General features: G+C 42.0%; 1 protein-coding gene across 1 annotated transcript; it reads right to left on the reverse strand.

The window, feature by feature from the left end:
* Positions 1–6,442: 6,442 nt before the first annotated feature.
* Positions 6,443–119,298, reverse strand: BMERB1 (bMERB domain containing 1). Its single transcript, XM_090276975.1, has 6 exons — positions 118,996–119,298; positions 53,381–53,504; positions 16,314–16,387; positions 10,946–11,060; positions 9,744–9,826; positions 6,443–7,248 (listed from the first exon to the last, which is right to left on the reverse strand). The coding sequence occupies exons 1-6, from the start codon at positions 119,099–119,101 to the stop codon at positions 7,136–7,138; spliced, it is 615 nt and encodes a 204-aa protein (XP_090133101.1). The 5' UTR covers positions 119,102–119,298; the 3' UTR covers positions 6,443–7,135.
* Between the last annotated feature and the right edge of the window lie 24,881 nt (positions 119,299–144,179).

Consider the following 144,179-nt stretch of genomic DNA (forward strand, 5'->3'; position numbering starts at 1 on the left):
CAGGGACCCCCATTATTCCACTAAAGTGGGAAGGAAAAGGGGCCTGGGGATGGGGTGAGCCATATGGCGGCTGCTGGCCGAGCTGGTGGAAATGGGGAGTCTAAGTGTCAGGCTGCACTGTTCTGAGTGGCTGCGATGTAACCCCCTCCCACCTCCATACATGTTCTGGAAGGTGGGCTCTGTGTTCCGTGCTGGGTGGGGAAGAGGGGCCAGCTCCACATGGGACTTAGCAGGAACTGAGGGAGGGGGTGACCGTGGAAAAGGGGGTGAGGGATGTGGAGAACTGGTGGGGGCCCCAGGTGTGACTATGGGAGTACACGCCCCAGGGAAGGTACAGACATCTTGAGGAAGCACTTGGAACGGGGGTCACAGCAACAGTGTCACACTGCAGTGTGTCCATGTGTCTGTTCACTGTCACCTTCGTGATGGCAGGATCAGAAGGTCTTCCTCATCCTTTCCTCCCTAGCCTCCAGCCCCAGGCCCTCTAAGACCTTCAGCCTTTTGATTTCACAGCTTCCTACATTTAATTTAGTCAATAATAATTGACTTCACTACGTGTCATCATCTACACCCTTCCCACATATGAGGGGGGGACCCAAAAAACCCACAATTATCTCTTGGGGGCCGGCCGCTTGTAGTACAGGCTTTCCCCACTAGGTGAGTGTTCTAGGAACCCATCTGTATCAGTGTACCAGTTGGTGTTGTTGTGAGAGGCTGCATTTGGCTTCAGTGAATATTTTTGAAGACTCTTTTAATGTGTTTGCCCATTTCATGATGGGTGATTTACAAGCACACCTGCCGACACGGAGCTGAGTGTTTAGCAGTTTTTGACCAAAAACAGCATGACCCCTGTGCCCCACCCTCCCTATTCACCATTTCCCCAGATGAAAAAAGTCCTCAAAGGGAAACATTTTGCCAATGTGGAAGAGGTGAAACAAAAAATGGCAGAAGCACTAAAAGACATTAAAAATCAATGAGTTCAAAAACTTTTGAGCAGTGAAAAAAGCATCTCAATAGGAGTATTGCATCAAGTTGGGAGTACTTTGAAGGTGACTGAAGTTTACACATGTAAGAATAAATACACAATTTTTTATGCATACTGGTTTTTGGGGGTCCCCCCTTGTATTGTCTCCTTTAATCCTCCCAGTGTTCCCTCCATATCACAGCTCCAGGCTTACCCACAGAGGGGTTCTGCTGGGGTGTTAACTTGGGCAGGCAAACTCCAAGCCCCACCCTGACACCTTCTCATTCGCTTTCTCTTGTGCTCATCCTGCTGGTCAGTGGGCTTTGTTCAGACTTAACACTGGTGAGGAGGACTCTCCTTGCCTTCCTGTTTGATGTCCTTGTCTCTCACTAGGATATAAGTTACACAAAGGCAGGACCATTTCTGTCTGATTCGTCCCTGTGCTCCCAATTACCTAATGCCACTCTTAGAAATAACTCATGAACGAATGGAAAAACGACCTCACATTTTCCTCAAGCCCGGTTTCTTCAGTGCTTTGCCTGAGCCTGGGTCGCCCACCCACCTCTCCTGCTGGTGACAGGCATTTGAGTCTTGGCTGGTGGAAATGGGCAGGTTCTAACTGCTTCTTCTCAAGCTGCAGAGCTGAGCTGGTAAGCTCTCACGGCTCAGGGCTGTCCAGCCTCCCTGGAATGTTAAGGTTTGTAAGAGGCTCAGCTGCTGCTGGAATGGCCATGAATCACTAATCGAGTACAGCTCCATGAGGCATGGTGTGGCGTTGCTGCTGGAATTAGAAATGAGAAAGAAATACCCTGGGTCTGGCTCTCACCCTGCTCTCAGACTCAAGTCCTGGCTCTACACTTAAACATGCTGTGTGACCTTGGGCTAGTCACTTCCTCTCTCTAAGCCTCAGTTTGCCTATCTGTCAAATGGAGGTGATAATCCCTCCCTCTCTCCTATGAAACAGTGGGTAAGGGGGCACTTCCCTGCCCGACGCAGCTGGCTCCCATGCCAGCACCTTGCTGAAACTGCTCATGCCAACCCCATTCTGTTGCAAAGTCCTGTGGGCACTTTCTCCATAAAGCTCTTAAAGTCACATGACCTCTGGGTCATGTTGGATGCTGCAGAACACACTGTCAAATACACTGTCCTTGACACTCAGTATTTCTTCTTCCTCCCCAGCCGCTTCTACTCATTCTGTTCCCTTTACCCAAGATGGAGGTACAGGAGAGTTTTAAACTAAGAAGCAACACACCTGGTTAAATCTGCACGTTAGGAATATCATTTTGGCTTCAGAGTGGCACACAATTAGATGAGAGAAAAAGTTGGCAGGGAATTTGAATTCTCAGCATGAGGAATAACATGTCAAAGTCCAGGAGTGGGGCCAACAGAGAACATGGCAAGAAGAACAAAGAACCCAAAGAATCGTTCTGTGGCTGCAGCACAAAGAGGGATCCAGGTGAGCAGGTGGGATAAAGAAAGGGACGTAGGAAGGGGCCAGATGCAGGAGAGCTTTTAAGCCATACAGAAGAACATGGATTTCATCCTAATGGCTGTGGGAATGGTTTTAAAGAGGGGAGTGACAATTGGGTTCACATAAAGGAAATCGCCTGGCTGCTGTGAGGAGCATGACGCAGGCTAAGGAGGCCAGTTAAGAAGCTACTGCGGCTGACCAAGCAAAAGATGGAGGCCGCACTGAGGATGCGGTGGTGTGGACGTAGTCTAGGGAAATTTAGGAAGCAGACACTAAAGACTTGGAAATTGTGTGGATGTGAGGCAGAATATGAGTCAAGGGCAAGTCCTAGGATAATGTTGGGCAACTGGATGGTACATTTTCCTGAGATGTGAAACACAGGGGAAGCTTAGGACAGGGGTCTGCCAACTTTTTCTTAAAGGACTAGAGAGTAAATATTTTAGGATTTGCAAGCCACCTGGTCTCTGCCACAATGACTCAACTCTGCTGTTATAGCACAAAAGCAGCTATAGATGATACATACAAAAATGCACTTGGTTATGTTCCAATAAACTTAATTCATAAAAACAAGTGGTGGGCTGGTTGGCTGACCCATGTTTTAGAACATGTCACATTTGATGTGCCTAGTCAGATCCAAATGGAGACCTTCAGGAAGCAGTCGAGGACAGGGGTCCGAGTGTAGGAGAGAGGTCTAGGCCAAAGAGAGACTCCAGGAGCAGTCAGAGTGCAGATGGCTACCAGGCAGGGGGAGGGGTGGAATGCGGAGGGCCAGGTCCTGAGGACAGGAAGAGGTTTAAAAAAGACTGGATACAGTAAATATTTTTTTCTGAGTGGTGGGAGGTACCCCTAGAGAGTGGAGCATCTTGAAAGCCAAGCGTGTGTGGTACCATGGTACAGAGAGCTAGGGCAGCCTGGGGGCTGACATGCATCAACTAGATGTAAGTGAGGGGCACCAGAACATGCCCCCCCCAAAAAAGGTGCCTCTTTGGCATATGGATTATGTCAAGCTAAAGGCCATTGAGAACCAGCAGCTGCAAAGAAAGCTCTAAAAACAGGAGTTTTTATAAAGGAAATTTGCATGTATAAAGGGAGTTTAAATTTCTATTTGTAAAAGGTGTCTCCCTCTCCTGCACCAGGAGAAGGCAGGACTTCAGTCTGCACAACAAACTTTACTAAACAATCCTTGTCTACCACACTTTTCCCAATCACCTTCCCATAACTTGCCTTCCCTCTTCCCCTACCAGAATCCCCAGAAACCCTTTTTCTTTCTTTCAGTCTAAGATGGTACATAAGCCCAAGCCCTAACCTCCTCTTTGGGTTACTCAGTGCTGGGTCCTCCCCCGTGTACATGAAGGATGCATGAGTTAATAAACTTCTGGTTTCCCTCTTGTTTGTCTGTCTTTGGCCCGAGTCGTTTACAGAGCCCTGCCTGCAGAACCCGAGATGGGTAAAGAAAAACACTTTTCTTCTAAGTAACCAAATGGTTACATCCCTGGTGAGAGGGGTCAGTGACAAGAGAGTGATAGAAACCAGCTTAAAATAGGTTGAACTGGGAGTCAGAGATGAGAAAAATGGAGATAGTAGGGGGATGAACAGCACCCAAGAAGGCCACGAAGATGTAGAGAAGAGAAGGTGGGGCTGCTAGGGAAGTTGGAATGGAGGGATGTTTGTTTTTTAATGAGAGAAACCTGTTTCAGTGCTATAGGAAGGGAAAGGACTATTGAGGTTACAGGGGATGGATGCTAAATGGTAATCCCACCACGAAGTTATCCACAGGATCTCGGATAACTTCCTCATCTGTAAAGTGAAAGTAATAATAGGATCTGCCTTGTGGGGTTGATGTGAAGAGTTAAAGAGAAAATGTGCATACACGGTTCAGTGCATAGCGATGAGCTCTCAACAAATGTTATTCCTGTTATTATCCTCCCTCCTCCTGCCCCCGGCTTCCAAACGGAGCCAGCCTGGGTTTGTGGTCCTGAGGTCTGCAAGGCTTCCCAGTTTTTCAGGCAGCCCTAATGATCTGGGAGCACCTTGAAGTCTTACTTTCTTCTGCTCTTCTATAAAAACCTACATAAATGGTGTTTTATTTTGTTTTGTTTTGTTTTAAAAATCAGTAGGAATAGCAGGAACATAAGTTAGGTCTACCCCAGAGATCTGCAGATGTACTACAGGCAGGATTTTTATGAGGGTTTCGATCGTCTTTGGCTTGTTAAATTGGTGAATGACTGCTCTTTAATTGGTCTGAGGTCAGGACTTTCAGACCCTTGGCAGCCTTAGTTTTTATCGCAAGAGCAAGAAGCATCTGTGTAGTGAATTGAATAGCATCTCCCCAAAATTCAAGTCTACTTGCTCTATCAGAATGTGACCTTACTGGTAATAAGGTCTTTGCAGAAATAATTAAGGGAAGAATCAAGATGAGATAATCCAGGATTTAGGCTGGGCTCTAAGTCCAATGACTGGTGTCCTTATAAAAAGAGGCGTGGGTGCAGATGCCCACACAGAGGAAAAGACTGTGAGAAGGTGGAGGTAGAGATGGGGGCAATGAAGCCAGGATTTCCAGGAGCCACCAGGAGCTGGAAGAGGCAAGGAAGGGTTCTTCTCTAGAGCCTCCAAGGGAACACAGCCCTGCTGACACCTTGATTTCCGATGTCTGGACTCCAGAACTCTGAGGATAATTTTCTGTGTTTAAAGCCACCCTGGTTCAGGCAGTATGTTATGGCAGCCCTAGAAAGCTCTTAAAGCTTGGCTTCATGCTTGGTCTTGGACAATGAAGAAGGACACGGTGTGCACTGAGGCCAGTGTGACTGCACTGGCAGTGGCCTCAGGGAGCCTCTCCAGCTTCAGGATGTCAGGAAGTGGCGTGCAGATCAAAGCTGGGACCAAAGCAGAAACACATTTGAGACAGAGTGGGCGGGGTGTGCTGCCCACTGGGAAGAGCCATCAACCCAGGACTCTGGGTCCTCAGTAGAGAGATTTTGTGTCAACTCCAAAGCTGCTGTGATTTGACAGACATTCAGATTTACTCTTAATTTACAAATATTTTTTTTAATGCAACTCATTCGTGGTCAGAGAACTTTACTTCTAGGAGTTTATCTTAAGGAAAAATAAAAAATTTAAGTGAAGCTTTATCCCCACATGTTCATCATAATACTATTTATAATACTAAAAAAAAAAAAAAAAAATCAGAAATAGCCTAAATGTCCTATAATGAAGAAAAATACAAATCATGGTATATCCAGATTACTAAGTAGCCATTGTAAATATTTATGATGAGTGTTTAATGTTTACAAATAGCTTTTAATGATGTGGGAGGATGATAGTGATATAATGCTAAGTGAGAAAACTGGTTATAAAATGGTACAGTATAATGCCAATCATTTAAAAAGTGCATTAAAAAAACTGAAAGGAAATGTCCCAAAATGTCAGAGTGGTCTCTAGTTGGAGTAATTATGGGTGTTAACAAAAGAACCCCAAACCCAAAAAAGTTCTTTCTATTTTCTATACTTTTAAAGTGACTTACTATGTACGTGGATCACTTTCATAGTCAAGAAAAAAGTAAAAACTTTAAAAATGTTGTGTACGTGGTTTCCATTTTTATTTTCTTCAATGGATGATTGCACATTGGCAAATCTTGAGTTATGCTAACTACTTAGGCCGGTCACGACACACACGTACAGAGAGGTCACATGGGCTGTGCCGAGCTGGCTGTAGCATATATACATCAAGTTACACAGGTGGAACTGTTAGGCTGGTTAAAATACACCACCAAGTGATGGGACACGGATAGGTCAGGCCACCTCTCCCGCCTGCTGCTGCTGTTTACAGAGGTCTGTGTGTTAGGCTGGTGAGTGGGGTCCTGCTGGCACTCCTCCCGGTGCCTCTGGGGTGAGGGGAGAGCGCCTGGGTCAGCATCTGCTCTGGGTCTCCCATCTGTCTCCCCTTGCCTTGGTGTTGGAGCTTCCAGTGTTCTGCTACCTTTTCCGAGCACTGGGTGTGCTCCGGCCCTCTGCTCCATATACCTGGGGCAGCCATTGCAGGGGAAGGAAGGACCAGGAGTGAGCTGTCATGCTCCTGGTGCGACTCGTGCCCAGACACGAGAGGGGAGGGAGCGGGAGATGTGACCATGACACCACACACACGCTCAGTCTGTAGAGATGAGCTCTCTGTGTCTTGAAGGTATGTAGGCTGCGTGGAGCCCCACAGGGCACCGACCCTGGGGAAGGCCAGATGGGGGGTGGGAGCTGTGCCCTGTGAGGCAGGCCTGACAGCAGAGCTAGGAAGGTGGGTGAAGGATGTGTCCAACATGGTGCTGGGTTGTTGAAAAGTCACAATTATTCACACCTGGGGATCATGCCCCTCTCCAAGTCATTCGCATGGTGGGTTAGATACAGCTAGATAGAAGTGGAGATATACTTTTCTGAGGAAGGACCTTTCCTGGTGGTTGGATAAAAGGTAAGACAGACTCCTGGGTTCAGCATGCTCTGGGGAAGGCCATGCGACGGTGAGGGACTCCCTATTGCTATACTCTGTACAGGGCGGCCAGGCCCACACGCTGCACCCACGGCCCCTGGCGGCAGTCACAGGCTTGCCTTCAACCCCTTCCGCCTTTGAGAGCGCTTGGGCCCCAATGAAATGGGGGCTATGAAGACAAGTGGATGGGAGGGAGGTCCCCATGGCCCTGGGGGCACCCCACATGAGGGCTACATGATATTGCACTGGGTGGCCCCACAGCAATCCTTGATGAGCGCCAGCCCGGTCTTGGCCACTGTGGGTTTGCTAGGTGGGGGCTCTGCTTTCTTCTCAGCTCTGGAGCCTGCAGCAAGGTAGGAGCACAAAGAGAGAGGGGAAGGAAGGGGAAGAGGCAGAAGTGAGGCAAGGAGAGCCCTGACCATCTGCAGCCCCAGTCCCTCCCCATCCCCTAGCCAGGCCTTGCTTTAACTCCGCACGTCTGGAGATGCGGAGAGCTGGTGTGCATTTTATACGGTCATACTGACTGTTCCCACTTCCCTGTCAGTTAACTGGCTTTCGGTCCTCAGCTTCCGGTCAGTTTTAAACCTTATCCTATTCAGTTCTTCTTGCCATTGTACAATATCTGCCAAGCCTACCACAGTGTCTGGCATTTAAGAAGTATTTGGTGAATGAATAAATGGGAGTTTTGTTCAAGTCACTTTAGTCTGAGGGCTCACGTCTTTTAATTCTGGGAAATGTTCATTCATTAGCCTTTTAGATACTTCCACCGCTCATTCTCTGTTATCCCTTTCTCTGGAATGCCTGTTAGACATAAGTTGGATCTTCTTATGCTATCTTCATGTTATATTGCTTCTCTTTCATATTTTTTATCATTTTATCTCTGTGCTTCATTCTGGGTAATTTCTTCAGCTCTGTCTTCCAATTTCGGAATACTTCCATCTCTGAATTCAATCCACTGAGTTTTTACTTCATTAACAATATTTTTTTAGAAAGCTAAGTGTTTGCAAATCTACCTACTCTTTTTTCATAGCATCCTGCTCTTTCATTTTGTGTTGTATTCCTTCTCTTATCTCTTTAATAATTTTAAATATATATTTTTCTGTTTTAGATAGTCTGTTCTTTTTAGTTCTTGGGAAGACAGACATTCTCTTTTCTCTTTGTTGCATCTACAGATTCTTCACATGGTGGTTCAATTTTTCATTGGTTTTACATTTTTATGGAGAGTTTATCTTCATGGGTATTATTTTATGTGTGAACTGTGTATTATGGAATGCTAAAGGGTCCATATTGAGCAATTTTGCATTTGCTTTGCTGGGGTCTTGGAGATTTCACTGGTTTTAGATTGGTTTTAACTTTTCAACTTTGGTTTCCAGCACCAGATAAGTAGTGTAAATTTGGACCGCACACTTGGCCCCTTGAATGTGGTGCTGGTTTGGTGTTTTGATTTCTTGCCAGAATTCTTTTTTCTGTCCATAATCCTACACAGAAAGCTAGTTCCCTTATTCCTTCTTCACAGTGTGAGGTGGAGTTTTTCTAATTTCCATTTTATGGAAGAGACAGTCCACGTTGAGTATACTGGATTTACACAGGGACCGGGACCATGTACCATGTGATTTTTAGGGGCCTGTAGAAGGGACATGGCTCTTCTCTTTCTTTATTCCACCACAATGTACAACTGTGTTTTCATGGGATGTTAATAAATGATCAAGGAAAATGGGGTTGCTGGTATAGTCAACAGTGGCAGCTTTGGGGTTTTGTCTTCCTAATAAGATTTCTAGCCCCTTTTACTCTGATAACAATCCATGTCCCTGTGGCTACAGGTGTGGGCATGTGACACAGATTATCCAATCACAGTATCTCAGCCTCTTGATAATAGTGATGGGCCTAGGAGGTGAGACCATGATCCAAGAAAGGCCAATTAGAATCTTTCCCTGAGATTTATATACTTAGATCCCAGGAGAGAGAATCTGTGCTGTTGCCTTGCTGCTGCTGAGTTACAGTCTGGAGTTCTGGCCCCATGGAGAAGACTTAAGAAGTAGGAGAAAAATGAAGCTAATGTAAAAAGAGGGGCATAGATGAGAAATGGGAGGAAAGCAAGGGGGTAACAGTGCCTAGTCCCTGAAGCCCTGGTTCTTATTATTCTTCTTCCAAATCCCCTTTTTCGCTAGGGACAGTTTGAATTGGGCATCCATTTCTTACAACTGACAGCAGCCTCACTGGATCAGCAAAGAGAAGACAATTCCTTGACAGCAGGACCCATCATCAGTTTAATAGACTAATGAATATTAGGACCCTCCAGATAAAGGGTCAAATAATGCATCATTTCCCAAACTTATTTCACAAAAAAACCCTTTATGCTCTGAGTATCTCGTGAGGCTCATGTTCTGAGAAGCATAATTCTGGCTCCACTGCCTTAGAAATTCCAACTCGAACAGAGGCCAGAGCTCCCCGAGCCTCAGTTTCCACCTTCTGGCCACCCAGCTCCTCCTATGAAACGCACCAAACTACGTGATTAGAGAGTGGCATCTGCTGCCAGAACTGGTTGCATAGTTTGCAGAACCCAGTGCAAAATGACAAAACAGGGCCCCGTGTTCCAAAATTCTTAAGAATTTTAAGACAGCACTAGCTGAACATTGATGCAATCACAGAAGCCTTGTAGGCATGGGCCCTGCGCAACCGCACAGGTTGTACGATGATGAAGCTGCCCCCGCCTGCTGTAGTCCTGTGCTCAAGTTTGATTTCTAATAAATATTTTGTTGTGCCTTCTTTAGATCCAGGACCTCTTTTAAATTCCCTTTTCTCTTGGGTGGGACGAGAAGAAATAATGTATGCACTCACTGGCTGGAGATTTGGTTACTTTGTCCAGAGGTTTTAACTTGATTCTCAGGAAATCGGCCATTTCCTTGTCCTCTTCTTGCTCCCTGTAAAGACAGATGTGTAAAGACAAGAGGAAAGTAGGGTAAGCAAGGAAAGCATCAAGGAACTGATGAAATGAGGTTTATGTGTATGAGACCATGCAACAGGCTTTGTGAATGGTGCATGTTGTTGCATGTTATATATGGGTGTCACATGTATGTTAGTGTGTGTTATGTATGTAGGTGGTATATGTGTTATGTGTGGGTGGTGTGTCTATGTTTTCTGCATTATGTATGTATGGTATTTGTATGTTGTATTTTATGAACATGCTTTGAAGCAGACACATGTCTATAATGGAGTACATGACTACCCAGAAACATGAGTGAGACCCCAAGGCAGAGGCAACAACATTACAGGACCCAGTCTCCCTGCCAGGGATTCAGTGAGCCGAGCAACACCTCTCCTGACCCTGTACCTTTAAGTCACCCTGCACACCTGTGCTTCCATAAGATGCATGGAAGCCAAGTTATCTCAGCTCTTCCAACCCAGCAGTGGGCCAGGCCTGGCTGAGTTGGGCAAGGTGCAGTCCTGGGGCTTGGGGTAACTCAAGAGGACGCAGAGATAAAGAGGAAGCTGCCCTCTGGTACTGAAGAGGCCCCTGAGGCCCTCTCCTTGTGGAGGGCTCCAAAGGCTTTGCTCCTGGGTAAGAATATGCAAGAATCGATATCGCATTTCCTAAGCCCAGCCTCCTCCTGAGTCTTCAGGTGCACTGTGGCTCCAGGGCCCGTGATTGTCCAGATCCAGGTGGTAGGGGCATCGGGACATCAAATGAGAGGGGAAAGAAAAGAACAATGCTGGGAAGTGAACAAGGCAGGCAAGGAAGCAAGTCAATACAGGGGACAGAGTTTCTGTAGAAACCAACGGAAGTTTCTAGAAGCTGCCTTGATGAATTGAGAGGAAGTTCAGTGAAGAGAATGTGTAGGAAGCACCCCTGTGTGTTATGTGTTAAGATTTCTCCCTGCTCACTTCCTCAACTTCCTCAAACGGTTCTCAGTCAAGATACACAGGGTTTTGTAAGACTTTCTGGAGCTGGTTTTGAGTTTCTCTTGAATGTGAAATGGGGCCTCAGGCCAGAAGGCTATGTTCATTTGGATCCAGCGTTTGGGGACCATCTGCCCGCTCACCTTAACCGCTCGACCTCTGCATCCTCCACCAGAAAGTCTCTCTTCTGCACCAGTCTGTGGATCTTCTGGATTAGCTCATCCTCCCTCTGCTTCTGCAGCTTAGTTTTTTCCTTTTCTGGGGAGAAGGAAACATCAGCAAAGAAACAGTTGAGTGAAACAGTTGAAAGCACTTGAGTCCAAGGGGCAGGATTTGGAGCCCTGGCTCTACCATTTTACTCGCTGGGTGAACTTGGAGTAGCAACTTGACCCCATTGAGCTTCAGTTTCTTCCTCTGTAAAATACACCCCGTGAGGTTTAAATGCAGTGATGTCAGTAAGTGGCTTGGCACAGAGCTCAGGTGCAGCACATGCGAGTAAACAAGCGGCAATGATGCAGCCAGGGGTCCTGCCCTTGAAGGCAGGGGCTGAGAGGGCTCAGTGAGGTCTCAGGAGCCTTAGTGACAGCCAAACCAGTCTGTCAGATGAAAGGCGTCCATGTCGATGGCACTAGACCTGTCCCAAGTACCGAGGGCTAGCATGCCCAACAGAAAACACAAGAACCAGGGCTGGGAGGGAGGGCTGAGCAAAGTAGGAGGGCAGAAACATAAGCCCACTTCAGTTCACTGGACTCAGACCCCTTCAGATTTTTAAAAAACGCGGGGCAGCTTGTCCGTCTGCCTGCCTAGGGCTGTGCTGACAATTTCCTCTAGGGTTGCAGAAAACAATCAAAGGTGAAGAGAATATAATAATTGGATAAGAGAGAAAACTGACTTCTCCCGTTAACCAGAAGGGGAAGTGGGAAAGGGGTGGAATTTCTAGCAACCTCTGGATCCCTGGCCTTTGCTCCACTGACAATGGTGGTATCACTCCTCTCCTGGTGGATCCTGTGGGTCGATCCCCAAATCCTTCGCCAGCATCACAGGGTGCCTCTCAGCCCTCAGCAGGTAAGTTAGTGCAGCGCCCACAGCCTCGCCAGAGCACCCTGCTCGCTCAGCACTCTGGGCACAAGTGATTAGGTGCCTTCCAGGTTAACTACTTACTGAACCAGGTGCAAAAGAAACAAATACCTATTTAATGAAGGAAAAGCAAATCATACATCATAAATGTGCAAATGGTAAGTGCTTCATAAATTAAAAGCTATTATATTATTTCTCATGAGCTTTTTGTTTTCATTTCATCTAGGTTTCTCAGTTTTGACACTATTGGTATTTGGGCTGGGTAATTCTTTATCACGGGGGCTGCCCCATGCACGGTGTGATGTTCAGCCACATCCCTGGCCTCCATCCACTCATGGCAGAAGCACTTTCTTTCCTAGTTGTGACAACCAAAAGTGCCAGCAGATTGCCCAATGCCCCTTGGGGGACAAAATTGCTCTTGGTTGAGCATCACTAGTTTAAACCTTTCCAATAACCCTATGAGGTAGGTAGTATTTCTGTGTCCAAGGGGAAGGTGACTCAGCCTCTCCAGCCAGCTCTTAAGACAGAGGTGGTGACAGTGGCGGGCGGGGGGAGTGGCAGTGAGAAATCTTGGCCTGTCCTTGAGAAGCCCTCAAGGCAGGGAGGGTCCCAGGTGTTCTTTCCCATCCCAGAGCTGGTAAATTATTTTTTGACCTTGGCTGGTGAAACCTGATTTCTTGGCCATTCAGTGCTTTCTTTCCTTAATGCTTTTATTGATGCGTTGCCTGGAGCATCATTTTTTTTTTTTCCAGCTAAATTCAGCACTGGTCGGGGAATAGCCACAAGGGTCTTGAACAACAAATTGGGGGAGGTGAGGAGGGGTGACTAGGAATGCAGGCGAGGAAAGAAAACGTTAATACCTGGATTTCCAAATGCAGTTTCTCAGGGAATCAATGGGACTGGCGTTAGGGACCTGGGCTCCATTGCTAACTGGCCCTATGACCTGTGTGACCTATGTTTCTCAGCAGGACAGTCCATGGCATTTTGGGAGGAACACATTCTTCATATGTAACTGCCCCTACGCTGTAGGTTTTAGCATCCCTGGCCTCTGCCCACTAAGTATCTGTACTGATTTCATATTTATTTAAACATTTGGTGTTTTCTTCATTGTGGATTATTTTTTGCATGAATTTTGGTGTCTTAATAATGTATTAAAATGTTAATTATCCTGATAACTGAAAGTTTTGTGCTCCAGCGGAATGTCTTGTTCTCCTTACCCTAGTCCCAGTCCTGGTTAGTCGTGCCCTTGGCGATCCAAGACCTCTCCACCCCAGCTCCCACCCATTTCCACATGTGCTCTGGAGGCTGCCACAGCCCCAAATTGAGGGGCCTCAGGTGGTCTTGGCTGACCCCGTGGCCACACGTTCATGTCTCCTTTGCCTTAGTGGCCTCCACATATCCTGATGAGCCAACAATGGGCTCTGGGAATTCTTACCCCTAAGAGGGAGATGCCAACCCATGCTGGGCCCATTGGAGTCTCCTGGGAAATTAAAATTTGGGACATGGAGGCCCTGGGAACTGAGCTCTCATGTGGGAAGAAAATGGAGAAGAGATGGAGTGGATTTGCTTGGCTTATATGCTAGAGCAAGAAAATGGAGCGTGCACCCAAATGAGAGAAAGGCAGGGAGGTGAGGGGGGACAGGGGAGAAGAAGTGGGAAAGAGATGGAGAAGGAGGAGGAGAAGCGGGGGGAAGAGGGAGGCGAGACAGAAAGAGAGAGGGAGAAGGAAGGGAGAAGAGGATGAGGGAGAGAAAGAGAGATCCAGAGAACATTCTGACAGCTTTCCTTTTCTGGTTCCAGACTCTTGTGAGGTTGAGCAGAGCTTAATGCCTGTATTGGGATAAACAGTATTACCCACCACCTCCCCAAAGTTTATATCTACCCTATTTAGAAATAGGATCTTTGCAGATGTCATTAGTTAAAATGAGTTCATGCTCATTAGGGTGGGCCCTTAATCCAATGACTGGTGTCCTTATAAGAAGAGATGACACGCAGAGACATACAAAGAAAAGAAGGCCCTGACTACATGGGCAGAGACTGGAGTGAGACATCTATAAGCCAAGGAACCCAAGGATTGACAGGAGTCCCAGGAGCTGGAAGAGGCAAGAAAGGATTCTTCCTCTAGAGGCCAACACTTTGACTTAGGACTCCAGGACTCCAGGCCTCCAGAACTGTGAAAGAATCTATTTCTGTTGTCTGAAGCCGCTATGTTTGTGGGAATTGCTTTAGGCAGCCCAAAGACGCTAATGCAATGCCCTGGGGCTGCAGGGGTCCCCACTGTCCTTCCAGTGGTTGCCTGTTTTTGTTTTGTGCCTACATCAATTTGGATGGGTTTCAACTTTACTACTGCAGGTGCGGGGGAGGGGGGGTGCTATAAAATGAGAAAGCTGAATTGGCTTGGTGGCTTTCAATCCTGGCTGCTCATCACAATCGTAGGAAGGTTTTTTTAAATGATCAATACCAGAGCCCCACATGAACTGAATCAGAATTTTAAGTGGGTAGTGTCTGGATTTGGCTGTATTTTCCCCTCATTCTCTTACTATTTTACATTTGACATTTTACTTTCTGTGGTGATAGTCTTAGTGAGATATCATTCACATACCATACAATTCACTTTTCAAGGTGTTATTCAGTTATGCAGCTGCCACCACAACTAATTTTAGAACATTTTAATCACTTCTAAAAGAAACCTGTACCCATTAGCTGTCACCCCACTTCAACGAGGACTGTTCACTCGCTCACATTCCCAGGGCCTGCCTGCAGAGGGCCTGGCACCTAGTACATGCTCATTAAAGGAACGGTATCTGAAAGTTCTGCTATGATTGCACACACTACTGTCAAAACAAGAATGTGTTGACTGCTCCTACACTTTGCGTTTGTGATCCCATGTTATGTCATGGCATAGTCACAATGACCATGTGAGGGTGGCAAGTATTGACCTTATTTTACAGACAAGGAATTTAAGGCTCAGAGAAATTAAGTTGCTCCATGAAGATCATCTCGCTGGCCATCCTGGATTCAAACCTTGATCACTGGACTCTAAAGCAGTGATTCTTAGGCAGGGGCAATTTTCCCACCCCGCCCCCCACCACAGACTAGGAGATATCTAGTAACATCTGGAGACATCTTGGGTTGTCACAATTGGGAGGGAGGGGAATGCTACCAACATGTAGTGGGTAGAGGCCAGGGATGCTGCTAAATTCTACAACACACAGGAAAACCCCCTGTCCCCATAGAGAATTACCCAGCCCCTAATTTCCCTAGGCTGAGGCATGGAGAACAATGCCCTGTCGTGCTGTACTTTTAGCTCAATAATAGGTATCCATTGGATGTCAGGTCATCTCTTTCTGCTAACCTTAAATTAGGGAGTCATTTTCTGTTCATCACAGCATGCCTATTGCCAGCAGCGATGCAGCCTCTTGAGACTACTTAGTGAGCTGATAGACTGGCAAAAGTATTCAAGTAAATGACAATGAGGGTGTGCTACTTTGCCTGTGCTGCTCCTTGCCAAAGCCAAGGCAAGGTTCTTGAGACAGACTTGTGTTTGTTCCTTCAATAAACCTTTCTCTTGGTACCTACCACCAGGCCCTCATTCCTGCCCTCAAGGAGCATGGAGTTTACTGAGGGACATATACAAGTCAACAGGCAATTATTTGATAAGTACTTTGATAAGAGTAATGCCCTGGACGGCACCTAATCCAGCCAGGATGAGCAGGGAAGTCTTTCTTCGGAGAAGGGGCCAAATAACCTATGACCTGAAGGATAGGTAGAAATTTGTTTGGTTCATAATAATAATGATGGCAATAATTTATTAAGCACTTACTATAGGATGGGAACTATGCTAAGCACTTTATGTGTTTTCCCTTTGTCAATCCCACAACAGCCCTATGAGGTGGATACCACTATTATCCCAGTTTACAGCTGAAGAAATTAAATTTTAGTGAAGAAACTTAACTTGCCCAATGTCATGGCATTAATAAGTGACAGGTCTAGGTTTGATCCACAGTCAGCTTGTAATCACCATACTCTACCTGTTCCCAAGCAGGATAATAATAGTGATCATTGCTAATACTTACTGGACTTTTATTTTGGATCAGATAGTAAGCTAATCACATGGTTTGCATTGTTTCATTTGTCACAAGGAGAATTATCCCCAATGAGCTACGTATTATTACTATTACCACCCCATTTTCAGAGGAGAAATTGAGCCTCAGAGAGATAAAGTGACTTGCCCAAGGTCAAGGAGGTGGCCGGAATTAGGACTTGAACTGGGTCTACCAGAGACAGAATTGTGTTTGAACCACGCGATCAGGGAGCACTGCATTGCAAGAATGAGGTCGTGCTAGGAGAGCAGATGAACATGGTCTTCTATCCTTAAGGAATACAGATAGAGCCAGCCGGGGCCTCTGGGCAGCTGGAGTCCCAGATGGTTACCTGGGATGGCGACCAAGTTCTGCAGCTCCTGCTTCAGGTCCATGATGTCATTGCACAGCTGGATGTCATCCATCCTGGGGAAACAGGACACCACATGACAGCAGGTTACATCAGAAAACATTCTCCACCCTGAGCATAAACCCAGTTTCAACAAAGAATTTGCAGGAGAGGACTGGCCTTTATAAAGGCCACACATGCTCTTTATAGAAGTTTTCCCCCAAAAGAAAAAAAAGGAAAGCTTGCCTGTTACCTCATTACTTATTAATAGCATCTTGATGGTGTTCCTCATGGTCTTTAGGTGCCTAGCTTTCGTCTGCTTGCATGAGCAAGCTCATGTGGCAGGTTCAGTGTACTCTTTTTTTAGCTTGTGATTAAAATTTTTAAACATTACAGAAATTCACAACATAGACACAGAAGATCTCTCCCTATCCTTTAGAAATAACTATTTTCAACAGTTTAGTATATGTTCCTCCAGATTTTAAAAAGTGTTTATGCTTATACTATCATATATCTTATAATTGTTATTATACAAAAACATTTTTCAATTTTTTAAAAAATTAATGATATGTCTGGGGCATCTTTCCACGTCAGTACATGCAAATTTTCTCATTTGTAATGGCTGTATACTGTTACTTTGTGTTGATATATAGTGATTTATTTAAATATTCCCCTATTCATGGACATCTGGATTGTTTCTTGATACATTTCTAGGATAAATTTCTAGAGATGTAATTGCTGGGTCAAGTAACATGAACACGTGCATCTTAACAGCAATTTCCAAATTGCCCACCAACAGTGTGAAAGGATGTTCAATCCCATAATCTCAGTAATGGGGTTGCATGTACAAGTTTGCATTATGTAGTATAGTTCTGTATGTGTCTGCTACAATATTAACTCATTTTACTATAAACAGTATTTGCAATGACTGGAATTTCACCAGGTAGATTTATCATGCCTGTATCCTAATTACTTCAGTGGATTTTTTCAGGTCGTTTGTGCTATTTTATCCACTATAGGATGAACATGGATTCATATCAGGCTTCTTCATGATGCATTATTTAATGTGGGGGCTATAGAATCTGAGTACAAAGGGCTTGGCATGTCTACAGCAATTGAGACATATTATCAAGTCACTTCCCCTTGAGGAGGGTGTATGCTTTCATTCCATATGTCTTTATTGAGCATTTACTATGTTCACCACTGGCATCTAGTGGGTAAAGTCCAGGGATGCTGCTCAACACCCTACACTGTGCAGGGCAGCCCCCTCAACAGAGAATTATCCGATTCAAAAAGTCAATCATGCTAAAGTTAAGAAATCTGCAGCTGTAACCATAGAATTGACACAGGTCCTAGCTGATAATTTTTGAGAGATGAGAGAAGGAAAGATGGCAAAAGGAACAAAAGAGAGACAGGTAGTGGTTAGATGCAAGAGTACTGACACCAAACAGCTCTAGTTCAAAGGGTCCATGTGCCAGTAATTTAACTCCTCAAGGTCTCTTTCCTCATTTAGAAAATATAATGGCACTTCTGAGAATTATTACTCATGTCAAGCACTGAGCATGTGCCTGGGACATACATAGTAAAATGCTTAGTAAATGATATTTATTATTATTATTATTATTATTATTAACTGTTAGTAGGAAACAGAGAGAAACTGCTGTAGGACAAGCAGTTAATTTGACAAATGGAGCTAATATGTTCAACCTTAAACATTTTTTTAAAAACCTTGATTAATTATATTTTTTAATAAAAATTTTAAAATAAAATTCTCATCTGGTTGTAGAACAGATCCCTAATTGCTGTAGAAATTTGGGAAAATACAAACAAGTACAAAGACGGAACCTAAACCCATGCATAACTTTGACCCACATACACCCAGAGGTCATGGTTCCACTCCAAGTGTTTTTGGTGTATTTCACACCAATTTTTTTCATACATGTAACCCAGGCATGGCAGACTTGCTCTGGCTGGCCTTAGTCCTCACCCTCTGTCCATCTTAGAACTGCACTCAGCATGATTTTGAGCCCTCCCAAACACATGCAAACCCACCACACATTAACAAGTAAAATGGGATTCTGAGGTTCTCACAGGGAGTCATGCTGCAGAATGCCATAAAAACCCCTGTTAGACAGCACTGTTTTTCCTCAAGTCTTGCTGCCAGCTTCTCATGTCTTTTCTTTCTCTCTCCTCCTCATCCAAATGACTCACAGTTGAAGGAGAATCCTTTGTGGTTTTCGACTCACAAACCTCAATTGGCAAAAGCAAAGCCTAGTGGTTCCTGAATATCCCCCCAGGAAACAAGTTTGTTCTCCCCACCCCCACCCCACACATACTCCAAGCTTTCTATCAGAGTATTCACCTAACGAAAAATGAGTTTTTTTTCTGGAATATGGAGGGATGGGTTTCACCACTAGGGGAAATAAAAAATCAACAAAGTTAAGCAACATGCCCAAAGTCCCACACTGGTAAGTGGATTTTGAGATTTAGCCCAAGTTCATGTTCTTGACCACTTCACCATGGTGTCTCCCCTTCATGTGGCTGCAGGAGTTGCCACTAACATGGCTGGCTGCTCACAGAACTGACCTTCCTCCTCTGCTTTCCTCCCAGAGCCCTGATTTGTATAGGAGGCAATGTCTCCAGCCCCTTCTGGAAGCCAGTTATCTTCGTCTGTTTAGGCAGCTACAACAAAAATACCATAGATCACGTGCCTAAACAACAAACACTGATATCTCAGATCTGAAGGGCTGGGGAGTCCAAGATCAAGGTGTCAGCTGATTTGGTTCCTAGTGAGGACTCCCTTCCTGATTTGCAGATAACCGCCTTCTTGTTTTATCCTCACATGGTGGAGAAGGAGGTCTCTCTTATCTCTTCTATAAGGGCACTCATTCCACTCATGAGGGCTTTACCCTCATGACCTATCACCTTGCAAAGGCACCACTTCCTAATACCATCCCAATGGAGATTAGGGCTTCAACATATGAATTTGGCGGGAGGGGGGACACATTTAGTTTATAGCACCATTTACGGCAATCGCATTTGCCTTTGCTGGACACTCACTCTTCGAGGCTCCCTTGCAGGTAGAGGTAGCCATGAGACCCACTTCAGGCCAAAAAGATATAAGAGGAAGTCTGCTAGGGGGACTTCTGGGAAAGATAATTAGAGTCTTTAGTGCTACCCCTCACAGTCCTGAAGCTGCTGCAGTCACTGCTGAGGATGATATAAGGGATATGAGGGAAGAGCTGCTCCCCTGTCCACACCCCGCTGGCCCCTCAGACCACCTGCATCTGGACTTCTCATGTGAATATTAAATGTCCTTATGATTTTAAGTAGAGTGACCAACTCTCTTGGTTTGCCTGGGACTGTCCAGTTTTAGCATCAACAGTCCCGTGTCCTGGAAAACCTCTGAGTCTCATTTAAGACACTATTAATCATTCATTGCATTATTTACAATAACCAAGATATGGAAGCACCCTAAATGTCCATTAACCGATGAGTGGATAAAAACGCTGTGGTACATATACAATGGAATATTACTCAGCCATAAAAAGAACAAAATCTTACCATTTGCAACAGTACAGATGGACCTAGAAGGTATTATAAAGAATATGATTGTTTATCCAATATGCTATACACCTAAAACTAATATAAAATAATATTGACTGTAATTTAAAAAATATTTAAAGAAGTACTTTTATCAAATGTTCCGTTACTTGTCGCTGAAGACATGCTCACTGATACATGTATGTGGATATGTGCATTTTTAATAAAAGATCAAAACATGCATATATATATGCCCTGCTCATTGTGAGCATTACATCATGATAATTTTCCAAGGCTATTAAATAATATTATTCAAAAAACACTGAAATAGTTCATGCAAAGCACTTTCGAAGCTTGGCTGGAACTTCTGAATAAACCACATTAATTGTTCTCTGCACAATTAACATTCTCTGCTGCCAGCTTGTTCCACAGAGAGAGCTGTCATCTCCAAGGAACTGATTACTGCAGGAAGGGAAAGAAAGCCAGCCTGTGTCATTTACATCTCAGCCTTTCACACTGGGACAATGAAGCAAGTGGGTCATTTTACCAGCTTTGGGAGGGGAGAGGAGACCAGCCTCTGTCAGAAGACTTGTGCTGCTGTTTTATAAAACTTCTTTGAAAATGACATGGTCTGGAGCTAAGTGGAAAACCAGCAGAGACCACAATGTGAAGGTCTAAGCAGAATGACAAAGGAAAGAATTGACTTTTAAAATGATATTTATTTGGAGCCTTCTTTTATAAATCGTGGATGCGTGGATGCCTTGGGATAGTCAGGAAGAAGAAACACCTAGCCATAGAGATGGAGCATTGGTCTGGCATGTGAAGCTTGGATCTGAGTCCAAGTCCCACCGCAAACCTCCTCTGTAACTAAAAGAAAAACTTTGACTTTCTATACACCCTACACTCTGACACCAAATGTGTGGGTTCCCCCCTACCCAGCAATTCTTTAATTCTCAGTGGACACCAACGGGGTGTCTACTATCTAACTCCCACAGGTGAAGGATTCAGTCCCACTCCAGGTGCCAATCACAAGGCCAGGCCACCAGTACTTCTGACCAACTCACTGTCAACTGGGGGTTTCCATGACCCCTTCTTCAGGTTCGATAACTTGTTAGAACTGTTCACAAAACTCAAGAAAACATTTACCTGTATTTACTAATTGATTATAAAGAATATTACAAAGGATACAGATGCCCAGCCTGGTGAAAAGGAGCACAGGGCAAGGTACGGGGAGCTTCCACTCCCTCCCCAGGGTGCCACCTCCCAACACATCCATGTGTTCGTCAACACGAAAGCTCTCCAAACATCATATTCTAGGTATTTTTATGAGGCTACATTACAGAGGCATAATGGGTTATTAACTCAACCTCCAGCCCTTTTTCCTTCACCAAGAATGGGGGAGAGACTGGAAGTTCCAAGCTGTTAATTGTGCCTTGGTCTTGCTGGTGACCAGACCCCATCCTGCACCTGCACAGGGGACCCAGCCACCTGCCATCTCCTCAGCACACAAAAAGACCCTCTGACCACTCTGGAAATCCCCAGGATCTTAGAAGCTCTTGTGTCAGTAACAGGAGTCCAAGAACAAATAAAATAGAAGATGCTCCTAGCACCCTTATCACTCAGGAAATTACATGGGTTTCAGGAGCTCTTTGCCAGGAACTGGGGGCAAAGGCCAAATATATTTCTTATTATACCACAGTGACTTTGAGCAAGCCATCTCCCTCCCAGACATCTGTTTGCTCAGGTATAAAATGAGGGGTTTCAATGACCTCTGGAGCCCTGTTGGGTTAATGCATAGATGAAGTAAAATGCTTTTGACCCAGCCAGACCAAAGGGTGGATCTCAGTTCCACTGTTCATTAGCTATACAACTTGGGCAAGTCCCACACTGCTCTCGGTCTCACAGTTGGAAGGAATAATACCTTTGGTTCATGGTTTTATGAAAATGAAATAAGCTTTTGTGCGGGGAGCAGGCAGTCCTGTGCTTGGCACGTACATAAGAAAGGCTACTTCCATCCGCCCCTCCCCCACCCTGGGTAAGGAGGTGAGTTGCTGGGCTGTCAGCTGGCACTCCTGAAAAACCTGAGCCAACATTCCTACTTCAAAGAATTAGTCACAGTTTCGTGTGCTATTTCAACTTCCTCCATCCTAATGGCACCGAGATGATGAATGTGTACATTTGTTTAGTGTTCTTGGATTAATGAACTTAAACGCTCTCTCTGAGGGAGAAGTGTTGAGACAGCTCCAGGGAGCCTGTAAGCTCAGCCATCTCTCAGCATCATGCTGGGGACAAGGGGAGCAGCGAGGTGCCTGCTGTGGGCTCAGGTGACTCATCTCTGAAAGGGGTGCCTTTGTGATTTGTCCCTTCATGACGACCATGCTGCCTGTTCTCTCCCCGCCGCATGAGTCTGGTCTGCACGTTAACTGGCTTGTCCCTTGAGTAAGCAGACCCCCATTTCTGGATGTGATACTGGTCCCAAAAGCATGTCATCTCCCTCAAGCACAGATTATTCCTCTCGACCAGGGGTTTTCTTAAATTGACTCTGTTTTGGTTCATCCAAGAAAGAAAATTAGCAACACTGGAAAACTGATCAATCTGAACACTTGCGGTTTCTGCACTTTCTGTGTGTATGTTACATGTCAATTAAAATTTTACCAGGAAAAATTATCAACTATATTGTTTAGTGTTGTTTCAAACTTAAAAGTGTACTGTTGGTCTTTTTTTAATTATGTAAATATTGTATAAATATGGCGTCCCTATAAAAAAGTCAAACAGTAGAGAAATAGAATCATATTTGGCATTTATTAATGTTCTTATACTATCAGCACCAGGCTCTGGGCCAAGCATTTTACACAAATCATCTTAATTAACTCTTACAGCAACTCTGTGAGGTGAGTACTATTATCATCATCCCTTGGATGGTGTTAGGCACTTGCTCAGGTCACAGAGTAAGTGATAGGACCTTGAACCCTGGCAGTCTGATCTCTCACCTGGGAGTATGAAAGTCCTATATCTGTGGCTGGAGTGCAGGGAAGACAGAAATCGGAGTAGTTTGGGGGAAGGCTTCTTAGCCTGAGATGCCACTTACAGGAGGGGGACAATCTGGATGGTTGAGGAGAAGGATACCGGGCACTCAAGTAGAGGGGACAGCTTAGTCAAACATTGGCTGCAGAAAGTGGTGTGGTGTCCCTGGGCAAATGGCAGTGAAGAGACCACCCAAATAGGACATGCTGGTGACATACAGATCTGGGTTATAAAGGACTTAACACGGGAGCCATTTTAGGTTCTAGAGTGAGAGCATGGGACAACAATCTGTCTATGAAAGTCGATTTGGGAGAAATGGTGATCATTATATGTGCACCAAGGACAGGGCATCCTCATTCTGAACTTCTGTTTAAAGAGCTCAATAGGCTTCCTGGAAGATGTGTTTGCTCATGAATTTTCAGCAGGATTGACAAATGAGGGCCTGTGGCCCAAATCTGGTGCCAACCCATGAGGTAAGACTTGGCTTTGCATTTATAAATGGCTGGGGGGAAAAAATCAAAAGAAAAATAACATTTCTAGACACATTAAAATTATATGAAATTCAAAATTCAGTGTCTATAAATTTTGTTTTATTGGAACACAGCCATGCCCATTCATTGGCTGCTTTTGCACTACAACAGCGGAGTCGACTAATTGTGACAGAGACCATATGGCCAGCAAAATCTAAACTTTTTACTAGCTGGCCCTTTACAGAAAAAACTTGTTGGGTCCTGATCTTCAAAAAAACCACAGGAAGTAATCAGAGACTAAACAAGTTGCTGGAGCTGGAAGAACTCTCACCTCCTAAGGGTGAAGAAATCAGTGTCTGGAGAGAGGAATATTGATCATTGATATGTTAACTCGTCCAATAAATCAACCATCCAGAAAACACTTATGGAGAGCATAGTGTGTGTTGGGCATTGTGACTCAATTTTCACTTCCAAGAGACGTCAGAAATCAAGGCCAGCTACCAAGGCCACATGGCAAGACAGCAGAGCCCTCACCAGCCCTGCAGCTTTGACTGAAGGTCCAGAGCCCAGGCCCACCTTCCTCTCTGAGCTCCAGTGGGGAGTTGGGCTATGCCCAGTGCATACGAGGTTGGCCAATAGATTTCCTGTAGGTGCCTGCTGATGCAAGCTGGCAGTTTCTGCTACAGCATTTGTCCTTCACATCCTTCGCTTCACTGAGGGAGATACTAAGTTTTGTGATTTCATTTGTTAGTTTCTACTCTTATCCCCCAATCACTTGCCAAGATAGTGCCTAGACTGAGACATATAAGTCGTCGTATTGGATGGCTCAGTGAGCTATGAAGAGGAGAGAGGTCTGGCTCTGGGTTTCCCTAATCCTAGCCCTGAGGCCCCGGGCTGAGTGACCCACAAAGAATTAGAGATATGAACAAAGATTAGGCTCCAAACAGGTAACCGAGGGGGTGAGGGGGAGAAAGGAGAAGGAGGAGAAGGAAGTGGAAGTGGAACAGGAGGAGGAGAGGGGGAGGGGAGGGGGAAGAAAAGGAGGGAAGAGGAGGAAGGAAAGGGAAGAGAAGAGGAAACAACATAAATGTCCAATAATAGGACATTGGTTACATATAGAATTTTATAACTATACATGGAAGAACTCAACAACCATTAAAAAATAATTGCCACCCTGGCCAGGTGGCTCAGTTGGTTGGAGTGTCATCCCACACACCAAAAGTTTGCAGGTTTGATCCCCAGTTGGGGCACATATGGAAGGAAACTGATCAATGTTTCTCTCTCAGGTCAATGTTTCTTTCTCTCTCTTAAAACACTAAACATATTCTCAGTTAAGAAAAAAATTACTGCTGGCCAGCTTGCAATATTTTCTCAAAATAAAATTGAGAAATGTATAAAATATAAATGAGAATAAAATAAAATTGAGAAAATACAGCCAACGTAGACCAGGTGAGTTAAGACACCAAGGTGATATGGTTGCCAGATTTAGCAAATAGTAACACAGGGCACCTGGTTATATTTGAATTCCAGATAAATATCAAATCATTTTTACTATAAGGATGCCCCCATGCAATATCTGGAACCTACTTATACTAAAATAATGATACACTGTTTATCTGAAATCCAGATCTAACTGGGTATCCTATTTTCTCTGGTGATCCTATAAGACAGGGGAGACCAGACTTTCAAATCAGCCTCATTTTCTGAGCAGTTGTTAGGCTAGAAGTTCTGTTCTGTGCTTGGGGAGGAGGCAGGTCTACAGGCCGGAGTGGTTGGAATGATGGCCAGTCTCCTGGCCTTATTCCTTCTGTTTCCCCTGGAGAGCCCTCCAGTGACAAGTTTCAAGTAATGTGGACATTTGAGAAGACAGCAATAAAAAGCCCCAAGGAGAATTAACAAAAACGGCCAGTGGACTAACTAATGGGAGTAGAAAATTGGGGACAATTGGGAACATATGTCAAGGGACTTGAAAACATTTAAACTCTTTAGTGGCTCCATCTCTAGGATTTCATTCTGAGGAGATAAATAAGGGTACCATAAAGAGTTAGCTATGATTTTGTGCAATATAACCTAGTTTGCAAAAGCAAAAAAACTGGAAGCAACCTAAATGTCCAACAATAATAGAGGATTGCTTAAATAAATTATGGTATGTATGCATAATGGAATTCTAACAGGCATTTAAAATGATGCTCAGAGGAGATATAGATATTTTAAAAAACTGGTTAAGAAACAGTTTTAATTTATTATTATTATTATTATTTATTATTATTATTATTTTTTTAGAGAGAGAGAGAGAGAAAGGAAGGAAGGGAGAAAGGGAGAAAAACCTTGATTCAAGAGAGAAACATTGATTGGTTGCCTTTTGCCCCCACCAGGGACTGAACCCGCAATCTAGGCATGTGCCCTGATGGGAAATCAAACCAGTAATTTTTTCCTTTGCCAGACGACAGCCAACGAACTAAGTCATGCTGGCCAGGGCTGGTTAAGAAATCTTGGTCCAACCCTGGTCAGGTTGCCCAGTTGTTTGGAGCATCATCCTATACACCAAAAAGGTTGCGAGCTTGATTCCCAGTCAAGGCACATATGGAAGGCAACTGATGGAAGTTTCTCTCTCACACTGATGTTTCTTTTTCACATCGAGGTTTCTTTCTCTCCCTCTCTCAAATCAATAAACATATCCTCGAGTGAGAATTAAAAAAAAGAAAAAGAAATATTGATCCAATTTTGAAAAGTACATATGCATAGAAAAAAAAGACAGCAAGACTCCATTCAAAATAGTACAATGATTATCATGAACACATTTTTATTTCTTTCATTTGCTTCTTTGTATTATAATTTTTATAATATGCATGTATTATCTGGATATTTTTTAGAGTTTTGTTTTTTGTTTTAAATGACCATGGACCACCCCTTTCCTCAGAGGCAAACACAGCCAGTCTTGGTACTGCAGTCGCCGCAGCAGAAGTCCCTCCTTGCCTGAGCTCGTCAGCTTCACTCTAGCCACAGAGCTCACATTTGGGCTGGCAGCCCATCTGCATGCTGGTATGAATCCTGACCTGCATCCTTCAAGCCTTGGCTCCCTTCAACTCCCTTTCGTATCCCAGAATGCCTCTATGTCAGACTAATTCCTACGCCTCCTTCAAGACAGCTTTGCACCCACTCTGGAGCCTTCCTAATACTCCCAGGCTGGGTCAGCTCCTCCTCCTCCATGCTGCCCCAGCCTCCTGATTATCATCCAGGCACATGTGTTTCTCCCTAAATGCACTGGGCACCCTTTAAGGGACTTTGCCTCTTCACTCTGTGGCTCTAACATGTCACCTGTGCCTGACACATCACAGGAAATAAGCAATGAAGAAAGAAAGGCAAACTGGCAGGAGGGCAAGGAGGAGTACACAGAGCCCTGGATTTTTATTGAAACAAGCCTTCAAGACTACAAGTGCAAGTAGAACATTTTCAGATCCCATGATAGACAACCCACGAGGGCAATAGCATCAATCAAAGGCAGTGAGTCACCCCCAGAGAAATCCAATTAAACATTGCAATTCAAGTGATTCTGCTTTGCATGCTGCTATCAATACAATTTCTATTCTGAGCTCTCTCAGCATCGGGGCCCTCCTGTGCCTTCCATTCTCCAACGCCTGTTGAGTTCCTACCAGAGCGAGAGATGTCTCCCCTCCCAGACCTTCTCTCCCCCACCCCCACATCCATCTCTCTCTCTCTCTCTCTCATGACAACACCAACAAAAGCTAACATTCATTTGGGCACAGGGCCTAGCGCTATCTCATTTAACTCTCACAATCAACAGGGCAGGTATTATCATTATCAACTTTATAGAAGGTTCAAAGAAGTTAACTAAATCACCTAAGATCACACAGCTGGCAAGAAATAAAGGCAAGATTTGAAAAAAGACAGTCTGTGACTCCAGAGCCCTGACCATTACCACAACAAACTGACTGGAGATGCTACCTACACATACCAAGTTGTCCCCTTCTGTCCCAGTACCCCCATGCTTTGCCTCATCCTTGCAGTCAGGAGTCTTTTAAAATGCTTTCAAACCATGGCAGTTTAAAAGGGGTCAGCTTTCTTGTGGGATGGCTTTAGCCCCATCTCATAATTTACATTAGCCCTCAAACTGTTTTAAAATGTTTTTGAGATGGACAATAGACATTTTCCCCCATGCCATGTCTTGTATAGTAAAAAATATCCGTAGAAAATCATACTGTTTTTATTGATCTATATCACCCAATGTGAGTAAAAACCATGGGTCTGCTACTGCAAATGCAACGTTCAGATAAACCCCCTGTCCTTCCTTGGGACAGGATTGCTGGCACCACTCCCCTCCAATACAGAAATTCTAGGGACTTCCGGCCAAGATGAAGGCATAGACAGACACACTGCATCTCCCTTCACAACTAAGAAGGAATACATCTACCTCAAAACCATAAACAACCAGAACTCCAGAAACTCAAACTGCATGGAAGTCCAGCAAACAAATTTGATAAAGAAGAAATACTCATCCAGACAGGTAGGAGGGGCGGAGCTGGGGTGGAGAGGACACGGCGTGGTGATGGCAGCAGTGGCAGCAGCAGCAGCAGCAGCAGTGGCAGGCCAGCAGAAAGCACAGTCACACATTTTTAAAAGTCAGGAGGGGGAGAAACAAGATGGCGGAGGAGTAAGTGGAAGCTACACTAACTTCCTCCTAGAACTAGTCTGGATTTACAATGTAATTTTGGAGAAATCATCTGGAATAACGAACCGAACACCAGCTGGAGAGAAGTCTTATAACCACGGAGAGACAGAAAAGGCCGCTACATCACAACGTGACCGGTAGGGAGTGCGGAGACGTGGAAGGGCTGGCTGGGCTCCCACGGGTGGCAGCTGAAGGGGCTGAGAAACAGCTCAGCAGCCGGGGATTCCCCCTGAGAAGGGCAGGGTCTAAACCCCCAGCTGGGCTTCCCAGCCTACAGCGACAGAGTGGAAAGTAAAATAGTATCAGCTGTGAAAAGCGAAAAGCCACAGGCTTTCTTGCTAGCCGGAGAGAAACAGCAGGAGAAAAAGAGCTCTTAAGTGGATCACATACGAAAATATTTTGGCCACCACTTACCCTGGGCTCAAGCAGAGGGAAGGCAGAGAGGACTGGAGACACTTGGGGAGAATTTGGCACGGTGGCTTTGAGGGGAGAACTGGAGGAGCAGCTGACTGGGTCCCAGTGCTGACTCATCCCCAGTACTGCGGGTAGACCATTCCCCTCCAAGTGGCGTCAGCCTGAGGGGAAGCAAAGGCCCTGCCTACAGGAATTAAGCTGCCACACCCACAGTCCTTAAGCCTGACAGCTAATCACAGATTGAATAGATTAACAATCAAAGAAGACAGACAACAGCAGTAGATCCCTGGAAGTCTCCAACAGGCTGCCTAGGGCCAGACTGGTACATGATCTGACGCCACCAGAGGCAGATCCAGGAAGTGCAGATCATTCCAAGAAGCACCAACAAACAATAGGAGTCAAAAAAATGGGGAGACAGAGAAACAACCTCCCATCAAAAGGAAAGGTAGAATCCCCAGAAAGAGTGCTAAATGAAATAGAGGGGAGCGAACTATCAGATATGGAATTCAAAACATGGATTATGGAGAAGCTGAATGAGCTCAGCGGAAACTTCAAAGAACTCCAGAAAAACTACAAGGAACTCACAGAAAATTACGTGAGCATGAAAAAGGACATAGAAGCTATCAATAAGAGCCAGGAGGAAATGAAAAATACGATCTCTGAATTGAAGAACACAGTAGAAGGAATTAAAAGCAGGCTAGAGGAAGCAGAAGATCGGATCAGCGAGCTGGAGGACAACCTACACAAAAACTCCCAGACAATGCAACAAAATGAAAAAAGACTGAACAAGACTGAAGAGGTTCTAAGACAGCTGCAGGACAACATGAAACGTAATAATATCCGTATCATAGGAATTCCAGAAGGAGAAGAAGAAGAGCAAGGGATAGAAAACCTCTTTGAAAAACTAATGACAGAAAACTTTCCTAACATGACGAGAGAAAGAGTCACGCAAGTCCAGGAAGCACAGAGGGTCCCAATGAAGATGAACCCCAACAGGCCCACTTCAAGACACATCATAATTAAAATGCCAACATTCAAAGACAAAGAGAGAATCCTAAAAGCAGCAAGAGAGAAACAACTAATAACATACAAGGGAGCTCCAATAAGGCTATCATCAGATTTCTCAGCAGAAACACTACAAGCCAGAAGGGAATGGCAAAAAATATTCCAAGCAATGAAAAACAAAGGCCTACAACCAAGAATACTCTACCCAGCAAGGCTTTCATTCAAAATGGAAGGTGAAATAAGGAGTTTCCAAGACAAAAGAAGGCTAAAAGAATACATCTCCACCAAACCAGCATTGCAAGAGATGCTAAAGGGTCTGCTTTAAGAAGATGAAGAAACAGAGAGACAGAGAGGAACACGAGTACAAAGGGGGAAAATGACAATGAATAAGTACTGAAAGAAAGAAGGAACTTCTACCATTTGCAACAACATGATTGGAACTAGAGAGAATTATGCTTAGTGAAATAAGCCAGGCAACAAAAGAAAATTACCTTATGCTGTCACCTGTTACAGGAAACTAATGAACAACACAAACAAATGAGCAAAATTGAACCAGAGGTATGTAAACAAGGAATAAACTAACAGTAACAAAGGGGGAGATGGGAGGGAGAGAAGGGGTAAGAAGGGGAAGGGTCTAGTCAAAGAACATGTATGAATGACCCATGGACATGGACAACTGGGTGGGGACTGACTGTGGGGGGGGGCAGGGTGCAGGGAAGCAAGAGGGGGAAAAAAAGTGAGACAACTTTAGTGGAAAAACAAACAAACAGAAAATTTTTTAGTGGGGGGGGAATAAAAATATAAAGAATAGAAATGCAAGTTCAGTGAATATTAGAAGGACAAGGATTTTCCTTCCGATAAGACAGTCCTACAGATTTAGAGACTTGTATGTGGGTTATGTTACATAAATTAACATGTGTTTTCTGTTTTCAAAGGGCATAAGCCTACAATCTCATTACCTGAGTGATTATCTGTATGCATAGGCCTCACTTAATCCTGTCTGCATTGCTGCCTCCTGAGACTCAATGGTTTGGCTGAACTAAGTGGCTGGGTTGGTGAAGAATGGGGTGGTCTGTGGGCTTCACTTTAAAACCGGTTTCTCTTTTCTATCCTAATGGCTTGGACAGAAAAAGCCCAGAGGCCTGAGATGGGGGAAACCTAAAATATTTCCCTCAGTCCAAAATAAGTATAATGGGCAAAAGGGTTTTGGACAGGTGAGATGTACCTGGCACACCTTCCTCCAAAGAAGCCCTTCTTTTCCCTAATGTGGGACATTGAAAAATTAATACCTGTCTTTTGTCATCTAGTGGTTACGGATTAAATGATGTCCTTTAACCCTGTTGCCCCCAGAATACAACAAGGATGCCAGCCTGTCAAACCAAGCATGCCGTTGTCCAGAGACAACCAACCAACCTGGAGTCTGCACGATCCTTCCCCTTGTGGGAAGGCCACCCTCCCCTCCACATCCCCACTCTTATTAGGGATTTCTTGACCCACGGGTAGGTAGGACGACGACCATGTCCAGCTTGAAGCAGCTAGAGGAGCTCGAGACCTTCATCCATTGTCCTTTATAAGATTGTAAAGGGTCTTAAGTCTGAGAGGGAGGAATTGTTATTTTTTATTGTTAAAATATTTAACTAATTAATTAATTAATTTTAAAAAAGAAGAAGAAGAATATATGAAAGGGTGAGGCGGGAGAGCTTGTATGTACGACCCATGGGCATGGACTTGGAGAGGGGATTGTTGGGGAAGGGGGGTGCTGGGCGGAGGGGAGCAAAGGGGAAAAAAAAAATTGGAACTATTGTAACAATATAATCAATAAAATATACTTAAAAAAAAAAAAAAAAAAAAAAGTCAGGAGGGACATCTGGGGTATGTTCCCAGCTCCTGACCAGACCATGCAGCTCATGGTCCCAGCACCAGGGAAAATCAAGCCTCATTGCTTCTGACTGTGCAAACCAGTAGAGTTGGGGTGGAGGAAGAAATTTCCAGTTTCTCAGCAGAGTCTGCTTGTTTAAAGGGCCCCCACGGTCCTAGAATATCCACAGACCCACCCATTCTGGGAATGATGGCCAGGGCAACAGCTAGAGGGGCACCAGTCCCATACGGAAGTGGGAGAAGTGCCTGGAAAAGGGGCGAGTGCTGAGCGGGCAGCATTGTTCCCTCTCAGACCCCTCTCCAACGTACAGCACCACAAGGTGGTGAAACATGCCGCCCTATACTGATGAATCCCTAAGGTTCCACCCCTTACAATGTAACAGGTGCGACAGCTCTACCTAAGACACAGAGGCAAACAAACACAGGAGCCTGTCAAGATGAGGAGACAGAGCAGTATGGCCCTAAAGGGGGAACGGATCAAGGTTCCAGTGGGAGAACTAAGTGATGAGGAGATAGCCAACCTAACAGATGAGGAGATAGACAACCTAACAGATGCAGAATTCAAAACACTGGTGATAAAGATGCTCACAGGCTTCACAGATATGCTTGAGTACAGCAAATGCATAAGAGAAGAAGTGAAGGCTATGCTAAGTGAAACAAAGGAACATCCACACAAAACCAATGGTGAAGAGAAGGAAACCGGAGTTCAAATCAATGATTTGGAACATAAGAAGAAAAAAACAGTGAACCAGTACAGAATGAAGAAACAAGAATTGAAAAAAATGAGGAGAGGCTTGGGAACCTCTGGGAAAACCTTAAACGTGCCAACATCTGAATCATGGGGATGCCAGAAGGAGAAGACAAAGAGCATGAAATTGAAAACTTATGTGAAAAATTAATGGAGGAAAACTTCCCAAGTTTGGCGAAGGAAATAGACCTACAAGTCCAGGAAGCACGGAGAGTCCCACACCGAGACACATCATGATTAAAATGCCAAAGGTGAAAGATAAAGAGAGAATCCTAAAAGCAACAAGAGAGAAGCAGAGAGTTTCCTACAAAGGGGTGCTTATAAGACTATCAGCTGTTTTCTCAAAAGACACTTTGCAGGCAAGAAGGGACTGGCAAGCAGTATTCAATGTGATTAAAAGCAACCTACAACCAAGATTACTCTATCCAGTAAAGTTTTCATTTGGAATGGAAGGGCAGATGAAGTGCTTCCCAGACAAGGTAAGCTAAAAAAGTTCACCACCACCACGCCATTATTATATGAAATGTAAAAGGGACTTATTTAAGAAAAAGAAGATCAAAACTATGAACACTAAAATGACAACAGACTCACTAAAATGACAACAGACTCACAACTATCAACAACTGAATTTAAAAAATAAAAACAAAATCCAACTAAGCAAACCAGAATAGGAACAGAATCATAGGTATGGGGATCATTTGGAGGGTTATCAGCTGGGAGGGGGCAAGGGGAGAAATGGGGAAATGGTGCAGGGATTAAGAAGCAAAATTGATTGCTACAAAATAGACAGGGGGAAGTTAAGAATAATATAGGAAAGGGTGAAGCCGAATAACTTACATGCATGACCCATGGACATGAACTAATGGGGCTGGGATTACTGAAGGGAATGTGGGTAACTGGGCAGAGGGGAGCAAAGGGAAAAAAAATGCAACTACTGTAACAACATAATCAATAAAATATACTTTAAAAAAATTCTAAAGCTTTCATTTCTCTCAACTGCACAAAAAAAGCTAGGAAACAATCTGCATTCCCCAAACCTCAGGAAAGGTTTCCCACCCCTCTTCCCACCGGCTCCTATGTAGCCTATGGATTGGGCCACCGAGGAGCCTAACCCTACTCCTACCAAGGTCCCAACCATCAAGCACTCTTTTCTGAGTCAGGAGCCGTCTATAACCCTCACTCAAAACACCCATTACACTCACTGCACCTTCAGAAACAGATCTGCTTTTGACAATAACTAAATTAACATTTAAGTCAACCTCATGTTTACTCAGCATCATCGATTAGCAGCTTTCTTTGTATGGGATCAGGATCCTAGGGCTTGGTAACCACAGAGAAGCAACAAGAATCCTGGGTTAAGTGCCCCAAAGCCAGGCAGGGTAGGGTTGTAATTAGTGGTTCTCTGGCGAATATTTATCTACTGGCTGGGAGGAGGGAATGGAAGCCTTGGTCTGTGTATTATCTGCCAGACTCCATGGTTTAATACTGCCAAACGGGTTAGCAAGAGTCCTGAAAATTTAACATCACTGGCTGGAATTAACAGGTGGGCAAATCTGGAGGTGCCTCTTTAACATTCTTTAAGTATTTACTCAACATTGTTTTACACGAGAAGCTGAGCACTGTGTGAGAAAAACTACCAGTGGTGGTGGTGATAATGATGGTGATGATGGTGAGGATAATGATATGATGATGATGATGGTAGTGATGATGATATAATGGTGATGATAATAGCGATATGATGATGATGGTGAGGATAATGATAATGATGATTTTAGCTGTAATTTATTCAGAATTTACCATGTGCTAGGCATTAGGTGCTTTATACAGATTATCTCAGTTTATCCTCATAAGGGTTATAATACTCTTTGAGGTAGATTCTATGTGATCATCGCTCTTTTACAGATGAAGATCCTGCAGCTTAAAGAGGTTAAGTGGCTCAAACAGAATTATACAACTAGTTAAATGGTGAAGCCTGGGTACTAAGACTACTTCTGACTCGGGTGTCCATATTAAGTAAGCATGGAACCTCTCCTTTATGAATTTCATCATTGACCCTAATTCAGCATAACCTTCTTCAAAAAAACAAAACTTCTACAGATAGCAAACCTCACTATATCTGGACCACTTGTTGTTATTCACACATGGTCCTTGGGGTGGGGGCGTGTCTTGCTCCTGTCATGGACAAAAGTTGGGATTTTCCTTTGCTCAGTATCCAAACTCTAGTCTTGGGGAACCATGCATTGTGTCTGTCACTATTAGAGAAGCTAGAAAAGGAAGCACTCCCTCTTCCTCACGTTCAGCCAACAAGAAGCTCCTGCCCAAGACCTTGACCAATGAGTGAATGACAGGGGGGTGAAAAGATGGTGAAGCCAGATCTGTGGTGTACAATGACACCCACAATGGTGTCCTGGCCAGATTGGTCTTGTGGCCACGCCTCTGCAGCGCTCTTGATTTCTACCCATTTTACAAACCTGGTCCTCCAGACTCCCTTTGATTCTAGGGGCCCTGTAAATCCTCTTTTTTGCTTGAGTCAGACAGGATTGATTTCCATTGCTTGCAGCCAAGGACCCTAACTAAAAAAAGCTTCTTTCCCAAGTGGCTCCTGCCAACCACAAAAGTCCTCCCTCTGAGGGAACTGCTGATGGGGACGATATTCTCCGTCTTTTTTTTTTTTTTTTTAAGTTTTATTTATTTATTTTTAGAGAGGGAAAGGGAGGGAGAAAGAGATGGAGAGAAACATCAATGTGTGGTTGCCTCTTGCTCATCCCCAGCTGGGGACCTGGCCCACAACCCAGGCACGTGTCCTGACTGGGAATCAAACCAGCGACCCTTTGGTTTGCAGGCCAGTATTCAATCCACTGAGCCACACCAGCCAAGGCGTATTCTCAATCTTATGTCACTGTAGTGAGCCTGTAACACCATCTAAGAATTGGTACCTGGCTAATTTGCCCCTTAACTCGGTTCTGGACAGAAAGATATAAGTAAAAGAATGTTAGAAATGACTTATTATTAGATGAAAGCTTGTGTTGTGTGCTTTTGGGGACAGATTAAAGAAAGAGGGTATTTACTCTGGACTGGATGTTGTCAGAAAGTGGGATGATTTTCTGATAGGGCATCAGTAATTCTTAACTATAAAGTGAAAAGAACACAATAAGGAAGCAGCAGTCACTCTCATGGGCCAAGATCCAGAGATGCTTGGTCATTTTTGTTGTTTAGGCAATGATCATGTCTTTATTTGCTTTCAGATACACTTGTGAAGTTGTCTTGTTGCCTTGATTGATCATGGTCTCAGAATGGCCTTGTCTGATGTTGGCAACTGGCAAAATTATTGTTCATCAGAAGAACACTCGAGCCTCACTATGAATGCTGGGCTAGCTCCTGGCTGCCAGGGGCTGCTTTTCTCTTTCTCGCAGTGGAGGAACTAATTTATATACTTCTTATATCCCCATTAGTAATCATGAGAACCATGACTCTGGGGACAAATCTTACCCATTTTTGTCTCCTCTGCAGTGCCCAGCACAGTGCCTGGCACACACAAGTTCTCTGTGAATTCTCACCAAACTAAATTATGGGCATGAGGAACTCTCTGGGACCTGGTGCTGTGATGATCTTGCTGAAGCATATTTTCAAAATTTAAAAATGTGACTCATACAAATAGGCAATGAAAACTTGTCAAAAAACATTTTTTAAGACATTAGTGAGGGGACCAGTAAGATGGTAAATCTCATTCCCAGAGCATTTAAGGAACTGGATTTATTGGCACTTTTTAATAACAATCTTAGAATGAAATTGCTAGGTTAAGTAGAAAGCTGGCTAACAGCCTCAAGGGCAATAAAACCATTACCTTTATGGCTAGCTTTTCTGCTAGATAAAGTCTAAAATTCATGAGGATCCCTAAATATGTATTTGGTTGGGCAGAAGTGTGGGTGGCCCAGGACTTAAGACAGGCATCCAAATTGAGGACAGTCTTGTGAGAGTGAGCACTGAAACTTGCAAGACCAGATCTTACCCAAGTAGATAGTGTCAGAATTGAATTAAATTATTGGATATCCAGTTGGTGTTAGAGTCAGAGCACTGGTGTGGAAAAGCAACACAGACTTGGTGTCAGAAGAAAACCACCTTTGGTGTCAGATGTGATGATAAAGTTCACTTGTATATCAGGACACACAAAATAAGAGCCACCCTAGTGGCTGGGCCCACATCATGGCTCTAAACCTAAGTCAACCTGGGCCCTGGCCTAGTAGCTCAGTTGGTCAGAGTGTTGTTCCAACATGCCAAGGCTGTGGGTTCAATTCCCGTTCTGGGAACATACAAGAATCAACCAATGAATTCATAAATAAGTGGAACAACAAATCACTGTTTCTATCTCTCTCTCTCAAATCAATAAATTTAAAAAAAAATTAATATAAACATAAGACAACCTGCACTTAAAGAAAACACTTGAAACATCTGTTGAGAAAACCTAACATACACCAATCACAACCCTCCAACTCAGCTTTGTCTAGCTTAGTGTACCCTAGAAAATAGGACCTACTAGCCTTAGAAGGAGATCCCCTGGCCAATCATGCCCTGTTTCCATGTTGCGTCTTCTAATGCTCTATAAAATCTACTATTGCCCAAAATCCCCGAGGAAGAGTGTGTCACTGCTTATGAAACACTGTACTACACCAATCCACGGATAACTTATTTTCCCTGGGGTAAAGGACATCAAATTTGTTACTAAATTGTTTTAGATTTGTCATTTGATGGTGGCATCAGAAAAACACCACACATAAGAGTTTCAGAGAAGTTAAATAATTTGCCCAAGATCACCCAGCTGGCAAGCATCTCAGCTGGAACACCAACTCTTTCACAGGCAAAGTCCTTCACCTTAACCCCCCTATGTGCTGCCTCTGGCTGTGCCTACTACCTCCCACCACCCACCAGGGGTGATGGTCACAGGCCCCTGGCTCAGTGTGGCTAAGTAAGTGTTTCCTAATCATCAGGCATTTGCATATCACAATGGAAATGTATGCCAGATCTCATGCCCTCTCCACTATTATTTATTCAATATTTTTCTTTACATTGATCAATTTTTATATAAAATTTTTAAATATATAACCTTTATAGCACAATAAGTGAAAAAAAAAACAATATTTTTCCTTAAAACACATGAAAATAAGTGCTGGCCAGATAGCTCAGTTGGTTAGAGCATCATCCTGATATACTAAGGTTGTGGGTTCAGTCGCTAGTCAGGGCACATACAAGAATCGACCAATGAATGCATAAATAAGTGGAACAAGTTGATGTTTCTCTCTCTATATATAAACAAAACAAATACAACTAAAATATGTGTAAATAAGTTCTTAATTAATGTTTTCCCAAATATTTTACTACCTAAAATCATCTCAGCCTATACCCCAGTTCCAACTAAGATCACACAGCCAAGTCTCCACCAGGTCCTACCTCCAAATCTCATCTTCTTTCAGCCACAACGTGGACCCCTTGACCATGTTTCTGGTTCACTATGTCAGGGCAGCAAGCCAAGAGGAACTGAAAGTTTCTTAAGATGGTTCCCTGAGACCAAAGGGAAAAGCAGAGTGATGACAGACAACAGATGGTCGGAGGGCTGACTCCTCCAGAAAATCAATGATGCCCTAGGCAAGACTCCCTGAACTTAATCACCAGAGCACGCACAGACGGAAACAGTCTTGCTCGAAGTCGTTCTAGAAGCAGATGAAGTTTACCCCAGACCTGCTCAAGGCCAGTTATAGAGGGCCTAAGAGGCAGTGTGGACTAGCAGTGGATAATCACCATCTTCAGAGTGGAAGAAGGGTACAGAGTTCCCTTTTCATGATCTGGTACAGCTCACAAACTCCACTTGGAGAAACCTCATGTCAAACCAAACTGTCAGTTTAGTCGGGCATTTTCTAAAGTGTTGCTTTCAAAGTGAAATTTAGATCTCATTCTATAAATGGACAATTTTGATCTTGGCTCTAACTCTAGCTTCGAAACTCTCACAGGTTACAGAAAGGCTTATCCAAGAATTCTCATGGCTGGTATGTAGGGGCTACTTGTAAAGGGCTGGGATCTATACTAAGTCATTTTCCTGCATTAATTCATTTAATCTTCACTCCAACTCTATAAAGTGTGAACTGTTATTATAGCAATTGTCCAGATGAGGGGCCTGAGGCTTAAAGTTTATGCAGTTATTCAGTTATAGAGCTGGGAATACATTTCTGCACTGTCTGGCTCCAGAACCACCTTTATCATTATTATACTCTAATCCCAAAATCTTAGTGAAACTCAGAAATTCCATGCCTCCCAGCTCTTGGCTTCCTGACTTGATTGCTTTATAAAGTAAAAATAAAAAAGGAGATTGTGTGTTGGTTTTTAGAGGTCAAGAACAGGAGAATTGAAATGGAGTAAATTAAAAGCGATCATTGTCGAATGAATTCCACTTCTCAGTATAAGCTTTCAGAAAGCTTACCATTGTAATTTTCTTGGTAAATATATCATAAGATTCAACTGAAGGCTTTATCAATGGATTTCAATGACAGATGTGAAAATGAAGACAACAGATGGCATCAGACTCTCATACACCACGGAAGACCACAAACATACATTTCATTCTTATTCCAATCACAATGCTAGCCTAATGGAGCAAGACATACCTCATGCTGTGTGAAGACACAGGCCAACATAGGACAGATTTTATACCTTTTGTCTGAGGTCAGTTGGCATCAAGGAAAAAAACATGTTATGAAAATAAGAAGAGTCATCTACAAGCAGGTGATGGACACTAGGATTCTTCTACTTCGCCCAGGGAAGAGGTTAGGGCAGCGGTCTACAACCTTTTGGCTCCAAGGACCAGTTTTGTGAAAGACAATTTTTCCTGCTATGCAGCGCAGTTCCTAACAGGACACAGACTGATACCGGTCCACGGCCTGGGGTGGGGTTCCCTGGGTTAGGGGATGCCTGTGCAATGGGGGTTGGGGGATAACCCCAACTGCTTTGAAAACTCCAAATGGCCAGGCCACACCCTGGACCAATTAAATCAGACTCTGGGAGTAAGACCCAGGCATTTTCTTTTAAAACCTGCAGGTGATTCCAGTGTGATTGCTTGACTCCAGGTGGGTCAAAATTAAGACCCAATGGTCTTGGGAGAACTAGCAACCTAGTAAAAAATGGAAAGTTTCACTGCCTCCAGTCTCTGGTTACCGTCAGCCAGGATTCAATTAAGGAGGCTGAACCATCTTGAGTTATGGGGCTAGAAATGTGTTGTAGGAATTTAGACCTTCCACAATCATGGGAGGAACAGAGGAGTCACCACCAAGTGCTCTAACAAGTCAGGCATCTGCAGCTAGCAAGGAGGGGCCACAGGCGGGGAGCAGGTGCACAGGTCCGTGGGAGGCTGTTGCCTCGTTTGCCAAGTATCTGGAAGACATGAGGGCAGCTGCTGGTCATCAGGCATGGTGGTCAGGAAGACAAGCTGGATGGAAAGTGAGAGAGCGAGGATAAGCTGGAACCTCCATGGCCCTGTCTGGTTACCTCCAATCTAACTAGAGGCCCTCAAAGGGTCAACACTGCTGCTTCCCTTCTGCCTCCCAGATCGCCCATCTTATACCTGGAGCAGACAGGGAAAGGGGTTCTGGGAGAGTTCTCAGCATAGCTAATTTTTGCTAGAACATTCCAGCACAAAGTAGAAGAAACAGAAATCTACTAAAGCTCATCTGATGAAAAGATAGTTTAGTAAAGGTGTAAGAAAATGGGAGTAAATGTTACTACCTTAAATGTTATTAACTGGTACCTAAACTTATCTTGGGGAAGAAATGGTTTTTGCTTAGAATCATAATTTGACAAACACCTGGGATAGTGTTCCTGAGAGTTCAAGAACGTTTTGGTGCCGTGGCTACCTAGAAGAGAGTGAAATTGCTCTGCATAAGACAGGGAGAGGAATCTGTCTTACTTGGAATGAGGTAACATAACTGACATAAAGAAGAGCAAGGAATGGATTGAGCGTCAGCCTGCAAACAAAATGTCGCTGGTTCAATTCCCATTCAGGGCACATGACTAGGTTGCACGCCAGGTCCCCAGTTGGGGGCACGTGAGAGGCAACCGCACATTGATGTTTCTCTCCCTCTCCTTCTCCTTTCCCCTATCTCTAAAAAACAGATAAATAAATTTTTTTAAAAATTAAATAAAATAAAGTAACCTTGTTAAAAAAAAAAAAAGAAGAAGAAGAAAAAGAAGAGCAAGGAAGGTGGTGAGACAGGGCCCTGTGGGTTGAAAAAGGCAAAGAAAAAAGGAACTGTCTTGGTACAGGGTGAGGAAAAGGACCTTGTTAGCCCAGAATGTCAAATGTGGATGTTAAAATTGTTTGCTGTGAAGAGCTCAGTGCATCCCCTTCCTGTGATCCTTACTTCTATGACTCCTCAAATGACCTGTGGGAATAGCATAGGGCTTTGTTTTATTTTGCTGTAACGGAAACTGGTGAAGCATATGAGTTTCATACCCACATGGAGTAGGGTACAGAACCCAGGAAACCAAGCCTAGAAGCAGAAGAGCAGATCTGAGAATGGAAGCCCTGGGAAATTCAGACATTTTAGTGGTGGATTTTGGATTTCCCCAGGCTGTGGCAACATGGGTGGGAGGCATTTTCTCCAAAGCGTCTGGAGAGTGTCTTGTCTTGTACTCAATGCACGGTCTGATGGACAGGCGAAGTTCAACTGGGCTGTTTGGGGACTGGAACAGAAATGCCATGGCCAGGTTCATTCTCTGCTTTGAGGGGCCATGTCTCTCTTGTTTGCTACTCCTGAAACAGATGTGCTGTTCATCTCCTGCTCTCCAAAGACAGCTTACTTTGCTCATCCACCATTTTTGCTTTGCAAATCTCCCATCACCTAACTGTCCCAATCTCGTTGTAGCCCAGGAGACAGCCTCCTATTGGCCCAAACTAAACCGACCTGGACCAATCAGCTCTGGCCTAGAGAAAAAGCACAAGTGAGAAAGGTAGGAACCCCTCATACCCAGGGCTGATTCTCTGAGGAGGGGCAGCAGGTAGGGAGGTAATGATTGGCACTGGATGAACACAGCAAAGCCAAGCCCTGGGGTCAGTGGCTGGAGCTAGAATCCCAGCCCTACTAATTCTTAGCTGAGTGATCTTGGACAAGTCTCTCAACATCTGTGAAATTCAATTTCCTCATCTGTCAAATGTGGCTTATAACAGTATCTGCTGTGAAGATGAAATTGGGGGACTCGTATAAAAATTTAGCATTGTATTTGGCTCAAGAGATGTTAGATAAAAATAATAGTGATAATAACTTTAAGAACTGACCACAACATCTTAGCACCTGCTCTCCTACCTCATGGCCCATATGAAGCTTCCATCTATCACACAAAAATCATCCAGCTTTTGTCTCCTCTCTTGGATGCCAATGGGGCAGGGCCTTCATCTGTACTGTTCATTGCTACATTCCCTGGACCTGACACATGGTCATTCTACCATAGATGTTTGTTGAATGAAGGAATAAATAAATGCTTGAATATTCCCAGGTATGAAAACTCATTACATCCCAAGATTCCAACTTTTTATAGCTCCAAGTAGTTGGAAAGTCCTCTCTTACACTGAGATAGGAATCTGATTCACTGTGGCATCTGTTTTAGTTCCACATAAAAGGAAAAAACTCCCTCTTTTACACAACAGAGAGCTCATGTGACCCTTGAGACTTCTCCTCTCCAGTCTTACATCCTGTCATGGAAAAGAGGTTCACTCCACCCTCCAATCTCCTCCCTTCTCCTGTGTTCCCTCTTCAAAATAAATAACCTGGGCCCAATGTCTGCTCTTACCAATGTGTTTGTTAATTTCCAAACTCAATTTCTTCCTGAAGGAAAGGAAAGTAACATACAATGAGCACTTACATTGTGGCAGGCACTGGGCAGGCACTTAATATACATTCTATTCCTTGAGATATTGGACGCATTCCCATTTGCCAGATGAGGGAACTGAGGCTCAGAGAAGTGAAGGTATTTTTCTGAGATTACACAGCCTGTGAATGTCAGAGCTAGAATTCAAAGGTAAATGTAATCTAATCTGGACCATGTACAGGTTTCTCTTTTTATCAGAAAGCAACCCTGTCAAAGACCAGGTCATCTAGTAATGAAAAAACAGGCTGCCCTTTCTTTGGCAGAACCCAACCAGAAATGTCTTAGGTAGACCTAATCAAATTTTAAACCCCTGATAATTTTAGGGGGCCGAAAACAGAGGACCAAGAGTAGGCCAGAATTTCAGGAGAACAAAACTAAACTAAACTAAACTATGTAACTGACCATTCAATGAAGAGCAGCCGATTACATAATGTGAAAGATGTACTATAAATCAGGATATTGTCTTAATGAGCGAATGGGAATAACCATGCTTATGTAGACCTAAAACACTAAGGCATCTCTGCTAAATTATTTATGCCTTTCTCCCTTTCCAGTTCCCTTTGAGCATCCTGTCCTAGAAACATCAAGAGAGAACTAGTTCTCATCGGAAGAGAAATGTGGAAATGAGGCCCAGTCAAGCATTATCTGATTCTGGACTAAGCACAGAGCAAAAAGCTGAGTCCTCAATTGAGACCATGAAGTGATACAGACAAGCACTTCTTAACCTCTGCTGCCACTCAAATCAGCAATTTTCCAGAAACAAACAGTCAGGCCCCTGTACATGCATTATTGAGAGCCTACCTCTCTCTCTTTCTCTCTCTGGGAGATTTCAAAGAGAGAAGACAACTCAGCATGAGATGAAACAATGTTTGTTCTCTACACAGCATCTGTGGCTGAGCCTTGCAGTAGCCCTCTCTGTCACCATCACTGGGAGTCCAGCTCTGGGCTTAGCTCTTCTATGAATTGCTGTAGCTACTGAACATGTCTCTCAACGATATCTGCATCCTCATCCCTGGAACCTGTGAATATGTTATCTTATATGGAAAAAGTTATTTTGCAGATGTGATTAAATTAAGGAATTTGAGGTGGAAGATTATACTTGATTATCCAGGTGGGCCCCAAATGTAATTCACAAGTGTCCTCATAAGAGGAAGGAAGAAGGAGTTTTGACACAGAAGAGAGAAGGTGATGTGATGATAGAAGCAGAGAGAGAGATTTAGAGATTCCATTCTGCTATCTCTGAGACAGAAGGGACCACAAGCCAGGGGATGCAAGAAATTCAGCTCTAAATGCTGAAAAGATCAAGAAAATGGATTCTTCCCTGTAGCCTCCAAAAGAGAACCTGGTCCCACAGACACCTGGATGTCAGTGAAACCAATTTCAGACTTTTGGCCTCCAGAACTATGAAAGAATAAGTGTGTATTATTTTAAGACACCAACTTTGTGATTATTTGTTACAGCAGCCACAGGAAACTCATACTCAGTGAAGTGTCTATAACGCAAGCTGCTGTGCTGCGCTGTCACTCTGTGGGACTACTATGGACCAGACCCACAACCTACCCTAACCATCAGAGGGCCAGGCAACTCTCAATACCTGGACTAGCCAGCTCTAGGAGAACTCTCACAATGGGTCAGACCCTGGAAAGCAAAGACATGAACTGCTGCTCATTTATTAGGTAAATATTCACTGACCACATACTCTGAGTTTGATGATGTGTTGGGTGCTGCCAATACCATTGAGAGCAAACACAGCTCAGTGCCTTCCCTCATCAAAGTTAGCATCTAGTAGGCGAGACAAATGTTGAACATATACAACAATGAACATAAATTTTTAAGTGGAGGAAAAGACTTTTAAGGAAAGGGTCACGGTTATGGAGACAGGACAGAACACAGACTGGGAGTACTGAGAAAGCTTCCCTTTGGAAGTGACCTTGGGACTGAGTCCCGCAGGGAGAGGGAAAGTTAACTAGGCAAAGAGGTTGGGCAGGAAGAGAGGGTACAGGCAGGGGAAACAGTAGGGACAAAAAGATCCCAATGGCAGGAGGAGCCTGGAAGGTGGGGGACCCATAGGGGTGGAGAGCAGGGGTGGGGTCTGTGAATGGAGAATGGATGAAGAATAGAAGAGGAGGGGACCAGGCAGAACCTCATAGGCTTTATCACACTAACAAATTCTGGAATGTGTTTAAAGCTGGGAGCTGTGGTCTGATTTGCATTTTGAGAGGCTCCCTCTGGCTGCATGTCCCTGGCTTGGAGGGCGGCAGGGAGGCTCCTGAGATCCAAGACAGAGATTAGAATGTAGAATTGGGTGGTGGGCAGAGAGATGGGGAAAGTGGGCAGTGGGAAACTGCTTTAGGAGGTAAAACTAACACAATTAGGAGAAGGCTTGAATCTGCCAGGTGGAAAATTGGGAGGGGTCAGGGATGGCATCTGATTTTGGAATCTGGGGTTAAGACGGGTAGAGATGGTGGTGCTGAGTCATTTGCTGAGCTAAGTTGGGAGGGGAAGGAGTATGGAGGTGCAGGGGGATCATGAGCTTGGACTTGGACCTACTGAGTTTGATGTGTCTGAGACATTTCAGTGAAGGTATCAGGAATCATAAAGTCCCCCTTCTTAGCATTTTTCTCTTAAAAATGTGTTTGTGTCCAAAAAGACAAATGCTGTATGATTTCGCTTCTAAGAGGTATTTAGAGGAGTCAAAATAATAGAGACAGAAGATAGAATGGTGATTACCAGGGGCTCGGAAAGAGGGAAATGATTAATCAGAACAGTTTTGGTTTTGTAAATTGAAAAGAATTCTGAAAATGGTTGGTGGCGATGTTTGCACATTACAAATGTTCTTACTACCAATAAACTGTACACTTTAAAATGGTTGCAATGGTAAATTTTATGTTAGGGGTATTTTACCGTGGCAAAAACATTGGAAGAAATACGGGGGTGGGCAAAAGTAGGTTTACAGTTGTGTGTGCACAAAAAAGTTTATTCTTGTGTTATTTGTTAATTATTGTATCATTTTCCATACAAACAACTGTAAACTTACTTTTGCCCACCCCTGTATGGGTGTGTTTGTGTGCATGTGTTTGTGAACTATATTAAAAAGTGTGCATAAACTACATATATACAGTTTATGGAACAATAAACAGTTATGTTCCTTTCATCCAGCTTAACTAATAACCTGTATATGCCCCTTAGAAATCCTGGTATACTCCATTCTCTTGTATTTTTCTCATTCCCTCAGAGGAAGCCCTGTCCTGAGTTTGTGCTAATGCTTTTTATTTGTAAAGTTTTTCATCCCTATATGAATGCCTGCACAATTATACTTGTTAGTTTTGCACATGTGACCTTTACATACATTTTTTTGCTTAACAGCTTGGTTTTGAGATTCATCCATGTTAATGCCCGTAGTATGTTCATTTTTTCACTGTTATATAGTATTCCATGGTATGCCTAGACCACAACTGATTTGTCCTTTTCTACTGCTGATAAATATTTGAATTTCAAGTTTTTTTCTCTTACAAACAAGGCTGTTATGAACATTCTGGAATACAACTCCTGATGTTCATGTGTGAGAGTTTCTTCAGGGAAATGATGCCCAACAGAAATTTCTGTGATGGTGGGAATGGTCTACAAAAATGTGTGCTTTCCAGTGGGTACCTGGTAACCACAACTGACTAATAGGCACTTGAAATGTGGCTAGGACTACTGAAGGACTGCATTTTAACTTTCATTTAATTTAAATTGAAATAGCCACAGAAGGCTAGTGCTTACCCAATTATACAAACCAGTTATAGGGAATACCCAGGAGAGAAACTCCTGGATGTAAGGTAAGGACATGTTCATCTTTACTAGGTAATGAAGTGCCAAAACTGCTTTACCAAAGTAGTGAGTCCATTTCCCCTTATCATAATCAGTCTTCTCCAACCTACTAGGTCTTTGTTAGCCAGATAAAATATTCGGATGGAAATTTCTGAGAATAAGTGGGGCTGTATGAGTCAGGATTATCCAGAGAAACAGAACCAAGGGGATATATATATATATATATATATATATATATATATATATATATATATTATTATTATTATTATCAGGAATTGACTCACAGAATTATGGAGGCTCATGGATTAAGAAGAAGTCCCAAGATCTACAGTTTGGCAAGCTGGAAATGCAAGAGAGAGGATGGTGAAAATTCCGATCCAAAAGCCAGTAAGTTCAAGACCCAAGAAGAGTTAATTTTTCAGTTCAAGTCCAAAGGCAGGAAAGATGCATGTTCCAGCTCAGTAGTCAGGCAGGCAAAGTTCCCTCTTACTTAGTCCTTGTCTTCTTATTCAGGTTTTCAACTGATTGGATGAGACCCACCCACATTGGGGAGGGCAATCTGCTTTTCTCAATCTATAGATCTAAATGTTAATTTTACCCAGAAATGCTCTTATGGACTCACCCAGAGTAATGTTTGTCTAAATGTCTAAGCACCCCATGAGCCAATCAAGTTGACACAAGCCTTATATAGTGACTTTCCCCCCAGTTCACCAGAATGCAGGAGATTCAGGGGAGATCCTTGGAGTCAAGAGAATGCAATACATTTATAGAAAGACAGAGGTCCCAGAGAGAATTTCCTTCCTTGAAGCTTGTTCGGAGTGCAAAAGGCAACTCGGAACAGCAGAAGCTAGTCCAGTGGGGGACATGTCTTTCTCCTTTTGATCAGCCCAGATCACTACCTCATTCCTCCCTTCCAGAATGCTCAGAAATTCAGGAGGGTCTTTCTCCTCTCTAATCTCTCCATCCCTTTCCTCTTCCCCTAAGGCCTCCTTCCTCCCTTTCCTCCCCAACTCCCCCAATATTTTGCATATTATTTCCAAGACAAGTTGCTTTTTAGATTTTCTAAATTAAAGGCATCTCTTCCCACCTGATATGTGCAGAGGCTCTGGCAATGATGATCTGTTCTGAGGAGATGCTATTTAAAACCCAGAGTGCAACCGGTGTGACTCAGAACGCCTGAATGTGGCTGAGAGGTGTCAAGTTCCATACACGCACACGTTTCATTTTGCCCCTGGCTCGGAGATTTCCTAACAGACTTCAGAATTATCAGATCATTGAAGGGGAAAGAAAAATGAAGGTGTATAAAACCTGTTTTAAATAATATTGGAATAAAGTCAGAGCCCCAGGGTAGAACTGGACCTGACGGTTGAGAGCCACTCCCCAGCTTCTTGAGAGAAGAGCGTTTTCTGGGTTTTCTCCAGATATGACTAAGCCACCCTGGTCCCCGACTCTCCCTCAAAGCACAGCACTAACAGTTAAAAGAGGGAAGGGAATTTTGATTTGCTTCCTTCCTAGAAAGAGCCACCTCCTTTCACGTGCCCTCTCGTTTCATCCCTTGCTACAACGCTACCAGGGAAACAATTTGTTTCATTATACAGGTGGATAAAACTGAAGCTGGCGCAGGGCAAAAGAGTTGCTCCAGGCCACACAGTTGGTAAGAAGAACTGGGATTGGAAACCAGTTGAGAGACCCTGTAGCATGATGGCTGAGATCATGGACTCTGGACCCAGAATACCTGGGTTACAGCCTTGTCTGCTATGTAATAGAACCTGTGCAACCCTGAGTAAGTTATTTGACCCCTCTGTGCCTCAGTTTCCTCATCTATAACATGAGGGTGTGTTGTCTGCCTAGATGGTTGTACTGAGCATTAAATGAATCAATACATGTTAAATACCTAGAACACTCTCCAGCACAGCAAGTCTTTGAAAAGCTGCTATTTACAATTCAGGCACTTTCTACCACCCCACCCTAAATTTCTGCCAGATTCTAGGACCTGATCTCTTCACTACATTTGGTACTTCTTAATAAAATAAACTCACTGGGGTCCCAGCCCAGGCTCTGAAAATACTGGAACTCAAGGGCTGTGCTCCTCAATTCTGTCCTTCGCACACCCGTCTTCCCTGCCTGCTGCAGTTCAGACTCTCACTTATTAAAAGTCACTGCTGCCCAGAGGAGGCTGAAAGGCAGCCCACACTCTCCCTTTTATGGAAATCCCCCAAGCAGGTATAAAATGAAGATAACCACCTCCTACTTCTGTTCAGAGGCCAAAGATTCCTAATTATCTGAAACCCAGATAAACAGCAGGATCGGGATGGACAGAGGATGCAGAGGAGCTGAGGCAGGCAACCGCAGGGGGAGTTATGAAAAGCTAATGCTGTGATTCAGGGCTGGAATTACAGTGAGAAAATGATTCTGAGGTTCCTGTCAGCCTCCAAAGGACAGGATGGTGAGAGGCACGGAGACCGGGCAGCAGCGGGAGGGACCAGAAGGTGGGCGTCGGGAGGGTCAAGGATGGAACAAAGCAGGCATCCAGCTTTATCTCCTGGATGTCTATTACAGAGGTGGTTTTGTGATACTGAGGGTTTATTGACTTAACCAAATGAAGCTCATAAAATTGCCACACTTGAAGAGCGAGAGCTGTAAATGCCATTTAGCAGCTTGGGAACCAAAGGACAAGCAAAGGAAAGACAATGAGAAAAGATGCACTGTGTGTGCAGAGGGGGCGTATGTGCCAACTGGGGTCACTCATAACCCTCCTGTGAACCTGACCTCACGGGCCTTCTCCAGAGCAAGCAGGTATGCTGGAGGTGCTCCTGATTTGTCCTTCCAGTAGTAAGCACTCTCGTAGGTTATATAAAATATGTGGGAGGGGTTCAGCACAGGGCTGGGCCCACAGTAAGGGCTCAATAAACGTTGTCTGCTGTGGACCCTGAGAACCCTTATAGGAATAGGACACTAGAGCAAATCTTAACTTTCCAAGTTGGAGCTCATCATTTTAGGCTCCAAACAAATAATTTATCTTCAGCGAAAGGGTATGTAACAGTCCAAAGCCATACTCAGTAAAATCCTCTCCATCTCCACTACACTTAATTCAAGATGCTGGAACAAGACAAAACCCACTGTGGGACTGTAGGATTGTGGGCATCCAACCAGGAGTTTGCTTTTGCATTCTAGAAAAGTTGGACCAAGAGAAAAGGGGTCCTTGTGTTGGGAATAAAGATAATAAACTGGGGTTAAGAGTTCTGCTTCTGGAACAGACACCTAGGGTTCAAATCTTAGTTCTGCTACACACCAGCTGGTGGGCCTCGAACAAGCAATTTTTACCTAATCTCAGTTTCCTTACCCAGAAAGTAGAAGGAATAGAGCCCATCCCCTCAGGGTTCTTGTGACAATTCGATTAACTAAAATAAGCGAGCCAAGGCACACAGAACATGGAGCACATGTGCGGCATATTGGTGCCCTTGATAAACAGCAGTTCTTAGCACTCTGTCATGTGCCCAAGGTCACAGACCAAGGACATGGAAGAGCCAGGATGACCCCTGACCCCACTTCTCATGAGTTTGTCCTGTTCCCTAGGAATGGGTAAATACCCCTCTTCTATTTCCTTACAGTTCTGGCAAGAGGACACAGAGAACCATCAGAGGCTGTGAGTCCCAGGGGAAAGGGCAAGATAAGAAAAGGGAAACCCATGAAAGAATAATATTAAATCTTGGGTGTGTTGGGGCAGCAGACATTAGACCCATTCTTAAAAGAGTTGACACAGCAGGAGACTGTGGAAGTGAGAAGACACCCTCAACCACGGAATATGGTCTGATTCACACAGTCTCCACGGGAGCTGATGGATATTAACGTGATGACTTCAGAGCAGGTATGACAAAACCAATCTCATCCCAATTATTACAGCTGCAGTCACTGGGACTGTTTTAGCCAAGAGCTGTCACATTCCTGTCACTCAGAGCTTCCTCATTTGAGCTAGTAAATGCTTAGTATGGTCTGAAATTCTATTTCCCCTCTTTACTCTATGCCAAGGGTTTTGTGTGTGCACGTACATGCCTGTGTGTAAAGGGACGTTGTTGGGGGTAAGAATGGAGTGTGATAGAAAAATTGATTGCACAATCAGGAACTATTAATTTCTTAATAAGTGCCAGGTATTGCTCAAGATGCTGGGAAGATACAACAGTGAAGAAGATGGATAAGACTCCTGCCCTCATGAATCTTATACTCTGAGGAATTGTTTTGGTAGATATACTCAGAGCTTCCTTCCTTCCTTCCTTCCTTCCTTCCTTCCTTCCTTCCTTCCTTCCTCCTCCCTCCCTCCCTCCCTCTCTCCTTCCTTTCTTTCTTCCTTCCACCCCTCATTCATTCATTTAATAAATACTCTGGAGTCAGGCTGCATTCTAGCTTGAGTACTCACTAGCTAATGCAACCTCGGGAAAACTTCTTATCCTCTAATTCCCTCTTCTTTAAAATGGAAACAAGAATAGGACCCACCTACATGATAAGACCTACAGCTATGTGAGGGCCTAGGTCTGAGAAAAAATCCAGGAAACTGATTTCAAAACTAGCCCACACATAGCCTGTTAGCCTGGGAGGCCAAGGACGATGGATGAGGCTTTTGCCCAGGTCTGAATGGGTTGTGATCTCTACCCTGGCCATCCTAGAGTCCGTCATGCACCTCTGAGATTGATGAGGTGGGTGCACCTCCAGGCAAGACTACATACTGTACCAGGCTGGACCTGGGCAGTAGGGGCATCATCATCATCCACTGCTGTCTCAGGCTGCTAGGGAGACTCCAGGTGCCTGGAAGCTGCCCACTGCCCTGGAGAATGTCTCCAAGCCCCTTTCTGTATCCTGACTACACTGACATCCTTCTGTGTCCTTTGGATATTTTGATTTATTCAAGCATCTACTGTTGAAATTTGTCCCTAAGTTGTTAGACTCATGGACAGGATGGGAAAATTCAGTGAGGTCACAAGTCAAGAGCTCGGTGCAGTGCTTGGCCCAGAGCTAGAGATTATATGTTAGCTATTGTCATTGAGCACTTGCTATGTGCCAGATGCTGGGGATAATGCATGCATGTGTGTGCGTAAACACACACACACAATGCAAAGGTTAGTAAATGCAAAGAGACAGCCTTTGTTCCTGCAGCAGCAAAAGCAACCTCTGGTCCCTTTTAAGCACCTGCACATTCCTATAACTGAAAGCAGAATTCATGTTCTCTGTCCTCCTTTTAGAATACAGGGAGGGTATTAAAAATACCAGTGATGTGCTTTTTCTTTAAAAGATTTTATTTACTTTTTAGAGAGAGGGGAAGGGAGGGAGAAAGAGAGGGAGAGAAACATCAATGTGCAAGAGAAACATCAATCAGTTGCCTCTCTTTTCCCCCAATCAGGGACCTGGCCCGCAACCCAGCCATGCACCCCAACCAGGAATCAAACCTGCGACCTTTCGGTTTGCAGCACAACAACCAATCCACTGAGCCACACCAGTCAGGGCTCCAGTGATGTGCTTTTGATGTTAGAAACAATCAGGTGCTAAGAACAGTAGCTTAATTATAGTTTTAGAATTGAATATAAATACTATACTCTTTGAGACCATAAAAAGTAAAAACTGGAAACAGAAAAATAGAAAACAGATGCAAAAGCAAGACCCAGGAACTAACGTAATCATTGTCTATAAGGAGGAATTAGTACATCCTAACGAATGTTTATATATTAATAAATAAAAGAATAATCATAAAACTATCCACCAGAATTAATAAAAAACCAACACTATTAACACAGGTCACTTCTATGAATTAGAATTAAAGATAAAATGAAGGAAGACTTATAATTTTCACATATATACTATGTATTATTTATAGACTATGATAATCCCAAACCTTGTTGCCACTGACCTGTCAGTTATTTCATATTTTTCACCCAAACTTTGAGAGCTGGCGGCCCCCTTTAACCCCACTTCATCCATAAGGAGGCACGGCACGGCGATTTCCATGTTTCCCCTACACTTGGGTTGCCAGTGTTTTCTATGCAGGGTGACTGTACCTGTTACTTGATTTCAGTAACTGCCGATATGCAGGTAAGCCCCAGGTCTCTCTTTCTAGCTCAGTGGTCTCTCCTACCCTTCGCACTCAGAAACAAAACTTCCTGCCACCAGCCTTGACTTGGGTTACGCCAGGCACCTCAATGTCATTATGTCCAACCTCGGCAGCCTCAGCTGTCGGAACCATCTGACCTAACAGAACATGTGGTCTGAGTTGATATTTCTTCCACATATGCAATACTTTAAATATTTTTATTAAACAAAAAACACAAAAAAAAACAACAACCATGGGGAGGAAGGGTTTGCTTCCAAACACTTAAGTATTTGGTTTATCTTTTTTTTTATTGTTCTTTTATTACAGTTGTCCCATTCTTCCCCTGTTGCTCTCCCCTTCCCACCTCTTCCACCCCCGCCCATCCCACAGTCAGTATTGGTTTATCTTATTCCCAGATGAAAGTGGAAGATGTTCTAGAACCTTCCTTTAATGGCTCCTGTGAGATGGAATCATGCATGTGCTCTTGTATAGGGTCTGACACATGCAGAAAACTACATAAGTGGCAGCTGTTAATATTACAGTCCATTTCATGGGGTGAAAGAGGTCATAAAATGCAGTTGTGAGAATATGGGTTTTGAAAGCAGGAGGAGGCTGGGTCTGATTCCTAACAGCCCCCCCCACCCCCCATTTACTAGCTGGGAGGCTGAGCAAGTTAACTTCCCTGAACCTCAGTCTCCTCATGTGCAAAATGGGATTATCCCATAACCAGCCTCATGGAGTTGAGAGAAATCAGTGATAGAATGGGTGAGATGCTTAGCACATTCCTCGAGGGTGTGATGTTGCTGCTTCTTTCAGGGGACTTTGTGTTGGCAGTTCACAGGCAGTAGAGGAAATTTTCCTCTTAAATTTTCTGTTTTTGTTTTGTTTTGCTTTTAAACTCTCAGTGTTTATCTGCCAGAGCTCAATTTTTTAAATTACAGTTTCTCTTGAAAGACTACCTGTAATTCCTCAGGAATGTGCTGCTCTGTAGACAACAGGTTTTCAAATCACATGACTCTGAGTTCGCTAATGATCCCAGAAGAGAGGTATGATTATTTTCCCCCAATTTGCAAATGAAGAAACTAAAGCTCAGAGAGGCTAAGTAACCTGCCCTAGTCATCCAGCTTTTTTTTTTTTTTTCAGTCTAAGGTCTAGCTGAACCCAGAGTGTGTGTCTTTACGACACCTGCACAGAGCACCACTTCTGGTCCTGTCTCTTTCTCTCTTCTTCCATTTCTGTTCACAATGGTAACATAGAGAGAGCTTAGGCTTTGCAATCAGACTGACCTGAATTCAATCCCAACTGCAGGGTCTTGTTAAAGACACAAGATTATGGTACCTACCTCACTAGGCAGTAGTGAGAATCAAATGAGATTTTTTTTAATGTACCTAATGCCTTTATCACAGTGCCTGGCATGCAGTAATAAACAGTAAATGTTAGGTTCTTGGGTATCCTCCCTCTGAAAGCGTCTTCCTTTTCTTGGCCACTTCCCCAGACACTTACATAAACCTGAGCTCTGACTCCCTTCGAACCAAAACTTCCCGGAGACGCTGGATTTTCGCCATCTCCAGCTCGATCTCCTCCGGCATCATGGTTGTCTCTGCCATGGAGATGATGTCCAGCTGACCTGTGTGGGAGACATGAAATGCAGGTGTCAAGACCCTGAGTCTGCACTGGATTGCAAGGATTTCCTCATTCCAGGGAATAGACTTGACCAGTGACCTTCATACATGGCAAAGGCACACGGATCTCAGCCTGTGCTGCAAATATGTGGCGTGTGTGTGTGTGTGTGTGTGTGTGTGTGAAAGCCCTTTGGATACTGAAAAACACATTTTCAATGGGAACCATGTCACTTACAATGGCAAGCAGACACTCAGGTGGGCTCACCAAAACCTGCTCAGGATTGTATAGGTGGCCTTGACAGACCCTGATTGCTCCCAGCTCCTCAGCCTCTTGACCACAATCCCTTTGCCCTGTCCCAGTCTCCAAGACCAAGTCCAACTTTAGAGAGAAGAAAGATTTATAATAATTATAGTAATACTATTAATTACTATCTTATAGAAATACTAAGTAATGTAATAGAAATGTGAAATAATACAAGTTTGTTGTAGAAAATTCAGATAATACAAATAGCCATAAAAAGGACAAGGTAAAAAGTCCTCCATAACCACACTGCCCAAAGAGAACCACTATTCACATTTAATGGACATTCTTCCTGTTTTATATTTATAGTTAGAGTTTATATATATATTGCCATATATAAAAAACATAATGCATATAATCATATATATTACCACATGCACATTATCATATTTATAGAGAAAGATACATATATATGTATATATGTACATGTATTAGTTTGCTTGGGCTTCCATAATAAAATGCCAGAGGCTGGGTGACTTAAAGAACAGATATTTATTTTCTCACAGTTTTAGAGGCTGAAAGTCCCAGATCAGGGTCAGTTTCTGGTGAGAGCTCTCTTCTTGGCTTGTAGACAGCCACTTCTTGCCATGTGCTCACATGGCCTCTTCTTTGTGCACACACACACACAGAGAGCTCTCTGGAATCTCTTCTTAGAAGAACATTAATTCTTTAGAATCAGGGCCCCACTCTTATGATCTTATTTAATTTCAAATCAGCCATACTGTGTATTAGGGCTTCAACTTATAAATTAAGGCAGGGAGTGTGTGTGTGTGTGTGTATCCAGCCATGTAATATGAAAAATAAGAGACATTTATTGAAAAAGATACAAGAAACATTGTACATGGGACAATGACACCTCAGCCCCTTCAAAGTAGGCACCTTGGGACCTCACACAGCTCTCCCAATTGCCATCAGCTGCCCCATTGTATTTTCCTGAATCTCATTGGTGGTCTGAAATATCTTCCCTTTCAGAGGTGATTTTAGTTTTGGGAAAAGCCAAAAGTCACAGGACACCAAATCTGGGCTATAGAGGAGCTGAGTCACCTGGTGATTTGATGTTTCACCAAAAAATTGTACTGGATGTGATGCATGAAGGGCTCATTGTTGTGATGAAGCTGCCAGTTACCAGATGCCCAGAGCTACAGCCTTCTGAAGCATCTGAATAGTTTCCCACAGAGGAATGTTCAAGCTTAATGCAAAATTTGATGTAGATTCGTTGTTGTACTCACCCAGTCATTTTGATTGTGACAGCCACACCATGCACATGCTCACTCAGTGGTGTCTACCACCCCACTGACTAGTAAGTGAAGTCGTCATTGTTCGTGCATGCACATTCCAGTGCACTCTCCTAAGCTGCCAGGTTACATCAACATTGTGCAAATCGAGCTAAGTGTCGCTGGTTCGATCTTCCAGTCAGGGCACATCAGAGAAGGAAAACTCTGATTCCAAAAAACCTCCGCTGCCTTGCGGCATACCTCTTCAGGGGAAAGGCTAAGGGAGTAAACCCCGACAGAAAATCCGGAGCCGGAGTCCCTAAGGTGGTTTGACGTTGTAGTCCACACCGGCAACTCCTGCGGCGCACCTGAAGCCAAGCTGTATTGACTCCGTCTTTCCCTTGGATCCTTCAGCTGCGAAGAGGGGGGGGGTCTGCTGCATGGGCAACAGCAGACCCTCCATATCACCCTGCCCAGGCTCTGTAGCTTCAGCTCTTAAGAAGCTACACCATCGTCTCTCGAGACGGACGGCTGCCGACGACGACGACGACAAGTATTTTTTAACTGAAGATATGCAACATATAACATTGTATAAATTTATGCACTCCCATGTTTATTACAGCTTTATTCACGATAGCCAAGATATGGAAACAACCTAAATGCCCATCAATGGATGTGATATACAGTATTTCCTCACTTATAGCGGGTATTATGTTCTAGACACCCCCGCGATAGGTGAAAATCCGTGAAGTAAAAACCTTACATTTATTTTAGTATTTATATATATTTTATGGCTTTATAAACCCTTCCCACACACTTATAAACCATTCCCAGTCCCTTATTGACCTTTCCCACTCACTTATTAACCTTTTCCACACTTTTATAAACACTACTTATGTTCTTAAACATATTCTACACTCTTAAACCTATGTAACTTTAACAACATATGTATACAGTCCCATAAAATCCCACAAAATCCCGTGATACAGTGAAAAATCCATGAGAAATAATTAAATATAATATTTTTAAAAATCCTGCGATACAGTGAGGCCACAATAAATGAACCGTGATATAGAGAGGGACTACTGTATATACACAACAAATATTATTTAGTCATGAAAAAGGAGGATATTCTGCCAAAAACATGGATGGCTCTTCAGCACATTATGCTAAGTGAGATAAGTCAGAGAGAGAAATACAAGTACTATATGATCTCACTTATATGTGGAATTCAAAAAGGTCAAACTCATAAAAAGCAGAGATGATTACCAGGGAAGGGAGGGGAGGGGACAAAACTGATGTTTAAGAGTACAAACATGCAACAAGTAATAAATACAATTATTTACCTGTACACCAAAATCTTAGTAGTTTAAAATGTTAATATATGCACACATACATACATATACAATTACATACATATAAATTCACTATTTTATAGGTCTGGTTTTTGTCATGCTGTATAAAGTTAGGGTCTCACATTTTATTATCTGACAACACATCATGAGCCTTTTTTGCACGTCCTTGGGTGTTCTTCCTCAGCACCAGTGTGAAAGCCTGTGTAGTTTTCTATTTGTGGCTGTATCATGAATCACTTCAACAACCTTCAGACAGCAGGTGGTTTTCTACTTCCCCCCACTATAAACAGCCCTGTGATGAGCTTCGTCAAAGCTAAATCTCTGTGTGCATCTAAGAGATTCCTTTAGGCCACATTTCCAGAGGGAATGCCTGTGCTGTGAAGGATGCCTTTCCCAAGTATAGAAGCAGATGTAGGGGAGGGGATGTTCTCGCTCTACTCTAAGGCCAAATCGTATCACTTACATCTGCTAACTCCTTTCATACCTGGCCCCTCAGTCCTGCTACCCTGCAATCTTTGGCTTGTGGTGGCACCGCCTCAGCCTCTGCCTTCATTTTCACATGGCCTTCTTCCCTGTAGCTCTGAGTCCTCTGTCCTTTTTCATCTCATTGGATTTAGGGTCCACCCTCGCCCAGTGTGATCTCATTTCAATCTTTATTTTAATTGCATCTGCAAAGACCCTATTTGTAAATAAGTTCTGAGGTTCTGGGTGGCTATGATTTTTGAAGGAGCACTATTTAGCCCCCTACAGTGATGAATGGTCACCGGTTTACAAGCTACCTGACAGCGGCCTCACACTTTCCAAGAGCTTTAGTCACTGCACATTGAATCAGCAGGGATCCCAGGGAGTGGCCAGGGGATAGGGCATGGTGACAACCAGCTGAGAGCCAGAGTCAGAGATCCTTGATCTGAGGCCAACCACCCTCTATATGACCTTCAATGAGCCCCTTTAACCACTTAGTTTTATTTTCTTATTTGCAAAATGAAGTTCAGTAGCTCTTGTGTGTTACACTTGGCTGGAGGCTTTATATATATATTTTCTCATTTAATTACGATTTTACAGATGATGAATCTGAAGCTTGGAGAATGAAAGTGACTTGCCCCACATCACACAACTAGGACATTACACAGACAGAATTCAAACCCAGGTCTCTCTCTTGTCTTTCTCTCTTTCCCTTAATCACATTATACAGCCTCCAGGCGAGGGTTAGATGCATTTGAGGATGCAAAAGCTTGTTGTTAATGACCCTGCAGATATAAATGGGTTTTTCACATCACAGTTCAGATGGGCAACCTGATTTCCATGGGACAGATGCTGAAAATGGCAAAACACCCTGGGACAAAGTGTGTGACAAGAGAATTAATCACACCCCATGGGTTGGCGTTTTACCTCTGTCCTCAGGGGAGGATGGAGCTGGTGGCACACTGCCAGACTCCAGGTGCTGAGATGAACATTTAGCCTTGACTTTGGGCAGAGCATGAGGCTGATACCTCTATTTAAAAGTCTCACTCACAGATGCTCTCCTTCCCCTGGAGAAAGGAGTGAAGCCTAGATCTCAAATCAGATATGAATTAATTAGAATTCTTTCTTGTAGTGAGTGCTCTGTGCCAGACACTGTGCTAGGCTTATTATAAGCCATATCTCATTTACTCTTCACAATATAGTGTCAAGGATTAGCAAGCTACAACCATGAGCCAAGTCCAGTTCCCGGCGTGATTTTGTAGGTAAAGTTTTACTGGAACACTAGCCATGCTCACTCACTTACCTATTACTTATGGCTGCTTTTACACTACAACAGCAGAATTTAGTAACTGCAACAGACACCATGTGGCTCACAAAACCTCAAATATCTACTACCTAGCCCTTTACAGAAAAAGTTTACCAACCCCTGTTCTAGATGGTAGATGGTATAATTTCTCCAGTTTAAAAGTTAAAAAAAAACAGATTTACCCAGTAACAATAATAGCTAACATTTATTGAACATTTGTCACATACCAGGATCTGATTCTCAAAATAGCCCTGGGTGGTAAATACTGGTAGCATCCCCATCTCACATACAAGCAAGTTGAGGCTCAGGAAAAGGAGTAAGTGATGGGGCTGAGACAACACCAAATATGTCCTACTCCAAAGCCCTTGTTGTAATCAGTCATATTCATTTAAGACCTACATCTCCACTTAAGACTTACCATCATTTAACAACAAAGACAACTGAATATATTCTATTGCATTAGGTACATGGAGAGTAGCTGTTCTCAGTCATTAGCAGGTGTGGTGATTATCTAGGGAGCTTGTTAAAAAGGCAGGTATCCAACAGCTGCCAAGGAATGTGTCCACAAGGAGGACAAATCCTGGAAGGAGACAGACAGCGTTTCAGGCTGACTAGAGAAGACGGTCTCTATGAGGCTCTGCTGCGTATTTCCAGGTAAAGCCCAGCTGCTATGTAGAGAGAGCAAATCACTAAGGCACAGAAGTCCCCAGGGCTCCAACTGCCATTACTGTCACTGAGCTTCCAGGAGCTGAGTCACTTCTGGGGGAAGAAGCAGCTAAATCCATCTTTTTATCCCCAAATGCCACAGCAGGGAAATGCATGCAGCATCAGTAAACAAGAACTAAGCACTGGCCATGACTGGGACGTGACAGCAGGCTTAGTTATTTATTTCAAAAATTTAAAGCTACCCAGAGAAGGGTGGCAGTGGTGGTGGTGACATGAATGAGGGCTGTCAATCTCCTAGAATCCTGTAATTTAAGTATAACTGAGGAGACGTCCAACCAAGATGGAGGTGTAAGCAGACACACTTTGTCTCCTTCCACAACCATAAGAAGAATTACAACTACCTCAAAACAAAAAACAACCAGGACCAAAAAGCAACCAGGACTACCAGAAAATGGAACTGCATGGAAGTCCAACAAACAAAAATATAAAGAAGTAATACTCATCCAGATGGGTAGGAAGGGCAGAGCTGAGGATCTGGGTTGGAGAGGATACAGTATGGTGGCAGCAGTGGCAGCAAGGCAACAGCTGCAGCCAGCCTACAGAAAGAGCAGTCATACCTTATAAAAGCTGGAAGGGACACCTGGAGAGCAATCTCAGTCCAAGGCCAGACTGCACAGCTCAACGTTCCAGTGCTGGAAAAATAAAGCTTCATTGCTTCTGGCTGTGAAAATCAGTGGGAACCACCACCAGAACAACAACTAGAGGGGCGCCAGTTGCATACAAGAAGTGGGTGAACTGACTGGAAAAGGGGCGGGTGTCAAGCAAATGGTATTGTTCCCTTTCTGACCTCTTCCCCTCATACAGTGCCACAAGGTGGTGAAACGGGTCACCCAGCGCTGATGAATAACTAAGGCTCTGCCCCTTATGATATAACAGGTGCAACAGCTCTACTAATACACAGAAACAAACACAGGAGGCTGTCAAGTTGAGGAGACAGAGAAGTATGGCCCAAAAGAGGGAGCAGATCAAGGCTCCAGTGGGAGAACTAAGCGACGGGCAGATAGCCAACCTAACAGACACAGAGTTCAAAACACGGATGATAACAATGCTCACAGAAGTGACTGAGTACAGCAAATGCATAAGGAAAGAAGTGAAGGCTATACTAAGTGAAGTGAAGAAAAATCCACACAAAGCCAATGATGAAGGGAAGGAAGCTGGTGTTCAAATCAATCTATTGGAACATAAGGAAGAAATGAACAGTCAACCAGTATAGAATGAAGAAACAAGAATTCACAAAAACAAGGATAAATTTAGGAACCTGTAATAGCATAATCAAGAAAATATACTTAAAATAAATAAATATAGCTGAGAAGGGTAAAACTGCTGGGGACCAAAGAGAAGTCTTCCCTGGTCCATCGTTTCCAACCATGGGTCACAGTAGGAATGTAAGCCCAGGATCCTCTGAACAGCCCTTGCTTTTATTTCTGCTTCATAACTTGATGCATGTGGAATATGCTCCAGAGCTCCAGAGCCAAGCACTGTCTCATCACACTCCTAAATACTTTGGCAGGTAGGTATTAATCATTGTCACCCTCCTTTTATAGATTAAGATGAGGCTCAGAGAGATCATAAGTGATTGGCCAAAGTCACTCAGCTGGGACTCAGACCCAGATCTACATGATTTCCAAAGCCCACACCATAGGTCAAGGGCTACAGAAGAGCATTTCCAAAACTTCAATCACTTCCCAGAATTCATTACAACTGTGTTCCATCTGTTATAAACTGAATGTTTATATTCCCCTGCCTCAAATTCAATTGTTGAAATCCTACTTCCCAATGTGATGGGATTAGAAAGTGGAAGCTTTGACAGGTGATTAGAGATAAATAAGGTCATGAGTGTGGGTCCCCCATGATGAAAAAAGAGACACAAGAGCTAGCTTCCTCTCTCTGCTCTTTACCATGTGAGGACACAACAAGAAGGCAGCCATCTACAAACCAGGAAGAGGGTCCTCACCAAACCCTAGATATGCCAGTGCCTTGACCTTTGACTTCCCAAGGCCTCCAGTCCCCTATTGTTTCAACCACCTAAATCTATAATATTTTGTTACAGCAGACCGAGCAAACTAATACATTATCTATGCTATTATTTACTCAATATTTCTTTACAATGACTGTGAATAAAATTTCACATAAACTCCTTAAAGGGAATCTCATATCACACCTATAATAATAAGTTCCTATCACTTGGCATAAATAGAAAATATCCATAAAAATAAATTCAGCGGAAACAAAATTATGTTATCCAATTCTGGCTAAATACTATGGCCTGCTCAAGACTCAGACTGAAGCCTAATTTTTCTTTCTTAATGAGGTGGATTAGCAAGTATTAGAAAGTTAGCAAGTAGAAGAGAAGTGTTAAAAACAAACCACCAAATTGACATTTTCTTCTTTGGTAAACATAAAGGCTGATAATGGGAAAAGAGAATAATTTTCCTGCAATGTAATTCAACGTTGTTTGATGCTAGAATCATCTGACTACCACTGGACTCCCCCTCCCACCTCCTGGGAAAGCTGTTGTGGAATGGGATGCCAGCCCTTTGGGTTGGAAGGGTCTTAGAGGTCACATGCACATGAAACAGTATGTGAATAACGCGACAGGGTGCAGTTCCTAAGGTCCCTTGACAAACAGCAGTGGGCCCAAACTCTTGAGTTCTCATTGGAAATTAAATGAGAACTCAGGCCTGACAGACAATTCTCAACCATTTGTCAAGTTTTTCATCCCAAGATGAATCAGCCAGTTTGAGTCATTTCAAACCAACTCATAGCACCGAGGCAATTAAATGAAGGTGGAACTATTCATTTCAGTCCCACATCATTTATTCAGTGTCCAGTATCCTAAAACATCTTCAGAAGGACACACGAGAGGAGGGTCACAGTGGCTTCCTTGGGGGATGTGGGGGACTTGGGTCAGTGTTGGGGAGAATCACCTTCCATCTAATGTGCCCTTTTCTACTGTTTGAATTTTTAAATAAATTTTTACTTTGGAATAATTTTACATTACTAAGAAAGTTGCAAAGATACTACAGTGATTCCCCATATACCCTTCACTTAGTTCCCACCACTGTTAACATCACCAAGGCACTGATGCTGATGCATTACTACTAGCTGTGTTGTTTGAAATTTTACCACAGCAGGTGTTACCTACTCAAGACAGATTTAATACAAAGAAAAAAAGAGAAAAGAAAGAGTTGGTGTGTACAGGCACTGTGGGAACTAAATAAGCCTTTAATGAGGGCAAGTGAAGGGGACAGTTATGAGCATGGAGTTTGGGGTCTCAGGGCTGGCTCTCATGCTGACCTTGATTTCGTTTGACAACTCTGGCCTCAGTTTCTTCATCTGCAACATCGGGACAATCACACACGTCTCTTAGGTAATTTATGTAAATGCCAGGCACACAGAAAGTCCTCTCCATAACTCTCTCTCTCCCTGTGTAATGTTTGCTCTTATTTTTCATTTAAATAAACATGCACTGAAAACCTGTTTCATGCCAGATACTGCTCTAAGCAACAGGAATGAAACAAAACAGACAAAATTCGTGCCCTTGTGGAGTTGAACTGGCATGTGGCTTCATGAGCTAGCACGTGGCTTCCACGTCAGAGGGTCAATTTACTTCAGTGCTCTGTGCCATTGGCTCACCAGCAGCTTTCCCCTGACAGTAGATTTGGGCAGATTGTGGTTCAAGTTCTGGCTCTACCACCTGTTGCGTAATCTGAACACATTATTTAATATTCCCAAGTCTCACTTCCCCCTTCTGTAGAATGGGACAATCACTCCTACCTCATGGACTTGCAGCTATGGAGATAAAAGAAAATAATGTATCAAGTGCTCAGCTCAGTGCCTGGGCATGATGCTGATTGGTCAGTATCATTTTTAATACCCTCACATTTCCTTTCCCTGGAAGAAGCCAGACTAACATGGGGGAGAAAACAAAATCAGGATCATCAGATCTGGAGAGCAATAGACTTCTGGTCATTTGAGCCATTGCTCTGTCCCTCTAGATAAGGCTGCAATCTTCCTACTCTGACAGACCCATGTCTGCTCTGAAAGTTGGGTCCAGAGAGGGCCTCACCAACCCTCTGTCAAGGACCCAGTCCCTTGGCTCACCACCTTGAGTATGCACAGTCATGTCTTCCTGGCATCAACACAACAGAGAGTCTAAACAGCAGGAGATATATCTGAGCCTCAATTCCTGGGAAGCGGACATCCTGAAGCATTTCAAAGGCTCCTGGTGACACCCCAGCCTTTTATTGTCATCAATCATTCATATAGGGAAGAAGCTCATTTCAACCTCCAAACATCTTATTATGGAATGTACCAAGCATCTCGCCTTCTCGCTATAACATAAATATAATGAGAAACAGCCCATTGCTTTTAATGAGTCACCATTTCCCAAGAAGATGAAATAAGTGCTTTTAATTCAGATGCTCCTGGCTGCCTCATTCCCCTCAGCCTGCCTTGTGAAGAAGAATGCCCCCGGGTCCTGGGATCAATCATACCTCCTGTGGCCCAGGGCCTCCCCATACATAATGCCTCTTTATTTTCACAATCAACCCTGCAAGGAAGGCTTTGCAGCTGAGGAGACCGACTTGCCTCTGAAGCTTGGCCATAGTTATTATTCTCTAATGTGGCTTAGTGCATGTCTTTTTTTTTTTTTTTTTTTTTAGCTTGGCTGAGTTTCTGTTTTCCCAGCCACATCTCACTTGTCCAAGGTCACAAAGGTAATTAGGAGAATTCACAATCAGCAGTGGGGTTAAGAAACAGGAGCTGCAGCTGAGCCAACTTGGGTTTAAATCCTGGCTCTGCTTCTCTCTAACCACTGACCTTGGGCAAATGATTTGACTTCTCTAAGCCTCACTTTCCTTATCTGCAAATTTGGGGTAAGAACGTACAATGTGAGATCATATGAGGCTCACTCCTAAAGCTCAGGAACAAAAGCTAAAGCAAGAGTTTTATCTCACCTCTCTTCAGCAGCCTCTGAACACTTGGTTCTGTCCCTAGTTTTTCACCATAGGCACAACTCACATTGGGGGCCCAGATCATTCTTTGCTGTGGGGCTGTCCTGTGCATTGCAGATGCTTAGCAGCACCTCAGGACTCTACCCACTGGATGCTGATAACATCCTCCCACCAACCCAAAATGCCTTCAAACATTTGCAAATATTACAGGGGGAAAAACTGCCCCTGCTTGAGAATCATTGGTTTAGACCCAGTTTTTCGGTAGTGTTCTTGGGAACACCTTAATTCCTGTTGGCCATCTCAAGCAACATATTCACATGTCACACGGATTATGGTGTAGCCATCTTTGGGCGGGCCATTATTCAGCCTATTACAATCTACATAGCAGAGAAGGCCCAGAAAATCTTGCTGTGGAGGATCCCAGGATGGGGTCAATATATCTTTAAGGGTAGAAACTATGATCTGTAGGAAGGGTCACAGAATCACTGGAGAACGTGGCACAACCAAGCAGTGAGACTGCCAGCCTGCTCCCTGGGCATTGTCCACACCACCCAGTTCAGTGCCAGCAGCCACAGCATGGCACCACCGAGCTGACAGCGTGACTCAAATCAGAAATGTTGACTCTGCCCCTTACTGGCTTGTGCCCCCAGAAAAGTTATTTAAATTCTCTGAGTTTCCCTTTCTCACTTGTAAAGCGGGTCTAATAATCCTTGCCTGCCACATTTGTTCATTCCGTAATAACTGTTTGCATAGTTTATAAGTGTGAGGAAGAAGCTCACCATTTTGAAGCCCACCATTCCAAACAAAAGCCCTCCACAAGGGAGCTCACCTTCCTCCCCATCTCCCCCTAGGTCCCCAAGACTCAGGCAGCTATCAGGAGGTTGCAACTGGGCCAGTCGCCAACCTGCTGGCCACATAAGGAGGCAGTTTAGCCTATCCTGTGCTGTTTCTACACTCCAAGCCTCAGAACTCCTTAAAACTCACCCTACCCTGACCCTGGCTGCTGGCGTCTGACTCCAAGACCTCAGCTGGACGTGTCATATACTCAATCAACCATCTCATTCAACATTTCAGTGCTGGCCTTCTCTACCTCCATCGAAACCCCGAAACCTAACAGTAAGTGGGTTAGGCAACCTTCTCCTCCCTCAGTATCCATCATCTATAACATGGGGATAATAATACAAGTTACTCATTGGTTGTGGTGAGGGTCGAATGAGAGATTGTAAGGTTAGTATATCATAAGGAGAGAGTGAGGTCTTGGTGAATGTCAATTGTCATAATCATCATGACCATTATCACCATCACTATCATAACCATCATCACCATCACCATCATTACCATCACCATTTCATCATCATTATCATGACCATCAAAAGAGAAAGCAGCCAGCCTCAGACTTCCACCCTAGCTAGAGCTGAGGCTTGAAGAGGAGAGAGGAGATCAGTCCCTGGCCCAATCTTACCTTCTTCCCAGAACTCCCTCCATTGGGAGTACCCAACCTCATACACCACCCCACACCATGCCTTCTTAAGGAGAATGACAAGCACCATACGTTGTGTGTCCCAACTGCATCATCCACAAAACCAGCATAGGTGGGAGTGGTGAGGGGGTTGCAGGGGTAAGTACCATATTAAAGTACAGTCAAATCTCAGTTCTCAAGTGCCTCCCATCTTGAACAATTCGGTTCTTGACCAAGTTGTTCATGTAAAAAATGTCTCAGTCATTGAACAAAACTTTGGTTCTTGAACCGACAACCCTTTCACACCAATACAGTCAAATATTGGTTCTTGAACTTCATTTGTTCAATTTGCAATAGAAGGTGTAGAAAAAGAGGGAAGGGGGGATATTCTTACTTCACTAATCAAGGAAATGCTTGGGAAATGGGAAGAAACACAAAATGTTATTGAGAAATATCACCAGGACAAAGGAGTAGCAAACCAGTCCATAGACTTGTTCAATGACAATGCAGTGTTTTACTTCAGGCAAATGTTGAAACGCAGGCAAAAACAAACATCATTGGGTAGGTTTTTAGTGACACAGAGACCCAGTGAGACTGATGCAACTCCTAGTGGAGCAAAGAGACAAAGGAGGGAAAGAACACCAGAACAGCTACCTGGTGGTTTCATGCAAGGGGACTCTCCTTCCAAACAATAACATCCCTCCATCCTTCCATCCCTCCTCTCCTTATCCAGTCATCAATAGCTCCCAACATTAAAAGTTAAGTGCTAGTGTGTATGTAAATTTTTATTTTTTACTGTGACTTCATTTTTTGTTAAATTTTCATTTACATTTCATGTCTTTTTTGTTTTTAACATGTTTATTTATAGATTAAACAGTACATTAAACTGTATAAGAAAGGTTAAAACAGGGAATCATTTGGGGGTCTAGAACAGATTAATTCAATTTACATTATTTCTAAGGAAAAAAAGATTCAGTTTCAAACAGATCGCTTCTCAAACAGCCTACCAGTACAAATTAAATTTGAGAACTGGAAGTTCCACTGTATTGGAAATGAACTTTTAAACAAATATTCCAGAATATTATCATTCAGGGAACCCTCTTGGAATGTTTTTTACTTCTAACAATACCAATGTTTCTCAAGCATTTTAAAACGTTTTGTAGACTCCTATATGACTGTTACATCCTTTCTGAAATGAGAAATATTAATAAACAAACTCCTCTTTGACAACTGCTTTCAAATCAGTTTATGAACTATTCAAGAATAGCAGTTTAGCATATTTATATTCACATGATCTGATTACCCACTTTATTTGCACAACTTGGCTCAGAATGAGTTTAGTAGTTTCAAAAACTCAAACTCTCTCTCCACCCAAGGTTCATCACCATTGAGGACATTCCCAAGACTTCAACACAGACTGGGACTGCATTCCCAGGAGGAGCTCCAGAAGGGTTTTAGTTGGGTAATCTGTGTGCTACCTCCAGAATGGGCTTTGAAGGAGATGACACATGAGTTCTAGCAGTTTACTTAACAATTTATAATGGTACTTTTTTATTCCTTGGTGTCTTCACCCCAACACTTCTAAATGGCCTTCAGTGAGTCACCAAACTGCTCTGTCATATTTCTGAGGTCCTTTGAGGCCATACAAAAGAATAAAGTATTTTTCCTAATTCAGAGGAAATTGTTGGAGATGCTGAATTAAAACAGTGGAAATTAATAACCCTGAATTAAGAATAAGATAATTGTCCAATTATAATAGCATAAACAACTAATGTTTTTCAGCATTTCTACAGGTTCATCTTATTATTCAAGTTTCATTTTAACATTTTTTATTTTTGTTCTTTTTTTTTGTATATTTTATTGATTATGTTGTTCCAATAGTCCCAATTTCTTTTCCCTTTGCTTCCCTCTGCCCATTTACCCCCCTACCCTCCAGCAATCCACCCCCTTTAGTTCATGTCCATGGGTTGTGCATATTTAAGTTCTTTGGCTTCACCCTTTCCTGTACTATTCTTAATATCCCCCTTTCTATTTTGAGCCTACCAGTTATGCTTCTGAATCCCTGCACCACGTCCCCCTTCCTCCCACTTCCCCCTCCCAGCTGATACCCCTCTAAGTGATCCTCATACCTATGTTTCTGTTCTTCTTCTGGTTGTTTGCTTAGTTTGTTTTTGTTTTTATTTTTTAGATTCTATTGTTGATAGTTGTGAGTTTGTTGTCATTTTCATGTTCATAGCTTTAATCTTCTTTTTCTTAGATAAGTCCCTTTAACATTTCATATAACAATGGCTTGGTGATGATGAACTCCTTTAGCTTTACCTTGTCTGAGAAGCACTTTATCTGCTCTTCTGTTCTAAACAATAGCTTTGCTGGATAGAGTAGTCTTGGTTGTAGGTCCTTACTTTTCATCATTTTGAATACTTCTTGCCAATCCTTTCTTGCCTGCCAGTTATTTCTATTGAGAAATTAGCTTAAAGTCTTATGGGAACTCCTGTGTATGTAACTCTCTTCTTTTCTCTTGCTGCTTTTCAGATTCTCTCTTTATTTTTAACCATTGGCATTTCAATTATGATGTACCTTGGTGTGGACCTCCTTGAGTCTAGCTTGTTTGGGACTCTGTGTGCTTCCTGGACTCGTATGTCTATTTCCTTCACCAAATTAGGGAAGTTTTCCTTCATTATTTTTTTACACAAGTTTTCAATCTCTTGCTCTTCCTCTTCTCCTTCTGGCACCCCTATGGTTCGGTTATTGGCACGTTTAAAGTAGTCCCAGAGGTTCCTAAGCTTCTCCTCATTTTTTTCAATTCTTGTTTTCTCATTCTGTACTGGTTGACTGTTTATTTCTTCCTTATGTTCCAAACCATTGATTTGAACACTGGTTTCCTTCCTTTCCTCACTGGCTTTGTGTGGATATTCCTTCGTTTCACTTAATATATAGCCTTCATTTCTTCCCTGTTGTACTTAATCTTGTTTGTCAAGTCTGTGAGCATTGTTATTACCAGTGTTTTGAACTCTGTTTGTTAGGTTGGCTATCTCCTCGTCACTCAGTTCTCCCACTGGAACCTTGATCTGCTCCCTCCTTTGGGCTATGCTTCCCTGTCTCCTCAACTTGACAGCCTCCTGTATTTGCCTCTGCATCCTGAGTAGGGCTATCACACCTGTCACATTGTAAGGGGTGGAGCCTTAGGTATTTGACAGTGTGGGGAGTGACCTGTTTCCCTACATTGTGGCTTTGTATGTGGGGGAGAGTTCTGAGAGGGAACAATGCTGCCTGCTCAGCACTTGCCCCTTTTCCACTAAACAAACTGACTCTGCTGATGGACCAACAGCTCCCTTCGCCACCCCAATCCCCACTATTTTTCATAGTCAGAAGCAATGTGGCTTTATTTTACCCCAGCTGCAGAACTTTGAGCTGCCCGGTCTGGTCTGGGGCTAGTATTGTTCCTCAGGTTTCCTTCCTAACTTTTTTAGTGTGTGACTGTGCTTTCCACTAGCTGGCCCCAATCACTGCATTGCCACCGCCGCCATGGGTGCTGCTGCCCAGATGCCACTGCTGCTGCCGATGTGCCACACTACTTCCTCTCCACCACAGCTCCGCCCCTCCTACCTGTCTGGATGAGTATTTCTTCTTTCTTTGTCAGACTTACCTTCAGTTTCTGGAACTTCTGATTGTTTTTTATAGTTATTGACATAGATGTATTCCTTCTTAGTTGTGAAGGGAGACATAGCATGTTTACCTACGCATCCATCTTGGCCGGAAGTCCTATTGTTCTTCTACAATTGTCCCACTTTTTTCTCCCATTGCTTTCCCCTCCCCCACCCACCCCCTCAAGTTTCTTTTTTTAAAACTATCCTCCAGCTCTGCAATCTCAGCCTTCATAAATATAGACTATTATAAATCTATCCTGAGCTGTGATTCATGCTCTTTATTAAGATTCCCTAACACTTCCAGTTTACAAATTAATTCAGAAGTAAGCAAAGGGCTTGGGTCATGCAAGAATGGACAGAGAACCAGATGGTACTGCTTTAAACCATGCTTAGGAGCTAAAATGATTGGAATGGAAAGAAAAATAAATTGTGAATGTCTGAAGTAATATTTCAGTTTTTAAAAATTGCTTAACCTGGAAATTACATGGTTCATTTCATCCTTCACCGGCTGAAAAATTAACCGGGGTGATAAACTTCTTGGAGAACATTATTTTCATTTAAAAAGTTTGAGACTGGAGAATAGCATGGAATAATAGGGGTGGTTTGGAGTGTGCTTTGTGATGCTTGAGGATAAGAGAAAGCCAACCAGAGAGGCCTTTGTATGGGCTATGTGTAAGCATGGGTGGGCCACGTTCAATGTTCACCAACACAGACTGCAAGCTGGGAAGCCAGAGGAAGAGTCAGATTATGACGGAAGAGGGGAGACAAATGTAGAAATGAAGATGCAGATTTGGAGTCCAGCATGAGAAGATGAGGCCCTAAACAGAGAGAGCAATCACAAAGGCAAAAGCATCTGGAGATACTAAGGGATTTTTTTTTAAGTTTATTGATTTTATTTTATTTTTTAATTATATCTTATTAATTATGCTATTACAGTTGTCCTGATTTTTCCCCTTTTGCCTCCACCCAGCACCCCCCACTCCCTCAGGCAATCCCCCTACCATTGTTCATGTCCATGGATCATGCGTGTATGTTCTTTGGCTATTCCATTTCCTATCCTGCATTTTACATACCCATGACTATGCTGTGACTACCTATATGTTCTTCTTTTTTTTTAAAGATTTTATTTATTTCTTTTCAGAGAGAGGGGAAGGAAGGGAGAAAGAGAAGGAGAGAAACATCAATGCGTGGTTGCTTCTCACACCCTGCCACCCAAGTGGGAACCCAGCTTGCAACCCAGGCATGCGCCCCAACTGGGAACCGAACCGGTGACCCCTTGGATCACAGGTCAGTGCTCAATCCACTGGGCCACCCCAGCCAAGGCTATATGTACTTCTTAATCCCCTCATTTCTTGACCTATTCCTCAACACCACCATCCATCTGACAACCATCAAAATGCTCTCTGTATCATTATTCTGTCTCTGTTCTTCTTGTTTGCTTAGTTTGTTTTTTAGATTCAATTGTTGACAGATATGTATTTTTTGCCATTATATTCTTTATAGTTTTGATATTCTTTTTCTTAAATAAGTCCCTTTAACATTTCATATAATAATGGTTTGGTGATGATGACCTCCTTTAGGCTTTTGGATTTTTTTTTGGTCTGTGAAGCTCTTTATCCACTCTTTGATTCTAAGTGATATCTTTGCTGGGTAGAGCAATCTTGGTTGTGGTTTCTGCTTTTCATGACTTCAAATATTTCCTGCCAGTCCCTACTTGACTGCAAAGTTTCTTTTGAGAAATCAGCTGACAGTTTTATGGGAACTCCCCTGTAGTTAATTAACTTCTTTGCTCTTGCTGCTTTTAAAATTCTCTCGTTATCTTTAACCTTTGGCATTTTAATTATGATGTGTCTTGGAGTGGGCCTCTTTGCATCCATCTTGTTTGAGACCCTCTCTGTTTCCTGGGCTTGCACATCTATTTCCTTCACCAAATTATGGAAGTTTCTTTCATTATGTTTTCAAATATATTTCCAACTTCTTGCTCTTTCTCTTCTTTTTCTGGCACCTTTATGATGCAAATGTTGGACCTCTTGAAGTTCTCCCAGAGGCTGCTTATACTATCCTCATTTTTCTAGATTCTTTTTTCTTCTTGTTGTTCTGATTGGTTGTTTTTGCTTCCTTATATTCCAAATCATTGATATGATTCTCAGTTTCATCCACTCTACTGTTGTTTCCCTGTAAGTTGTTCTTTATTTCAATCGGTGTATCCTTCATTTCTGACTGAACCTTTTTATGCTGTTGAGGTCCTCACTAAGTTCCTTGAGCATCCTTATAACCAGTGTTTTGAACTCTGCATCTGATAGATTGCTTATTTCCATTGTGTTTAGCTCTTTTTCTGGAGTTTTGATCTGTTCCTTCATTTGGGCCATGTTTCTTTGTTTCCTCATTTTGGCAACCTCCCTGTGTTTGTTTCTGTGTATTGGGTAGAGCTGCTTTGACTCCATGTCTTGGTAGTGAGATCTAATGTAGTAGCTGTCCTGTAGGGTCCGGTGGCACAGCCTCCCCTATCACCCAAACTAGGTACTTGAGGTGCACCCTTCCTGTGAGCTGAGTACGCCCTCCTCTAGTAGTTCAGCCTTGGTTGCTGTTTGGCAGATCAATAGGAGGGATTTACCCAGGCCAGTCAGCTGCAAGGACTAGCTGTGACCACTCACCACCAGCCTCTGCTCTCCGTGGAGGATCATCTGTGGAGGGGCAGGGTGGTGGTGCTCTGATGTGGTCTGCGGCTGTCCATTGGGTGTGCTGGCCCTGGTGTTTCCTGGGTGGTGCAGGCCAAGGTCAGCCCCTATCTATGTTTGCCCAGGGCCACCCTGCCTGAGCTATAAAGCAATCTGAGATGGCTGCTACTTGTGCTGGGTATGGATATTCCCAGGTGAAGTCAAGCTGTGAATCTAGGCTGACTGCTGCTAGTTTCAGGCCTGGAACTCACTGGGGCCAGCTGTTGCTTGTTTGAGAGGATTTTGGAAGTTGTGAAGCATGAGCCAAGACCAGCCATTCATATGGAAAAGCAGCTTGGGTGGACCCATAAATTGGCTGGGGCCTAGTCTCTGGGTTCTCTAAGACTGAGACTAAGCAGTGTTAGCCAGGTTGATGGAGTCTAATATACGGCACCAGTTTGCCAGTTCTGTGGGGGAAAGGTTTAGAAAAGGGACAATAGGCTCTGATCGCCTTAATGCCGGACACTTGTTTCTCCCTATATACCACTGGTGCCTTTGAGGCTGCTACCCTGGTGCTGGAGCTTAGAGGGAGTGAGTCTGAGTAGATGAGTCTATGTGTGGATTCTTTAAGAGAGGCTACTTGGAGCTTCAGCAGTTTCTTCCACTGACTCAATTTGCTGCTGGTTTTTGCAGCCAGTAGTTGTGGGGACTTACCTTCCTGGCACTGAACCCTGGGCTGGAGGGCCTGGTGTGAGGCTGGGACTCCTTGCTTCTGAGATATCTCTTTTGAACTTTTACCCACCACACATGGGTGAGGGACCAGCACATTCTGAGCCTGCACTCCTCCTACCGGTCTGGATGGATATGTTTTCTTTAATTCTGTAGTCGTCAGAATTCCATTCAACTCGATTTCTGACAGTTCTGAGTGATGGTTGTTCTATATTTCAGTTGTAATTTTGATGTGGTTGTGTGAAGAGGCGAACCATGTCAGCTTGCACTGTCATCTTGACCAGAAGTCTCGGGATTTTTTTTTTTAAATTAACTAAAGTCTATACTTTTTTCAGATTCCCTTAGTTTTTACCTAACATCCTTTTTCTGCTCCAGGATCCCATCTAGGATACCACACAACATTTATTAGTCATATCCTTTAGGGTTTTCTTGGCTGTGACTGTTTCTCAGACTGTCACTTGCTTTTGATGACCTTGATGGTTTTGAGGTGTATTCATCAGATATTTTATAGAATGTCCCTCAACTGGGATTTGTCTGATGTTTTTCTGAAGGTTAGAAAGGGCTATTGGTTTGCAGGAAAAAAAAACACAGAGGGAAATTGCCATTTTCATCACTTTCTATCAAGGGCACATAGTAAGATAATTTGTCACTGTTGATGTTGACCCGGATCATTTGCCTGAGCAGTGTTTATCAGTTTTCTCCACTGCACAGTCATTCTCCCCACTACACCATCCCATTTGGTCCTCTTTGAAAGGAAGTCACTAAGCCCAGCCCACACTTACAAGGTGGGAAGTTATACGCACTTCCATGAGGGCAGAGCATGCAATTATTTTTATAATTAGAAAAAATAAACCCTCATAAAAAGATGAAGAGGATCTCATGCCAGTGGAGCAGAAACCCAGAACTTCTGTGTGTTCCAGCTATAACTTGAGTTGTGGCAAAGACCAGCTCCCCAACAATCATGCAGGAGATGCAAAGCCTGAGTGTTCAAGTCCAAGGGTCAGCCTGGCTTCAAAAAAGGAAGACACTAAGAAGCTAAAACATTCCAGCCATGATGGAGGCACAGGTAGACACGCTTTGCCTCCTTGCAGAACTGTGAAATTATAACTACCTCAAAAAAACAAAAAACAAACAAACAAAACCAGAACTGCCAGAAAATCAAACTATATGAAAGTCCAACAAAGATTTAAAGTAGTAATACTCATCCAGATGGGTAGGAGGGGTGGAGATGGGGAGCTGGGGCGGAGAGGACAGGGTGTAGGGCTGGTGCCAGTGGCAGGGCAGCGGCTGTGGCTGGCCAACAGAATGAGCAGTCACACCTTGTAAAAGCTGGGAGGGACACCTGGGAGCCATCCTAGCCCCAGGCCAGACCACGCAGCTCTCAGTAACAGTGACAGGAACATAAAGCCTCATCGCTTCTGGCTGTGGAAAGCAGTGGGGGTCGGAGTGGCAGAAGAAACTTCCCATCTCTCAGGGGAGTTTGTTTAGAGGGTCCCCACAGTCCTAGAATGTATGCAAATCCGCCCACTCTAGGAACCATCACCAGGGCAACAGCTAGAGGGGCACTAGTTGCACACAGGAAATGAATGAAGTGACTGGAAAAGGGGCAAGTGCTGAGCAAGTGGCATTGTTTTCTCTCTCATCCCTCCCCCATATACAGCACCACAAGCCACAGGTGGTGAAACAGGTTGCCTGGCACTGACAGATAACTAAGGCTCTACCCAGTACAAACTAACAGGTGCAGCAGCTCTATCTAATACACAGAAGCAAAAACAGGAGGCTGTCAAGTTGAGGAGACAGAGAAGTATGGCTCCAAAGAGGGAGCAGGTCATGGCTCCAGAGGGAGAACTAAGTGAGGAGGAGATAGTCAACCTAACAGACAAAGAGTTCAAAACACTGGTGACAACAATGCTCACAGAAATGATTGAGTAAGACAAACATATAAGGGAAGAAGTGAAGGCTATACTAAGTGAAATGAAGAAAAATCCACACAAAATCAATAGTGAAGGGAAGGACGCAAGAGTTCAAATCAATTTATTGGAACATTAGGAAGAAATAAACAGTCAACCAGTACAGAATGAGGAAACAAGAATTCACAAAAATGAGGAGAGACTTAGGAACCTCTGGAACTACTTTAAATGTACCAACAGCTGAATTAGAGGGGTGCCAGAAAGAGAAGATAAGGAGCAAGAAATTGAAAACTTATGTGAAAAAATAATGAAGGAAAACTTCCCTAATTTGGTGAAGGAAATAGACATACAAGTCCAGGAAGCACAGAGTGTCCCAAACAAGTTGGACCCAAAGAAGCCCACACCAAGACACATCATAATTAAAATGCCAATGGTTAAAAATAAAGAGAGAATCTTAAAAGCAGCAAGAGAAAAGCAGAGAGTTACCTACAAAGGGGTAGCTATAAGACTATCTGCTGATTTCTCAAAAGAAACTTTTCAGGCAAGAAGGGACTGGCAAGAAGTATTCAAAGTGATGAAAAGCAAGGCCCTGCAACCAAAATCACTCTGTCCAGCAAAGCTATCATTTCGAATGGAAGGGCAAATAAAGTGCTTCTCAGACAAAGTAAAACTAAAGGAGTTCATCATCTCCAAGCTCTTATTATGTGAAATGTTAAAGGGACACTTTTAATAAAAAGGAAACTATCAAAACTATGAACAGCAAAGTGACAACAACCTCACAACTATCAACAAATGAATCTAAAAAACAAAAACAAACTAAGCAAACAACTAGAGCTGGAACAGAACCATAGATATGGAGATCATATGGAATGTTATCAGCCAGGATTGGGGAGGGGAGAATGGGAGAAATGTTACAGGGATTAAGAAACATAATTAGTAAGTACAAAATAGACAGGGAGACATTAAGAACAGTAAAGTAAATGGAGAAGCCAAAGAAGTTACGTATATGCATGACCCATGGACATGAACTAAGTGGGGCAGGCGGAGTTGCTGGAGGGAAGGGTGGTACTGGGAGAAGAGGGGCAAAGGGGAAAAATTGGGATAACTGTAAGAGCATAATCAATAAAATATACTTTAAAAATGTGAAAACAGAAAACTGAGCACAAAGCGAGGCAAAAAGCTTCAGCCAGTTGGAATAATTTTCCTAGGCACTAATTTTTATTTTCTCCACATCCCTATTGAAAACTCAGAGATCTGCCTCATTGGGTGGTTCTTCCTCTGTGGGAACTTGGGCAAGTGACATGGCCTCATATGTCATTCGAGGGCTCTTCATTTATTCAACATAACTACCATATACCAGGCAATGTTCTAGGAGCTAGGCATACAGAAATGAAGCATCCATCCTAGTGGGGAAGATGGATGGCAGGTAAAAAGATAAGACGATATCCTTTTTTTCAAAAATCTTTTTTTATTGTTCTATTACAGTTGTCCCAATTTTTCTACTGTTGCTCTCTACTTAAAAAATATCCTTTACATTAACAAGACTATGCAGAGCATAAAGCGCAATTATGGGCTAGAAAGTGATTGACAGGTGATTCCTTCAGACAGTGGGGTCCGTGTAGATATCTCTGAGGCATTTGAGCTGATACTGAATGACCAAAAGGAGCAAGCTTGGGAAGAAGGAAGGAGTGAATGCTATATGCAGTCAGAATTGCAAACGCAGAAGCCGTGAGATGGACCCAGCTTCCTGTTCAAGAACAGAAAGAACATCAATGTGGGTGGAGCAAACTGAAAAAAAGGAGGAATGTTACAGGATGGAGAGACAGGAAGGAGCCAGATGATCCTGGGCCTGTAGCTGTGCTGAAAATTTTCGATTTTATTCCCAGTGGTTGACAAACAGAATCTTAAGCAAGGCAGTGATGAAACAGAAGGTGTTTTAAAAGTCACTGTCTCTTGTGAGAGAGTGCAGTGTTAAGAAAGCAAGCATAGAAGTAGTAAGACCATACTCCTGCTTTGGCTTCAGAAAGTTGTTGAAGGGTTAAATGCATGATAATGTGTGCATAGGGCTTTATCCAGGGCCTGGTCATAGCAAGCAATCAATAAATGCAATGAAATAAAATTAATGCAATCAATAGACACACTACTGCAATTATGCAGATGCCACCCTTCCAAATTAGCCACAGCTGTCTCTGCAGCTCCCACTCTTGGTGGATATTTGCAGAGGGTGGGACAGCCCCACAGACAGGGCTGGCTGGCTTGGGATGTGACAGACAAATTGCAGGGAGGCAGGGTGTTTTGGAGCGCATGTGCCAGGCACACCGGGTGGGGTGAAACATCAGCCCAGACCTCGTGTATCCCTGGAGTGTGTCCTGAGAGTTCCCTGTCAAGCATAACAGAATATGCCACCCCAAATTATGCCACTTTGGCATAAGAATTATTGTGAGCTGAAAGACTTGAGGGAACAAAAAGATACAAGAAAAGCTCTCTGCCCACCCCCTATTTGCCTCAAAGCAGGACATAAATTTGTAAACCTGTCTCCCCTCCCTCAATGCCAGCAAGGAAGGTAATCACTTAATAACTATAGATCCTTAGCCTGAAGCTGGCACCAGAGGAATCTACACAACAAACTTACTAACTAGTCCTTATCTTCCATTAGTTTCCCCCATATGTTTTCCTTCCCATAAGAAAATCAAAGCCCTTTTCCTTTGCCTTGTCACTTCTCTAAAGATGTATTGCTTATTTGTTAAGATGCTATGTAAGCCCAAATTCTGACCACCCTTACCAGCCATTGCTGAGTGCTCCCACTTATACATGCAAGGCACAAGTTAACAAACTCGTCTGTTTTCTTCTTGCTAACCTGCCTTTTTTCAGCCTAATCTCTAAGGCCCCAGCAATACAGCCTAAGATGATGGGTAGAGGAAAAAGTTTTGTTCCTTCCCCGCACCTACTTGGCATCTCTTAAAGTGGTGGGTACATACAACCCAGAGCCACAATCTCGGTTTGGGAAAGGGTGAAGGAAAAAGATACTGAATCGGAACGAGGTCACTGATAATAAAATAAAAACAGGGACAAAATGAAGCATACCCTGGAATAAACTTAAGGTGGAAAAATAGTATTTGGGGAAAGGTAGAAAAAGACTCTGTGGTGTGGGGAGGAGCAGGGTAAACTGTCAACAATACCCAGTGAGATTGGAAAACTCAAATAGAAATCATGGAAAGCCCACATCAGGAAACAGCTATTTTGAGCCCAGCTAGAAGTTTGGGCTCTGTCTGCCTTTACTGAGGGGGTGAGTGGCTGAGCCAGACCATTAGCTATTCAGTCACTACTTCCCCTAACAGAATTTGAATCAACTGAATGCTGTGAGTCCAGGTCACCGACTTCACAGAAAATGAAAAATAAACCCTTCTGTAGCTCTGGGTTTGCCAAGCCCAGGTCTGCTCCAAGACAAACTGGAACCTGCAAAAACAATTTTGCCAAAGGGAAGACAAGCAATTCCCTCCAGAAGAGGGGGCGTGAGTGGCAATTTTCTGCTCCTGGCAGCAACGTCACTCATTTTGTTCAGGACATTTAGATTCTAAATGTCACAGTGTGATTGATGTCACCAATATGGAGGGGACATTTGTTGATTCTGCCTCCCAGTATGCATTCACCTTTCTTTGATAATAGGACCCCTATTACCAAACTCTGGGCACCACTCCCAGGTCTTAGGGATTATGGGGCTGACCTCACCCAGTGGTGGAGTTGTTTCCCCAGCCACTGGGGCAGCTTCCGGTGGGCGTGAGGCCCCATAACAAAACACAAGTAATCAGGTCTAGAACTTCTGTGTGAACTCCTAGGGGAAGAGAAACACTGCCTAGTTTCCAGCTGAACGCAAACCTGCTATCACACAGATCCTGAAAGCAAACCTTCATGGAGGGGGGAAGAGCCAAGAGATAAAAAGAAACAGATGAGGTACTTGGAGCCCCTGGATCAACCACCCTAGAGTCAGATATCCCAGCGTACTCTCTTTTTGCTTGAGTGGTTTGAGTTTTCTGTGACTTATAACCAAGAGAGTCACACAAATACTTTACACCTTCTAAAGAAATGTGTAAGGAGGAAGAGGAGAGGGTGAAAATACCTCCGGGAAACACAGCTGTGGATCCAGGGCAGTCCCTCGTCTCTCCCTGCACAGGGCCAGAAGGCCAGCACAACCATCTCCTAAAGCAGGGCCTGCAAGCTACAGCCCAAGGGCCAAACACAGCTCATTGCCTGTTTTTGTCCACCCTGTGAGCTAGGAATTGTTTTTACATTTTTAAATGGTTGGAAAAAGTCAGAACTAAAATAATAGATCATGATGTAAGAGTTATACAAAATTCCTGTTTCAGTGCCCATAAATAAAGCTTTATTGGAACACAGCCATGCCCATTTGTCTATGTATTGCCTAGGGCTGCTTTCACACTACAACAGAGCTCAATAGTTGGGACAGAGACCATATGGCCTCAAAGACAAAAATATTTACTATTAGTTCTTCAGGAAGAGGTTTTCAGACTCCTGTAGCTAAGTATTCTTTAGACATCCAGGGAAAGAGATTCTGTAGCTTGCCTTTTATAAACCAGGACTTTAAGGTCTAAATTTATTATACTGATAAACTTAGTAAAATGATTGATTTTTCTTGCCAGGTAATTAGCAGAATTGCTAATTATTTACATAAGATTGTTTAGAAGAAACAATTTTATAAACCAAAAATGCCATCTAGAACTCAAGTAATAATTCCAAAAGCAACAACACTGATATAGGCAATATTAGAAATGATTATTTAGCCCTATTTTCCCATAATCACAAAACTTCTTTCATTCACCTTCAATTTTTTGCATAATCTGAGAAATGATCTAAACCATAATTGAGATGAACTTTATAGTAAGAATAATAATAGGTATTATTTACTAAGCCTTTACTATTTGCCAAGTAGAGTTCTGAGTATTTTTATTTATATGAACACATTAAATGGTCTCAATACCATATAATATAACCATTTGGTAGATATGAAAGCCAAGGCACAGGCTGGTTAAGTAATTTGCCTAAAGCCACATAGCCAGCAAATACTGGGGCCAGGATTCAAACCCCAGTGATCTGGCCCCCTAAACTGGACGATGCTCTGGAATAGACCATCTCAGCTTTATTTAAAAGAAGTAAGGGTGAAAAGATTTCAATGTAGTTTGAAATTTGATCAGTAGCACAATGCAAGATGCACTTTTCAAAAAACTTAGAATGCCACCTTTTCTGGGAAATGTCTTTTCTCTAACTAGTCACATGGTCGTGTTCATACAACAACACTCCCACTCTTTTCTAATCTCACACGTCTGATTGGACTGGGTACAGACATCTGACCCAGTCAATCAACAGGCTCCTTCACTGAGACTTTGGTATACTAAGATTAAGATTGCAGCCTTGATCTAACTGCTATCTTAAAACAGAAACCTGGTAGCTGTTTGCCACAAGTTTTGAAAACCAGAGAAAATGACTCTTCTGTGAGAGAAGAATGAAGGAGGCATAAAGAGGAAAACGGAGGAGAAATGGAGGTGGAAGAAGGGACCTCGTGGTTCATAATGAAACAGGGAGCAAAGTAGGGGTCCCCAGAATATAGGAGAAATTCCCACAGCCCATGGTTGGGGGAAGGGGAAGCAAATGATACGGCATTTAGGACACTTTTCATAACAATGGCAACTTAATAGAAGGGAAGCGGACTGCTGTCCAGGGCCAAAGGACTATGTGACTTTCAGAGCATGTAGTGACTCATGGCGTAGCCAGGGGAGCTTATACAGCACCTGCACAGGAGGCAGGGGGGCAGAGGGCCCTGTGTCACGGGGAACTCTTGCCCTGACTAAAGATGGCAGCTAAAAGAAGGTAAAAGATATGAGACAACTGGCAAAAGTAGCACATTGTAGGAGAGCCTGGATATGGGGTCACGTAGGAAGTTCCGAGTAAGCATTTAAAAATAAGGGTGGGCTGAGAGAGAAGGAGGTAGCAGTCAAGCAGTTTGAAAGCATGTAGAGGACCCCCTCCGTCCATCCACCACGAGGTCTGGTGTGTAAGGAGGGGCCACACAGTTTGGAGTAAGGAGATGCCACGTGCTTTTGAGTTAAGAGCTAGAGTAAGAAAGAGGAGACCCACTGGGAAACCTGCCTGGAAAACTCAGCAGCAGAGCTGATGGAGCTGTGCGGGGACCTGCCTAACCAAGCATGGATTAGTGGGAGATGCCTGGGATGCTGAGCTGTGACCAGGCATGCTGAGCCACAGACTTCAGTTTTTTGAAGTGTGCTACCTCTGACTGGAGTATTCTGAAACTGGCCTGGTTTGGTAAAGGGAGGCAGGACTATGTGTTTTTCGGTGTTTTTAAGGGAGTGGGACTTAATGGCAGAAATCCACCCTTATTCTAAATCTGTATAACCTTTAAATAAACAACCCCTTTCCTTTTTCACCAAATTCTTGCATGCCTTGGGAGTCACGCTTCTCGGCAGTGGGTTATCCAACCCCACAGCTGTTTCAGAACAGCATAGGTGGGTTTCTATAACAATAACAGGCCCTGATCCCTTTCTGAATTCCAATGGAAGTCCACCCCTGGGTTTGTGAGACACCCCTGTGATGGTTAATTTTATGATTAACAGATTAAACCTTGTTTCTGCTTTGTCTGTGAGGGTGTTTCCAGATGAGATTAGCATTTAAATGGGTGGACTTTGTAAAGTAGATCACCCTCCACAAAGTGGGTGGGCAGCATCCAATCTGTTGAGGACCTGACTGGAACAAAAGGCTTTAAAGAAGGAGAAATTCATCCTTTTTTTTTTTTTCCCTATCTCACTTATTGAGCTGGGACATCTGATATCATTTTCTCCTGCCCTCAGACTGGTATTTATATCACCAGCTTCCCTGGTTCTCAGGCCTTCCTCCAGACTCACACTGAATTTCCCTGGAAGGTCGTGAGAATTCTCAGCCTCCATAATCACATGAGCCAATTCCTCATAATAAATCTTCTTTATATATATATCCTACTGGTTTTCTCTGGAGAACCCTAACTAATATAGCCCCAGAATCCTCAAACAATATCCACTTTTGGTAATGGATTTCAGTTACCTACAATCAAAAGAATTCTTAAACGTAGCCTGAAGGGCAAAACAATCTTCCAGTTTTCATAGTCTCTGATTCATCAGCATGAGCCTCTCAAATAATGAACTGGCCAGATTTATAATTTATAATTATTCCCTTAGTTGTACAATAACTAGGCCAGCTCTTAAGAATTACTGGTTTGCAGGTGGAGGGACTAGTTGACTATGACTAAAATGGGACATAGGACAATCTGTGCATCATTAAATTGGTTTTAGGCCTCAGTTTAGTTTTTATTGTTGTCTATTTACTTTCTTTCTAATTCCTGTAAAGAAAACAAAAATTTCCCTATTTGCCTCTGATACAACAACTAGAAATGGCAGTTTATCCTTGGGATGGGGCTGGGGAAGATAAACAGTGTCTCAGAACCAATTACTGAAATGACTGAAATGGATAGAAAATGCAGTTGCATAATTTCCTCATTAAGCCACATTGCTCAAGGTGGAAATGAATCAGAGACAATCCAAATGCTTCTCTGAAGAAATTAAGTAAGTGGGATTTTTAAAAAAAGTAAGTGAAGTCTTCCCAGGGTTGGTAATAATAGGATTTTTAAAAATTTTTATTTCTTAATTTGAGAGAGAGAGATGTCAATTTGTTGTTTTACTTATTTATGTATTCATTGGTTGATTCTTGTATGTGCCCTGACCTGGGATTGAGCCACAACCTTGGTGTTTCAGGATGATGTTCTAACCAACTGAGCTACCCAGCCAGGGCAGTAGTAATTGGGATTTACGTGGGTATGATGGTCTCATTTATAGATGGGCAGTGTGAAGACCTGACTGGCCAAGTGATTTACTGATGAGGAGGTCAGGATCAGGCTTCTGGCCTCAAAGTCCAGCTCCTCAAGCCTCGTGACTTTTGAATAACATCTGTTCTTTTGCCCCAGCCTGTGTCCATTTGTTCATGTTCCTTTGGGGAACTGGGCATGTAATCCAGAACCTTGCCAATGAAAATATTCTACCGCCTCTTCCCCTCTCTCCTACCATAATAATTAAGTCAGGTCTGGACAAACTGCCCAAGTTGAAGCAATGAGAGTCAGTCCGAAGACTTTTATTGAAACTATTGCAGAAGAGCACTCACTCTCTGCTGGGATTGCTAGCTGATGTCTAATGCAGGCTTGGGACTGTTGAGATTACCACACAGAAAGCACCTGTCTGAGAGTGAAGCCGATACAGATAAAACTGGATGCAGAATACAGATAAGATGGAGAAACTGAGTCCTGTTTATCCAGAAATGAGCTTATCCGTATTTGAGCCCCTGGATCTATTTAGGGTTGAAAGTCAATCGCCTCTTTCTTTAGATTGAGTCAGGTGAATTAGGTTTGTTCTCTGAATCTGAGAGCCCTGAGTAGTACAATTGTCGTCCTAGAGCCTGCTGGGCTGCATGTTCCAAATACCTGGCACTTATTGGCAGACTGAGTGTGACAATGGACCTTCTTGCAAGCACTGCTTATTGAGTGCCTACTACGTGCCAGGCACTGGGCTCAGTACTGAAAACACAGAGGTGAACCAGATAGGCTTACTCCCTGTCCTCCCAGAGTTCAAAGACAGACAATGGAATCAGCTATAACAACAAAGTGGTCACATGTTTGGCAGGGGAAACGTGAAGACCTTAGCTAGTTTAGGGGTCAGAAAGGTGTCCCTGAGAAAGTGACATTTAAGGTGACACCCAAAGAATGAATCAGCTGTGCAAAAGGAAAAAAGACACCGGGGAAGTGGGAGAAGAGGTGGAGGGAAACATACAGAGACCTAGCAGTAGGAGGCATGGAGGACAGCCAAGGATGGCTACAGTGTAATATTTGAGTTAGGAACTGGCAAGAGAAAAGCTGGAGGTTCCTCTCTTTTCTTCATCAACAGATCTGTTAAGTGTACTGCAAAAGCATATCATGATTCCATCCACTTAATGCCATCTCATTATTCATCTCCTGGTCCAGTGCTCGAACAACTGCTAGAGCTGCCATGGCTCCACTCTTGAACCCCCACAATTCGTTCTTTGTGCAGCAGCCAGGGTGAGGAGCATAGGGAGCCACTGAAAGAACGTGAGCAGGGAAGGGGCGTGCTCCTCTCAGGACAGGGGTCTCGACTTTGCCCACAGAAGAGAACATCCTTTTCTATTTATTGTGCAAAGTTCAAAAAGGATGAAGATGGAAAACTAAATAGTTGGGTATTAGTTACATTAAGAAAAAATATATATATAAAATTGCTGGAAAAACATGCAGGAGTATGTTTGTTAACTTTGGAGGGTGGAATTGTGGGTGACCCTCACCTGAGGATACGTTTCTTTCTATTATTATTAATTATTATTATTATAGATTTTAGAGAGAGAGAGGAAGAATCATCTATGTGAAAGAGAAACATCAAACCCACAACCTCTTGATGTATGGGTCAATATGTCAGACAACTGAACTACCTGGCCAGACTTTAATGTGATATATATTTTTGCCTTGGTTCTCATGTCTGTAAAGTGGTAATAATAATAGGACCTCTATCATCAAATTGTTTTAAAGATCGAGTGAGATAATGCATGTCAAGATTAAAGCACAGAGTCTGACATAGGATAGATGATCAATAAAATAATTGTAACTACAATTTTGATTATGTACATGTATTAATTTTGTAACTGGAGGGAGTAGTGAGGAATGGGACGCTTCCACAGGTGCTTGACTTGGCTCCATGCTGCTCTGCATGGAAAGTAACCAACTTCTTTTATGCTCAGCCTTCCTTGCTGCGCTCCTCCTCCAGAGGCCACAATAGCGCGTGACCAGGTTCAAAGCCACCCACTGGGTGGTTCTGGTGGCCACTGAGATGTTTTCTCACTCCCACTTCCAGCCTCAGGCAGCAGAGACAGCATCTCTGCTCACATCCTGGATTCCTGTTTTCGGTGCTGACATGAAGGCACCCAGTTCAGTCCATATGCTGAACAGAGACTTTTCCCTTTAGAGATAGAAAACATACTACCTCATCATCCCACACCTCTGGGCAGTCTCCATGATTAGGGCCTGGCCCTCTTTTCCCCTTCTCTCAAAGCTGATTCTCACTCAAAGTGACCCTGCCATTTGGGAAAGGCTGGGAACTGCAGGCATCTCATTAATACCAATGTTGATGAATTCTATCCTGCAAGGAAACATCTCTGTCTTTCACAGAAGGTCTGGTTCAGGGTCTCAGTGACATTTTACAGTCATAGCAACAACAAGTCAATTAATTTTCATTGTAAAAACTTTGACCCATCTAGAAGTATGTCAAAAGGAAAGAGTTCCCCTGACACCTCTCCTTCAGTCCCACTCTTTCCCTAGACGCAATCCACCACTGATAATAGTTGGGTATGCATAGATATATGCACACATGCAGGAGTTTTATGTGGGGTTTTTTTTGCATTTTGTTTGTTTATTTTTTAGAAATAGGGACACACTCTACATATTCTGTGACTTGTTTCTCACTTATTGATCATCTAAATAGATCTACTGCATTCTTTTCCATTTAGATGCACAGCATTTCTCTCTAAGGCTCTACCATAGTTTAACCACTGCCCTATTGCTGGACACTTGGGTTGTTCCCAATCTTTTATTACTAGACATAAGGCTCTAATGAAATTCCATTACAGAGATCGTCATGTATTTGTGCAAATATCTGTGTAACACAGAGTCCTAAAAATGAAATTCATGGGTCAGAAAAGAGGTTCATTTAAAATATTGTTAAAAATTGCTTAAGTGCCTTTCCAAAAGGCAACATTTTCAATTCCATTATTTCAAGTTAACACTGACTTCTTAAGATTTAACAAACAACTATAGTGTGTGTTTGGGAAAAAGGACTTTAAGTTTGCTTTACCCCAATATTTTTCTTCCTTTCAAGGGGATCTACAGAGAGACTAATATTTACACAGTAGGCATACTCACTACTTTGAACTTCAACATAAGATAGAAAAGATAACTGCATGGTTGACCTGAGGGAAAGTGCAGTGAAATGTACTGTGTTGGCTTGACAAAATCCACCATGGCCCAGGTCAAAAGTTGATAATGGCCCAACTGTACTCTACAAAGTAGATGGTCTCAGAATAAAAGGTAATGTTTGTTTCGTACGCTCTGCAAAACAACACTATAAGTCCCTGACTATTGTTATTCTGGTTTTACAGATGAAGTAACTATGGCTGTAAGAAATTAAAAGATTACCAAGGCCACAGAGTTAGAAAAAAAATAGAACTGTGACGTGAACTCAGATCATCTGACTTTAAAAAGCATGTTCTTAATCACTGTGCTAGACGACGTCATCCACCCCATTAGACACCCTCATCCCTCTAATGGGCACCCTTCCTTATCATCAGAAATTCTAGTTCAGTGGTTTGTGACATTTGACAAAATGCAGCACCACCACTCTTACCATTATAAGTGAGGGCTGAGCCAGTACAATAAGGGGACAAAAATAAGTATTAGAAATAGAAACAAAATAGTGTTAATTTGCAGATTGTGTGATTGCCCACATAGAAAATTCAAGAGCTCCTATAACCGTGGTTCTCAACCTTCCTAATGCCATGACCCTTCAATACAGTTCCTCATGTTGTGGTGACCCCCAACCATAAAATTATTTTTGTTGCTACTTCATAACTGTAATTTTGCTACTGTTATGAATTATAATGTAAATATCTGATATGCAGGATGTATTTTCATTGTTACAAATTGAACATAATTAAAGCATGGTGATTAATCACAAAAGCAATATATAATTATATATGTGTTTTCCGATGGTCTTAGGCAACCCCTGTGAAAGGGTCATTCAACCCCCAAAGGGGTCATGACCCACAGGTTGAGAACCACTATCTATAAACTATTGAAGTTAATAAAACAGTTTAGTAAAGTTTCTGGCTACAAGATTAACATAAAAAGCAGTAAGATTCATACACTATAGTAACAATTAATTAATATTTTCAATTAAAAAACCAGCAAGGGTATAAAGTAAGTAAATAGCACTACCAACTAACCCAACTGATATTTATAGAACACTCCACCCACCAACAGTACAATACACACTTTTTTCAAGATCTCATACCTTATTCAAGATAGATCACATCTTGCCCAAAAAACAAATCTTTACAAATTTAAAAGATTTGCTATCATACAAGTTCTGTTCTCTGACCACAATAGAATCAACAACAGAAATAAAAACCAGAAATCAATAACAGAAATATAACAGAAAAATCTCTCAACACTTCGCAATTAGACAATATACTTCTAAATAAATAACTCTTGGGTTAAAGAAGTCTCAAAGAAAATGTTAAAAAATGAAAATACAAAATATCAAAATACATGGACTGCAGCCCTGATTGGTATGGCTCAATTGGTTGGGCATTGTCCTGTAAGCTGAAAGGTCACTGTTCAATTCCCAGTCAGGACACATGCTTTGGTTGCAGGCCAGGTCCTAGATTGGGGGCATACAAGAGGCAACCTATTTATATTTATCTCACACATTGATATTTCTTTCCCTCTCTCTCTTCCTCTCTTACCCTCTCTGTAAAAATAAATAAAATGTGTATAAAAAAAGAAAAAAATTATATATGAAATGCAGGCTTATCGTCTAGACAGCAGTGTAGGCAGTCATGGCTTGCCTCCTCGCACAACCACATCAAAATTGCAACTAAACTGTAGAACAACCATCATTCTGAACTCTCAGAAACTGAGCTGAATGAAAGTCCCACAACTACAGAATTAAAGGAGAAACCACATCGAGACTGGTAGGAGGGGTGGAGAGACAGAGCAAACTGGTACCACACCCATGTGTGGCAGATAAAAATTGGGAGGGATATTTCAGGAGTGAGGGGTTCCAAGCCCACACCAGGCCCTCAGCCCAGGTTCCAGTGCATGAGGATAAGTCTCCATAACTTTTGGCTATAAAAACCAGTAAGGATTGAAGCTGTGGAAGACAGAAACTGCTGGACTCCCTGGCAGTTTCTCTTAAAAAGACCATGCACAGACTTACCTGGACTCGCTCCTTCTGAGCTCCAGCACCAGGACAGAAGACTGAAAGGCATCAGAGACATACAGGGAGGAACTGTATTGTCTGCCATCAGGGCGAGAGCTGGAGGAGGTTTCTCCCATACTGAAGTGCTGGTAGAGCCATTGTTCCTTTTCTGAGCCCTGCCCCCACAGAGCTCAGGCAGCACCATATCCGAGACTCCTTAAACCTTCCTCACAGTATTTTCCCCAACCTGGTGATTCCCTGAGGCTCTGCCCACCCCAACTTTTGGGCTCACCCAAGCTGTTTCTAGTTGCTTTTCCGTAAGAATGGCTTGTTTTGGTCCATGCTTCAGATTTTCCTATATCCTCTCAAACATGCAGCATTTGGCTTCAGGGAGCCATGTACCCCTTGCTTGGTTTCCCCAGGCCCAGCACTAGCAGCAGCCAGACTTGATTCACAGCTTAGCCTCTCCCAGGCATCTCCAAGCCCAGCACAAGCAGTAGCCATGTGAGGATTGCTTTGTAGCTAATGCTGTGTGACTCTGGACAGAACACAGGCAGCGGCTGACCTTGGATGTGCCAACCACAACCAAGGCTCAGCTATGTGGGGAGGGTGTACTCAGCCCACACAGTGGGGTGCACCTTGAGTACCCAGCTTGGGTATAGGGGAGGCTGTGCCACTTGGCCCTACAGGACATGTACTACATTAGGCCACTCTACCAAGCCTCAGAGACATAGTAGCTCTACTTTCATAGAAACAAACACAGGGAGGCTGCCAAAATGAGGAACAAAGAAACATGGCCCAAATGAAAGAACAAAACAAAATCCAGAAAAAGGAACAAAACAAAATAGGGAAAAGTAATCTACTAGATAGAGTTCAAAACACTGGTAATAAGGATGCTCATGGAACTTAATCAGGACCTCAACAACATAAAAAAGAGCCAGTCAGAAATGACGAGTACACTAATTGAAATAAAGAACAATTTACAAGGAAACAACAGAAGAGTGGATGAAGCTGAGAATCAACTCAATAATTTGAAACATAAGGAAGCAAAAAATAATCAAGCAGAACAGGAAGAAGCAAAAAGAGAATTTTTAAAAAATGAGGCTAGTGTAAGGAGCCTCTGGGACAACTTCAAGCATTTCACGGGGGTGCCAGAAGGGGAAAAGGAAGAGAAAGAAATTGGAAATTTATTTTTTAAAATAATAAAAGAAAACTTCCCTAACTTGGTGAAGGAAATAGACATACAAGTCCAGGAAGAACAGAGCATCCTAAATAAGATGGGCCCAAAGAAGTACACTTCAAGACACGTCATAATTAAAATGCCAAAGATAAAGAGAGAATCTTAAAAGCAGCAAGAGAAAAGAAGAGAGTTACATACAAGGGGGCCTTCATGAGATGGTCAGCTGATTTCTCAAAAGAAACTTTGCAGGCTAGAAAGGATCGCCAAGAGATATTTAAATTGATGAAAAGCAAGGACCTACAACCAAGATTACTCTACCCAGCAAAGCTATCATTTAGAATTGAAAGACAGATAAAGAGCTTCCAAGACAAGAAAAAGCTAAAGGAGTTCATTATCATTAAACCAGTGTTATATGAAATGTTAAAGGTTCTTCTTTAAGAAGAAGTTAAAAAATATGAACAATAAAATGGCAATAGATATACATCTATCAACAACTGAATCTAAAACAAACAAACAAACAAAAAAAAAACACTAACAAGCAGAACAGAAACAGAATTATAGATACAGAGAACATTTTGATGGTTGCCAGATGGGAGGGGGGCCAGGGGGATGGGTGAAGAAGTGAAGAAATTAAGAAGTACAAATTGGTAGTTGCAGAATAGTCATGGGGATGTAAAGTATAGCATATGGAATAGAGTAGCCAAAGAATATATATACATGACTCTTAGACATGGACAGTGGGGTTTGCCTGGGGGAGTGGGGGTTGGGTGGAGGGAGACAAAGGAGGAAAGTTTGGGACAACTGTAATTGCATAACAATAAAATATACTAAAACAGAAAAAAATTTGGAATGCAGCTAAGGCAGTTCTGAGAGGGAAATTTATAGCACTAAAATATTTACATTATAAAAGAGGACAGGTCTCTGCCCTGGCTGGTATGGCTCAGTGGACTGAGTGTTAGGCTGTGAACCAGGAGGTCACTGGTTTGATTCCCAGTCAGGGCACACACCTGGGTTGTGGGCGAGGTCCCCAGTTGGGGGTGTACCAGAGGCAGACACATTGATGTTTCTCTCCCTCTCTTTCTCCCTCCTTTCCCCTCTCTCTAAAAATAAATAAAATCTAAAAAGAACAAAAACGAAAAAACAGATCATCACAGACTGCCTTTAAAAAAAAGAGGAAAGGTCTCAAATCAATAATCTAAGTTCCTACTTCAAAAACTTAAAAAAAAAAAAAAAAAGAAACAAGAAGAATAGAAAATAAGTCCAAAGATGCAGAAGGAAAGAAATAATAAAGATAAGAGCAGAAACCAATGAAACCAAAACCAGTTAAACAATAGGAAATAAATTAATGAAACAAAAACCTAACTTAAAAAAAAATCAACAAAATTGATAAACCTCCAGGAAGATCAACAAAGATAAAAAGAGAGAAGACAAAAATCACCAATATCATGAATGAAATAGGGGATATCTCTATAAATACTGCAGTCATTAAAAGGATAATAAAGAAATAGTGCTAACAATTTTACACTTAGAAATTTTACAACTTAGAAGAATAAAATAGTTTGGTAGTTTTTTACAAAGCTAAAAATGTGATTCCTTGTAACTCAGCAATTGCACTCTTGTGTATTTATTCCAGAGAAATTAAAACTTTTTCCACACATAAAAATTGTATGAGTGTGGATAGCAGCTTTATCCATAATAGCCCCAAAATGAAAACAATCCAGCTGTTGTTCAATGGGAGAAACAAACTGTGGTATGTGCACTATGTGCACACCATGGAAAACTGCTCGGCAATAAAAGGAATGAAGTATTGATATCTGCAACAGCCTGGAGAGAGTTCCAGAAAATTATGGTCACTGAAAAAAGATAATCTCAGAAGGGCACATACTGTATGTTTCCATTTATATAAGATTCTTGCGATGACAAGATTATGGAAACAGAGAACGGTTACCAGTTGCCAGGGATTGAGTCAGGGAAGGTGATTGTGGTTATAAAAGTGGCGTGAAGGATCCCTATGATGGAACTGTTCTAAATTTGGCTGTGGTGTGGTCACACAAATCTAAACATAGGATAAAATTGTGCAGAACTAATCACACACAAAGACATGCACATACAAGTGCATGTAAATCTGGGGAAATCTGAATAATGTCAATGGATTGTATCTAAGTCAATTTTATGCTTGTGATACTGTTCTACAGGTATGCAAAATGTTACTATTGGGTGAAAGGTAGACAGACATCTCTATTGTTTCTTACAACTGCATGCAAAGTATGATTATCTAAAAATAACATGTAAAACAAAAGGCCACAGACTGAGAAGATATTTATCATACACAAATATATAAAATATAAAGAATACCTATGAAACTGACTATACAATAAGAAGCGAAACAGCAAAAGGACATGAAGTAAGCATTCACAGAAAGGAAACTCAAGTGTCCAACAAATATAGGAAAAGATGTTTAATTTCATTGGTAGTCAGGCAAAAATAAAAAAATAAAATAACAAATGTCATTTCACACTCATCAGATTTGCAAACTTTTAATAACTTTGATAGCTTATGGTCATTTGGTGTGGGTGTAAAGAAGTGGCATCACATATGCTGCTGGGACAGGCGAAATCTGTACAGTCACAGTTGAGTAACAATTTGACAATGTTTATTAAAATTGAAGATGCATACTGTCTGCCCACTTCCACTTCTAGATAAATACCCTGCCTAAACTTTTGTACCTGGAATCCCTCCCTCCAAAAAAACATATAAGATGGCCATGACTGCAGTGTTTGGTAATAGAGAAAAATTAAAAATAACCTATATATTATCAAAAGACATTGTTTGACAAATTTGTTGTTTATTCATATAAATATTTTGAATAGTTCAAAAAATGATCTATATCAACATGCATAAACCCCAAAAGCATAATGTTTAGTGGCAAAAACAAGTAGTAAAAGTACAAGCATAATGTCACATTGTTTATGGATGAATAAATAATGCAGTAAAAACACAAACATATAGATAAGAAGGATACATTAATTTCACAATAGAGGTCACTTTTGGAAAGGAAGAGGACTAAAGAGAGATCTTAGGCGACATCTTTAATGTTCTTCTTTTAAAATTGATTTGAAGTGAAGACCTTAGCATTGGCCAAATCTGAACAGTAGATACAAGTGCATTAGGTTTATATCTATGCTTACGCCTGAAATTTAAGGGGGGAAAAAAGCGCATACAGAAAGAACTCCAAGTTTACTCCATGAGGCTGGGTCATACCCACATCTGGGAGACTCCGCTCTAGGATGAAACAGCCTCGCAGCTAAGGCAGTTGCATCACTAGGAGCAGGAGCTGGAGGGGGGTGGGGAGAGAAAAAGAAGGGAGGGGTGGCTTTCCCTACATACAGAAGCCCTCCCAACCGTGGGGGATATATTCCAAGACCCACAGCAGATGCCTGAAATAGCGGATAGTATCAGACCCTATATATATATACTATGCTTTTTCCTATTTATACATACCTGTGATAAAGTTTTATTTATCAGTTAGGCACAGTAATAGATGAATAACAATAACTAATAATAAAATAGAACAATTATAATAATACACTGCAATAAAATTATTTGAATGCAGTCCATCTCTCTCAAAGTATGTTATTGAACTGTACTCACCTTTTCACTTAAAGGAAACACTTCACAGCTTTTCCTTGGCGTATCTGAAGGGCCAGCACCACTAACATTGCACTTGGGGTCAATATGAAGTAAAATAAAGGTGACTTGAACACAAGCACTGTGATACCGTCACAGATTTGGTAACCAAGATGGCTACTATGTGACTAATGGTCAGGAAGCAGCATAAGCGGCGTGGGGACAGGATTCACATCAGGGGCGAAACAGCATGAGATTTTGTCATGTTACCTAGAACAGCCTGCAATTTAAGACTTATGAATTGTTTGTTTCTGGAATTTTCCATGTAATTATTTTTGGGCCATCGTTGGCCACAAGTAACTGAAACTTGGGAAGCAAAACCCTCAGATAAGGGGGGTTTACTATATATAGTCTTCAGAAGTGGCATCTTTTGGGAACCATTTGAGGTGAGAAGTAACTATGATCTTGGTTAAGGCTACAACAAAAATACATTGGAGGAGATTGTGTGGAAACCAAAGTTAGGCTGTTCAGTGGTTCAGTAATGAAGCAAGAAAAGGTAGTTAAAGAGAAACTCTACCTTTTTATGCCCCCTCCCTCACCTTATACATCCTGCTGCCAGACTCCCGGGCTCATTCACCCTTCCTGTTGGAACTGGGCTACACTTCTGCTGTAACAGTAGCTCAAAGAATGCCTTCAAAAGTATTTCAAAGGCCCTGCCACCTGTAATACTGTTGGAAGCTAGGACCTCGTTCTTGTCATTGGATGCAGAATGGCATTTCCCCTCCACCCCAGGATTTCTCGCCCTCAACACTACTGACTCTTGGGGCCAAATAAATCTTTGTTGGGGAGTAGAGGGGCCGTTCTGTACTTCGGAGGAGGTTTAGCAGCATCCCTGGCCTATATCCATTAGAGGCCAGTAGCAAACCCTCAGTCCCAGTTGTGACCATTAAGAATGTCTCCAGACTTGTCAAATGTCCCCTGGAGGCCAAATCGGCTCTGGCTGAGAACCACTGCTCCAGGGGATAGGCATGATTCAGTCACTGAGGTTTTGGTCCAGGTAGCTTGCGGTAGGTGGGGTCTAGGATGCTCACTCATCTTCTTCACCTTGCCTTTCAACCCATATCACTAATAAAGCCTTTGTAGTTCACAGAAAGATTTCCTGAATGATTTCTCTCCAACAGATCAGTTATTCTGCACTTTATGTTTAAGAGGACACGAACTGGCTTCCCAGAACTCTTTCCAGTTTTTGAAACTCCCTGGGGTTGCATGTTTACAGGCAAAGTTAGACTCCTTAGGGGGTGACTCTACATGGTTTAAGAATCTTGTGCCGCCCAATGTACCAGCCTCCACGTCTGAATTATGTGACATCCGGCAACAGAAGGACTGAGTGAGTCCAGTGCACATCTCCCCCGACTAATCGTTTAGAATCAATAACCTGAGTCACTGTATCTGACATTTACTTGCACAGCACCCTCCTTAAAAACGTGCTATATTTATTCATTTTCCAATTGCTTCTCCTCTCTCCATATCCCTGTGAATTAAATGTCTGTGCTCAAGCCCCTGGGGCCTTCTCTCACACGCTCTGTCCAGGCTGCTTTCTGCTTCTGTTCACTCTGTCTCCTCCTCCGGGGACCACGCTCCTCTCCCTGACTCCTCTTCCAAGTAAAGCTTTCTGTACTACAGATCTCAGTGTTTCTCTGACCACCCGCCCTACCCTAGACCCAGTCCTCCAGCCACACGATCTCATAGCGTCTTGGACTTCCAGTTGTCAGGTCAAGCAAATAAAAATACAGGATGCCTAGTTAACTCTGACTTCAGACAAACAAAAATTTTAGCATATGTCCCAAATATTGTATGGGAAATACTTATACTTAGAATACTTATTTGTTGTTTATCTGAAATTCAAAGTCAACTGGGTACTTTTATCTCGCAACCCTAGCTGGACTTCTCCTTCAGAACACTTGCTGCAGGTGGAAACTATATATATTTATGTGTGATTAGCCCCATGAGGGCAATGAATGGGTTTGTTTCCTGCCTGTTTTATTCCTGGCTCATGGCACTAAGTTTTGGGCACAAAGGGCATAGATGGAATGAACTCCGATAGGTGAATGGATGAGTGTGAGAATGAAGGTAGAAAGACTGGTGGTATTTATATCATCAGAATTTTGTATCACCGAATCTAATCATTTATTTGGCAGGTCAATTGTTTTGTTCCATAATGATTTACCAAACATCTACACGTGTCAGATGATGTGGCAGAGACTGGGGACTCAAGGAGAAACAGGTCATGGCTTCTGCCCTCCGAAGAGGAGAGTGGCCCCGACAAGCAAGTCAGCCTTTATCTTACAGTGTGATTAGTGCTACGTTACAGAGGAATCATGGGTTAATATGTTATGTCCGCAAGAGCCACAGGAGAGAGAGCTGTTCAACCTGTAGGGGTCAGGAAACGCCTCCAAGAAAGCAAGAAGCCTGAACTATTTATTGAAGAATGAGTAGGAGTTAGCTGGTCACAGAAGTGGAAACCAGGGTTCCAGAAGGAGAAAACCACCTGAATGGAAGCATGACAGACTCTGAGCACTCATGCAATGAGGTGAGTACAACTGGATCAAAGGTCCTATTGGGTATGTGAAGGAAGAGGAAGCTAGAGAGACAGGATTTGATCAACTAAGGAATTCAGCTTCATCCTAAAGGCAGTGGTGCAGGGAGTCATATTTCACTGTGGAAAATGACTGTCCATTATTTGGAAGACCCAGGAGACAATATACAGCTGAAGGCAACAGTCAGAAAGGTTAAAGGGATTGCTGAGATCAAGTAGTTAATTTAGGGATAAACAAGGACTGGAACTGGAGCATTCTGATTCCCAGTCTGCTGCTTCTCTCTCCACTACATCATGTTGCCTTCAAATAAAGATATTTTCTTTCTGCCTCAAGTTCAGAAGTTTTAATTTAAGATGAATGAATAAAATGAATTCACACTTATGTGTCTTTCACATTTCAAACCTAGCTGAATGCCTTTAACTCAGCAATTTCAATTTTAAGTATATACCCAAAGGAAATAATGGGACAGATGTGCAAAAATGAGAAATACATTTATTGTAGCATTATTTATAAGAGCAAATATGTTAAATGGCCTAAATATCCATCAACAGGGAATCAGAGGTGTTAACCAGACAGTGGGAAATTATGCAACCATCAAAAGGATAAAATAATAGCTCTGTATATTATTGACTTAGAAAGATGGTAATGATACATTTTTGAGTGAAAAAATCTCCGTTTAATACACATACTAGAACCCCCTTTATTAAAAAATACAAGTTAATATGTTTCCAATAAAACACTGGAAAGATATACACCTAATCTGATGACAATTTGAGGATGGGGAATGGCTTTTACTTTCTACTTTTTACACTTCTGTATTGTTTGAGTTTTTTTAATTAGTATGACTTCATGAACATATTTTTAAAAAGCTGACTGACAGTATCTATGCAATAAATGCCACTAATTACTTTGGTCTCTAAGTCTCAGCCTCCTGAAGAGAAAGAAAACTGTCAACTTGATGAGCCAGAATTGCTACAAAGAGTAGTCAGACGTTACCTATCACCCTTTCAGAAAATACAGTGGCAAAGCCAGGCCGAGGCTTCCTGGCTTCATTACACAGGTTAACTGCCTTGTTGGTTAATACCCTGTCAAAGGTGTAGTCCTTAAAACAAAGCTGTTTTCTGTTTTAACAACTAGTTAACATTAGCACTGCTCTCTTGACTTGGTTATCATGCATCCAATACACCAGCTCATTCTTAATATTTTTCTCTTCTGGGGCAGCAGTCACTCAGCATCACAGTACTTGGCCATGGATAAGGAGGGGGGTGAGGTCACCAATTGCATCATTCACCATTGCATAGCAAATGTCTTCTCAACCCTTGCAATCTCCGTAAACAGGTAATGGTAGGGTAACCAGTTGATGGTTTTCTGGGACATGAGATTTTTCTATGCTAAACTCAGGATAGTCCCAGACAAACCAGGATGGTTACACATCCTGTAGTGCCCGTTGTTGCATGTTTTTTTCAGATGACATTTTCCCATTCTTCCCCTATTCATTGTTGCAAGAGATTGTTAATGCTACAGAGCCCATGTGAGTGATTTCTCACAACGTACTCATTATATAACCCTGGCTGGTTTGGCTCAGTGGATTGAGCGTCGGCCTGCGAGCTAAGTGTCGCTGGTTCGATCTTCCAGTCAGGGCACATCAGAGAAGGAAAACTCTGACTCCAAAAAACCTCCGCTGCCTTGCGGCATACCTCTTCAGGGGAAAGGCTAAGGGAGTAAACCCCAACAGAAAATCCGGAGCCGGAGTCCCTAAGGCGGTTCGACGTTGTAGTCAACACCGGCAACTCCTGCGGCGCACCTGAAGCCAAGCTGTATTGACTCCGTCTTTCCCTTGGACCCTTCAGCTGCGAAGAGAGGGGGGGTCTGCTGCATGGGCAACAGCAGACCCTCCATATCACCCTGCCCAGGCTCTGTAGCTTCAGCTTCACTGGAGAGGACACTCCAGCGTCATCGCAAGATGTCGATTCAACACGGGAGGAGACAGATACCGTGTCACTCCCGAGTCGGACTGCACAGCCATTCTTGGCGGTGCAGATAGACTCTTAGGAAGCTACACCATCGTCTCTCGAGACGGACGGCTGCCGAAAAAACTCATTATAACCAAATTCCACCACTGAATGATTTTTCTGTTCAAAGGAGGTCTTTCAAATGGATTTTCCTGATTGTTGATTTCCATTTCCCCTGCCCAGTCCTTCAGGAAGTTCATAGTATAATAGAGAAATCTTGATCTTGTAGCTTAATACAAAGTCACGTATGGTCATGAGCCTAATGCCTATCCCCAGAGATTAAAATCTCTAATTGGGTTGGGGTGGTGTCCAGAACAGGTAATTTTAATATGAGTCAGGGGACAGAAATTGATGCAAAAAAGACTGCTAGGGCTGGAAACTTGACAGTTCTTCTTGGTCCTTTCCAAAGGCTGGTTTGAGAAGAGCTTGCTAGCATGTTTAGGCTTCACCACCCAGCACCAAAGCAGTTAATATTTAATCATAAGCTCTCGCTAAGCTTATAATGATTAAAAGTTAGAATATTCAGTTAGCGTCAAGTCAGGCTTTAGGAATTAGAGAATTTCATATTTCTTTTTAAGTTGCAATTTAAAATGGGGATACCTGCTTTTTCTCTTGAAAATATAAAATATACTCAAGTTTAATCAGGCAATAAAACTTAGCATGTGAGAGGAAAAGAATCTTTTTGTATTCTTCCTCTCATTTTAGGATGTGGCTAACTTCTCTGTTCTTTTCCGGCCTTGAAAGTGGGTGACACCTTTTGTTTGACTGCCTGCGAGGGAACAGAAAGCTCACTGTGGTACCTCTGGCATCTTGACTGTTACTCCATACCCACAAAACTTGAATGAGTCTATTACCCACAGTAAAGCCTTTCTGGATTAATATCATAGAGTCAAAAAAAAAAGAAAAGAAAAGAAAAGAAATCTATGAGTTAAAACAGCATTCTAGAAGGAGTTCTAAACAAAGGGCAGAGAAAACTTTAGTAGTCACACTTTATATCCTAGAGCTTCTGCACTGACCAGGTCCACTGGCTGAGTTGTTTGCCTCTTCTCATCTCCTTCCCTTTTTTAAATAAAGTTTTTATTTTGGAATAATTTTAGATTTATAGAAAAGTTGCAAAATAATACAGGTAGTTCCCATGTACCAGTCACCCAATTTTCCCCAACGTTAATATCTTACAGAATGATAGTATGTTTGTCAAAATTAAGAATTTAACATTGGTACAATACTGTTCACTGTACCACAGACTCGATTGAATTCACCACTTTTTCCACTAATGTCCTTTAATCCAAGATCCAATCCAGCATCCCGCATTGCTGTTAGCATCTCCCTTTGTTAAGTAGTTAGAGCCTACCCTATTTTAATCAGAATAACCAGTTTCATTTAGCTCTATTTTCTCATTAGAGTGTGTTAAGTACAAAACAACAGGCCCGAAATGAAGTCACTTATGCTAACCAAGCCCACACTTGACTTAGTCACAATTTCTACTTTCCCAGAAATGGAACCTTAAACCAGTCGGTCAGGAATCACCTTATCAGCCCGATATGTCATCTGCCTGATAAACACCTGCTATCCCCTATAAGGAAAGCAATCTTGCAATAACCAACTCACGTTTTTTTGCCTAGTACAACTTACTTGATGCAGCTCCCTTCTGCCTATAAAATCTCTTGCCTGTACAGCTCTTTGGAGCTCCTTTCTATTTACTAGATTGGGTGCTGCCCAATTCATAAATTGTTAAATAAAGCCAGTAAGAGCTTTAAAATTTATTCAGTTGAATTTTGTTTTATAACAAGTATATTCTCTTACTGAACACATTCATTTATTTTTTTCATTCACCAGATATTAATTGAGCACTTGTCAAGTGCTGAGCAAATAAAACAGGCATAATCCCTACTCTAACAGAATTGAGGGAAAACAGAGAGTAAAGATGTGATGGAAAAGAAAAGTGTGCCCTGGGGAAAGTGATCAGGGAAAGTCTTTTTCAGGCATTGCTGTTTGAGACTTAAGAGCCTGAGAAGGAAGAGTTCACCAGATGAGCAAGGAGAGAATCCAGCAAAAGTTCGCAGGAGAACAGCTTCCCACCAGAGGAACTCAAAGCAAAGCAGGCAAATGGGAGAGGACCCAGGTGAGGCTGGAATGTAGGAGAGACAGGATGCCCTTTCATTTGTGAAATGAAAATGTATCAGGACAAACTAATTAAAAAATGCATATTAATTTTTTTTTCCTTTGTGTCTCTCTTGCACTTGGTTCATGCATTTACCATGGGCTGGTATGTGCCATCATCTCTTGGTACCTCTGTCCCCCAGGAGGTAGGGAGCTCTTGAAAGGAAACAATGCTGCCTTATTCATTCATCTCAGTCTCCTTCACTTCCTCAGGAGCTAGCAGAGCTGTTTACACAAAGTGAATCAAAATGCGCTTGTTGAATCAGATTAGGCTTTCTGTTACATCCTATTCTCATGACCGTAACTCCAAATTATATGAGTTACATTTAATTTGTCAAGCGTTACTTTCCCTTAAGCTTCCACTTCTCCCACCAGTTCTGAGTTGCATATCACTCTGCCTGAAGGCATCCTCCACTCACACCCTAAAAGAACTCTCTCTCTTCAGTCCATACGGAGGGAGGTATACCCTAAGACAGTAGAGACATGTGAGAAAAGGGACCAGATTCCAAAATGTGATTTGTCTCTCTTTTAGAAGTATGATTCAGAGGAGGAGGAGAAGGGGGTGGGAGGGGGCAGATAGAGAGGAGGGAGACCTGAAAGGATGTTCTCAGTGGTTACCTGAGGTTGGCAGGATTCTTTTAAAGATTTATTTATTTTTTTATTTTTAGAGACAGGGGAAGGGAGGGAGAGAGAGGGGGACAGAAGCATCAATGTGAGAAACATCAATGGGTTGCTTCTCCTCACGCCCTGACCTGGGACTGAACCCACCACCTAGGCACATGCCTGGGAATCAAACTAGTGACCTTTCAGTTTGTGAAAGGAAGCCCAACCAACCAAGCGCACCAGTCAGGGCAGCAGGATTCTTTTTAAATGACATTCATGGTCTTTTATAAGCTTCAACATTAAAAATTATGAGCATTAACTCTCTTATTAAGATTAAAAGCACTAGTTATTTTTACCGAAGAGGGAAAAACAGTTTCACCCTCATGGTCATCTGTAGAGGGATTTCGCTCTGCAAACACTTATTGTCCTATCTCTGATTAAAGTACCTCCATTGTATTTCCATGGGAGAGTACACCTAGCCAAGAGTTGGGTACTGATCTACCTGGGCCAACATACACTTTTTGCATTCTAGCTATGTTTGGCTTTGACCTTGTCCTGGCTCCCCAGAACCACCATTTGGAACATTTTGCTCACAGAGCTCGTCCTGTGACCAGGAGGGTCTACTGCCAAGGTCAATATTGGGAGGAAGCACTAGGATCTGGGAAACCTTGCAAGGTTCAGCTTGCCTTTTATAGGTTCTAATTTTGAGGGTTTGCACACATAGGAGGTAGGATTATTTGCAAGCAATATATATTGACTTTGGTTAACTCAGATTTGCTCTCGGTTCTCTCTTCAGTATTTGAATCCTGAGCACAAGTGTCCCAGGGATGCAAACCAGAGTGGCTGATTCAGCCTGATGACAGCATCCTGAATTTTATGCCACCTGGAACTTCACAGTTGTCACAGTTCCTCTTCTTTTTAAGGACTGGTTATTTAGCTTTTTTCTTTTTTCCCCCTGGAAGGATTACCACATGCATCCAATGAACTCCTTTTTTCTCCTTAAGCTCCAGTGCTTTGCAAACTTATTTAAATGTGACCCACACTAATACATACACAGAGTGGCTTGGTATCTACAATCACACATAGGCATAAGTAAAATAAAAGTTGCACAAGAGAATACTCCATCCTTAGTAGCTTACTTTGCTGCATCTTTATAGTTGCTCTTCTTTATTGTTAAGTTCTGGCTGATCTGAAGTCTCATCGGAGGGTTGCCCCACGCTTGAATAGCCTCTGAGTTATCCAGAGTCAACTTCCGTTGCTTGCAAATAATCCTATCTCTTGTATGTACCTACAAAGCCTACAAATTTTTCTCTCAGACAGTACATTCTCCTTAGCTATAGGACAAATTTTGTGAGCAAGAAGCCAGTGAGTGACGGTTGGGAGAAGCCAGGCATAAGAGCCAGAACACTCTCCTCCTCCAGCAATCCAAAAGGCAGTTGTGATCTGACCACTTTTTATGTGCCTGTCATTTGTCTAGGCCAGGAATCCACAAGTTTGCAGGCCAAACCCACTCACCACCAGTTTTTATATAGCCCATGAGCTAAGAATGGCTTCTACATTCCTAAATGGTCAGAGAAGAGCAAAAGCAGAATAATATTTTATGACACAGAAAAGTGATATGAAATTCAAATTTCAGTGTCCAGAAATAAACTTTATAAAGAACACAGCCATGGCACTTTTTTGGGTATTCATCTATGGCAGATTTGGCGCTATAGGGGTAAAGCTGAACAGTTTCAACAGAGACCATATGGCCCAAAAGCCTAAAATATTTACCATCTAGTCCTATGCAAAAAAATGTTTGCTGACCTCTGACCTAAGCAGTAGAGTGAGATTAAAAATGAAGTTAAGACTTGGTCCCTGCTCTAAAAGATCTTATAATCGACTGGGTGTTAGACAGTCCCCCATTCAATTGACACAAATTAAGGAAAAGTAAGCATTATACTGTACAGGATGCAGGAAGCGTAACAGGTTAAAAATGGAGGAATTCTGCAAAAGAAAAGTTTCCATGAAAAGAATGGGGGCTTCCAGAGGAGATAAGGCTGGACTCTTTGGCAACTCTTGAGTTTCTGTGTAGGAGAGGCTTGGAGACAGTAATTTCATTGGGGACTTGAAGCTGCATTGATCTGTACTCTCCTTTACATGGGGCGGGGTGGGGGTGGAGAATCAATTATGATATCACATAAAGGGAGGAGGGGAAGCAAGGAGATGAATGGACCTGCCACCTAGGGAAAGTAGGATCAAGTTTAAGCAGAAAGGAGGAAAGAAGGGTAGAATGGCACAATAAGAGAATAATAATAACTGCAACAACAATAATAGCAGCCAACATTTACCAAGCCCTTCTCATGTGTTGGGCACTGAGTTCAAAGCCCTAGGCATTAACTCATTGAATACTCTCAAAAACTGTATGAGATAGGTACATATTACCCCCATTTTACAGATGAGGATGTGAAGGAGACCAATCTAACCACATCGAGAGTGCACGGGAGGGAGAGAAGATGAGGATGATGGAACGTAGGAAAGACCAGGCTGAGTGTGTTATACTGCAATTAAAATGTAAAACACGACCAACCTACAAAATACAATGGAGGGGTTTGCAATTGGCATCGGAGGTGAGGAAAGTTTCTGTGAAAGGGAGAGATGCGCTGAAGGGAGAGGGGAAGGCAAACACTGGCCAACAGCAGAGTGGGCAGAACTGAGTGCAGGAGGCAGGTTTCATGCACCAGCGGAGGTTCGCAGTATGCATCAGCCGACTGAAGACTCCTGCAGTCAAGAAATCTACGTCGCTAAATTTCACCCAGCAATTTCAAATTTAGGACAATCCTCCTTTTTTTCTTAGAAAACCTATTAACAGCTGCTGTTCCACAGAACGCAATTTAGAAATGTTGCCTTCAAGAAAAGGCCTACAGCCTCACGAAAGATCATTTTACTGGACAATGAGCATTCAAATGGCTGATTTCATAAATGCGGTGAAAAGGCAAACGGCTACATGGATTTCCCTCCTTCTTTCAGTCCTGCCTCTAATGTGCTCCTTTGTGGAGTCACCAGATCTCTATGCACTGAGAGGCAGCACGTGCCAAGCTAGGAAGGAATCGAACACCGAGGGGGTTAGCCTTATTCATCAACTTCCAGCTGCTTTGCTTCATCTTCAGATAAGAGAAACGGCAGCTGAATAAATACTGTAAAATTGAGATACCTAATTCCAGTCCCGCAGAGGCCAAAGTAATTTCTCTTTCAAGTCCATTTTTAAAAGCTTGCTAGCTGCTTGCCCAGTATCCCTACCTTCCCAGGAAGTAAAGCAACTTTCTTTACTTGCTCAGGAATAAAATACCGTGATGCAATTGACAAATGTGTGTTGAATTGCTAGTGAGTGCCACTCCCAGAGTGAACAGCCAGCCTGGCCTTTGAAAGGCAGATCCCTTTACCAGGCAGGCTTAGCAGCTATCAGCCACAGGAAGATATGGTAGTGACACTCAAGTTAAAAAATATATACCATAAATACAAGCTGCAATATAAATATTATAAAAGTATAACATATAAATACATGTGGGATATATATGTGATAATTTTAGTTTGCAGAGCAGCTAAATGGGTAACCAGTAGGTACTGGATTTACCCACAGTCAGTTTCATTCAATCTGAACATCTATCTGGATGATGCTTTAAAAAGTCAGTAAAGTATCCGGCATTTGGCATCAAGAGATGAACATCTAGATAATTTACAGGCTGGATTTGCCATCATTTTCCAGTCTTCTCTGGACTCCTTGTTTTCAAACCCAGCCTTTCAATGGACCTTTGTATCATTTGAAGTCATGTTCTCTCAAGGATAATTTTCTTAACTCTTGAAAACTTACTAGCCTTCTTTGTGTTTGAAAACTGTGGTTAATTAAGAGCCTGAATTCTCATTGCTCCCTCCTCAGCAGAGTGTATAGGTAATGTAGGGAAGGAAAGTGCTTCAGTGGAAAACCGCACAGTCTAGAGGTCACCTCCCCAGGTTATCCGATTCTGGTCTTTCATTGTCTTCACAGTGTTTTACCACTCTGTAAGTAGTGGCTAACTGATAACAACACAAACATCATTCTTTTACGCATGCAAATCCTCTCATATCTAGTAGAGACCCAATGGACTTGGCCCTCCTTCATGGAAAACTCAGTTTTACTTTCATTTGCCCCTTCTTTCAATATTCCTGATCTATAAATCAGTCTATTTAGAGTCTTTTGAATCAGTTATAACACCTACCTGGTTCCTGCATTGATTTAGTAGAATAAAATGTTTAACACGCATTCATTGTTATATCTTAGTGAGTCATGATGTTACCTTTTTTCTGAAAAGTATCTTTTAATAGCAACATAGGAAGATACATTGATTGTTTTCCTATATTCCCTTAAATATGCCTTGCCTTTGTCTCCTGCTCCCTGCCCCATTAGAACTATGGGTGGATTTCTACTGTAACTGACACATTGTCAGGTAGTACTAGGCTGTTTCTTTGAAAAACGCATTAGGTGATGGATAATTATTTTTTCTAAATAAAGTCTATTATGTTTCCTTCCTTCAGAAAAGGAGCTAAATTAACAGAGCAGCTAGTCTACCAAATACAGGTTATGCATCTCTCCATCCATGACAAACTTTTGAATAATGGTTGCTAATAATAATAGCAATAGTATCTTTTGTATTCAGAAATAGATAACTGATCTAGGGCAACAGGACTGTGGGTTGAATTGTTTTCCCAGGAACGATGACAAATTTCCAGTTGAGGATTTAGTCATTCATCTTTCTGAGGGCTTTCAGGTGTTGGCCATCATGGTCTCGTAAAGAAAGTCCTTTATTAGGAAGGGAGCTCTAATTTATTTAGTTGCTTTTGAATATGCATGGTACATGGCTTCAAGTTCTACTGCTACTGCCTAGCTTGAGCACTTGGGAAAATCAATTTCCCTTTTGACAAGGGATTGGGGGTTCCTAATTCATTTAGAAGGGAGAGAGAAGAATGGGCTAATTTTGTTAAAAGCTATTCAAGGAATTCTAATGCATGAACGGAGTTGGGAACTACACAAGATTAGACCATTCCCAGCAATAATTTTTATCCTATGCCCTATAAATGCAATAGAAGCAATCAAATATAAACATAGAACATAGACAGATGCATATGTACACATCTATACTTTAAAAAATCTATCTAAGAATATTTTTAAAAACTAGGCATTCTTTCTTGCCACCCCACCAAAAACGGTGCTCGTTTCAGTTTGCAGGAATTAAGATATCATCTGTCACCTGGTGAGCTCTGCTTTCTTGGTCCCTTTAATTATCATCTGTGCGCTCTTTGGAGGTGGTAATAAAGAAGAAATGGTCAGTTCTTGGACACAGATAATGCTTCAGAGAAAAATTTAGAAACAGCATTCTCTGGATCGACATAAATCCCTCTCGTTTTGGAAACAGAGTTAAGGGCTGTTGTTTGAAGGCATTCCTATCCATCCACCTGAGGCATTTTCTTTGTTGTAAGTGAAAACGACAATTTCTTCTTAACTTCAATTGGTAGTAAGTAGAAATCTTCCCAGGCAGAAATGCTTTGAAGAAAATCAAATCCATTTTTCACAGGAAGATTTCTTTATGCTTCAGAAAACTCATAATCGTGTTTCTCTTGGCTTAATCCTGAGCACATCCAACACAGTTTTTATTGCCAGTGCTGTGTGTGTGTGTGTGTGTGTGTACAGAAAGCTGTGAGAGATCTGGAGAAAAGGAGGGCAGAAACCTAGGGACCAAGATGAAGAGATGAAATAAGAAAACTTCTTTGGGCCTGCCTGCGACATAAAACTAGAGCATCTGCATCAAAATAAGATTAGACCTGATCAGTGGTTCTCGACTGGGGGAAAGTTTTCCCCTTTAAGGGACATTTGGCAATATCTGAAGACATTTTTGGTTGTAATAACTGGGCAGTGGTGGTGTTATTGGCATCTAGTGGGTAGGTGCTGCTAAACGTTTTATAACGCAAAGGAAAGGCCCCCCACAACATAATTCTCCAGCCCAAAATGTCAGTGTTAATCTTGCCAAGGTTGAGACAAACTCCAAATGTCCTTCCAGCCCTAAAACCTTGAGGTGCTAAAACATAATTTCCAGTCCCAAATAAAAAGTCTATTGTTACGGACTGAATTGGGTCCCCCAAAATCCATATGTTGAAGCCCTAATCTTTAATGTCACTCTATTTGGAGACAGGACCTATAAGGAGGTAATTAAGGTTAATTGAGTTCATCAGGACAGGGCACTAATAAATAAGATTAGAGTGTCCCCCAACTATCTCCCTCCCTCCCTTTCCTCTTTCTTCCTCTCTCTCTCTTTCTTCATGCTCTCGCACAAGAGGTCATGTGAGCACACAGTGAGAAGGTAGCCTCCTACAAGCCAGGAGAAGAGGCTCAGAATAAAACCTCCCTCACCAGCGTCTTGATCTTGCACTGTCAGCCTCCAAAACTGTGAGAGATAAATTTCTATTGTTCGAGTCACCTAGTCTGTAGTATTATGATATGGCTGAGCAAGCAGACCAATACAGCTATTTATAGTGACTGCCATTGCTAACATATTTTTATGTGTTTACTATATGCTAGGCACTGTGCTAAAAATTATGTATACCTTATCACACTCCTCAACATGCCCCTGTGAGGTGCGAATTACTTTTATTATCCCTACAGAAAAGTAAATGAAGACCCAGAGAGATCACATAAATAGCCTAAAATCAATCAGTTAGTTAGTGGGAGAGGTGAGCTTTGAACCCAAACAGCCTGACCCCCAGTTAAGAATTTATGTATTTAATTATCACAACATACCACCTTCCAAAACTGTCTATCTACTTGAAATTATAAACTTCGAGGGAAGAGAAAATAAAGAAAACGATTGGGGCTGGGTAAAATTGCCAGAGAAAGTGGAAGTCAAAGATCTCTGAATCTTCCTCAAAAACTCAACCATAAAATTACCACATGGCCCAGAAATTCCACTCCTAGGTATATTCCCAAAAGAATTTAAAATGGGCACTCAAACAAATATGTGTTCACCAGTGTTCACAGCAGCACTATTCATAATAGCCAAAAGGCAGAAACAACCTAAATGTCCATCAACTGATGAGTGAATAAAACAAAATGTGGTATATTCATTTATGGAATATTATTCAGCCATTAAAAGGAATAAAGTACTGATACTTGCTTCAACATAGATGGACCTCAAAAACATTAAGCTAAGTAAAAGCAGCGAGGCACAAAAGATCACATATTACATGATTTCATTTATGTGAATATGTGCAACAGGTAAATCGAGACAAAAAGCAGTAGCTGCCAGGTCTGGGAAGGGGTCCATGGGGAAGGGCTGCTTAATGAGTATGTGGTTTCCTTTCGGGGTGAAGAAATGTCTTGGAACTAGAGAGACGTGATGGTCACACACCGTAAAGGCACTAAAAGCCACTGAATTGCACACTTTAAAATGGTTAAGGGTTAATTTTATAGTCTGGAATTTTACCTCAATAAAAATATCTCTATGTCAATAGAGAAGAAAAACATATAAAGTTAACCTAGTCCTGGTTTCGGAGATGCATTCGAGAACTAAAGCCCTGCTATAAGGCAGAACTGATCCCTGGGAAAATGAACCTCTTCACTCCAAGAACCCTGCCGGGCTGCCATTCTGGATGTTGGATGTCAACTGCCCTGCTTGTAACCACCAAGACGTGCTCTGGGGACGCCCTCCCTATGTCCATTTGAATGACATCAAGATGAATGGATCCTGCAGTGGTGGGAAGCAGGCCTCTGGCATGAACACAGCACTGCAAACACAGTGTGGCTGAAATCGTCTCACCTGGCCTGCTGGGTGTGGAAGACCCAAATGGAACCAAAATGGAAATAATTTAAGCACTTCGGTTCCTTATCAAAATTGTAGCTGCTTTTAAGAACCACCTACTAAAAGCATTTCATCTCTGGCATAGGGACTGGGCAAATCTCCAGCTTTCAGCGCTCTTAAATTCCTGGACTGAGGAGGATGCTATGGACAAAATGTTTACATTCCCCACTCCCAAATTCATACATTAAAGTCTAATGCTCAATGTGATGGTATTAGGACATTGGGGCCTTTGGGAGATGATTAGACTGCGCAGGTGGAAACCTCATAAATGAGATTAGTGCCCTTAATGACCTCAGAGAGCTCCCTCACCCCTCCCACCACGTAAGGACACAGCTGCAAGACAATCTGGAAACCAGGAAGACTTCACCAGCCACGGATTCTGTTGGTGCCTTAGTCTTGGATCTCCAGCCTTCAGAACTATGAGAAATAAATTCCTGTTGTTTATAAGCCACCCCATCTGTGGTCTTCTGTTATAGTGGTCTGAACAGACTAAGAAAAAGGGATATAACCACAGGAAGAAAAGCACTGAGTTAAGGAAAAACTGGCTTGTTCCTTCCTCTGCTCATTATTGCCAGCTTCTCAAGTTTCTCTCTGAGACTAGGACTATTGATTGAGAGGGGCTTGTTTCATTCTTCAGCCCTGGGGACTACCAGGAGCGAGCTGGCAGGTGAGAACTACAATGAGAGAAGATCTAGATGAGAATGGTCAGCACTGTGACAACACAGATCTATACAATAGGGCCTGCAAACTACAGATGCCTTTCCCTTTAGAAGATATGGAATGTAATATCATTGGAAACTTACGAACAACTGTAGAGGGAAAGGAATGGACTTTTTAACCAGTCTTATATTTAAATCCCTTCTCTATTGATTAATGGGGCAAGATTTTCATCTCTCTGCTTCCAGACTTAAACACAAACATGCATGTGCGCACAGACACACACACACACACAGATGCATCTACATTATATGTGCTATACAGACAGAGAGAATTTTGTTTTAAAACAATGAGATCCTGGTATGTACATTTTCCTGGATCTCATTTTCCCCTCAGTAATACCTCTAAGACAACTGTTATTAACCTAATTTATTCCTTTTTAATGGCACCATAACATTTCACAGTAGATAAACAGTAATTTATTCAACCATTTTTCTACCGATAGGCCTTTGCTTTGTGTCTAGATTTTTCTCTTTTTCTTTGTTTTGCACTTGTCTTTTTATGCTGGTGTTTTATTTCTATTGGTGAGAGTCCCGGGAGTCAGACTGCTGGGTCAAGGTATATGACTATTTTAAATTTTAACAGATATTATCTAATTGCTTTCCCAAAAGGCTGGAACACTCACAGCTTCACCAACAGCGTCTAAGATGACTCTGTTCTCTGCATGAAGTTGAAAGGCCTTTAAATAGTCCAGTACGCTTAGTGTGACCACGCTGTTTTTGTTTCTGTTGTTCCAGAAACGAGTGACTGACTGTGAATGGTGTGCCCCACCTTTGCTGACATCTAAGAATCAAAGACATATGAGGCAGGGAAAGCACCTTGCCCAGCCTACACTCATTCCAGTGTCCTCAGTGTGCTGCCAGTTTGCAATAATGGCACCTGCTCCCTTACTTTGTATCTGCTCTGAAATTCTCAAGCCTTTCCCAGGAAGCACGAAAGCAAGAATGCAAATGAACTGTAGCATCAGGAACAAACCATCTAAACCAGGAAATGGGCAGGTGGCTTGAGACCAAGACTCCAACTAACTACATTTATTCTTCAGTTAATGACTTTGAAGGTTTACAAAACACGATTAAATCATCAGCGTCTCAGTCTTTGTGGAATAACAGCCACCCCAAGCCGCAACTATTGATTGAATGAGAGGCTGCGAAGTGCTGAGCAGTGTGGTAGACACCAGGCAGCCAGCATTTAGCGATGAATACGACACACAGGGTTTCTGCGGTCATGGCACTTTCGGGAAGACAGAATCAAATCATTGCACTTAGGCTAGCCAATAACACTTGGTTTGACCCTGTTAGGACTCAGGGGCCTGCAAAAACCTGCCTGTCACAAAATTAATTAATCTCTGGAAAACATTTAGAGAAGAGGGCATTAGGGTCAGCAAACTGACCTGCATTTTGTTTCTGAAGGACTGGGAGGGACAGCATCCTCTCTTGGTCCTTTGGTTTTATTTCATTGGAAACAGGAACTGTTCCCAGTAGACCTTTTTCCTCCCAGCTTTATTTAGGTGTAATTAAAAATAAAATTGTTAAGATATTTAAAGTGTGCATTGTGGAAGTTTGGCATATGTATTGTGAAAGGTTTCCCCCATCTAGTCAATTAACACATCCGTCACCTCACATATTTACCCTTTTGTGTGTGAGAACAGATATATAAGTTCTATTCTCTTAGCAAATTTCAATTACACAATGCAGCATTATCGACTATAGCCATCACATTTTACATTACATCCTCAGACCTTATTTATCTTATAACTGATCGTTTGTATCATTTTTTTTTAATGAACTTCTTCTATTTTCCTCATACTCCAGACCCTGGCAACCACTTTTCTACTCTGTTTCTATGAGATTGGCTTTTTTTTCTCCTTCCACATAAAAGTGACAACCATGCAGTGTTTGTCTTTCTCTGTCTGACTTATTTCACTTAGCATAATGACCTCAAGGTCCATCTATGTTGTTGCAAACGACAAATGGCAGGATTTCCTTCCTTCTCATGGCTGATACTATTCCATTGCATCTACAGTTCACATCTTTATCCATTCATTTGTTGGTGGATACATAGGTTGTTTCTGTATCCTGGCTATTGTGAATAATGCTGCAATGAACACGGGAGTGCAGATATCTCATTTCCTTTGCATGTATACCCAGAAGTGGAATAGCTGGATCATATGGTAATTCTATTTTTACCAGTAGACCTTAAATCACCTGAAGGCATGGACTAGATACATCTTAATCAAAGTGCTCCTGTACTTCCAAGAGCTTAGCACACCCGGCATAAAGGAGCCCCTCAGTAAATACATATTGAATGAATGAGTGAATGGATGGATGGATGGACAAGTAGATGAATGAATGCTTTACCTCTTTGTGAATTTAAAAGGAACACAATAAGTAGTGTTATGCATTGTGGTCATTTTCCAATTTGGATTTTAGGGAATCCAGACATACTTGTTACCATCTCGTAATGTAGTTGGTGTTGTGTGTTAGTCACGTAAATATGCTCCTGGAAGCCCTAGTCTGGTGCACCTGAAAGGTTGTGTCCTTGCTCAGTCCTTACCAGCTCTAGCCCTTCCCTGAAGTGTGTCCTTAACCTGTTTTCCCACTTCCAAAGGAGTGTAGCAGCTCCTGCTCTTTGCTCTTTCTTACGAAGAGTAAATTAGAAAGCACAGGAGAAGTATAAACTGGAGAGTGGGTAGCACTGATGCCGATGTACTTAAATTTCTAGGCCCCAGGCTTACAACACTGCTATTTCCCCCCTAGCACATTGCCTGCACTTAGAAGGCTGTCTGTAATCAACTACTAATGTTTTATCTCCTTCAGATGTCTGATTAGCTCTCTCCTCACGACCCACTGCCACTAATGGGGACCCTAGCCCGTGTGAACTCATGATCAGATGATTTCAAAACCCTCCTGATTGGTCTTACCCTGCAGGGCCCCTGCCCTTCCACCCAATCTGCAAACACTGCCAGAGAGTTACCCTAAAATGGTATTCTCTGTCCCTTGTCCTGCAGTGGCTCCATACAGCCTGTCATTTTTAATCTGCCGAGTGTAGTGACCCTGCTCAGCCAACCGTACATTGCATGCACTCCTCCAATGCAGCCAAGTTCACACATTCCTCTGACAACATACAGACATGCATGTGGTCACCTCCATTCTTTTTCTGAGGCTGGCCCACCCACATGAGCTTCCCTCTTTTCCTTTTCTACAGTTGTTTCAATACTTCTCAGATAAGGCCCACTTTATGTCCTGGTCTATCAATATCCTCATCAACACCATTAGCACCATTTACTGAGAGCACAGCTCTGTGCAATGGCTTTCACACATCATCTCATTGAATCTTCTTCATTACCCTATGATGCAGGTCTTGTTATTATCTCTAGTTTATAGATAAGAAGACTGGAATTCAGAGAGGTTAAATAATCAGCTCAAGGTAACACAGCTAATACATAGTAGTAAAGCCAGGGTTCAAATGAAGGCAGAGCTCCCGCTCAGAAAAACTAGACTATCCTGCTCCTCTGTTGTCCATGAAGTCTTTCTTGATCACCCAAGGGATGCCTTTCTCTGTGAGGCTACAAGTCTTCTTCAAAACAGAAAGGGTCTTCCCACTGCATTTCTGTGAATGTCTTCAAGTTCCCACTGTAGTTTCACCCTGCAGGTATTTTGACATTCATTGTAGTCCTCAAGTTTATAAGGGATGTGTTTGTAATGGAAAAGGAAATTAATGAGCCAGAGAACGAAATCAGTACTAAGAAACATGGAGAAGTGTCCAATAGACTTGCTGTCTATATCAATGGCAATCTTAACAAATCCCAGAAAATAAGAAAGGATTAAGTCACCTATGCTGGGTTCAAGTTCCAGCTCCACCATTTATTAGCAGAGTAACATTGACTTACCCTCTCTGAGCCTATTTCCTCACCTGTAAAGTAGAGCAATAACTGATTCCATTGCACCTCACATCACAGGGTGTTTTATAAGGAGCAAATTAGAGGACTATGTAAACACTCACACAGAGCAGGCACACATCAAGTGCTCACTGCATGTTATTTCTTATAATCATTCTCTTCTACTTCCCTTAGAATTACTCTGTTTGCTCCTTTAACAGTCCCTGTCTATAGGATATTTTAACTAAAAAATATTTATTATTAGCAAGTGTGACTCTATTCTAGGGATATGGTCCTTAGCTGCCTTTCCTGGACCCTGCAAGAAATGGGGAGTTAAGCCACCTGTATCCAGCTTCCTATGAATTTACGCTGGGCTCTGAAATGCACTCACCTCCTGCTCTTGTCTCCCTAACTCTTTTAGAACTGAGCGAGCATCTCTGATCCATTTGCAATTCTAAAGTCAAGTGCGCTGTTTCATATTTATCTTCACAGGCGCTATTCCCTCTGCCTGGAATGCTGTTCCCCCAAGTGATGAAATATGTTTAAACTTTTCAGTCTACTTCAAGGGGCACCTCCTCTCCCAGACCCTAGAAAACCACCCCTCAGCACTCCCCCTTGGACCTGGTACAAGTCTGTGTTATTATATGAATTATACCTGCACATTAAAGAATTCTTTTTTATTCCACTTTTCAAAGATAATTCAATGATATTTTTTATTGTGGTAAAATACATGTAACATAAAATTTGTCATCTTAGCCATTTCTAAGTGTACAGTTCAATGATTTTAAGTACATTTCTATTTTTTAAACGAGGAAACAGATCGAGGGATATTAGGCAACTGGCTAGGAAGCAGCAGGAAGAAGATTGGAACACAGATAGCCTTAAGGGTGGGGTCTGGGTCTGCTTCATCGCTTTACCTCTGGAAGCTAGCACATAGTAGGGACTCAAGTCTACTGAATAAGTGAATAGTGAAGGAATAAATGGACTACAGGGTAAGCACCCTTGGGGGAGCTTTCTGAGTTATGTTCTGAAAGGTGGCACTAAAAGAACTTCCACCTGGTCTCCAAACTGCTGGCTCATCCAGGTACCAGGTGATTTGCATGAGTGAACCAGACCACAAGTCCCCTGACAAAGAGCCAAGGGGAAATAAACAGGAAAAAAAAAAGCTAGTGTGTGTACTTAGCCTTCAGGACCTTTGCCCCCCAACCTGGGGCTTGCGGCTTACCTAAAATGCCCTTCTCTCCTCTCCTGACCTATTGAAACCCTGCTTATTAGCCTTCAAGGCTAGTGCAAACATTCTTCCTTGCAGGCACATTGGAGTTGCCCTGACACAGCCAATGTCTTCTTCTTGTTTGCCACTTGTGCCTTCATTTAGTGTTTATTTCATTTCGCTGGTATTGTAAATTATGGTGTTCTTCACACCTGTGTCCCCACACTTCCCCAAGTCTGTAAGTTCCTTATGAGTGGGGACTGTGTCTTATATCATTTCTAATCTCTGCAGCATCTAGCACTGTGCCAAGAGGAACAGACGTCGGCCAGGAACATTTCAAGTCAAAGAAGGCTAGGATCAGGCTCCAGCTCTGCCACTTACTAGCTTTGTGACCTTTGGCAAGTTTCTTAACCTCCCTAATGTCCACAAATGTAAAAGGAGAATAAGGAATCCGTTGACCTAATAGACATGTTATGATAATTTAATAAGCCCCAACTTATAGCTAAAACTCATTAACTTCTATTAATATTAATAAGCGTTTAATAATTAATCAGAGACCAAGAACAGGCACAGTGGGTTTTCCTTCAATTAACACAGAAGAATGAAATGCAAAAATGAAACTTAAGTTGTGAACAAACACAGAGAAAAGTAAATAACTGGGCTTGCTCAAAGTTCATACTAGATACTATCACATTCATAATCTTCACATTCCTGCTATTACAGTTCCTGCAATAAGCTACACCGCCAGCTGTCTATCCAAGCCCCATGCAGAGACGATACACCCCCTAAATCTTAACCCAATGCTCAGTTTCCCAGAAGACAGCCCATGCTGCCTTTACCCTTTATCACCTTTCACACTCAAGGAAATTCTTGACTTATCCAAAATGGGACTGATTAGGAAGGAACCAGGGACTACAGAGAATGACAGTACATTGATCACCTCTTGCCCACTGTGTTTATTCTCCATCCAGTAGCCCATGTGACCTTTTAAAAACAAAAACAGTTCATGTTTGTCTCAAGCTTAACCGTGGTCAGCAGCTTCTCCTGCAATCAGAATAAATGTATACTTTTCTAAAACCACACCCTGCAAGGCCCTGCCTGCTATGGCTCTCTCTGATTCACCTCCGCTCTCTCCCCCGACTCTCAGTTCTAGCCACCCTGGCCATCTGTCTCTTCCTCCAACACACCAAGGGCCTTTGTATTTGCCGCCTGGGTCCCTGGCATTTAGTTGGCAAAATGTTACCTCCTTAGAGAAGCATTTCCTGACCACTGGATAGGAACTATCCCTCCCCGATTAATTTCCACGTAACACATTAGCTAACCTACAGTATTTGTTTGCCTATGTATTCGCTGACACTTTTACTCCCAGCCCATGTCCTGCTTTCCCCTAAATAGCAGAAGCTCCATGGGGGCAGTTACTAGTCTGCCTTGCTCCACGCTCTATCTGCGGCCCCTATAACGTTGCCTGGGGCTTACAAAGCACTGGATGGATAAATGGGGGTTGGGCAGCAGATTACAGTCATTTTTTACTTTTTGTTTTTTATATTTCAGGTGAATTTGAATTTTTAAATAAAGTACACGTACTACTTCAGTAATAAGAAAAAAGAAAACAATGCCAAAACAAAATAAAATTTAAATAATAAAATTAGCATATTCAATTCAACAGATTAAAGTAACACAAAACCTTTCCCAAGAATCTACACTATAGCTTGCTAGAAATTCATATTCACACTTTTTATTAAACCTGAAACATTAGCCAATTTAATGATCTGTTTGAAAATTAGTACACAACCCTGGACTTTTAAATAATAGTCCTATCTCCTGGTCTCATAGTAAGATTACTGTTTGAGCTTTCCACTTTATTCCAATCTCCTACTCACAGCACATTTATTTCCACCTCTCTGCTTTTGCCAATGCTAAGGCCTCTCATAGAAGGTTGCCTCCCATTTTCTCTATCCAAAATCTTGATCATCCTTTAAGGCACGTTCAAATCTATCAAGAAATAGCCACAACCAACCCACTGTGCTTTTAAAAAGTTCTGTGTTTTGTCAAAAGGCACCTTGTCTTTGTGTATCCCTCAATTAATTACAGTTGGTTGAAAGCAATATTTTTATATATCTAACCACACTGAAAGGTCACTATACATTTTCCAACTGAGTAGTAAAAAACAAAATCACTGTTAATGGAGAAATGTGGTCAAAGGCAGATGGAAGCAATTGCTTAAAATCTTTCTCAAATGAGGTGGTTTCCAAGGGTTCAAAAGCCATTTCCCACACTCTCCCATGGGAGGAAGATGATATATGTAATGATTATATATATGTGGTCATTACCTGTATTTTACAAAAAAAATTGATACCAGGAAAAACTGACTGGCAAGCTTAGAATAATTTCTTCCGATGCTATTGGGCACCATCCACTTATGTCCTATTATAACAAATATTCAGCATTGATTGAGTGTTTACAGTATGCCAGGTACTGAGTAAATTCGTTATATATATTATCTAATTTATCCCTCTCAACATCCCAAAGTGGTTATTATTATTATTATTATTATAATTATTATCCTATTGGAAGAGATCGTTGAGAGGACACGACCGTCTGTTTGAAACCTTGAGCTGGAGAGAGGCTCCTCACACCCTCTCTTGTCCTTGGAATTGCACTCTGCCCATCATTCCCATGGTGGGAGCTATTCCAAGGATGTAGCCTTGAGAGAGTAAGGTATTGTTGAGACCATCTGGACAATATACATGAGTGAACCCCATTAAGGCCTCTTTAAGATTCTGGTGGGTGGGTATAAAGGTCTCCTCCTCTTGTGGCACCCAAGAAAACCTTGTAGGTAAGCTGTCTGACTTATTAACCCTGGCACTTATTTATCTGGAGTGGTCTGCTTTGTCTTCAGCCTCTCCTTGCCCCCTGTATACTAGGGCCAGGAAGCTCCCAACATTTTGAACCAACATACAGATGAGGCACAGAGAGGTTCAGCAATTTTCCCAGAGTGACAAAGCAACAGTGTTAGTGCTCGTTTGGAGCCATTTTGCCTGACTTCAAAACTCCCATTCTTTGCTACTCTACTATACATTTCTTAAAAACTGTATTTAACATTAAAGATGGCAATTAATACAACCTTAACTAAAAATTACCAGTTCTAGACTATTTCTCCCTTTTCAATTCTTTTTAAGTAACACAATCTCAGTGTTCAACATAAAATAGTTAAAATTGTGTAGAAGTTAAACACAGCCTGTCTTCTTTCTAATGGGCCTCTCCTTTTCTCCAGCATTCCATGCATCGCAACGTTGACTTGACAACTGTTATTCCATAGAACTGATAGTACTAACTTTCATATTTCATTAATAAATAAATGGAGGCCACAGATGTTATGGGATGGATCCACAGATCCCCTGGGAATTGAGAGGGAGTTCCAATTAAGCCTATCAAAAAATGCCAAGATGTAGACAGAATTTAGAGATCAAAGCATGCTAAAGATAACAATCCCAGATTTAAAATTCAAAAGTGGGACTCCAGATCAGTGCTTTAAGAAGATTTCAAGTTTCAAAAGGCAAAAAGGAAAAAAAAAAAAAAAAGCAGATTTGGGGATCCACACAAAACTAAACTATGGTCTTGCATTTGAATGGAAAGCAAGAATTAGCGTCTCCCATGGTTTGGAATGGAGAGGATGTGCCAGGCTTTTAAACAGCTGGCAGCCTACGATTTAGAAGTACAAACATTTCAGGAGCTCAAATGTTATAAATTGGATGTTCACTGCAGTTTTTCTATATGTTTGTAAATTTTCCTAACGTAATGGTGAAAAAATAAAAGGGAGGCTTATTAGGGAGTTATTAGGGAACTGACAAACATTGCAGTTTTAGTCCAGGATGTTGTTTTATGTAATTCCTTGTAAAGGATAAAAGAAGGTTCCTTCTATAGATATAGTAATAAAATAATCGAAGCAGCTAGTATGTATTGAGCACTTGTCTTGAGCTCTGCATACGTTGTTTTATTGAATATTCACAATTAAGCTATGAGGTAGGTAACTATTATTATCTCCATTACAGAGAATAGAAGCAGAGTAAAGTTCAGAAATATGCCCAAGTTGTCATATAGCCAGCAAGTGACAGAGCCAGGATTCAAACCCAGGGCTTATTTGAATATAGCTCCTAGTCTGCACATTCTTTCAAGGCCACTATGAGCTCCAGAGACCAACAAGGCTGCCACATACTTATAAAATGCCTGAATGTGTTCTGGGATTCTCAACATATTTAGAAAGCTTCCTGAAAACCTGAAAGTACTAAACCTTCATGTTATAAACAGAAAGGGGCTTTGGAGTCCAACGAACTGGGGTTCAAATCCTGGCTCTGCCATTTAAGTCACACCACCTAGCAAGCTCTAGTTTTTGACCTCAGACGATTGTTGTAGGAATTGAAGGAGATGGTGCATTTAAAGTTCTTACACAGGACCTAGTTGGTACATGGCAATCTATCAATAAAAGGCAGCCATTGTGGGTATTATTTTGAGCTTGTAGGAAGCAGAGACCCTCAGACCTGCTGTCATGCCAAAGTACCAAAGCCAAAGGGTTTCAAAAGCATGAAATAGAAGGAAAGACCAAGATTTTTAAAGGAGACAAAAAAGGAAAGGAGAGAGGTTGAAAGCACTATGGGTTCCAGGTGCAAAACTAAGACAGTTGATTGTGATTTCCACTTGAACCCCTGAGAACCAGAATACAGCTGAGCCATTCTAGGAAGATTTCCTGAATTTGTAATTACAGACATGAAGAAAGCATGTGCATGTGCGTGCACACGTGCACGCTCAAACACATACACACACACACACACACACACAATCTTCTACCAGGTGGAGGAAGGCAAAGAGCACATTCACAATAGTTTGGTCCAACAAAGCTCTGAGATTGGTGCTGAGCACGGTGACCCAGGGCCAAGCAGGAGCTGATGGGCCTTGAGCTGGGCGAGAGGACCTTTCCCAGCCCAGCAGGAGGCACCTCTTGAGCAAGCAATGCAAGGGCAGGGGCACTGGGAAATGCCCCGGGTTTGCAGTGAGGGCTGGGGACCCTGGGGACCCTGCGGCTGCCTCTATGATTTAAGGGAAGGAGTTTCATTCAACTATTGCGTCCTATTTTTTTTCTTTTTTTAATCCTTGGTTTATTTGGAATTGCTGTTGACCCCAAAATACTGTAGGGAGAACCAGCAAACACAGTGGATCAGTTTCAGAACTACCTTCTGTAACTGTACCCAAACCAAAGATTTTGACTGAGTCAAAGAAGAAATTAGAGGGTGTGCACAGGGTTAACCTTCCCCTAACCCTTTCCTGCTCACCAGCAACCCAGGAGAAAGGTGGTGGCCGGGAAACGCTGTGCATTTCAGGTGTGCCCTTAACCTCGTGCACTGTGTGAGGGGTGGGGAGGAGGGAGGCACAGCGGAAATCCAGCGGACACTCCCCCCTCTCCAGAGACGTGAGGGCTTTCCAGGATGATCCAGCGTCCCCAGCGTCCTAGCGCATCTTGGGCGGAAAAGGGACCCTCCTCTTTCAGCTGCGGGGAAGACCCTACTTTCTAGGACCAGGTGCGAGCTTACGAATCCGGGACTCCCAAGTCCACCCCAGGATCTCCGCTAACTGCCTTAAGATCTCCCGATCTTCCAAGTGCAGCCCAGCCCAGAGGGTCCCTTTTGTTCCTGGGAGAGCTTATCGCAGAGCTGCACATCCCCCTTCTGCGCTGAAAGCCCGGCTGCGGGGGCGCTTCCCTTGGTCGGCTCCTTACGGTCCCCGCGTCCCGCGACCCCCAGCTACAGCACACGGATGCCCAACTGTACCCTTCCTCGGAAACACTCACTTCTCCCCAGTCCCTCCGCTTTCCACGCCGTCTCCTCCACCGCTCCATAGCGCCTCAGAGGCTTCTCAGCTTCCAGATGGGTAGATAAAGATTGCTTTAACTCCATCGCTTATCCCTGCGGGCAGGTCGATGGTTCTCCCCTTACTCCATCCCCGCCGTGAAGTGCCGGGAGGGAGGCGGCTCCAGCCAGCCGCGTTTTAAGGGACCGGACGCGCGTGACGCTGCTCCATCTCTTCCGCTGTGAGGGCCCGGGAGCGCTGACTGGTACCCAGGGATGCAGGGCGCATGCGCAATGAGGGCTTGGGGGGCTGGGTAGAGAGAAAAGAGGAGACGATAACTGTAAGGAGAACAACAAAACAACAACTAAAATAGAACCAACCCCAGGGAAGTAAGAACAAGGCCCCTGCCCATGCTGGAGCCCGTGGCGATGTTCTGCATGGGGCTGGCACTGCGTATAGCTTGGGATATGTCAGCGGACTGCTAGGTTTTGAGTGGAATTTGTGAGCTGGTCTCTATCTGTGGGTGGGCGATGGATCCATCTTTGTGGGGAGTGTATAGAAGCGTGAATATGGACCTGGATCTGTGAGTTCTGTGCTTGGCTGAGTGTGTGTGTGTGTGTGTGTGTGTGTGTGTCTTTTTTGCATCTCTGTATAATTTGAATATGAAATGGGACAGTCTGTGCGGGTGCGGGTGCCAACTCTGAATGTGTTTACATGAACTTGAGAGAAACATAAAAATATTTGGGACACAAGTATAAAAAGCTGTTTGGAACATAGGTCTTCACTGCCCAGAAACCCAGGAGTTTATCTTACAAAGCATGGCAGCATTAAAAGTACAAAGTAAAATCAGAAGCTTAACTGGTAAAAATTAGTAGCATTTATTGAATGACAGCTAGGTACTAAACACTTTCTAATAACTATGAAACAGATACTGTTTGGTTGGCCTTGTTTCACAGAGGATGAAACTGAGGTGTAAAATGATTGAGTTATTGGCCCAAAGTCTCACACTTAACAAGTGGCCTAGTCAGCACTTGAAACCAGACTTAACCTTTTTCTTACGCTGACTCCATGAACTGAACAGGTATTGTATTTTGTAAGTGGGGAGGGGGAAGGTATAGAACACGGGATATGTGTTTATTGTTATTTTTAAGATGTCATCTGGGGCAAATTTTGGTATCCACATGGCTCGTGGAAGTATAAAATGGCCCAGCTCTTTAAGAAAATGATTTAGCAACTGGTAGCAAGAGTCTTTAAAAGTTATTATTAATAATGAACTTCTGAATAGCTCAAGGGTACATAAAGATAACAATCTCTTTGGTTCAATTCCAGTTGAAATTTCAATTAGGAAATAGAATTTATTTTTTAAATTTGACTTCTAGACTGGCTATCATCCACTAGAAAAAATACAATGGAAAACAACTTTTATTTGAAAACAGCGTGTCACTGTGTAATTTTGACTCAACCCCTTCCTGGACTGTTTTTGTTAATAAATATCAAAATGTAAAAAATAAAATAAAAATAAACTTTGACAAACCGACCCTAAAATTATGTGGAAGAACAAAGGCTGGGAATAGGCAAGACAGTGGTGAAGAAAAGAAACAAGACACTTAACTATCAGATACCAACTTTATTATAAAGCTTAAGACATAAAAAGAAAATTAAGATCCCCAAAATAGACCCACACATGTTTGGAAAGTTTTATGTATGGCAGAGCAAGCCTTATAAATTAGCACAGAAAGAAGAGACTATTCTATAAGTGATGATGAAATATTTGCTTAACCAAATGGAAAACGGAAATGAAAATTACACCCTTATGTGTTCAATTATATACATACACAAATTCCAGATGGATTAAAGACCTAAATGATTAATTTTTTAGTGGAAGGGTACATTAAAGCACAAACCTTAAAGAAAAGTGTTGATGTCTGACTGCATTAATTTTTTTTATTGTGGTGAAATTCACATAAGATGAACTATTTTAAAGTGAACAGTTCAGTGGCACTGTACTTTCACAATGTTGTACAGCTACCATCTCTATCTAGCTTCAAAACATTTCACCGCCCATTAAGGAAAAACTCATGCCTATTAAGCAGTTAAGCCCATTTTCCCACTCCTTCCATCCTCTGGAAACCACCAATCCTTTCCTTCTCTATGGATTTACCTACTCTGGATATTTCACATGAATGCAATCACACAACATGTAACCTTTTGTTTCTGGCTTCTTTCACTTAGCATACTGTTTTAAATGTCCATCTACATACACTGTAGTATGGATCACTCCTTTTCATGGTTGAATAATACTCCATTGTGTGAATACACCATGTTTTGTTTATCTGTTTGCCCACTGATGAACATTTGGGTTGTTTCTATCTTTTGGCTACTGTGAATAGTGCTCTTATGAACATTTGTATGTAAGTATTGGTTTGTGTGCCTGTTCTGAAGGCTGGGTCATATGCAATTCTATGTTTAACATTTTGAGAAACACCAAACTATTATTCATACTTGCTGAACCATTTTACATTCCCACCAGCACAAGGGATCCATTTCTTCACATCTTCACTAACATTTATCGTATTTTGTTTCTATGATTATAGCCACAGCAATAAAAAAGATCAACAAAATGAATGAATCTTATAGACATGGTATTAAACAAAAGAAGCCAGATGCAGAAGATTACATACTGAATAATTTCAAAAACAGGTAAACTTTATCTAAAATAATGTAAGAATAATGGTTACTTTTAGACATGTACTGAATAGAAAATGACATGAGGAGATGATTATTGAAATGCTAGAAATGTATGATCTGACTCATGATATATTAGTATATGTGTATATAGATATATATGTATTATATGGAGAAAGAGATAGGAATAGATGTAACTATTCATTGAGATTGTCATTTAAGATGTACACCCTTTAGCCCTGGCTGCTGTGGCTCAAAGGATTGAGCGTCGGCCTGTGAGCCAAGTGTCGCTGGTTTGATTCCCAGTCAGGGCACATGACTAGGTTGCACATCAGGTCCCCAGTTGGGGGCACGAGTGAGAGGCAACCACACAGTGATGTTTCTCTCCCTCTCTTTCTCCTTTTCCTTCTCTCTAAAAATAAATAAACAAACAAATAAATAAATAAATAATTTTTAAAAAAGATGTACACCCTTTACTGTATAAAAATATATCTTAATATAAAAAAGTAATTAAATAAAAGGGTGTAGCCCTTACAATAAAAGATGGTTGTGGATTCAGAGATCTTTGGTGTTACTCTCTTTACCTTTCTGTATGTTGAAATATTGTGTGATTTTTTTTAAAGGAAGAAAAGAAAAAATAAGCAGATCTATTGCATCTAATAATTCTGTGCCTGGGAATCTACCTTGATAAATATTTGAAATACTAACAAATACTTTCACACACGGTATTTCTTATAATTTATGTAAAACATAAGTTATCCTGCAAAAGAGAAATGGCTAATTAAATTACAGCATGTGTGCAATGTAACACTGTATACTTATTTAAAATGATGTTTACAAAGAGTTGGAAATGCCGTGGGAAAAAACATTAGAACAAGGCATAAGAAGAGAAGGAGGATAGAAATTATAGTATAAAGCAGGGGCTATTGTTCTTGATCTTTTGTTTAAGATCAACTGTACACCGTAACCTGAGTCATATTAATTACTTCATAAAACAATGGTGGAAATGAAATAAAAAATACTGTGGCTTCAGATTTGTTATATGTTCAGATATGTATACATATTCAATAAAAGAAAACACTGCCCTGCCAGATATCTCAGTTGTTTAGAGTGTTGTCCCAATGCACCAGGGTTGCAAGTTTGATCCCTGGCCAGAGCACATACAAGAAGCAACAAATGAAAGCATAAGTAGTAGAACAACACATGGATGTCTCTCTGTCTCTCTGTCTCTCTGTCTCTCTGCCTCTGTCTCTGTCTCCCTCTCTCTCTCCTCTCCTTCCCCTTTCCTCTCTCTAAGAAAGAAAGAAAGAAAGAAAGAAAGAAAGATTGAACTGCTTTCCTTGAATTCTCCAGTATTCCTACAAGATATATGTATTACTTTTATAAGCAGGAAAAAAATGAATAATTTTTTAATGCATGGAAAATAAAAAGACTAGGAGTAAATACACAAAAATATTAACAGTGGTTGTTTCTAAAGTTGAGATTTGGAGAAAATCTTTCCTTTTTAGTCTTCTGAATTTTCTAACACCTATATGTTGCTTTATGATTCAAAAGTGAATAAATCTTGTTTCTTAAAATGTGTGAGTAATACAGTTCTGTAATCCTAGATGACGAAACCATCCCTGCCACAGCAGTGCCCAGAACCCTGTCTATTTGCATTAGTTGAGGGTGATAATGCTTCAAGTTCAACAACTGGCTGAAGAAACCATCTGCGTGGAATTATTAAGTGGCTCTCTTAGCCCTGGCTTCTCATCCTGGCTCAGTGCCTCACTCTGCTGGGAAAGCCAAGGACTCAAAGGGAGGCTGGATGGTTACAAAAGGCCAGGACAGCAGGGGCCAGTGCAAGACACATTTATAACTGTCATTTTGGTCGATTGAAAGGGAGAATAATACAATATCACCTTTGTAATTTGATACATTATCCACTATGTTCATAATTTCAAATGTAAATGACACTGAGCTTATCAGAATAGCATGATTTTCAAAAACATAGGCTTTGAAATATGAAGGATCTGAATTCCAGCCCTGACTCTGCCCCTGCCAGCTGTGTGACACTGTGTGACATGTCACAATTTCTCTAGATCTCACTTTCTTCATCTTTAAAATTCAAATGGCACTACTTCGACCAGAGGACTGTCATGATGGTTAAGTGAGATAATACCTATAGCACATAAAGCACTCAGTACAAGCATACTAGATATTATCATTATTATTATTATTCGTCGTCGGCAGCCGTCCGTCTCGAGAGACGATGGTGTAGCTTCTTAAGAGTCTATCTGCACTGCCGAGAATGGCTGTGCAGTTCGACTCGGGAGTGACATGGTATCTGTCTCCTCTCGTGTTGAATCGACATCTTGCGATGACGCTGGAGTGTCCTCTCCAGTGAAGCTGAAGCTACAGAGCCTGGGCAGGGTGATATGGAGGGTCTGCTGTTGCCCATGCAGCAGACCCACCCTCTCTTCGCAGCTGAAGGGTCCAAGGGAAAGACGGAGTCAATACAGCTTGGCTTCAGGTGTGCCGCAGGAGTTGCCGGTGTTGACTACAACGTCAAACCGCCTTAGGGACTCTGGCTCCGGATTTTCTGTCGGGGTTTACTCCCTTAGCCTTTCCTCTGAAGAGGTATGCCGCAAGGCAGCAGAGGTTTTTTGGAGTCAGAGTTTTCCTTCTCTATTATTATTATTATTACATCATATTGGCTGATGTTTTGAGTTCTGACCTTTTGGGAATATACCAGTTGACATCTCCAAACCATAAACAGAAACCTATTGAAATAATATTGAGTAGAGAAATTGGACCCATTGTACATTGCTGGTGGAAATGTATAATGGTTCAGCCACTTTGGAAGACAATCTGGAAAATTCTCAAAAGGGTACCATAGTTACCATATGATCCAGTAGTTTCACTCCTGCATACGTATCCAAGAGAAATGAAAAATACATCCACGCTAAAACCTGTGTGTGGATGTTCACAGCAGCATTATTCACGATAGCCAAAAAAGTAGAAAAAATTCAAATGTCCGTTAACTAATGAATGAATAAACATCATGTGGCAATCCTTACAAAGGAATATTATTTGATAATAAAAAGAAATGAAGTACTGATACACGCTACAAAATGGTTAATCTTGAAAACACTGTAAGTGGAAGATGCCTGCCATAAAAGACAACATATTGTGTGATTCTTTTTATATGAAATGTCTAGAAGAAAAAAAGCATATCTATAGCAAATCTATAGAGAAAGGTTACTGGTTAGGGCAGGAGATGAGGAAAGATGGGAGAAAGGGGGTACAGTCAAAGGGTCCAGGGTTTCTTTTGGAGATGGTGAAAATGTTCTAGGATTGATTGCAATGATAGTTGAATAGGAATATACTAAAACCATTGAAGTGTACACTTTAAAGGGGTGGTTTTTATGGTATGTAAATTATATCTCAATAAAGCTGCTACCAAAAAATGGCATTGAGTGAGGTTTAAACATTGAATTCACAGTGCATCATCATGAGGTGAACGAAATGGCAGCCTGTGCAGTCAGTCAGCAGGGGTGCCACGGGTCTGGCCACACAATCCAAACCTGTCCTGGTCCTTGCTGGGGTCTGGTGTCACTTGACAGTGACTGTCCATTCCAACTTGTGCATTGGTGGGAATCACCTGAGGTCCTGTGGCTGACAGGGAATTCTCAGAATAGCAACAGTGATTCCAGGAATCCCCCCTAGGTAATTGCTCCATTGCGTTGGCCCAATTCAGGAAAAAACTAGGCTCGAAAACACCTCCCATCCATCATCCCACCTTATCTACCCTCCTGTCTCCCACTGCATATTTATTGTGTCCAGCATTATCATGCAGTTTTACTGAGTTAGCCAATTTTCAACTAGCAAATAGGCTATCTGTTAGCAATACTATATTTATACTTCTGTAGCTGGCAGTGATAGTAAAAGTTTAAATTGTACAAATGTACTCATGAAAAAAACATCAGAAAGACCACTTCTAGTTCCCACGATGTGTCTTTTGTTCTGTTTTAAGTCACAGAGAAAGGAGAGGAGTGGGCATGGATATGCATTCATATTGTTCAAAATCTTTTTACCCTCACAAAATGGGCTCCTACCCTAATATCCCCAATTCCTCCTAAAAGATCATTCTTTTATAAAAGCATATCATTTATCAATTTTGTCTCTCTTTGATTCCTGGAAAACATTTAGAAACTCAGAAATATTTGAAGGAAAGAAGTTGCTAGTCATTTAAATGGACTTTCCCCACCCCATAATTGGGCTGGTGCTATGTCTTGTGTTCCAGCTGAATCACAGCCTGCCAGTCATGAACAGTGATTATAGAAACAGTGGAGCAAACAGAGAAATTAATCTGTGTTTCAATGAAAAGCCCAATGCAGAGGAGGGAAAAATCTTCCAGTAACTCAAAGAACTGTAAGAAGTGTTGCTGCTAGAAAATGAGAATTCTAGAAATCATGATTCACATGAGAAGACGTCTTAATTTTAATATTTGGAAAAGAAAATTCTAGAGGGTGAGGCCAGAGCTCTGAGGCCAGGCTGCCTCCATGAAGATTCTGAGTCCATGCTTGTTAGCTATAGCACCTTGAATCAACTACTGAAGCTTTCCAAGGAGAGGTTTCCTTTCCTATAAATGGGACTATCTATGTAACATGCTTGGCACAGTTCACAGATAACTGTCACTTATTATCATTAACATGATCATTATTATCATAACTTGAAGTTAAAATTTAGCTTAAGTGTTATTCTGTAATCATCAAAATATCAAGGTCACCCTTACATAAGTTCTAGAATATTTAACTGTGTGTTGTCATGACATTTGTCATAATATTTCTAATTTTACAGACCCCTTCAATGGAGATCAGTGTTATCCACGCTTTCTTAGCCTGATGGTTAGCAGATATCTTACAGTTTTATAGATGAGGAGTCCCAGGAAGCACTGAAAGACACTCACAAAGGCCTAGGAAACTCAAGAATCGGACCAGGTTGCACGTGTCAGGCAGTCTCCATGAGCCTACCCCATGACAGCTGTCTGCAAAGCAGCTGATATTTACACATGCAAGACAGACACCAAAGCAGAACCATACACTTCCAACATGCAGAGCTGGGATTATCACAGCTCTCTTCCCTCATCAAAATTGGGGTGTTTTGTTGGTTTGTTCTGTTTGTAAAGCTTATAATCAATGTCTTAGGAGGACGCAGTCTTCATAAAACAAATATGGATGTGTTTCTTAGGAATCTCAAGTAAACACAGATGGGTACAATAGATCAAATGTGTCAATAAACCTCCTTTTCTGGCTTAGGGAAAAGTGAACATGGAATTCAGCATGTAAGTATGAGCTGAGGTTTTAGTATTTCATTTCTATGACAATGAAATAACATATTAGTTTCCAACACACACACAAACACACAGGACATATTACTAATATTTTAGTGGGCACACAAAGATATTATCTGTGAAGCAGAGTGATGGAGACCATGGGCTCTCAAGACAGACCACCTAGGTCCTAGCTCTACCACTTACTAGTTGCATGGCCTTGGGCAAGTAACTTCCCCTTTGTTCTACTGAAACTGCTCTCAGATTCCTGATGGCCTGTTTATTGTCAAGTCCTATAGCTTCTTTTCAGTCATCATGCTATTTAATCTCTCCAAAAACACATAACACTGTGGGCCAGTCCCTGCTCTAAACTTTCATCCCTTCTGGCTTCCAGGGCAGTAATCTCTCCTGCGACTTCTGGTTTCTCTCCTACTGTTGCAGCCCTCCCTTCTCCCTCTCCGCCACAAGCTCTTTCTCCATTGCTCACTCATTTCAGTGATGGTTCTTCAGTGTCACTTCCCTTTCATGTTCTCATTCTTCACATCTTCCTAGTTACACCCATCTTTTGGTGCGGCCTCAACACCAGTGGCTTGCGAGCGCCATTTCCAGCCCCCGTCCCTCACCTGTGTCTTTCAACCTACCTCTTGGAAATACCCAACCTTGGGAAAATTGACAAAAGAGAGGAATGGATTTGGAAGAGAAAATAAAGTTAAAGAGAGTTTCAGAAAGTGTACTATGTATTGCTCTTAAAGAAGGCTTAGGGGAGAGAAAAGAAGCTGAGGAAATATATGTTCAAGACTTAGGACCTGAAATCCCGCATCTGCAAGAGAGCAGGGAGCTGGCACTTCTGCATGAAGTGCTTGGTGAGTGGGATCAGGTGTTTGGCTGTGCTGGAGAAGTTATTATGAGTGGGGCCAAGGCTGCATGCCTGCATAGGGTGGGGAGAGAATCTGAGAAAAATCCCCCGGGCATGTCAGACTCTCTCTCATTATAGCGCTTTCTTCTTTCTTTTCTTTTCTTTTCTTTTCTTTTCTTCTTTCTTTCTTTCTTCTTTCTTCCTTCCTTCCTTCCTTCCTTCCTTCCTTCCTTCCTTCCTTCCTTCCTTCCTTCCTTCTTTCTTTCTTTCTTTCTTTCTTTCTTTCTTTCTTTCTTTCTTTCTTTCTTTCTTTCTTTCTTTCTTTCTTTCTTTCTTTCTTTCCTCTCTTAAGCTGACATGTATTGAGCAGTTACTATGTTCTGAGCACTCTGAAAGACTTGCCCGGCTTAACTCTGTACTCTAAAGAATTTCCTCTGAGATGGGGCTTGGCTCAGAGCACTTGAGTAAATTGCTTGCTCCTAAACAGCAGAACCTGCATTCAATCTCAACTAGCCAATCTCAGTGCCCAAACACTTAACCACAATCCACATCTCCTCTCTGAGCTTTCCTTTCTTCTCAAGGGCTCACCATGGTAATAGCCAGGATGAGAATTTGTAACCTCAGCCTGAACATGCTCAAAATAACACTTATAGTCCCCCCAAATCTGCTTCTCCTAAATTTGAAATATCAGATTTATCATCAGTATCTGACTCACCAATATCTCACACTCTCCCTCACTTATGGTCAGTAAACAAATTCTCTTGATTCAAGCTTGGAGAGCTCTCTCAAATTCAATTGTTCTCTTCATTCCCACTCCCTTGCTCTAGCTCAATCCTGCATGATCTTTGTCCTAGACTATTGCAAAAACATTATTTTCTAGTTTTTCCCCACTAGACATCATTCTCCACACTGCTTCTAAAATTACCTTTAAACACACACATATATACACACCACCCATGCCACTCTTGTGCAAAAAAAGAAAGAGAGAGAGAGAGAGGGAGAAGAAAGAAAGAAACAAAGAAAGGAAGGAAGGAAGGAAGGAAGGAAGGAAGGAAGGAAGGAAGGAAAGGAAAACAGAAAAAGAAAGAAAACAAACCCTTCACTGGCTTCCTGTTACCTGTAGAATAATTTCTATAATTAATTTCCTTAGTTTTGGGGACAATCAGATTATTCCCAATTTCTTGAGATTATCAACAAAACTGTGAGGGGTCTTTGCAGTTAAAGCTTTGGAGCTATCCTTTATTTCCTTGGGATAAATTCCTTGAAGTGCTAACTCAAAAGATATGTACATTGTCAAAGGTATTTGGTGCCTATTATTAAGCCAGCCTCCAGAATGCCATGCCAAGTTGTACTCACCAGAAGTTTGCACAATTTATTATAATTTACATCTTGTCATGAGTATACCCATGAAATAGAAATGTGTTCTATTCATTTTTTTTTAAATCCTCACCTGTGGATATATTTACTGATTTTAGAGAGAGAGAGAGAGAGAGATGAAAGCGAAACATCAATTGGTTGTCTCCTGTAGGCGCACTGACCAGGGTTGAACCCAAAACTTAGGTATGTGTCCTGACTGGGAATTGAACCAACAATATTTTTGGTATATGGGACAATGCACCAATGAACTGGGTCACCCAGCCAGGGCTGTTCTATTCAATTTTGAATCATCAGAGCTGAAATATTGAATGGCACATGGTAGAGACTCAGCAAATGTCTGTTGAATGAATGAACTGAGAAAACAGAAGAGAAGTCCATTAAATGCTCCTTAATTTGCATTTAGCTTAAATAATCATATAACACAATTGCTATATGCTATGTCTATATCACCCTACTATTTCACGTGGAATTGATTTAATAGCATCCTTTGCACACAGAGCTGATATTTCTGGATGCTTCACAACACTGCTCCATCCAGGGAGCAAAGACCTTGCATCTTCTCCATATTTACTATGCACATACAGACCCAGTCTTAGACTCTTTCATGTTCCATCATCACCAATCAGATCAGGTCCTCTCTGGAAGAGGGTTGACATAAACTAAATAACAAAATAAGCAAAGAGGTGCTGAATGTTCACAAATCTATATTTCCAGATGTTCATATGCAACTCACTGTTGGACAACTCCATTAGAATAAATGTCTCAGAAGTACCTCAAATTCAATATCTGCCCTCTAACACCTATCTTCCATATTCCCCACCACAGTTTGGGACATTAATTCCAGACAGCCACTCAAACCAGAAAATGTGTATTTTGACCTACAAATCTTGCTGATATCACCTAGGTAAATCTAAATTTATTAACCAATAGTCTATCCCTTTCTCTCTAATTCTACCACCATTGAACTAATTTGGGCTCAAATGATCTCTTCCCTGGACAGTGTAATACTCATTTAACATTTACTCTTTCAACAAGTATTTCTTAGCACCTATACTGTGTCCGGTAAATATGGGTTATCCATACAAGATGCCATGGTTCAGCCATGAAGAAGCATGTTCATTAGCTGGCAGAAACTGTGGGCTGATGCAGGTGGCCACGGCATAATATATCATCCCTCTTAGAAATTCATTTTGAATATTAGCATCTTAAAAGCTCTGAGAACCCTTCAGTTCTGTGTAACCCTGTGTTTCCCACTTTTCTTCGAACAAAGAACCCTTCTGTCAGATAACAGCTATTAGAGTCTTAAAAACATCCCACAAAGTACATATGGAAAAATTCTCATAAAAAGGAATATAAAACTTTCAACCAAGGACTTGTTCTATGTATTTTCTTAGGGATATCCTGTTTTGCTAGGTTCTGTCTATAAACAAGCTGCATTTGTTAATATATGATTTTCCCATTTTGTTAATCAAATATGTATGTAACGCAACATCTGTGAAGAGTGCTGACAGAGGAAAGCAACAAATGCCGAGGAGCACTGATTTAGATGAAGAGGGTGACACAGCTTCCTGGGAAAGGTGACATCTGAGTTAACTTTTGAGGGATGAATAGGAGTTAATCAGGTGAATGACAAAAGGTTTCTAGGCAGCTGAAACAGCAGGTGCAAAGGCACAAATGTGTAAGTCTAATAAGTTTGGGGAATTCCAACGAAAATAGCTATTACACCGAGAGCTTGCTCTGTGCCTGGCTCAATGCTAAGGGCTCATTAGACATCTATGAGACAGCCTCTATTATCTACCTCCCCACACACAAACCTTAAAAAAAGAAACCAGATGAAGACACAGCCTCAGTGAGGTTAAGTGAGATTTGTAAAGTCACATTGGTACTGTATATTGAACCAGGTCTACAGGACACTAAGGCCCATGAGCTCACCACTGAGCTATCCTGCAATGAAGCTGTAATGTAGGTGCAAGTCAAAGGCCAAGCCAAGTAGAAAAGACCCACAGTTGACTTTTAAGCCAAAGGAATTTGGACATTATCCAGAAGGCCACAGGGGAACACTGAAGGAACCACTGACTTCAATGATTGATTTAAAGCAGGATATATAGTCAGTACTTCCAGAAGATCATCTGATGGACTGGAGAGAACGGGTGAAGGAGTGAAAGTGACATAAACTAGAGGTCGTGTGTATCCTTTAAGATGCTTTGCTTCAAGTAACAAGAAACCAAATTCACAATGGTTTAAACAATAAAGAGACCCTGTCAGCTACAGTAGCAGAAAAGCCAGGGTCAGGCAGGCTTCTGGCATAGGCTCGTACAGGGGTGTATGAAGTCATCAGGGTTTCTCTGAGATTCTTTCAGTGATACCCTCCTCTTTTTGTGCCCTTCAAGCTAATAAAATGGTTACAGCAGCTCAACTCCTCATATCTCTATTACACCCCAAACAAAAATGAGAGAATGCCTTTGTCCTGGTTTTCCCAGCAGAAAGTTAGGAGATTTACTCTGATTGGACTACTTCAGATCACATGGTTATCTCTGAACCAACCTGTGTAGTCAGGGGCGGGAAATGCACTGATCGGCTCACCCTTGTTTATGTGTTCTACCCCTTAAGCCAGGAGTGAAATCCTTTTCCTAAGGATCTGCAAACGGAAACTGAGGCTGTAGGGAATAAAGGTGGAATGGTTGCTGGAGAGGCACCCAACGACTGTTCACTACAGCATGCCCATTAGTACCTTACGTAAAGGGCACAACAGAATCTTGTCTGCAGCGTGTGGGCACACAATACGTGGTAGTGGTAATGTGCTAGAGTCTGTCTACTAGCCCATAAGCAAAACTGAGAGCAGGGTTCTTTTCTCACCCATCTCTGCCATCCCTCATGTCTAGGATAGTGCTTGGGACATAGCTTAAATATTTGTTGACTTAATGTTAATGATCAGAAAAAAAATAAAGTGCTGAAGTTATAGAAACTGTTTCTACAAGGTAAAAAAGGATTGCATGACATAAAGGAATATAAAAACAAACTATTGCTGGTCCACAGCATTAATAAGACAAACAAGCTGGAGATAGCTGAATTATAGACCAGGGTTAAAATTGGAATGTATTTCAGGACATATTTTAGGGATCTGCTATAATTTTTGATCAATTCAGAAAAAAGAAATGGTAAGTAAAATGTCATGGTCTGCTTCACTTGGCTTCAGTGTGGAAGAGAAGATAATCGATCTTTTTTCTTTTTCCCCCTTAAATCTATTCAAGAAGTATCCCCTATGCATAAAATATGTGATCCCATATTACATGGGAAAATAGATTTAAAGAGAAAGGCTTATCTAATCTATCATTCTGAGGATCTTAAGAATCAACATCCATTATAAAGATGCTACCATCGACTTGCCAGGCACATATGTGATCTCATTTAATCCTGAATAAATTGAGGTTGCGAAAGGTTAAGTAAGCTCTTTACCCAACTAGTAAATAAAAACCAAGGTGCTGAGAAGCACATGCCTTGGAATCACTCTTCTTGTTATTAGAAAAGATTTCCTTGCATAAACCTCAGAGACTTTATAAGGGAAATATTGGATTACTGTAATATGACTCATCAGCCCAATTTAATATTACCTATTCATTACAATGTAATGATTCTTGCATAACAAAGAGCATGCTGTTCTATTCCCCCCTCTAGCTCTGTAGCAGCCACACAATAGATCACCGAACTAAAAACACAGGCTAGTTACATGACCTATGTTCGCAATCAATATTAAGACAATTTTTAACTGTTCACAGTCATGTGGTTGAAAATATATGGTCTAAATTTGGTCAGCAATAGCATCTAGGTAATGCTGACTCAGAAGGAAAACATTTGTTGTTGCCATGAGGAGTGGAATAGAAAAACTGAATCACACTGTATCACATCAGATGTTATCATTATTAATATAATGTGCTAAATAGTGAGCAAGATGCAATTAGACCATCTCTGACCAACTGGTTCATCATTACATCAACAGGCAAATGCAGGAAATAATGTTACAGCACCATACCACTTCACTGTATTATATTCATCATCAACCAAGCTTACAATTAACGTGATCATCTGGTCAATGTCACCAGCATAGTGTACCATCAAAAACAGGGGTTGCTAACTCAGATGCCTACAGGGATCAGGGAGGTAATGGAAATGAGTATACCAGGCAGGTTGTAAGGTAATGAGGAGTGAAATCTACAGTGAACCATCTAAAGAAGGCAGATACTACAGCTTAGTGAAGGGTCATAATAACCAGGTGACTAGATTGTCTACCTTTCCTAGAGATGTTAGAAACCCAGATTTAAAATTTTTTCTTAAATGTTTTCAGCTACAGTTTACAGTCAATATTATTTTGTATTAGTTTCAAGTGTACAGCACAGTGGCTAAACCCAGATTTTTAATTAAAATTTCTAAGTCTTCAAGCCTTGTGGGTGCCATCAAAGGCACTCTGGACCAGATTTGACCATTAGTTTGCAACTGCCAATCCAGAATACCAAATAAATTTTATTTTAGTCATTGTGCGTGTGTGTGTGTGTGTGTGTGTGGCAGGGGTGGAGGGGGGAAGAGATGTGATACAAAAAAATATACATAGAAACACATAGTTTATTGTTGAATAAGCAACTGTTGACTTTTTTTGGATACTGAGATCTTCATTCTCGCTAGCATCTAAAATTATATCCAGAACAACAATGGGCTTTATGAAAGCAATTATCCTCATGCTGCTTACAGCCTCACACTTAGCATTGCAAAGAAAATCACTTTTTAAATAGCAGCTGCTCCTTGAGTTTATATGAAAGAAAATAAAATGGAAGTCTTGGAAAATGTCAAGTTGATCTGAGCAGCATCTACTTAGCCCAAGAGTCTCCACTGCTTGGACTACCTTTGCCTTTTTCCTCCAACAAAAGGTTTGTTTTGAAAGATTTGTCTTCCAAACTACATATGTTAAGTAATACTTACTTTTAATCAAACTAAGACAAGAATTACTAGCTGAGTTTCTACAGCTCTAGCTGAATGCTCATGTGGTCAGGTTACAGACAAATGTTTGCTATTAAATGCTGAAAACATGACAGACTAAGGGTCTGGAAACTTCATTAATTGGCTTCTTCAACACAAATTTCAGGAATGCTTGTTATTTCTATATTCAACAACTATTTAGTCTAATCCACTATCACTTCTCACCTGCTCTACCGATGTACAGACTTTCAACTCTCTTCTCGCACTTCTACCACATTCTCTTTTGTTTATAGTTATGGTAAAATCTATCGATGTGACTGTCCAACTATATTACCTCTATGGAAGAAGTAGAATCTAGAAGAAACTAACAGGTTCTGAAAGGTTGCCATGCCAACACATCCTATAGTGAAAGAACAAACATCACAACTATGACAAATAATCAATTGCTTAATGTCCAAAATTTTACTTTAAAACTGGAATTTCCCAGATGTGTTGTCTACATCAACCAGTTTAGCTTGATAATGACAAAAATATCTTTCTCATCTTATGCTGTGATACTCTGGATTCCTATTTTTAAAAAGAGAGAGAGAGAGAGAGGTCCAAGATAGTAGTAGCATAGGAGGATGCTGAACTCACCCCCTCCCACAAGCAAACTCAAATATACACATATTTAGACATCAATTACTCCTGCAATACAACTGAGTCCTGAGTGAACAGCTCTGACAACAAACAAGAAATATGGAATAGGAAAGACTAGGAAGCTAAGGAAGCCCCCTGAGAGCGGCAGGAACTCTCCAGGCCCGAGGAACCGGTGGCACATTGTCCACACTCCCCTCCACTTACACAGAGTGCACACAAGCTCTCCTGGGGGCTTTGGCCTACCAAGATCACCACTACGAGTTCCCAGGTACATTGCCTGGAGCCTTTTGCCTTCAAACAAAGGGAACGAGCAAGAACAACAGGGTGTCACCATACCCACTTGGCCTCCTTGCTGAGAGCTGCTCCTCCCAGCAGGTGGGCTCTGTAAGTACATGTTGAGCTCCAAGTGGCTTCCAAAAACTACTCAGCACATGCAGCATGTGCAGAGCTCGCTTCTGCATGGGACCACTTTCAGTACAACAGACGAGATGCATAAGAGAAGACTTGAGAGTGTTGGGAGCTCTCTGAGGCCTTGGGGAATTCTGCAGGCTCAGAGTGGTTGGTGAGTGCCATTGTTTATGTACTGCTCCACCTCCATAGGGTGGGTCAGGGCTCTATCCAGATACTCTGGCCTAACGTGAGCGAATTTCAGCTGGAACAAAGGAAGAAGGCAGGACTAACAGGGTGTTACTACATGCATGTGTTTTCCCAATCCGTAACCTCTCCAGCTCAGTAGGCCAGTGCCCTGTACACCTTAGGCACCTGCTGAATTCCTACTGTCCTGCCAAAACCACCTGGCACACACAGCCCACCCAGAGCCTGCTTATACATTAGGCAACATTTCCAAGACTAGCAGAGACAGTCATTTGTGTCTAACTCATATAAACCGACACAGAAAGTCAAACAAAATAAAAGATAGAAGAACATCTCTCAAATGAAGGAACAAGAAAAATCACCACAGGAGAGAGCAATGGGGGGAAAATGGGACAACCATATAGAACAACAATAAAAAAAAGAAAAAGAAAAATCACCATAAAAATAAACCCTATGAAATGGAAATAAGTAGTTTGTGTGATAAAGAATTCAAAGACACAGTCATAGGATGCTCACTTGAGACTGAAATAGAGGAACTTAGGGAGAACTTCAACAGAGTTAGGAAGTATAAGACCTGAAGACTACAATAACTGAAATAGAAATACATTAGATTGGATCAAAAGCAGATTAGCTAACACAGAAGAATGTATCAAAGACCCGAAAGTCTAGTGGAAATCAACCATCAGAACAGCAGAGAAGAGAATTTTATAAAATGAGGATAATTAATTGGGTTAATATCAAGTGCTTAAACATTCACATTATTCACATTATAGGGATCCCAGGAGAAGAAAGAGAAAAAGGAACAGAAACTATTTAAAGAAATAATGGCTGAAAATTTTCCTAACCTGGGAAATAAAACAGACATTCAGGTCCAGGAGGCACAGAGATGAACTCAAGGAGACCCACACCAGGACATACTGTAATTAAAATGGCAGAAGTTAAAAATAAAGAGACAATCTTGAAGAAACCAAGAGTTACATACAAAAGAAACCCTATAAGGCTATCAGCTGATTTCTCAGCAACAAGATTACAGGCCAGAGGGAATAGCAGGACATCTTTAAGGTGTTGAAAGAAAGGAACCTACAACCTAGAATAATTTACCCAACAAGGTTATCATTTAGAATTGAAAGAAAGATAGAGTTTCCCTGAACAGGAAAAAACCAAAAGAGTTCTCCATCATTAATGCAACTTTTTAAAGGGTCTTCTATGAGTAGAAAATGAGAGGCCATAACTAGAATATATATATATATATAGTCATCCCTGGCTGGATAGTTCAGTTGGTGAAAGTGTCATCCTTATAAACCAAAGTTGCAGGTTCGATTTCCAGTCAGGGCACATGCAAGAAACAACCAATGAATGAATGCAGAAATGAGTGGAACAGCAAATTGATGTTCTCTCTCCTCCTTCCTCTCTCTCTCTCTCTAAATATCAATCAATAAATACCTTTTTTAAATAATAAAGGGACAACCTCACAGGTAAAGCCAGCTATTCAATAAATTCAGCAAATCAGACATTTTAAAAGCTACTATGCACCCAACAGAGGAGTATCTAAATATATAAAGCAATCATTAATGGATATAAAGGGAGAAATCCACAGCAATAGAATAATAGTATGAGATTTTTTAATACCCCACTCACATCAATGGATAAATCATTTAAACAGAAAATTAATACGAAAATAATGGCCTCAAATGTCAATTAGATGAGATATACTTAATAGACGTTTAGAGATCATTTCATCCAAAACTGCCTAGTACAATTTTTTTTTAAGTGAACATGGAACGATCTCCAGGATAGATCATTTTTTAAGTCATAAAACAAGCCTCAATAAATTCAAGAAGATTGAAATCATCTTTTCATCTTTTCTGAGAACAATGGCATGAAACTAGAAAAAAAAAGTCAAATATATCCAAATCAAAAACTACTATAATGAGAAATGAACACACTCCTTTCCACCACCCAACAACTTGACTCTCTGGATTCTGGTCTCCTGCCCCACCTCTCCTGTCTGCCAAAATAATTTCTGCTGAAGGAGAGTTGTGCATGGGACACTGAATGCCCTAAAGTTGGGGACAGAAAAGACAAAGTTTTGTTCTCATTCCTAGGTGTGAGTCTAGTCTGGCAACAGTTTGTATGGCCACGTGGATTGCCCCTCCTAGAGTTCTTCCATTCTTCCTGCTTGTCATTTCTATGATAACACGGTATTTCATTGAATTAATGTACCGTCCACCCAGATTTGAACACATTATCCTCATATTTTCATTGTCATGATATTGTAATAAACTTCACTGAGTCTTTTTTTCTTTTGAATGATCTCTTTGGGATAAATTCCCAGGAAACTGATTATTATGCTAGTAGCTTTGCCCACTTTATAGCTGGTGATATGTAGTACTTTCCAAGAGGGAGTGATTCCATTTACTCTCCCATCAGCAGTGTATAAGTATATTAGTCCCATCACATTCTCATTGGCATTCATCTGTAAAAGACTTCTAGTTTACCTGTCATTTCTATCTTCTATCCTGTGGAAGTCTAAACTTGCTTAGGTTCCAGTTTTCTTTTTGAGATAAGAGTCTCAATACATACTATAGTTGTCTATTTGAAACATCAGAAATTTTTAAATCAATTTTTAAATTAACTATTTGTGCTTTATGGCCTTCATTCATTTAAACAATACCTCTTGAGTACTCAGTATATGCCAGGTGTTTTTCTGAGAGCTTGAGACACATCAGTGAGCAAAAGAAAGAATCCTGCCCTCCTGGAGCTTGGAGAAAGGGAATGGTGGGGACTTACAATAAGTAATGGATGTAATAAGTAAGGAAACTATATGGGATAGTAGAAGGCATTATGTGCTATAGAAAAATAAAGCAGAGCAGAGTAAGGAGGACTGGAGAATACAGGGGGGATGATGCTGATGACAATTTCAAACAGAATGGTTGGAGTAAGCCTTATTGACAAGATTCATTTGAGCAAAGACCTGAAAAGGATGATAAATATTGAGGGAGCTGGTGTCAGGTAGCCTTGCTCTGAGAAGTCACCCGGAGACCACTCTAGGATTAAACAACAGGTTTATTGAGGGGAAAAAAGGGGGAGGGAGTGGAGGGAAGAAGAAACTCCCGGACCAACTCGAAAGCCCCTAGGAGCAAGGGAAGGGGAAATGGAGAAGGGGAAGGGGAAGTAGAGGCTCCCAGTCACCCACATGGGCCCGTGGGAATCAACTGCCTGTACATCCGCAGGCGCTGTCTCCACACTTTGCCAAAAACACATTCCAGTTAGGGTGAGTTTACCCAACAACACATTCAGCAGGTCATCTACATCTCCCTGCTTTTTCCCCACCAAGCCTCTAATTTCTGTCCTTGATTGTTATCCTGATAGCCTTATGTATCCACCCTACACTTCCTTGGATATTTTAACTATGATCTGTGAGCAAATCTTATATGCTAGTATTCTTCATGTCTCAAAACTTCATCCTTCTCTCTCCATGGACCAATCCAGAAACAATATTTTGGATGCTGCCTGACTTCAGCAGGGCTATTTTTAAACCTTTGTAAAACTTAGACACTCCTTCTTTTAAAGGATAATGCCACATAATATCAAACATATTAAAATGTACTTGCATCCCACATTATATTTAATATAGATTATAAAAATTATATGCATTGAACTGCAGAGGATTGGCCAACATAAAATTCTATTTTATTTTTTTACTATGCATTATTTTATTTTATTGTTCAATTACAGCTGTCCCAATTTTTCCCATTGCTCTGCCCTGCCCCACCTGCATCCCCCCCCCCCACTCCCACACTCAATCCCCACCCTGTTGTCCAGGTCCCTGGGTCTTTGCATTAGTTCCTTGACTAGACCCTTCCCTTTCTTCCTCCCATTATCCCACTCCTCCCTCCCCTCTGGTTGCTGTCAGTCTGTTCCTTGTTTCCTGTCTCTTGTTCTGTTTTGCTTTGTTTTGTTCATTAGGTCCCACTTATAGGTGAGACCATATGGTATTTGTCTTTTGCCTCCTGGATTATTTCACTTAGCATAAGACTCTCCAGTTCCATCCATGCTGTCACAAAGGTTAAAGACATTTGAGCTTACTTATTTTGATTTCCTGAGGTTTCTTTTTTGTATTTTGAAGCCATACCTTGTATGTGTATGTATACACATTTCAGGTTTCAAATGGATTTATAAATCCTTAAGAAGCACTGTGTTTACAATGCCCCAACAATAAAAACCCTGTAACTAGGCTATTTATATCCTGTAAAACAGACTTTCTCAGCTTGCTGTGACTGACATTTGGGGCCAGATCATTCTCTGGGGCTATCCCATGCACTGCAGGATGTTTAGCAGCATTCAGGCCCTCTACCCACTAGATGCCAGAAGCACCTCCCCCCATGGTTGTAACAACCAAAAATGTCTCCAGATGCTGCCAAATATTCCCTGGGTGTTGCCAGATAAGCTATAGAACTTTCAGTTACGTTTTAATTTCAGATAAATAATAAGTAACTTTTATTCATATGTCCAAAATACAATATTTGCAATGTACTTATGCTAAGAAATTACTTATTGTTTATGTGAAATTTAAGTTTAGCTGTGTGTCCTCTTTTTAGTTGCTAAATTTGGCAACCCTATCTGGAGGGCAAAATCATGCTTCGCTGAAAACCACTGCTCTCGAAGTCAATTCTCATCCTTCACCTTTCCTCTCTTTCCTTCTCCGCATGCTTAAAGTTTAATGGCATATTACTTATTTCACTAACTAGCAAAGTCAAAGAAATCTACTTCCTCCAGTTTCAAGAAGTTTCTATGCATGAATGCAACTCATGCCAATGTCAGTACTGATTTACAGAGAAATCAACCAACAAGTATTACTTGAGCTCCTCTGAGAAGGCATTGGAAAGGAGGGATACGAAAGAAATATAAAATGTAGTCCTTGACCTCAACTAAGTTAGGAGAAAAGATAGTGAACATGAGATGACTTACAATACAAAATAATATAGAATTAAGTGCTAAATTGTGTGGTACAGACTACAAATGTTCTAAGAGTCAGGAAAAAAAAGGAGTGGAATAAAAGCCAGAGCATGGCAAAGAGGCTGGGGCTGGGTTTTACAAACCAACTTTAAAATATAGGTCCTAGTCCAGTAGATTGGTTGGTTAGAGCATTGTCCTGATATGCCAAGGACACCAAGGTCACCAAAGTCGTGGGTTCGGTCCTCAGTCAAGACACATACAAGAATCAAACAATGAATGCAAAAATTAGTTGAACAACAAATAGATATTTCTCTCTCTCTCTCAAATCAATCAATAAATAAGTTAATTTCAAAAATATGTACAGTAGGAACTCAATTCAATAACTTTGTTGAATAAATAAATGAATGACTAGTAGGTCCCATAATGAATTACTAACTTGAGTTTCCCACCACCATCTACTGTAATATGGCCCTTCCCCAACACTGGTAGCTCAGGGGAAGGAAGATACTGTTTTTAAAAGGTGGGGAGGTGGGGAGCAGATAACCCAGAAGTCAGTCAGTATTAGATTTTTTATTTCAAAACAGACTTTGGAAACTCATCACAGAAGGATGACTTTCAAATAGCTCTTATAAATCCATAAACTTAGCTCTGAGTATCTAAAGTCAAGTCCCAAAGGGCTTAGGGCATAACGTTTCTGCAATGATTAATAGATTTGTGAAGAATAAATGAAGAGTCAGCTGGTCTGAGTGCAGTGGTGTCTACAATTAATTGATCACAGCCAGTTACAGATTTCTTTGTTCCTTCTCTACTCCCACTGCTTCAGTTGACTTCAAAAAGAAAAAAAGGGCTCTGGCTGGTTAGAGCATCCTCCCAATAAGCCAGGGTTGTGGGTTTGATCTAAGGTCAGGGCACACACAAGAATCAACCAATGAATGCATAAATTAGTGGAACAACAAATCAATGTTTCTCTCTCCCTTCCTCTCTCTAAAGTCAATTTTTAAAAAGGAACAAATGAAGAGTCTATTACCTTGCCCTCGGACATGATTTCTTAACAGAGGGAGGTGAGATGGAAAGCAGTGGACTGAGGGAAAAGGTCCCAAGGGCTGGAAAAGAAGAGATCAGGTCTGGAGAGACTGTTTGGAGAGGTGATGGGTCAGCACTGAAAGCCTCACCATCCCCCCAACCCCTTACCAACAACACCCCCTCCAAGTTTCTATGTCGTGAACACTGGACCTCACCTGCAAAGGAGAGCTAGGTCACGGCTCAGTTCGCCCAAGTCACTGCCTAAGCCAACAGCAGCTTTGGCTGATGTCCCAAAGCTACATGGATGACAGTTTTCACTGTCTTTCCAGAAAGACAGACACGTCTGTGGTTCAGACGTGGCCCAGACCTCTAAATCGCACTGTGTGGGTAAATCCTGTTTTCCCTGGGGTAGGACAGAAAGGGAAGCCGTCAGAGCCCATACAGATTGGAGACAGCACAGTGATGAAATACTGGCACAGCCCCCACCCAACTCCAAAAAGCTTGATTAATAAGTACAATTTAAATTAAAAAGAGGCAAGGAGCTCTGGCCAATGTAGCTCACTTGGTTGGAGCATCATCACATGCACCAAAAGGTCACAGGTCAGGGAATATACCTAGGTTGTGGGTTCAATCCCTGGTCAGGGCATGTATGAGAGGCAACCAATCAATGTTTCTCTCTCACATCCATGTTTCTCCCTCTCCTCCTCTTTCTCCACCTCTTCCCCCTAAAAAATCAATAAACATAATTTAAAAAAAAAAGAAGTAAGGACACAGCATTGTAGAAAAGAACCCACAAGCTAATGTCAGATGTCCTGAGGGGATGGCAAAGAAAGCTGCCTAGGGCAGAGGAAGAAGTGTAGCGGAGAGTTATACATAAATTGTTGATTTCACTTTTAACATTTGTCTGTACCTTTCATTATTCTCTCTACACATTCACATTTAAAAATTGCCTCCTCTAGCCTTCACCTTACAATTGACTATTTTTTAAACACAGCGAGTTTTTCATTTCTTCAGGTAAAGGCATAATTGCTCCAAACTCATGACTCAAGATGCATATATTGTCCTTTATAATTTCTCCCAGAGGATAAAATAAATTGCTTTGAAATCATTAGCTCTATTAAAAAGTTTCACACATACCTGCAGGAAATTCTCTAATACTATTCATTATTGGCTAAAAGCCTGGAAACTGTAGTTCACTTCAGTATTATTTATCACTAAGGAACAAAAACAGTCTGTAAAAATTTGACAGATTATAATTTCTGCCTGGTAGGTTTATATCTTGCAGTTCAGTATATTAATTTAATACTTCATGTCCCTTTATTAAGCCCTCTAAATATTATTAAGCATTTTCACTGGCATTCAACCCAAGCATAAACTAATTTTTACCACTTTCTTTTAGTAGCAGTAAAATAAAATAGCCAAAATGTACAAGGATCTTTACTGATACCCACCCTTCCCCGCAAGAACATTCTCCTAATCTTCAATATAGACTCCTGCTATTGAAGAAATCAAGTGAACAGGGAATATCTTCTCTTCGGTTTAGCAGTTTTTATTTCAATTTTCTAATTTACAACCCTTACGCAGAAAACACTCACATAGAATGACACATGAAAAGTTAACACACCTGAAACCTGAGCTCTACATATAATTTATTTCATTTGTTCTATCCCTGTCAAATTACAGAACTAAAAGCTAAGTGTTGTGTACAAGGAAGGGCATTCCAGCTCCCACACTCCGAATTAACTTCCTGACAGCGACTTACTATTCCCATTATATTCATAGTAGTTGGATTATAATATTGAAACAACAGAAAGGGACCTAGAATGAAGATGCTGTAAATGCAGGAAGGGTCACCATAGAAAGACCTAATGTGACCTTGAGACATGTGTATATATACATTCAAAACTAGAATAAATGTGTAAATGTTTGCTAAACTGAACTCCATAGAAATCCAACATGCTTTTCAAATATATATCCTCAGTTCCTTCATTGAATAATTTTGGGGAAATCTGCTTCAGTTAATACAGTAGTAAAGAATTTAAATCGCAGAAGAAGAAATTAGCAGACTACAGACCAAAGGAGCATGTGAGTACTAGAAAGTAGGAAAAGCAGCTTCAGTAAGTGAAGTTGAAGCTCAAGTTTGTCTGTAATAAGAGTATCTTAACACTGCATCTTTTTCCTACTGAGTCTCAAAAAAAAAAAGAGTTTCTGAGAAGTCACTTGGGAATAATTTCAATTCTAAATTTTCAGCTCAATGAGTACCTGCACACATAGAAAACAAACCAAACATTTGGAAGAATTCAATAAGTGATGGAAAACACACATATAAACAGATAAGGACAATTAGTATCTCAATCTCAAGTAAAGGCGTAAATCTTGAATTTGCAATAAAGATGATTAAGAAAGATTACAGGATGTAAATCTCATTTTATTTACATGTTTCCCAGAATATTTATACCCCCAATAACACAAAAAAGCTAGTCTTTTGCTATACTTAACTAAAATCATTTTTCATATACAATAGATCATATTATACCAAAAAATTAATATACACCTTTTATACATAAAATTTAAACTTAAAAATGAAGCAACTGAATCCTGTCCACACAAAATATGAAAAAAACGTTCTGGCTCCATGGCTTGGAGGACTAGAACACTAACCCAAATATTACCAATACAGTTTTTCATCAAGGATACTAAAAAGACACTATCCAACACACAGGTGTTTGACCAGCTCTTTGACTTCAGTATAGGAATACAGTATCAGTCA

This window comes from Furipterus horrens, unplaced genomic scaffold, assembly GCF_987537825.1.
Source record: "Furipterus horrens unplaced genomic scaffold, mFurHor1.1.pri manual_scaffold_5, whole genome shotgun sequence".
Lineage (NCBI taxonomy): Eukaryota > Metazoa > Chordata > Mammalia > Chiroptera > Furipteridae > Furipterus > Furipterus horrens.

What these genes read in the sequence shown, in the direction of transcription:
- BMERB1 (XM_090276975.1), bottom strand. Translation starts at nt 119,101, where the DNA reads ATGGAGTTAAAGCAATCTTTATCTACCCATCTGGAAGCTGAGAAGCCT. An exon ending in GCAGAGGTCGAGCGGTTAAG is followed by an intron (nt 9,827 to 10,945) that starts GTGAGCGGGCAG and finishes CTGTCTTTACAG; the next exon opens with GGAGCAAGAAGAGGACAAGG. An exon ending in AGTAACCAAATCTCCAGCCA is followed by an intron (nt 7,249 to 9,743) that starts GTGAGTGCATAC and finishes ACCTTGCTGCAG; the next exon opens with GCTCCAGAGCTGAGAAGAAA.